General features: G+C 42.1%; 5 protein-coding genes across 5 annotated transcripts; 2 read left to right on the forward strand and 3 right to left on the reverse strand.

Annotated features, from left to right (window-relative positions):
* Positions 1 to 4,492: 4,492 nt before the first annotated feature.
* On the forward strand, positions 4,493 to 11,211 carry mylk4b (myosin light chain kinase family, member 4b). The gene is made up of 12 exons (XM_087785101.1): positions 4,493 to 4,933; positions 6,011 to 6,074; positions 6,141 to 6,390; positions 6,448 to 6,626; positions 6,824 to 6,929; positions 7,589 to 7,682; positions 7,743 to 7,852; positions 8,624 to 8,765; positions 8,826 to 8,896; positions 9,019 to 9,147; positions 9,213 to 9,444; positions 10,125 to 11,211. The coding sequence occupies exons 1-12, from the start codon at positions 4,493 to 4,495 to the stop codon at positions 10,167 to 10,169; spliced, it is 1,863 nt and encodes a 620-aa protein (XP_087641227.1). The 3' UTR covers positions 10,170 to 11,211.
* Positions 11,212 to 12,149: 938 nt separating this feature from the next.
* gmds (GDP-mannose 4,6-dehydratase) lies at positions 12,150 to 55,395 on the forward strand. Its single transcript, XM_087785114.1, has 11 exons — positions 12,150 to 12,331; positions 12,914 to 12,958; positions 14,941 to 15,028; positions 15,168 to 15,277; positions 24,880 to 25,072; positions 26,823 to 26,927; positions 33,402 to 33,529; positions 46,582 to 46,700; positions 46,998 to 47,094; positions 52,383 to 52,451; positions 55,190 to 55,395. Exons 1-11 carry the CDS (start codon positions 12,233 to 12,235, stop codon positions 55,250 to 55,252), a joined length of 1,116 nt encoding a protein of 371 aa, XP_087641240.1. The 5' UTR covers positions 12,150 to 12,232; the 3' UTR covers positions 55,253 to 55,395.
* A 2,257-nt stretch (positions 55,396 to 57,652) lies between these two features.
* Positions 57,653 to 59,458, reverse strand: foxc1b (forkhead box C1b). The gene has a single exon (XM_087785106.1). The coding sequence runs from the start codon at positions 59,361 to 59,363 to the stop codon at positions 58,056 to 58,058; it is 1,308 nt and encodes a 435-aa protein (XP_087641232.1). The 5' UTR covers positions 59,364 to 59,458; the 3' UTR covers positions 57,653 to 58,055.
* A 4,310-nt stretch (positions 59,459 to 63,768) lies between these two features.
* Positions 63,769 to 70,260, reverse strand: foxf2b (forkhead box F2b). The gene is made up of 2 exons (XM_087785113.1): positions 69,171 to 70,260; positions 63,769 to 64,342 (listed from the first exon to the last, which is right to left on the reverse strand). Exons 1-2 carry the CDS (start codon positions 70,144 to 70,146, stop codon positions 64,164 to 64,166), a joined length of 1,155 nt encoding a protein of 384 aa, XP_087641239.1. The 5' UTR covers positions 70,147 to 70,260; the 3' UTR covers positions 63,769 to 64,163.
* Positions 70,261 to 73,563: 3,303 nt separating this feature from the next.
* LOC148086942 (forkhead box protein Q1-like) lies at positions 73,564 to 75,046 on the reverse strand. The gene has a single exon (XM_087785121.1). The coding sequence runs from the start codon at positions 74,919 to 74,921 to the stop codon at positions 74,112 to 74,114; it is 810 nt and encodes a 269-aa protein (XP_087641247.1). The 5' UTR covers positions 74,922 to 75,046; the 3' UTR covers positions 73,564 to 74,111.
* Positions 75,047 to 117,189: the final 42,143 nt, after the last annotated feature.

Consider the following 117,189-nt stretch of genomic DNA (forward strand, 5'->3'; position numbering starts at 1 on the left):
GTGTGTGTGTATATCTGTGTCATGTGCGCCCCCTTATAAGCCGTGTATTCACTACATTATTGTAACTGATGACATGAATCAAGATGTAACTAGTCGACGACAGAGCAAGGATGTTAAACACAAAGACTCACATAAATGATCTGATTTCATTTTATATAAAGTGTCACTTATTATTTGTTGTGAAGTTTAAATAGTACCTTTTAATGGAAGAGAAAAACAGGACAACCAAGGTGCGACAGGGGCGAGGAAACCTTGAGCAGAACCAGACTCATGCTGGGATCGACTTGAGAGGAAGAAAATAGACGAGGGGGATGGAGATAAAAGGAGATCTACATCTACATTTAGAGATTTGTGGTATAGCTAATAGATCTGAGTTTAGGGATGGTCACATTCTAGAAGGCTGATATGTTTGGATTAGATTTGATGTATGTTGGTGCTAGAACATGTAAAGCTAAGTGAAGGATTTTAAAATTGTACTGGAGGTCGATGAAAAGAGGACAATACAGGAGAAATGTGATCTCAGTCTCTGTGCAAGAAGACTCACTCAAGAATTGAGACAACATTGACCTCAGTGACCTCTCATGACTCACATCACGACCACCAGAACTAAACACGAAATTGTACATTCACACTATTTTAACTAGAGTAATTGATTGTGTGTATCTTTGTGTGTGTATGTGTGTTTGTGATAGCTGTTGTATGAGTGCCTGTGTTTGTGCGTGTGTGAATGAGTGTGTGTTGTCTCTATGGGTGGGTCTGCATGTGTGCATGTATGTGTGAGAGTGTCATGGGTGTGTGTGTTTGTGTGTGTATGTATGTGTGTTGGTTTGAGATTGTGTGTCTGTGTTGGTTTGTGTGAGTGTGTGTGTGTATGTATGTGTGAGAGTGTGTGTGCGTATATGTGTGAGAGTGTGTATTTGTATGTGTGTGTATGTATTTGCGCGTCTGTGCTGGATGCATTTACTTGAAGTGCAACTAATGTGAAAACTCTCCTGACTCACATGTTTCAAATGTTCCTCTGAAAGATGCAGTAAGTCTCTCGTCATGACCATGTTTCGAAGTTATTACTTTATAAAATTCTCCCCCATCTGAAATCCCGGCAAACGAGAGGTTACAATAGCAGAGTCTACGTTTCATAATACACTTAAATAGTGTGGGGCCAACTGGGGACTAAATGAAGTTTCCTCATTATGTTAGCATTTGAAATGTGTTATAGATTCTCCAACAGGAATTTCTATCTAAAAATCGCTTTTTTGAGATTTGTAGTGTAAGTGTGTGTGAACACGCACCCTCCTCACTAAATCTGTGTTTAATATTGGTCTCAGCCTCTAGCAGAAGTGTGGGGTACTACACCCTGCACTGTCCTCCATGTAACTACAATCTGTATGTGTCAGTGGGTGTGTGTATGTGTAGGTGTGTGAGTGAGAGAGAGAGTGTGTGTGTGTGTGTGACTGGGTTCTCAGATGTCTCCTGAATTCCTGCTGACCACTGGATTGGTGACCACTTGGTGATCTGCTGCCCTCCAGTGGACACAGAACAGAAAATGAATGTTGTTCTGTGGGTATGAGTGACACGAGTGAACGGACACGAGACGAGGGCTTGGTGTGTTATTATTCCTCACTTCGGTTTAAAAATGTACTTTCATGTTTATATCTAATTATATGTATAGCAATCTATATATATGTATATATCTATCTATATCTATGTATATAATATCTATTTATATAGATATATGTATATATAGATATAGCTAGATATAGATATACAATGGACTACGGGCACAATAAAAGCAGAACATTATTAGTTTTGTTCAAAGACATCTGCAACAACAACACAGCGACTGCAACACTGATGAACTGTGTGCATGTGTCAGCGTGTGTGTGAGTGTATTTGGAGGATCCTCGATCATCTACAGGGGTCAGAGGTCATACTCCTCCTCCAGTTGTCCTACTGTTACATAACTTTCAACAGACAACTGATGAATACAAACTCACCGTCTCATCGTCTATTTATGTTTTTGCGACTTATGTAACCGTTTTACAGCAACACACACGCCCCAAACGCACATATGTACACACACTGCTTACGTTGGGTTTTACATCAGCTTGAGTTTTTTAAAGGACTTTGTGTGTGTGTGTGTGTGTGTGTGTGTGTGTGTGTGTGTGTGTGTGTGTGTGTGTGTGTGTGTGTGTGTGTTTGTTTCTGTGTCCTCAATAATGTCATCACTTCGGCTAAGGTGTGAACTTTAAAAGTGCCACTGCAGTTGTGTATATGTGTTTGCGTGTGTATGCGTTTCCTCTTGTTTGCGCGTTTGTGTGTGTTTGGTGTGTGCATTTATGAGTGTGTGTGGTTTTGTGTCCTTAATATTGTTATCACTGCAGCCGAGGTGTGAACTTAAAGGCTATCATTGCAGTTGTGTGCGTGTGCGTGTGCGTGTGCGTGTGCGTGTGCGTGTGCGTGTGCGTGTGCGTGTGCGTGTGCGTGTGCGTGTGCGTGTGCGTGTGCGTGTGCGTGTGCGTGTGCGTGTGTGTGTGTGTGTGTATGTGCGTGTGTGACGTCTGTCAGGAATGTTTATCTGGAAAAACTACTTGTGGTTGGTCAGTGTTGTGATAAAGGACTGAAGGGAGGTCACAGGCGGACGCAGAAGCAGGATGGTTGGTGCTCTCTGGCTCAGTAATGTCCGGTGGCTCTGGTCCTCAGAGCGACTTACATGGCCGCCTCAAGCTTATGTGTCGCGGGGAGACCCGGACTCGAGGCCAGGACCAGGTTCCAGATATTTGTGAAGTCAGCGTCTATAAATGTTGCGCGGCTGTTTGGACCAGTGACTCACTTTGTATTTGTGTTGCTGACGTTCAATTGTGATGCGTGTAGGTTAAACCTGGGGGAAAGTTTGAGTGACTCAAGTCTATGGCTCAGTAGAGAATGTGGCATCTGCAGTAGAGAGCCCCCTGGTGGACGCTGATGTCAAACTATCAGGTTCATCCTGCTCCTCACGAGTCAATACATGGCTTGTGACTCGCTGTATAAATGAGTCACGCGTTGGTGGTCAGAAAGTGTGAAGGTCACAACCGACCGAACGGAGGAACGGTTAAACCCGCTCTGATGCCGGGGAGCGAACTCGATCACATGATCTTTGACCGCGCGAAACGATCGGGTTTTTGTCCTTCAAACGAAGAAACCAGTAAATGGACAACTGCTGTTTCCTCCGGTCAGAACCAGCGTGTCAACTGAAGGGGTCAGATTGTTCCGGCTCAGCGGGCCCAACTCTAATTGTGAGACACGTTTAGACGTGTTAACTGGACCTCCAGAACTTTCCCAGCGTCAATGACTCGCTCAGGTCCACTGACTCGGTCTCAGGTGTCACTGGAGCCAACACGGACTTGTGAGCTTGCTATTGTGAACGTGGACGAAGCATTGATGCGTATGTAAGGAAATCAGTGACAAATTATTATTGAACGGTTGAATTTTACATTTCAAATGTTATTTCTTTAATATTTGTATCGATATGTTTTTCTTTCTAAGTATCACATTTAAAAAAATATAATTTCATTAAAAAAAAATGTATTCTGTAAGGTTGATTTTTTTTTTAACTATTAAAATAAAAATAAATATTTTCAAAATGAATACAAATAAATGTAAACATAGAGTTCGATATTCTAATTTAAATAATGCCAATACATTTTTTTGTTATTAAATATTTTTTAATTTGTTACCTTTTTAATTCGGTTTAAATCTTGCTCTTATAATGTCACCAGACAATACCAAACGAGATTGAAGCGACTTGATCAAACTTTCAGCCAATCATGTAACGCGCAGACAATCACATGATGACGATGTAGAAGAACTATTATATCAACATTTTATATTGAATTTAAAAGGCTACAAATTAAAAAATAATGAATTAAGAACATTTATTTTTGAGTTATTGGAATTATAATATCAAACTCTATGTGTAAAAGAAAATCCATTCATTTTGAAAACATCCATATTTTTTGACTAAATGATTCAATAAAAGCAAATTCAACATATATCAGTATATTCTTCCAGAGTCCTCCTGAATTAAATTGTTCAAGTGAATTCAAAAAAGTAATACTATGCAGAAAAATAACAGCAATTCACTTGTTTGAAATGTTCAATTCAACCACCGGTTTAGCACAACAGGAAACTTGAGCACCTTGGGACCAATTCAGAGTTCTGCAAAAGTCCCCAGTGGTGCTGAAAAGAGACGGAGAAACCGCCATCGAGTCATTGTGTTTCTGCGAATATTTCCTGTTGTCGTCGACGGGTTGGTGTTGTGTTCCCGGCGTCGTGTTCCGGGCCCTGGATTCTTCACATTCTGACACCTGACTGGACCGTGGAGTGGCTCAGATGTCGCTCACACTGAGCCGGGTTCTTATCGCCCGCTCTGGACCGGCCCACTGTGAGAACAGCAGCACTTTCTATTCTTGAGCTCTCAGTCGAGGACTCAGTCAGACCTGCGGGAGAAGCAGTCATGACGTCCAGTCTTGTCAACTCTCTGGCCAAGATGTACGATCCAAAACCTCTGCACGGCCAGAAGCCAGCGGGCAGGAAGTCTCTGATCGGACCGTCCTCGTCCGGCGGGGATTACGAGTCCGGAGTGGATTCCCTGTCCGGTCAGATGGAGCGTCTGCTCGCCATGCAGCACACGGTTCTGACCCGACTGGACTCGCTGTCCCAGGACGTGAGGCTCATGGGTAAGGACCTGGCCCTGCTGAGACGTGAGGGTGACATGGAGCTGAGAGGGGAGGTGGGCCGGGTCAAGGAGGGCATGGAGAACCAGAACCGGCGTCTGGAGGGGCTGGAGAAGCTGGCCGAGGGAACCCTGCATGTGATCAGCTTCATTGGGGAGACGGTCAAGTCCTCCAGACTGATGGAGATCTTGTTCAAGCCACCGCGGGGTCGAGGCAGGAAGGTGAGGAGACCTCAGAGCCGGACCACCTTTGACCTCAGAGGTCCGAACATCAGGGTCAGTGTTTCCTTTCTACGCTGAGGTACTTCGACTAGGTTAGCGCTTCAGCCACAGCGGTGTGCTGTTGCTTTAGTGTCACCTGAGCTGTTTGTTAGCATCGTTAGCAGGTTAGTTCAATTAGCGCTTCAGCTACATTAGCACTTCAGTGACAATGACAAACGCTGGAAAAATCTGCAGCAACACACAGAGACAAAAAAGGCTCACACTGACAAATATAAAAAACACACTCAAGTATAAACCGTATATACACGAGTAGACAGTATAGTACTCAAGTATATAAGTATACACACACATTCACGCACATGCAGAGTCCAAAAAGATAACCACAAAAACTTAGAAACACACACTCAAATATAAACACAGCCACACACAGGGAAGAAAAGACTCACAAAGACACATTAAAAAAAAACACACACACACTTAAATATATACGGTCACATGCAGAGACACATGACAGTAACATGGACATAGAGACACACATAGACACACATAGAGACTCCCACAGACTCACAAAGACACAAAGGCACACATAGACTCACACAGAGTCAAAAAAAACTAGCACAAGTTACAAAAAACATACAAACACACACTCAAATACATACACACTCACATGTAGTCACGATCAGACTCACAAAGACCCAGACATACACATACAAACATACAGAGTCAGTATATATAAAGAGACACAAATACTCGCACAGACACACACAGACATACTGTAATGTACAGACTGACTCACATAATCTTTCAAGGTTAGAGAATCCACACATGCATATACTCTCACACACACACACACACACACACACACACACACACACACACACACACACACACACACACACACACACACACACACACACACACACACACACACACACACACACACACACACACACACACACACTAGTGTGCTGACAGAGAGAACATAGAGTACAGGACAGAAGTGGGAGGGATTTGAACCCTCGACATGAGTTGATGGTTGAAAGCCTCTGTCTTGATCCGACATGTTTGTGTTTTCAGAACAAAGATGACAAGAAGCAGAACCTGAAGACCGAGAAGAAGAAGAGACCCCCAGACTCCTCAGGTACCCCGAGACACAAGTCTGCCACCGGAGCCTGAACCTGTGATGACTCTGATTTGTTCCCACCAGACTCTGAGGTGCAGCCATTCCTGCAGGAGCAGGTGGAGAAGCTCAACCGGCAGAACGTAGACTTGAGTCTCTCTGAGGGAGGAGCAGAAGGTCCAGGAGGACCCGACAGGAAGAAGTCTTTGTCTCAGAGTGAGGATGACGAGGAAGCGACGACCTTCGAGGACTCGGGGGATGACGAGGGCGAGTCCAGCCCGGTACAGATGGTGGGGGGTCCAGACAAAGAGGAGGACCAGGAGGTCCCTCCAGAGAGGTACGGGTGTTCGTCCGCAGCCCTGGAGACGTGGAATCACTCTGGGGTGTTCCACAGTGAGGACGTGGCGACCTGCAGCAAGCGCAGGGTGACGGGGGAAGACCTGGTGAAGGACGAGTCCAAGAAGAGTCGCGTGGACGAGGAGGAGGAGGGAGAGAAGGAGAGCGAGGAGGTCAGCAAGGAGGCAGAGAAGGAGGAGAAGCAGGAGGAGACCACCAACAAAGAGTTTTTCATCGGTGAGTATCTGACATGAACGTGTCACATGACGGTGCTGACCTTCGGGTTTTAGGTTCCCCGGGATCTGATGGTAATCAGGTAACGCAGCTGACAGAGAAGTGATTCTATTTTAAGCAGCTTTGTTTCTGGGGAGTCCCCCTGCTAGGCTCCCTGTTTTCCTTTTCTCTGAAGTTCATCCCTCTCTCCGGCCCCTCAGACTCCAGTCCTCCTCCTGTGGCCCCGTTCGACCACCGCATCGTCACGCCCAAACCTCACCAGATCGCCTCCTTCTACACCATCAACAGAGACGAGGTCCTGGGCGGGTGAGTGACCAGAACCAGAACCAGCAGAGAGTCACTTGATCACTGCAGGAATCATTGGGCGCACCCACTCACAAGCGCACACACATGGGAACACAGATACATGGGAACACACTTACAGGCGCTTACAAACACTTACAAACCTGAACACAAACACGCACACACACAGAAACGTACACATACATGATTACTCAAACACATATTTGCACACTCATTTACATGCAGATTACACATATGCATTTACCAAACACACTTAATGACACACTTCAGAATCATAATCACACTAACACGCTAAAACATGCAAGCAGTCACTGATGCACAAACACACATATGCACACACACATAGACATTCTCACACGGACCTTAAAACACAGAGGTACACACATACACATGTATATGCACACACACTCACAGATACATCTAAACACACACACATAGACATTCTCACACGGACCTTAAAACACAGAGGTACACACACAAATGTTTACCATAAGCACTATCACAGACACAGATTCACACACACAGGCCCAAACACACATTTACACAAACACACAGTTAAATACACACTCAGATTCATGCAAGCACAGTGTGTGCTTTTGTTGTTGTTTGTGTGTTAGAAAAGTACTTGTACACAGGGTGTGACTCAGCATGTCTTCCACCAGGGGGCGCTTCGGTCAGGTGCACAAGTGCGTGGAGAACTCGTCGGGCCTGACTTTGGCCGCAAAGATCATCAAAGCCAAGAGTCAGAAGGAGAAGGTGAGCTGCTCCAGGTGTGTTGAGTGTTGCCTCACTCATGGCCTCCATCTTGCTCTGCAGGACGTGGTGAGGAACGAGATCCAGGTCATGAACCAACTCAACCACTCCAACCTGATCCAGCTCTACGCCGCCTTCGAGTCCCGCCACGACATCATCCTTGTCATGGAGTAGTACGTTCATGTCACTCACGGTGTTCACAACAGTCAGAACCACAGTAAATGTTTGATATTGTTGTGTCAGTGTGTGATCGACTGTAACAGTGTGTTGTTATGTGAGTGACAGTAATAGTGTGTTGTTGTTGTGTCAGTGTGTGATCTTGTGTGAGAGACTGTAACAGTGTGTTGTTGTGTGAGTGACAGTAACGTTGTGTTGTTGTGTCAGTGTGTGATCTTGTGTGAGAGACTGTAACATTGTGTTGTGTGAGTGACAGTAACATTGTGTTGTTGTGTGAGAGACTGTAACAGTGTGTTGTTGTGTGAGAGACTGTAACAGTGTGTTGTTGTGTGAGCGACAGTAAGGGTGTGTTGTTGTGTGAGAGACTGTAACAGTGTGTTGTTGTGTGAGCGAGTGTTGAGCAAGTGTGTGTTATTGTGTTAACACAACAGCAATATGTTGTTGTGTAAGTGTGTTGTGTGTTAGCAACAGTAGCCATGCTTTTGTGTAACATTGTGTGGTGTAGTGTTAGTGTGTGATGTTGTTTCAGTGTGTGTTGTTGTTTTGGTTTGTGTTATTGTTTCAGTGTGTGTTGTTCTGTGTTGTGTTAGCAGCAGTAGCTGTGTTTTTTGCTTTAGTGTGTGTTGTAGAGTTAGTATGTGATGTTGTTTTAGTATGTTTCCAGTTGTTTTTTTTGTGTGTGTCATGTGAGCAAATGCAGTAGTATGTTGTTGTGTCAGTGTGTGTTGTTGTGTCTAATCACTTGTGTGTGTCTAACGTGTCTTCAGTGTGGAGGGCGGCGAGCTGTTCGACCGGATCATCGACGAGAACTATAACCTGACAGAGCTGGACACGGTTCTGTTCATACGGCAGATCTGCGAGGGGCTGCAGTACATGCACAAGATGTACATCCTGCACCTGGACCTGAAGGTACCGCCTCTCAGCGTCAGGTCGGGTCACATCCTGATGCCTGTTCTGCTTCTCTTCCAGCCCGAGAACATTCTGTGTGTCAACAGAGCCACCAACAAGATCAAGATCATAGACTTCGGTCTTGCCAGAAGGTAAAGCTCTGTTCTGTGGGCCGGCCCGATCCAGCGGAAGGTCTGGTCTGGGCCCAGATTCTTGTGTGATTCTTGTCTGTTTTACGTGTGTGTTCTGACGACTTCTGGTGTTGCGTGTGCAGGTATAAACCCAGGGAGAAGCTGAAGGTCAACTTTGGGACTCCTGAGTTTTTGGCTCCTGAAGTGATCAACTACGAGTTTGTGTCTTTTCCCACCGACATGTGGAGTCTGGGCGTCATCGCCTACATGCTGTGAGTCTCACACACACACACACGCACACCCTCACACACACATGGTTCTGACCCGACTCTCTCAGCATCAGCGGACTCTCTCCGTTCCTGGGCGACGATGACAACGAGACGCTGAACAACATCCTGGCATGTCAGTGGAACTTCGAGGAAGAGGAGTTTTCCGATATCTCGGACGAAGCCAAAGACTTCATCACGCTGCTGCTGGTGAAGAGCAAGAGTTGGAGGATGAGCGCCTCCGAGTCGCTGCGGCACCCCTGGCTGTCAGACCGGAACCTGCACTACCGGCTCAACTTCAAGGTCTGTCCTCTGATCCCGCCATCATCATCCACCTCGCATCCATTTGTCATTCAATACTTCCATCCATCGCTCACTCCATCATTCGTCAATCTCTCATAATTCCATCACTCAACCTTTCATCTAATCATCTCTCATCCATCCATCACTCAGCCATTCATCTATTCATCTTTCATCCATCCAGCACTCACCCTTTCATCTATTCATCTTTCATCCATCACCACTCAGCCATTCATCTATTCATCTTTCATCCATCACCACTCACCTTTTCATCTATTAATCTTTCATCCATCATCTTTCCCCCAACCATCATCCAATCACCATCCATCAATCACTCACCCTGTCATCTTTCCATGCGTTCATCATCCTTTCTCTCCATCAATTCACCCTTTCTTCTATCCTTCCATTATCCACCCATTACTAAACCTTTCATCTGTCTTTGCCTCATCCAACCACCCTTTCTTCCCTCGATCAGTGATTTAACATTACTCACTCTTTCATCTGTCCTCCCATTATTCATCCATCACTCACTTTTTCATCCATCCAGCTCTTTTCTTACCCTTTCATCCATCTATGATTTCATCTTCCTTTCACTATCTATCCATCACCCCCTTTCATACATCTATCCGTCATCCATCCATAACTCACCCTATCATTCCTGAACTTCTGTCTCTCTGCTGCAGAAGAAGCGGTGTCACTCTCCTCGCCCTCCGACCCCAGAGAGCTAGACAGGTAGAATCACCCCGAGGCCCTCAGCTCGGTGCTGACTTGGCCGGGCTCCGGAGCCCGACACTGGACCAACGCTGCTGCACCAGTTCACTGTTGGATGCTTCCCCTGAGGACGTCCTGAGGCCGACCGGACCTGAGACACCAGCCGGGCTCTCTACTGTGGTCCTCACACAGCTGCTGACGACACACAGCTTTAGTGACACATTTGAGAGAACACCAGCGTGTGCTTTAGTGAGCAACAAATGTGTGATCACTGTTGGACTCTGTGACAGGAAAACATTCTGACCAGCACAACTCAGGCTCATGAAAATATTATATGGCCGACGTTAGTGAAGTGTATCAATCCTACGTATCTTCTTTTAGTTACACAATGGCCTGTACACCACAAACCACTCACAGACACACAACCTGACAGCTACTTCGGTTGTTGCGTAACAGTTTTGTGTTATGCACTAAAGCAGCTACACTTGGTGCACTGTTACAAAACACAACTATCAACACAAACTTTTATTTCCTGGCAAGATTGTGTTTTTCGATAACACAACTTTATGTTTTATGTTACCGATGGCTGGTTAGAGCTCCGTGATGCTGCACGTCTATCGTAACTACACAACTACCATGTCACAGATTCTTGTCGCGAACACCGCCTGAACTTCATCTTTCTCCTCTTCATTTCTTTCTTTTAAAACATTTTGTGTTTTGCATTTATTTCTTGGAGTCTTATGAAGAATGTCGCAAAGCTTTTTAGAGTTATTTCAACTTATTTATTATTAACTCGTCATGCTCTTGTGTCCCGTTTGAGCTCAGCCAGACTCTCACCTTCCATGAAGGAACAACAGAAAACTACCTACCGTGACCGAGTTGGCGTCCTGGTCCTCCACCAGATGGTACTTGAAGCTCATAGTCGCTTCACCTCCAGACAGCGTGTTAGTTGTTAGAGGTCCCAACGTTGACTGATTCCGTTGTCGTTAGTTGTATTTTTGAATTGTTCATTTGATTTATTTCACTTTTTTTCAAATTTTATTTTGAATGAAACATGCAGATGTGTACATATAAATAAATATATAAACAAAGCACATATATGACTGAGTATGTGTCATCATTGCTGGGAAAAACACTTGTGGTACAATTATATGCCTGTCTGATGTCTGGATCATGAACACTTCTTAATGTTTTTAGATTTATTTAATTATTCATTAAATTGTTATTCATTTGTTTAATCCCCACTATGTTTTTTCATTGTATTGTACTTTATTCATCTCATTTTATTTTATTTTGATGTTTTTAATTTTATTCTATACTCTCATTACCCCCCAAATAAATCCTGTTTTGTGTTTACAACACTGACAACACTTTCTGATTCTCTAAAAAATGTTGGCAATTCAAAGTTGTGGTTTCCTAAACATCATTGGTGGTAAAGTGAGAAACATTTTCTATGGTTCTATATTTTGGATATTATAAATAGAACTGTATTATAATAAATACTGTTAATAAACCGTGAAATAAAAAAGCTTTTTAAAACAGATGCTCACATATGAATACACAGCTGTCAGATCTTTTGCAACCACATGTGTTTTATTTAATATTAATTTAGAAAAATGTTGTGTCCTGGATGAATTGGAGAGGAAAACAAAAGGGAAATGACCCAGTCAGTATATGAGCCTCTTTGCAGTCAAATCTACGACGAGTATTCGGGTCACTCATGCATTTTTATTTTTATTTTATTGCGAGATTTAAGCCGTACAAAAATCGTTTATTACGAAAGTAAAGTTGTACAAATTACTGAACATTTACTTGCGTCTGTTAATAACTATTATTAGTTGGATTATTGAAAGTTAAATCAGGTGTTACAATGTTTAATAATCAATGTCAAAAAAAGAGGAAAACACGTTTTTTATTCCGGCCAGCAGGTGTCGCTGTGGTTCCCCAGTCTCTTTCCAGCTGCTTCCTTTATTTGCTCTCTTCCGGTATCCCCGCCGGTGTAGCTCGGATGCTGACAGTACTTAGTTGGACAGAAGACATCAGTTCTGTAAACTGACCACGGACGTCCACTTCAGACATCATGGCCGAGTGTCCCGCGGCAGACGGCATCAGTTCCGCGGCGACCGGGGACGCGAAGAAGCCGAGGAGGGTGGCAGTCATCACCGGCATCACCGGGCAGGTGAGCTCTGACAGCGTCTGGATGCTTCCTCACAACTTCCGCTGGCTCTTCAAATTCATTTTAAACCATTTTATCCCTCATTAAAACAGTTTGTCATCGTGTTGCGAGTTTCTCATGTAGTTTTTAATTTAACTTTTTTGTTTATTGTTGTTGATCCTGTTATTAAAATCAGTGTTTTATCTCCTTTCTGCAAAAGCAAGTCATACGTATATACATTAAATGTATAAAGAATGTTCCAGGGTAGATTACAACTTCTGAATTATTATCCATGCAAGTTGAACAGGAACTAAATACTTTTTACTGTTTTTGTTTTATGTTATTGTTTTCCTTGTTTACTTTACTTGTAAAGTGGCCTTGTCGGTTTTCCAAAGGTGACTTTCAATAAAATGTGTTGTTTTATTGAATTATTTTTAACTAAATAACTAACCTGGCTGTGAAAAAACGCATATAAAGCAGTCACACAGGATTCAAAGCCTAGATTGATTCTTGACGGTGGTCTAAGGTTCTGCTGAAGCACTCGGATATTAACAATAAACCTGTCTGTCTCACACCTGTCTCACACCTGTGTTTTGTCTTCTGTAGGATGGCTCTTACCTGGCGGAGTTTCTCCTCGCTAAAGGATACGAGGTGAGTGAGTTATGCACACTGACAATTCCTGTCAGTCATTTATCTTTATACATTTCCTGACATCCTGTCAATATTGTACTATTACAACAAATACTATTTTTGGTTATGTAACTACTAGCTAAAAATGTTACCTGACTTCTTGTCAGCTTTTGCTCAATTATTTCTATTGACATAATTTTACTAAATCAACTTTATACACACTGACATGTACATGGTTCAGGTGAGCCATCCGGGCAAACTGCCGCTCAGTACCCCGGGCTGTTTATGAGATTAATATTTACTCAAGTCCAGGTGGCAAGTAAGTATGGAATGCCACAATAAGGTAATAAAGGAGCAGTTTAAAGTAGGGACAACAGGAAAAAAGTACATATTGAAATGTGTTTAAGTGGACCTAAATACATTCATTTATAAGTTCAAAATGAAATAAATACATCCATAAATATGTATGTAAATAAGGAAAATGTGTATATCCCATTTTCATTTTCTTTTGTTTAATTTTTTGTATTTCCTTATCTTCTTCCCCTCCCCCCATTGATTCCTTGTAATTACATGCTGTCATGTGGGGATTTGGTGGATATTAAACCTAAATGTAACTTTTAAAATGTTGACATTTTTTTTAATTTAAATGTCTTTTAGACACTGAATATTTTTTGGGGAGATATTCAATTAAATCATGTGTTTATTGAAAGGTATTTTGTAATTTTTAACAAAGGTAATAAAATGTAATATTTTCTAAAAATATATAATTATAGGTAGTATGGTAGTATATGGTAGTATAGGTACAGAGCACATATGTGACACGGAACGTTATTGGCTGAAAGTTTAATCAAGTAGCTCTGTACTCTTTTGGTATTCTCTGACACTATTGTACCATCATTTTAATAATTAATTCAAACGGGTGCCAATTAAATAATATTGACTTTAGAACATTTATTTTTGAATGAATGAAATTAGAATATCAAACTCTATGTGTAAAAATCATCTATTTTGAAAATGTTAACATTTTCTAAATAAATAATTAAACATTTAAAAAATAATTTCTTTCATAATAGAAATAGTTTAATTAAATGATAAAATACTTAAAAAGCAACAATTTTATTTAAAAAATAAATCATAATTTGAAATGATAAATTTCACCATTTATTGTATTTAATAGACGAAAGATTTCCATGTCAAAATGCATTTTTGTCCTACTATGTCTTCTCGACATTCCATAATAGACTTGTACAAAAGAATATCTTTTATGTTGTGATACGTTGTAGTTACACTTCACTTATCTCTTCACGTTATACTTTTCTGGACGTCTTCATAGCTTTATCTACTGGTTTGACAACAGGGGGCGCTGCTGTGCCACCTGACCACTGGATATTTCTTTTGGAGCTCTGATGCACAGAAGGAAGATAAAGTGGATATGAGATGAAAAGACTCTAACGTGTATGCTACAGATGAGGTCAGGAGTCAGTCCAGCTGTGGTCGACTCTCTTTGCTTCTTTCTCATGTGACTGCTGAGTTTCCTGGCAGTAGCACGACCTCGCTTCCCCTGAAACTGCTCTCGAGTCTTTCATCCTCTTGTGAGGGACCGCCGGGAGGAAGTGGCCCGGATCAGTCCTAAAGGTTCTTCTGGCACGGGGGCCAGTGCTGGGGCTCAGAGAGGAGCCCAGAGGCCGCCAGGAAGTGTTGGGTGAAGACAGGGAGAAGAGGTCAGGGGTCCTCACGGCGATGGACTCCCTGTAGTTCTGGTCCAGTTATCTACCCGCTCCAGAACTTCCTCAGAACATGTCGGAGCAGAGTTGAGTCATAGGATACTAGTACAAATGAATTTAAATAATCTGGTGTGGAGCACGAGCGTCTGCATGAGTAATAGGATCCTCATGCACAGAAGGAAGACCACCTGACTCCTGATAGGCAGGAGACATGGGTCAACGCTGGGGTGCATGTGTGCTCGTAGTCAAAATCTTACCGGATGTCGTCTTTGTCTGCAGGTTCACGGGATTCTTCGCCGCTCAAGCTCCTTCAACACGGGACGGATCGAGCACCTTTACCAGAATCCTCAGACGCACACAGAAGGAAGTGAGTCACTCACACACTCCAACACAAGTATCTGTTCAGTCGTGAAGCAGGAGGTTTATCCTTGTCTTTTATGAAAGTAGTTTTGTTTCTCTATTGTACAATTCAGAAGGTGCTTCAATCAAACTTGTTTGTGCCACAGACATGAAGCTTCATTACGGAGATCTGACCGACAGCACTTGTCTGGTGAAGATTATCAACCTGGTGAAGCCCACAGAGATATACAACCTGGGAGCTCAGAGCCATGTCAAGGTAGGTCTCGCTGGGTCGCCCCGAGAGGATCGTGCTCGTCTTTCAACTTGAGGAGACAGAACATATAAGTTCTAACAGAGCACATCATATTTATTGTAAAACGTTTTTTAGAGACTGCAATATGTTCAAAGTACAATCTGTCAAGGATGTTTGAGGGTTCAGTCCAGCAGGAGCCGTTTGTGAAGTTGAGGACCCCTGCTGTATGGGATGCTCGTCCAGCTTTGTGCTGCAGAAAATAACCCTCCCGATGGAACTAAAAACTTGGGACGGTCCGCCTGTGAAAGGTCACTGAAGAACAGTCCCTCCTGAGCCAAGACAAACTCTGCTGTTGTGGCTCTGTGGGTCACGTGACGCATTTGAGGATGGATGGTGGGTGTGGAACGTTGTGAGAGACTTTTGGTTGTCTTTATCTGAGCGTAGTCCCGCCTGTGGCCGGTAAGCGGTAGCAGTGAGCTTTGAAGGGTTGTTGTAAAGTTCGATGACGTCACACAGGTTGAGTTTAGAACGTTTGATCAACGCGATTATGCTTCTCTTTTTATTTATTCTTTGAAATAATTCATTTTTAATTTTTTGTACAGAGTAAGAAAAAACAAAACAAAACTAAAATAAAACTTTATAAATAATGAAGATACAAAAGTGGATAAAATCTGCAGTCTCAATGATCTACATAGAAAAAACAACAAGCTGGAAAGTTCCAAAGGGTTTGTGTGCAGGGTCGCGGACCACCACAGAAAAAAAAAGATAAAGGGAAAAGGCTGTTGCAATAAAAATGAACACTCTATTATATTGTAATGTTGATTTGTATTTTAAAAAAAAACAACAACAACCTTTTAGCCTACTGGCTATTATCACAAAAGGGTTTTAGCTGTGGTTTCTAGTTCGATTCCCACTCGAGGGAACTTACTACTTTGCTGTTAGCCAACCCAAACATTCTTGAAACATAGAAGTTGTTTTATGGATTTGGTTGTGTAGCATGTTTTATACAGCTTTTCAGCTCTGTGGGGGGATATGACCAGTTTCTGGGCTTTTTTAACTTTAATAATGGTGGTGTCCTGATGTTTGTGTATGTATACAATTATAAATTTTGTCTTTTTTTTTCACAAAGGTTGCAAAGAATCCTCTTTTGCAAAGTGTTTTCCTGAATCTAAAAATTATCTTCTGAGCTAAGTTTGGCTGGAACCTGCACTTGTTTTCTTCAAACGATCTTTATTGTCGACTATGCCAGAGTGGTTCAGGTGGACAGAAGAGGTCATCTGGAGGTTGATCAGGTCATGGACATCTCAGGTCTGCTGTTTAAAAAAAAGGAAATGACGGTTGCTAGATGGCAGCAGTCATTACGACCTCTTGAGTTAAAGGAACAGTGCCAGATCCCAGCGATGACATGGGACGAGAGGATACAGTCGGCTCCAGCAGCTTTAAAAGCTGATGTTATGAAATATTTTGGTTTCAAAGCAAATGAAAGCAGTTACGTCTCTGTCAAGAGTCACGCGGTCTGTAAAATCGACAACACCAGAGTCACGTACTTGACAATACACATAGCAACAATCAGAATTCAAACAAGTCATAGATCAACTTCAAGTTTCTTACACTCTTCACTGAGTTTGTAGACATAATTTCTGCTGGACTCATATTGGGATTTCTAGTCTAATAAATGAATACTGTCCTGATGATGGCGTAGCTGTGAAAGGATGTTCACATAGTCACGCTCCACTGCCTTGTTTGTTTGTTTTCCATGAGAGCCATGTTTTGATAAATGTGAGACATCTTAAGTCGGACATTTATCTCGGCGAGATATCTTATCATCGCCGCTGAAACTGTCGGTTCGTCTGGTTCTACCAGCTACTAGCGGAGCGGGTTCGCAGCATGCCCTCGCAACTCACCTGTCACCTATGACTGAAGGGAAGCTCTTTGTGCCAAGACATGTCAGGAATCTGAGCTGTGTGCCTGAGAACTATGGTGAGCACGGGTGTACATGCAGAGCGCCGCTGAAAACCATCAGCTGACTGCTGCCAGCGAGCTCTTGGCTCAGCACCAGGACTGTCGGTGAGGTATGCGGTTGTTTGTTTACGAGCGTAGCCTCAGCAAGACTATCGGCCACACAATAGCATCTTTCTTTTAAACTGCTGTCAGATGGAGAGACGCCTCTGACAGGCAGGTCCCTCCGGAATTCTCTTGGCAAACGTCTCCATCTATTATTGTACTGTAGCCTCTCGTGGCCCTGTGTGACCTCCGCCGTTGTGCTGATTCAACCCGATTTCAAACCACCCTATACTTACTTAGAACTTTGTCCGAAGAGTTGCACAATTCATCCTTTCATTTACGCACCAAAATTACATTCACTCCTGTCTCTTTGTGACCTCCACCGTGTTACAAGGGTTCACTCTCAGTTTTTTTTACACATCTCTCAATATAGTTTTTGTCCTGAGTGAAGATTAAACTAATGTGAAAACCTGCCCTGCTTTGTTTATACAACGAGTCCACGAGTATGATTTCTCATACCAATAAAATATTGTATTGGAGATTTTTACGGTTTGGGTTTTAATTTCAACATTTTACACAGGTCAGTGAAGATATCTTGAGACTGACTCTGTTTTGCTGAGTTGAAGGAAGTGTATCTTGGTGTCCAAGGGGAAGACTTTTGTTGAACAATGTGAGACAAGAACATTGTGTCTGTGTTTTGAAGTTGGCTGTGGTCTACAGCAGCCTGTTAATCAGTTATCGAATGAGGTCAAAATTACCATTTTAATCCATCAGTCTAGATCTAAAATTATGTAAACCAAATCTTTGACAGATACCTTTAACACTGGCATCTTTAAAGGTCACAATATCAACATTATTTTTATTTGAGCCAAGCATCCAGCGACCATGTAAAAGTATCCGGTGGCCTCTGGGTGTTTCAGAAGGATTGTGGTTGTGTGGATGAAGCCTCACAGACGTTGACTCCTGAATCGGGCGACTGTCGCGGTGACCGGTGGCGAACAGAGGAGCGACACCAACATTAACTTCATCTTCTCCACCTATGAAAACAGAAGTTCTTCCCGTTTGGGACCGGTTTTTGACCCGCTTTCCTGTACAGGAAGCCGCTGCAGGTTTAAAATGTGTGAATATGCAGATTAAGTATGGAGTGTTTTCAGAAGAGGAAGAGATTTCATATTCTCTTCTTTGAATGTGTCTCTGGAGCCTCACATTAGCATGTCTTCCCACGACCAGTCTGGTAAAACGACTCCAGGCCTGACGGGCTGTGGTCGTCGGGGCCGGAGGTTTTGGGGTACTGCTGAGGAAGAGGAGTGTGAGGATGGACACCTGATAGCCTCCAGAGTCCAGATCAGAAATAGTTGTTGACTGACGGCAGGCGTGAGAGACTGTTGGGCCAGGACGAGTTCATCTTGTTTCCGTTGAGATTTAACAAGAGCTTTAAGCACAGAGGATGAGACATAGTCTATTGTCTTGACTTAAAGAAGAGCATACATTTTAGGGCACCAAGGCAAACATTTCTTTTAAAGTAGGGGCACCAATGCAAATGTGTGTATGTGTATATATATATATGTATATATATATGTATATATATATACCTGTATATATATATCATGCTCTTGTTAACACCTATTGAAAACAACAAGAAAATAAAGTGACAACTTCAATATGGATTTTCAGTCATTTAATTGACAACAAATAATGCAATAACATTTACAAGCTTTCAAAATGGCCTCGCCCATGTTGTTAACTTTTACCGTTAGATTTTGAACAGTTGAAAATGTTAAATAACGTTGTCACGTCGGGACGATTTTATTATGTTCATTCAACGAAACAATTAAGCTACCAGTATTTATTAACAAATTAAAAGGCAAGGGCGGTCACGGCTAGTTGTTTTTTTCAGGTTATTTGTGTGTAAGTGTGGAGGACGGTCACAGCAAGTGCAGTGGTTGGAATCTGTTCTTATTCTTGGAGACTTTAATCTTCATGTTGATGACATCACATCAAGCCTTTAATTCTGAGAAACATGTTTTTGAACCCACTCACCAAAGGCCACATTTTAGACTTAGTTTTTTACTCTTGGCCTGGACATTTCTAATATATCAGTATATGATGTCCATCTGAGTGATCATTCTCTTGTCTTGTTTAACCTGGACATTCCTGAACCTCAGCCCTTGAAAGTGAGGCGTGTTATCTAGTCACCTTCATCTCAACATTTGTACATTATCACCGTGTCTGATTCATGTTCATGGTGTGCTAATAATGATACACAATATTGTTGACATGATCACAATTATTTCTCTATATCTTGTGAGCCTCTGTGAGATCCAGGCGTTTTTTCTGCGACGTCTTACTTCCACAACAAGAAGACCCAGGGCTGACAATGCCAGTCGCTTCATTTTCGTGTACGTATTTTCATTTCGCGTTAACATCGTATTTTTATTTTATCTTTCGCTCAACGGGTGAAACCACCGACTAGTCTCGGAGCATTTCCAGTTTTCACTTCTCTGACGTCAACACACTGCAGTGTCACCCGCTGTCGCACGTGCGCAGAACGTACACTTTTGCCGACAGTGTCTTTGGTGTGTACGAGGCATTTTTTTCGAGGGACAGGGCCAGACTACGTCAGACCAAATAGGACTGCCCGACAGCGTCAGACACCCGACAGTCTGAGCCTTAGAAACCTGGGTGTTGTATTTGATAAAGACTTGTCTCTAGTTCAACACTGCAGAAAACTGACCAGAAACTGTTTCTTTCAACTGAGAAAAATCTCTAAACATAGGAAAATGTTGTCACAACATGATCTGGAGCTTGTAATCCATGCGTTTGTGTCTTCTCGTTTAGACTAATGTAACAGTTTACTCGGGTCTAAACAAGAAGGAGCTGTCTCGCCTGCAGTTAATACAAAACTCTGCAGTGAGAATTCTGACCCAGATCTGAAATGAAAATGAAATCTGAAACATTTTATTTGTGCAGGCTTTTTCCTGATTTTCTTAGACTCCTGTGTTTGTCTTAAATCGCTTTTTATAGTATATAGTTTTAACTGTGTATTGTTCTTGATTGTTAAAGCGCTTTGTGACCCTGGTCTAGAAAGGCGCTTTAGAAATAACCATTACTTACCTTCTTACTTATCGGCACCCATACTTTCTGCCTCATGTGTTCATCCTCCTTCTCACACTATTTGACACAGAGAACTAGTTTCTCAGAAAGTCATTGGAAGAGGAAGGCAGGCTGTTGTTCCAGACATAGATCTGCTCCGAAGTGTTGTTTTGGGACAGCTGGACGGACCTCTTCATTCCTGTGGTTTTCCAGGTTACTTCTGGACCGTGGGACGATGTGATGATCAGCAGGAACTTCTGTCTACTTGTGTCGCCTGAACTTGCACAATCTTAGAATCTGGGCTGATGTTTTGGTTCTTCCTCACTGCATGAGGATGGAGGGACGGCAACATTTTCCGTCTCCAGCTGAGGTTATGTGCCGGAGCTTCTCTCTGGGAACTCGGTGGCCTCGGAGCTGAGGTTGACATCGAACTTACAACTACAACATTAGTTTTCTGCTGGGTTTCTTTTTTCTTGTCTTATAGTCGAGAGGAGGATCAGTGCCACTGTTGATCATGAAATTGTAAAATAATTAAATTAAAATAATTTACATACAAACCAAATAATTGTGGAATTTATAGAAAATTGAACCTTAAAATTTAATGAAAGAATAAAACTGCATATAAAAAGTGTTAAAGCAGCAATACGTACAATTGGAAATATCGTTCCCATCTCCCCCCAGAGTAGTGTAACTGCAACCTTGCCAAACAAGTTAAACACTTTGTAAAGCAGTTTGGTGATCACGTGACACTCATAGGATGGTCCATACAAATTAGCGTAGTGAAAGCATTGTTAAAATAACAGCTGTAAAGTTATACTAAATGAGTCTTAATGGTTCAAATTGAACCAATCATTACAGATCTCTTAAAAAATGTCAATATATATAATATATAGAAACATAGCTGTGAATAACTTGAATAGTCTTTCACTTAAAGTACTGAGATTCTCTTGTAAATGTACTTTTAAAAAATATATAATTCTCAACCAATATTGAAATTGTAAGAAGAACATGTTTAAAGACTTAAGATTTGCCTTTAAGATGAGAAGGAAGCAGACTTTACAGAAGAAAAGTGTTCCTTGAGGAGTTTGGCTCTACTGCACATTCTTTTGCTGTTTGCTGTCCACCAGCTTCTGCTTTATCACCAATATGTGTGCTGGTATGACGTCTGTCACAATGTTGTTCTATTTAATGCTGACTTTTTTTTCGAAAATTGTTAGCCAGCACAAAAGTGGAAGTTGAATTTGCATGGCCTGGGGGCCAAATCCGGCCACCCAATCATTTCCTGTGGCCCGACTGAAGATTGGCTGAAAATCAAAGTGAATTAATGTTCATATTGCTATCAAGACCTTCGAAGAAACCAGTATTAAAAGATAGGGTAGACAGATTATACAGAAACTTCCAATTAATGTAGAACTGTCCTGGAAGGAAAGGAATTTAATCAAACCTTCTACATTCTTGAACTCTTGTACCAGTGCAGGAACATCAATCATTTGTCAGACTTCCTGTACCAGGTAGATGCGTCTCCACCACTCCTCTTTACGACAAGACAGTGACTTTCAGAGAAAATGTTTTAATTACATTTGATTTATGAAAGCTGCTTAAGGGTTGTAAGAACGTGGAGTCAAACTCAATCTCACAAGTGGCGACATTGCTTTAGCCGTCGCGGGCTGAACAAAATTAATATTTACCAAACTGTCCGAAACAATTAGTTTGAGACTGCGGACGCAATATATGTTTTTTTTTTTTTTTTCTACTAAGAGGTCCAATATATCTTAGTATCTCTGGATTTCTCCTCCTTTTTCAGACACTGACCAAGAAAATTGAACATTTAGTTTACTGATATTGGAACTGTTGACATTGATAATATATGGTCCTTAACTTATCGCTGACACTGACATCTTTATAGGTCAACGAGAACATTTATATACTTTGATTTGAATCAACAATCCAAGGGGCCACATAAAATGGCCTGATTTGGCCCCTGGGCCATGAGTATTTGACATGTGTTGTATAGCTGTAGATGGGGAGATGATAAGCCGCGAGGCTCTGATGTGGAGGAGACAGATGTATGAGCGTTATGAATGGAGATTACCAGCTACAGGTTGCTGGATAATTTTAGCGCACACTCCCTCAGTCTTGAGCGCATTCGGCCATAAATCACGGCGATGCACTCTGAGTGACTGATACGGAGTCTTGGATTTAAAGGCAAGTCTGACGCAACAGTTGTGGGCTCGTGCCAAGGGTTCAGTCATTGCTGGTTCGACAATGTTGTTGAGGGAGGAGGAGGCCCCTGTGGATATATCTGTGGACCTCCTTGATGTTTGAAACCTCTGTGGGCCAGAGGAGCTGAGCTTAGAGATTTGACTGACATCCCAGATTTATCTTTGCCAGTGTATCCTCATTGGACCAGAGGTCAAGTCACTCCACAGTCAGTGTGGTGTTGTGTCAATGTGATGCGTCAATTAGGTCAATGGTCATGGAGAGGTGCTAGGGAGTTGTATTGGCAAGAATCTGGTGGAATGTTAAGTATCACGATACAAGGTCAACGATGCGATATATTGCAATTACTATAAGAACGCAGATATATTTGTAGTATCGCCCTAGTACTTGCGTCTGGTGTTGCAGGATTTACAGACCACATGACTCTCGACAAAGATGGAAAACAAACTATTTCCAAACATCAACTTTAAAAGCTGCTGGAGTCGACTGTATCCTCCATTCCTTAAGGCCTTTACACACCGCGCAGATTATTGGCCGTCTGGCAAGAAGACCAAGGGCTGTCAATGCCAGTCGCTTCATATTCGTGTCGTTATCGCTCGTATTTTTATTTCATCTTTCGTTCAACGGCTGAATACACCTACCGTTGTCGACTTGTCTCAAAGCATTTCTGGTTTTCACTTCTTTGTGGCGTCAACACACAGCAGCGTCACCCGCTGTCGCACATACGGAGACAAACACTTTTGCCGAAAATGTCTTTGGTGTTTTTGGTGTTCCCAGGCCTTTAGTCATCGCCAGGGTCTTGCATGATCTCATGGTTCCTTTAGCTGTGGAGGACGTCATGACTGCTGCCATCTAGTGGCGGCAAATCTAATTCAGTTGATGTTTGGAAATAGTTTGTTTTCCATCTTTGTCGAGAGTCATGTGGTCTGTAAATCCTGCAACACCAGACGCAAGTACTAGGGCGATACTACAAATATATCCGCGTTCTTATAGTAATTGCAATATATCGCATCGTTGACCTTGTATCGTGATACTTAACATTCCACCAGATTCTTGCCAATACACAAACGCTGTGAATATTCGCTTGTTAGTTGAAAATGTTATTGTTTAATCTCTTACACACTTTATAGAAATATTAACCTTCAAATAATAATATTATAAAATAATATGATTTGAAAGCCAAAAATTTAATAAAAAACAATATTAATAATGAAACAAATCGATAAGGTTTTGTACACAGAAAACAAAATATGATATTTAAGTGTATGGTTACCCCTAGAGGTCACTGTTGGTCATGTCAGTATTCAACAACTAAGACTCATACGGCCCATGATGACCTCATCGCCTACACTTGTGGTGACACATCTGACCACTACCAGACCTGTAGTGTTGGCATCTGCTCCCCCAAAAAAACCATCAGTCTGGAGGTTCTGAGCTCAGTTTCGGACTCCAATCCTCAACGTCTGGCCCCTTTCCCAGAACACAATCGTGCCTGGTCCCAGACACACAGCCACACACACACACACTACTTGCATAATGAGGAGAGGGCATGCAGTTAGACAAATTGTTTGATTTAAGTTGTCAAAGAGTCAGCTGCTTTGTGAGTGTGTGTGTGTGTGTGTGTGTGTCTGTACACCACAGAGCCTCAGTGTTCTGAATAAGGCTTCTTTATCCGCCTTGTGGGGAAGCTGTGCTGTACCAGAGAATTTCCTTGGCCAGGCCGGTCTCACCTGGTGTGGTGACCTAGATCTTACACACACACTGGCGTACACACACTCACATATACAATCATACACACATATGGACACGTAGACACACACACACAGGCACAACTTACCAACTTACCTTCTCCACAACCCTCTCCGTAAGGGGACCTGAACATCTTTTCAGGCTGTTGCTCCTAAGCTTTGGAACGATCTTCCTCTCTCTTTGCGCTTGATGGATCTACTGACTCCTTTAAGAAACATCTTAAGACGTTTCTATTTGTTCAGGCTTTTCCTTGAATTTCTCGAACTCCTGTGTTGTTCTCAGTATTATCTTGATCTTTATGTACTTTTTTGAGTATTGTTTTGATTGTTTAAGCGCTTTGTGACCCTGGTCTCGAAAAGCGCTATATAAATAAATATTACTTACTTACTTACATCTTCTGCAATGCTTTGCCGCCCAGCCAACCAATCACAGCTGTCGACCACTTTTTCCACACCGCTCTGTTTAGTGACTTCTAATTGGTCCCGACAATACTGTACTTCAGTTAGAGACCACATTCTCGTGTGTGACCTAATTGTGTCGCACATGTCCCTGTCGTTCAGATCTCCTTCGAGCTGGCCGAGTACACGGCCAACGTGGACGGCGTCGGAACTCTGCGTCTCCTCGACGCGGTCAAGACATGCGGCCTGACCAACAGCGTGAAGTTCTACCAGGCCTCCACCAGTGAGCTCTACGGAAAAGTGCAGGAGATTCCACAGAAGGAGACCACGCCCTTCTACCCACGCTCGCCTTACGGTAACTCAAGCACCTGTGTTGTCAAACCTGCTGCTTGCCTGTATTGTGTGTGTCCTGGTGCTGCGCTTAGCTGGAAGGATGTGTAACTGTTCACACTGAATCCTAGTTCAACTGGATCATTAACTCCTTCACACCCAGAGTCAAGTCAGTCCAAGAAAGTATACTTGTGGACAAGAAAAGTCCAGATAAGGCTGTTTTATGATATTCTCGTTACCTGTGTGTGTGTGTGTGTAGGAGCATGTGTGTGTTTGGTGTTCAGCGGCTCTCTGCAGGATTTACACTCTCCTCACACCCTGAGGCCAAACGTCTGACAGAAGTCTTGAGCTGCTCTCACTTTGAACAAAGACACCTTTATTTCACACATACAGACGCACACACACATACACACACACAGATGGATACACAAGGACACACATTCTCATATGCACAATCAAACACACATGGATACACAACACAAATAATCTCAAACACACACACACACACACAGTCAAACACACATGGATACACAACACACAGTCAAACACACATGGACACACACACATGGATACACAACACACAGTCAAACACATATGGACACACAACACACAGTCAAACACACATGGATACACACACACAGTCAAACACACACGGACACGTGGGTCTGCTCAGGTTTCTTCTCTTGTCTAAACGTTGGCGCTGACACGCTCTCATCCGTCATCATCTGGAAGGAGCAGATGAGTGAGGGTTGCCTCGGAGTCGACCCCTGACCTCCGCCATGAATCACGGGGAGCCTCCCTCTCTGCTGGTTATGTGGGAGGAGGACGCTCTCGAGGTGAAACTTGAGTGTGACGACTTCACCCGGAACGTTGCATAACGTTCACAGCAGCCGTGACACAAAAGTAATCACACGTCCAGAGGAGGGAATGAAAGATGGAAAAAGTCTCTGAGTACTGGGTGAAGAAGAAGAGCCGCTTGAAGTCACTCCTAGAATGGATTAGTGTAGGAGTTTATTTTTCTCTTTGCGTTGAATCATTTTTGGGAATCATTTTATTTAATACATTGTATTATTGAAAGGGAAAATTCGTTTTTGAAGCAATATATTCATAAAGAATTAAATATTTTTAAAATTACATTTTTTAGACACAGTTCCATATTAATGATTCAAAAATACATTCAATATTCTTTTTAATTAAATATAACAATATAATAGTACAGTAAATGATTTAAGATGAGAGGGAAATTTGAATTAGAATATCAAACTCTATAAAAACAAAAATAAAAACATTTTAAAAAATATTTATTATTTTTCGTTCAACTATTTTAAAGAGAACAAAACTAATTGGACTATTCGTTTAAAAAAATATTTACATTCAAAATAACATTTCAATCAAATAATTTAAAGTTTCAACATTTGAATTGTCAAATTGAACTATTAAATATTCTGAAGGCACTGATCTACTTCAATACATTCTTCTCTGACCTCAAAGTTCATCCATCGACCCTCAACCACAAATGTGCAGCTTTGTCCTGCTGTTCTTTCAACTCTTTTGCTGGCGTCAGGTTTTCTCTGACTCTTCTGGAGCGACTTCAGTGATGCTTCGATTTCATGTGCAGGTCGTTAATCTTTCAATAAGACTCATATCCAACTTTGTTGGTCTGTCGGTCCTCTGGGGTGAGAAGATGTGGTCGGGCTCACAGACCGGCCCTGCTTTGTGATCCGCCGCCTCATGTGTGAGTGAAACGCTCAGCTGTGGTCTCTGGTCCCTCTCAGGTGCTGCCAAGCTGTACGCCTACTGGATCGTGGTGAACTTCAGAGAAGCCTACAACATGTTCGCCGTCAACGGGATCCTGTTCAACCACGAGAGTCCCAGACGAGGTGAGCCCGACTATGCTTCTGGGTTTGTCCATGAAAATATCAATACATTTCTTTCTTTCACAATACTTCAACAGCTATATATATATATATATTTGTATTCCTATCGTGGTTATTTTATGGGTTATAATTCAAATGAATTATGTATAGAATATCCTCCTTTTCATTTTTGTGTTGCAATTAAAGTTTCAGTCACTAGTTGGCAGCAGACATTATGTCCTCAGCAGCTAAAGGAACATTGAAACTCTCTGAGACCCTGGCGATGACTGAGGACCAGAGGTACAGTCGACTCCAGCAGCTTTTAAAGCTGATGTTTAGACATATTTTGGTGTCAAAAAAGCAGACTTTGTTAGGAGTCATGTGGTCTATAAATTCTGCGACACCAGATAAAGTATAATACTACAAATATATCCTTGTTCCTACAGTATCAAATGCATCACAGTATAATTTACTTCACTCCAACATTGAATCCCCATTCACTTTACTTGGTCACTACTTTTAACTCGTAATTTAATTTCCTTGGGTTTTCGTGTTGTGGATCCTTAAAAAGGCTTATAATTCATGAATCTACAAGCAAGGTCTTAATTGGCATTGAAATCTGTTAAATCTAATTTTCAAAAGTCTTAAAAATATGAGCGCACGTTGGGTAAGATGTTAGTTTCACTTCTCAAAATATCTGGTAATATTTATTTAAAAAATAATGAAAACATTAACACAATCACAATAGCAGAACTAACTAACAAGCTAACTACTAACTGGAGCTGGGACTCTCAGTTGTACTTCAAGTTGTTCTACTTGCGGTTCATGTAGCAACTTCGGAAAGAGACGTTTGCTTTGGGCACCATCAGGGAGTGAAAATTAATTAGAAATTCGATGTCCTACCAGCATTTTTCTGACTGAAATCGATACTAGGCAACAAGTAGTATTATTCAAGAAATCTTTTAAAATCAATATTTCAATATTTTAAAATGTTAGTTGATTCTTGATTTGGTCTTAAATTTCATTTAAAATAATAACGTTATAAAGTCTTAAAAGGTCTTAAATTAAACTTCCCTTAAGCTGTAGGAACCCTGTAATGGTTAATGGTGTCACAGGTTCAATCTCATCTCCACATTGTCGATATTTCCCTGAGCAAGGAATTTCACCTCCTGATGATTCTTAAACTGGTTCCTAAACTCCATTAGTTTGTGTGTTTGTGCACCTGTGAAGCACTGGTTTTATCTTTCAACCTTTTCTTTTCTCAGCTGTTTCCCTTTGAAACTGAATCAATTCCTTTGAAACGATTGAGCAGTGACAGGCTCCACACTGGGGCGTCGTCTGGACACGTCCATGTGTGTGGAGCTAAATCACAGTCAAAATCTTTTGGTTTGTTTCACATCAAAAACTTTCCAGAAGCACTTTTTTTTTCATCAGATTTAAAAAATGGGCATTTGTTATCCAGTGTGCGAGCTGTGCCTCGTAGCAGGAAACGGCACATTCATCAACATCTGTCACAGAATTAAGTTATGTTTTCACGTCAGCACAACATGGTACAGTCCTGGGCTGAGTCTGATGGTGACGACAATGTCGCACACCATCACACACACTAGGCTGAGGTAAGATGTTGAGTAAAGGCCTGCACTGGTTTAACCTAATTTGAACGCACCACTAAATGAGTCCCACATGACTGACTCAGTCGGCGACTCAGGTGTTTATGATTTGCCCCCTAATAGAGGAATCGGCCACGACCCCAGCCCAGGTCGAAGGTCGACCTGTAAACCCTAATAGGCTGCCACAAATAGAAGAACGTGGGAACCGCGGAAGAGTAGGACTGCCTCAGTTCTGGCAGCTTTCATTGTCTTTTCCATTTGTATTCTGTCTTCTTTGGGTTCCTCTTTTTTCACTTTTACTGCTTCTGTCATTTTCTGTTTTTTATTGTCTCTCCATTTACATACATTTGTCACTGACGTCTTCCAAAGTCATATCCACGTGCGTTTGTTAAGTTCTTTGCTGAAACAGCACAGGCGGGAATCAAACTCAAGCACAAGCCTTCAGTTGACCTGACACGCCCGAGTTCTGGAGGTCTGTCAGCTCTTCTCTCTTCCTCCCTCGTTTTCAGTCGTGTTGCAGCATTTCTTCCCTCCATTTATTTGGTGAATACTTTTTGTTTCCATAATACTCATTTGAAAGTCTTCATTAGCAATTACATAATTACTAGGGGTTTGTATTATCAACAAACTGGCGATACAATACGTATCACGACACATGGGCAATGATACGGTATAATGTGATACTGTAGTAACAAGGATATATTTGTAGTATTGTTCGAGTACTTGACTCTGGTGTTGCAGAATTTACAGACCACATGACTCTTGATGAAGTTACATCTGCTTTAATTTGTTTTGAAACCCAATATGTCCAGATATCAGCTTTAAAAGCTGCTGGAGTCGCCAGGACCTGGCAGGATTTCATTGTATCTTGAGGAAGCTTTAACAATAAACGCACTGTGAATTTTGGCATGTTAGTTAGGTATTTGTTATTGTGTTTGTTGGAGGAACTCGGAGTCACTCTGGACTATGGTTGGGTCCCGGGTTGTTCTCACTCCCGGTTAAGTTCTCTGAAGTCTCTTGACCCGCTTTATGTATTACCAGAGCTGGGAGACCTCTGGTTGGACATGGATACTATAGATTTGTGTGACTCAAAAGTCCATGTTGTGATTGACTACGATGACCTGCTGGTCAGAAATACTGGATTGTAGTCAGTCAAAGAATTCCGTCAGACGCTTTTGATTGACAGCTTGTCCGTCGACAGCGTCGTTCCGCAGCTTCACCTGAAAAGAAGGGAAGAGGAAGTTTGACACGGTTTTCCTCTGAGCCTCGGCAGGATTAGACCAGGAGCCCGCTCCCGTTCAGTTCTCGGACCAGTTAATCCCAGCAGGAATGTGCATCTGGTTCCTCTTATTCTTCCCGTAAACACCTGACGGCTCCACCAATCGAGCACTGAGCGGCCGGAGTCAAAAAAACAAGCCGATTTAAGTCCAGTGTGAAGTAAAGCAAACAGGCGACCACATCTGCGCCGCAGTTCACACCGCTGAGGGCGCTCCTCCAGCCAGCACAGCCACCAGCCACAACAAACAGTCTGCCCAGTGCCTCGAATGGATGAGGATTAGCGATTAGCCAACCTGCTGAACTCTCTGAATCACTGCAGAGCAAAACAACCGTTCGACTCAAGCCAATCGTTTGAGTGTTCATGTTTCATACCAGGGGTGTCAAACTCCATCACACAACAAGACAAAATCCTTCAGCCATCTGAAAGTCAGAGGCTGAACAAAATGCATACTTACCAATTGGTAATAGTAAGTCTTATTGCGATATTTTTTTTTAAGTTTAGACATCTAAACTGTGAACGCACAAAAATGGTCCAGGACCTGCTGCATCAGACACGACCATTTGTGCTGGTCAAGATGTTGGACTTTGCTATCGAGAGAACTACGCAGAGAGAACTAATACTCAATAAATGATTTTAGAAGACTGCGATTGTTAAGAAAATACTTAGCGAAGAAGAGGCAACAGTTGTGGAGGAAACTATTTAATACAAGGAGTGTATTTACTTGAAGCAAGGAGGAGATATTTAATCACAACAGGCAATGAGTTTTAAGTGTCTGAAGAATGCCTCAAGGATGCTTTCGTACTACAAGGATAGCCCCATCTCTGTCTTTGGTTCAAACCCTTTAAACTGATGCGAATCAATGCTGAGCCTCATAGTAACATCCCAAAAATATAAGGACCTGCCAGGGATTTTAAAAAAAGACATAATGCCTTATAATGATAATTTATTGTGAACTTTCATTGTTTCCTGAGGCCAGATTTTTGGAAGGATGTCCACCCTCCATGACAGTTTCCTGGTGATTGTGTATTGATCATGGGAATGCCTTGTAAATTTCCTTTGTTCAGATATTTTTCAGTCTGGTTGCGATTAAATTTTCATTTTGGGGACGGATGGGGTTACATCTGAAAGTCAGTGGCAGTGTTACCATGACAACCCTAGAAAAGTCTAGTCTCAGTGCTTTCTGTCTGTCAAGAGTGCGACCTGCTCAGACAAGCTTAAGTGACTCAGCCAACAAACATCATTGGAATGAAGATCGTGTCTTCATTTGGTCTGATTGACTCCCACAGACTTCACACACACCAAGCCAGGAGGGCATGCTTCTGCTCATGGCTAGTCATAGTCATCTACTGTAGTGGCTAAACCTGCTGCTAACCGTTAACAGTAGCTTCTTCTCTAAACGTTATTAGGGCTCTTCTCAATAACTTTCATTCTCTCTAAAGTGACTGGTCCTGCTCGGTCCCCTCCGTCCTCAGCCACCTGGAGAACCCTGCAGAAGTTCTGCAACTGCTTTGATGATCCAAACTGAAATCAAAGTCCACTCTGATCTGGAGGAAAGATGAATAAAAGCAGGATAAGGGGTCGTCAGACAAATTGACACTGCTTAACCTCTGATCCTCCTTTGACCCCCTGAGGGTGTCCTGGACAATCAGCATCACAGAACTGTCCCAGACCTCCTGAGGTAGTCTGAATAAGTCTTTCCAGGTGGCAGTGCCAGAACCACAAACCAGATCTTCAAATTGAATGTAACAAATTTGTGTGAATCACCTCTGAGCTGCAAACGTACTGGCAGAGGGGAACGTGAGTAAGTAGTGGAGGGCCCGGACAGACCCGGCCCGGCACAGAGGGAGGACTGAGCTCGAACAACAGACCTGTTGAGTAACGAAGCTGCCTAAGCCAAAAATCCGACTCCCCTCCAGTGGATCGGTGACTTCCCCCTCCTCACTGGGCCCACATACTGTGTTCTGGCCGGATGACACCTTCTCACTTGTCACCCCCCTCTTGTCCCAGCTGAACTAGCAACCCGAGTCTCACTCTTTCGGGCCAAAACAGAAAAGAAAACAAAAAGGAAGATTCTTTGGTTCTGACCAGATTTCTACACATCTGCTCGTGGTTCCTGCACAGAGTGAGGTGAGACGGCCACTGTAGCCCGGACCTCAGCTCGACCCCCACACCCCTCTTCCCTCCCACCTTGCAGTGCTGCTGCCAGTAAGGGAAGCACATTAACACCCGGGCCAGGAACAGGGTTGCTTTGTCCAGACACAGGCGGACCACTGTCAGACCCACGTTCTGGTCCACACCTCAAATTATGGCCGGCCAGGAACCGGTCCACTGCAAAGGGCTCCAGGAGAGAAGGACAGGTGTGACTGAGTTGTTCATGGCCTTGGTTGAAAACTGGTTCTGTAGACGGTCTTACAGTCAAGTCACTTCAGTCAGTGTCGCAGATCCAGTCCTTCAGAGCTGAACTGGACTGGATCTGTGGAGTTTCCCCATTCACGCTCCTGTCGTTTTAATTCTGCTCCAATGACTGATTGCTCAATGGAGCTTCTCTGGCAGAAGAAGTGTCTTGAGAACACTTTCAGCACCGCGGGGCCGAGGGGCCCAGGTAGGACTGACTCCTGCCCTGACAGGACAGTCTGAAGGGGATTTCCATTGAGTGTTTGTCGACACACTGGTTCTGCCTTTTTCAATCCGACTTGTCACTGGGTAGATCCATCTTTATCAGAATAGTCGTTATATCGACACATCGATGTCAAGCTCTCCTCTATCTGATCTGAACTTTCAAAGCTTTCTGGGCCCACATGATTCTGCTCAAATAAAAATGTTTCTGCTGATTCAGTCAAAGGGACTTTCCTAATATTAAGATGAGGTTATGGTCCCTGTCAGGGTGGCGGGTCAGCACACAGCTCATTTCGGTCACAAGCAGCAAATGTCTGTGGTTCTTCTTCTTTTCTGAGTTCTGCCCAGTAGGACTCTCTCCTCTCTGTCTTGCTGCGAGCAGCCGTCACCGCGTTATTGAACACGACGCGCTAATATTCAGTGTTGATTTTCATCTGTACCAGTCTGTGTTTGACTTGGAGAACTGAACCGTTTCTTTGCGGGAACCCGGAACATGACACCGAGTCGCGATGTTCTGCCAAAACACCAAAACCTCCTTCGACCCTGCTCGTGGCACAGAAACACTCTTTTCTGGGGTGTTTTCCCGCCACGTGTCCCGGCTCTGGGGCCACGTTCCTGGACCTCAGCAGAACTCAGGTGGTCCTGGTTGGGTGTGATCACAGGGGGAACCTACGGGGTAGAAGATTCACATTGAGCAGATAAAGAAAAAAAACCAATTTGCGGCTGAGAAAGTTGGATGCTGAATTTTGACCCATGTCGAAATTCAATCTGATCCCCTTCAGATTATCTGTTGCCAGGCTCATAGATGGACCAAATGATTTCATTTTGGGTTAAAAGAGAGTTATGGATGTGGCGAGAAATACTGCTGACTCTGCATTCTGAGGGAACAACAAATCTGCTGTAAGAAAACCGTCAGTTTATGGTCCTTCATCGGGTTTGTCACATTTCTGGTTTTCTCAGGTTCAATAATTTGTTTTGTTTTTTTGTGTTCAGGTTCAAACTTTGTGACTCGTAAGATCAGCCGCTCTGTGGCGAAGATCCACCTGGGACAGCTAGAGAGCTTCAGCCTGGGCAACTTGGACTCCAAGAGGGACTGGGGCCACGCCAGAGACTACGTGGAGGTAAAGAAAACACGCCGCTACAACCACACACACACACACACACACACACATATCTGCAGAGAGAGAGAACCGGTCGACTCCCTCACGTAGCCCTGTTCCCAGATATTCTGAGATCTGCATGAAGCCTCCTCTGATTCTCTGCCAGAATAGAAACTGGAGCTGAAGAAGCAGAGGGAGCTGCTCACTGGGAGGCCGAGGCTGCACTCTGGTTTCCCACATCTCATGTCCCTGCTCCCTCCAGAACACTTGCGCCGCCCCCTGACCGCCCGGGAAAGGAGGTGCTGGAGCGTTCCGGGGTCGATGACAGAAATAGTGTTTTGTGCTTGAGCATGGCCGCCCAGACTTGACTGCCACGTGGGTCCTGAAGTTCCTCTGAGTCCTGATCGGTTTCTGAGTCGATCGTTTTTTGCACGTAGTAGTGAGCAGTGGACCCAGATGTGGAAAGACCCTGCGTCACTTGCTACAGCGCCCAGACGTCACTACAGAACAGCCCACGTTTGATACATGAGTCACTCCCTTTTTTCCCCTAAAAGACCCAAACCACCGCGTTGTCGCATGATCTCAGAACAACAGTCGTTAGACATCCCAAATCCCACAGCAAATTCTATATCTTTGAGCAGTTACCCTTAATCTTAATGTTGGATGACTGGGTTTTACCATTCAGATAAGGGCTGTAGCAATACACAAATCTCACAATACGATAGATACAATACATTTTTAATACAAGGAATTTTCTAGAGCGCATCTGGAATTGTTAGTGGCACCTTGTGATTATTCCATTCTCTCTACATTGAATTAATAGAAGTAAAAACTAAATATATATAATCCATCACTTTTAAATCTTGGACAAAATGTATCAAATTTATGCAAGGAAAAGTGCCTCATTTATCGTAAATAAGTAACCAGTAGAGCTAGTAGTTTGTCATTGTGTCTGATTGCAGATTTATTCCTACATCCCTTATTCAGATAGTATATTACTCCTTAAAGATTTATCCTAGCTAAAAACATCGAACAAACAGAGAACTTTGTGCTCATAAAACTGCCATAATGGTAGCATTTGCGTTGTAGGATCACCCAAACACAGAGCAGATCCGCCTGCACATGAGTCAAGACCCAAGTCACAGCTTTTTAACTAAATACTACAGATTTTTCCTCTTTTTTTTTAAACAACTTCAGAAACAAGATGCTGTCAAGTGATAACGATTGGAAAAAAAGTTTGGAGTAATTTATATTGAGCTTGATAAACTAGTCTGATGATGATTTAATTTCAGTTAGAATGTTCACATTTTTGAGTCCCACTCAAAAGCATGTATGTCTGTATATCCATGTGATCACAATAATTAAAAGTCGAATTTAGAATATTTCAAATGTCCAAACTAAAACTTGATGATTACTCATTTAAGTATGTATTTAAATAATTGAATAAAATAATTTGTATTTTTTTTTTAAAGTTATTATTTTTTTTAGTAATTGAATTTTAAAAATCTAATATTTTCAAAAGAACAAAAATCATGCAACGCTCATGTTACAGAACGATTAAGTAGGTCAGTAATCTTTAGGTATTGTCTGATGGCGCTATTATACCATCATTTTTATATTGAATTTAAAATTTATCGTTGGGAAACCTAAAATTAGAACATCAAACTATATTTTTAAAAGGTAATTCATTTAAAAAATCCTTGAATGTTTTGATTAAAAAAAAAAAATCCTTGTAAATACCTTTTAATACAAAACGTGTTGATGGCAATGACACTGTATATTAATAGAAGGTTGTGGTCGAGCGCTGTCTCTGGAAAGATGGTTGTGTAGAGAGGAGAGATGCTGACAGAGAAGAATGAAGACTCGTCACAACCTTGAGGTGGAAGACTGGAAGTCGCCTTTTGAGGAACCAACCGAGGAGGTTCTGTGGACCAGCTAAGAGGATCTAGAACACTCCTGTGAACGTGAAGGGACAACTTTGTTATTTCAGTGTGTGTCTGCGGTCGTATGCGTGAGCTCCTTCGTCTGTTGCGTCCATGTCGCTGGACTTGAGATGCTCCAGGTTTCCTGTGGGAACATTCCGACTCTGGTGAATCAGACACCTCCTCGCTCCGAGTGTCTGATTTCGGAAAACAGTTTTGGGAAGCCAAACAGAAGCTGTGGGAGGGAGGGGGGAGTTGTGGGTCGGTGGTACGTTTGCGTCCAAATGAAGCGTTTCTGCTTACGACCATCAAAGATGTGTCAGCGACTCGTCGTCATGGCGAAACCCAACAGGCGTCGGCGTGGAAACAGAAGCGCGTGTGTCTGGCTCGCTCCACCCTGGCCGGGAAATTGCCGGTAATTGACTGCGGATGGGTTGTGTGTGTGTGTGTGTGTGTGTGTGTGTGGTGGGGGCATGAGTTTACCTTAACAATGTCTGACGGCGTGCGGCGAGCTCGCCGTCGCTGGGTCGGTATCGGATGTCTGCTTCTGGCAGCGGACCTGGACCTGCTCTCAGGGTTGGAGGTCTGCACTGAGCCATGTGACAACGCCACGACACACACTCGAGATACACAACTGGGCAAGCATCCTGTGATGAGAATGTAGGACCCCGGTATCATCAGGACCCCATTAACCTTCCTCCCTCACTTCATACAAGAATCTTGAAGATGCTATCGAAATTTTTTAATGAACTTCACTTTTTTACACATAGTTTAATTTTTATAATTCCAATTATTAAAAACTAAATCTGAATTCAACGTTTTTTCATTGGTAGCCTTTTAAATAATATATAAAAATGGCAGGTGGGTCTTTCACGCCAAACATTTTTACATTGAACATAAAATGCTACAAATAAAACATTGAATTTAGAATGAAAAATGATTGAAAAAAAGAATATAAAACTGTTTAAAATAAATAAATATTGAAAAAATTGGAATATAGACATTATTAAATGTATTTATTCAGAATAAAAAGCAATGGTTAAAAAATACCACAAGGTTCCAAATGATAAATGTCAACATTTTAAGTGTTAAATATAATCATTCAATATTATGACGACACTGATGAACTTCCATACACGGCTTCCTACTTAGATTGAACACTTGAACAAAAGCACAAACACACACAGGAAACAACACACACAAACAAGAATGTGGACACACAAATTAATAAATGTATAAACACATCATGCTCTGTTTGTGTGTGTGTGTGTGTGTGTTTCTATTGCTTGGTCAGAAAGCCTTGTGGGAAGATTTTGGATCCAGACTGAGACCAGGTCAAGCCTCATCGTGACGCACACACTCACACACACAAATACAAACACACATCTATGTCGACTGCTTCACTTCTATGTTCGTCACAGTCGCTGTGGACTCAACATGTTTGATCCATTTTGTCTTCATTAACCCATGAGTCAAAGCGAATCAATGCTGTGGAGTGGTACAGAGCAGCAGAAGATGTAATACATTGTGTTTGTTATAAAGGTCACATTGACACACACACACACAAACATACACAGGTCCTGGTTGGTGACAGCACCAGTGTTGGCTCAGCAGGTCCTGCGTTTTTAGATTTTATTTCGTTACTTCCTTCTGGAACTGAGCCAAAACAAGACATTTGTGACATTGATAAAAAGATGGATGGATGTAGTCAAAGTGTGTGTGTTTCTGTGAGTGTGTGTGTGTGTGTGTGTGTGTGTGTGTGTGTGTGTGTGTGCGCGCGCGCGCGTGCGTGTGTGTGCGCGTGTGTGTGTGTGTGTGTGTGCGTGTGTCCTGAAATAGTCCACCAGTGCCTCTAATTACTGCGGCGTACACAGGTGTGGAGCCTTCCTCCACCCAAATCTGTCAGGCACACTGCAGCCTGTGTGTTCCTTGCCTGGAGAACAGGAAGTGTATGCGTATGTGCGTTTGTGTGTGTGTGTGTGTGTAGGTGTGTATGTGTGTGTGTGTGTATGAGTGAGTCCAGACCACACTATTTGAAGTGTGTTAGGGTTTTGGGCACGGACACTCAGCTCCTTCGCTGACTGGCTGGAAACTCAATTCTCCACATCAGTCAGACCTGCCACTCATACATTATTCATATCATACGCACTCACACACACACACCTACACACACCCCCACAGACACACACACTCACACATACACTCTCACATTGGTGGAGACTAACAAACAAAGGACAAAAAACATTTTACTGTAATTATGAACAATTTTCAAGTTAATTAACTAAATTATATTTTAGTTATTTAGAACTTTTTCTTCTACACTAATCGTAACACCTATGGTACATTCTCTGAACACACAGCACACACACACACACACACACGTCTCAGTAAAGGTGGACTTTGTTCATGAGGTGGTTGGTTCTGTCAACGCGTCAGAAAGGAAAATGGCAATATAGTGACGGCTGAAGTAAAAATAAATTGACAAAAACTATAATATCTCTGTAATCAGTACAGTAACAGGAACATCATCTATCTATCCATCCATGCTGAGACATCTATCCATAAATCAGAGACATGAATGGATCCATCAGAGACATCATTCATTCACCGATCTGAAAAACTCATACATCCATTTTTCAGAGACATCTTCCATCCACCCACCCTGCGCATTCATCCAAGACATCCATCTATTAATCAGAGAAATCAATCCATCCACCCATCCATCCATCCATCAGAGAAATTCATCCATCTATGTATCCCTCAGAAACATTTGTCCATCCATCTGTCCCTCAGAGACACCCACCCACCTATCCATCAGAAACATCATTTAAGAAGCAAAATAATGACAGAAAAGTTTACTTTTCAACAGTGAAAAGTGTTCCATGGATTCTCCACTTTTCCTGTTTGAGGTCAGACCTTCTTCTTTTGTTGATGTATTTGAGACTTAAGTGGGAGTCATTTGTGTGTGTAGTGATTGATTGACAAAACTTATGTCGGATTCCTGAAAATATGGCTGTTAAGACTGAAAAACATACATGTTTTGAGTTGGAGCCAAGATTCAACATCCCTGGACCATTAACCTCTGTTGTTGAGGAAAAGGATTTTTGAACCGCACAACTGCTTGAGAGATTGAATCGACTCGCTGTCCTGTCTGAACTCTTGTTGCACCTTCTCCTTCAGATATTTCATTGTTGAATCTTTTTTGATAACTGTGCAGAGTGTGTTCAGGTCGGACATGTCGTTTGTCAGCAACAAGCGTTTGTTGGGACATTTGTCAGTCAACAAGTTGTCCATAACTTGGAATGGAGCCCAAGATTGGTCGTCCGTCTCCGACCTTCCAAGGAGACCTTGACCTCTTAAACCTGATAAAACATGGTATTAATAGGTCCTGCTGTTTATACTACAGTATATATAAATGTAATATAAATATAATTATTTTCTTTTGTTTCTTACCATCTGAAATGTCATTTGCTCTGAAAAAAAGATGGTATTTTCCCTGGAGTAACATTAACCTGTGACTCTTGACGGAATCTCGTTTCAGTCAAGTTAACAACAAAAAAATAAACCTGTAAACTAGTAAAAAAATAAGGGAAACACAAACCATATGATTTATTTTTACCATTTATATCTGAAGGAACATGACTATAACGCCGACAACCGCTAAAATCCCCCTCAGAACCAGGAACAAGGCCTTAAATCAGCCATGATCTAGATTATCTTCACCAAAATGACATTTATGTGAATTAAACTGGTTCATACAGACTTGTATCAAAAAGATCTCTTTCTCCAAAATTAGCTGAACTTGCCCTTCATGTTCCACTCTGCCCCGACTTCTCCCCGTGTGTCCTGACGTTTCCAGACCACAAATCTGATTCTCCGTCGCTTTTCTCAAGTCTCCCGCGGGCCCAAATCAGAGAGCCAGAACAGCCACGGGCCTGCTGCCGAGACCGCTGAGCAGACAGATGTGGAGGAGGAGCCAGCTACAGACGGCAACCCTCAGAGTGTTGTCGAGAAGCAACGTCAGTCTCTGCCCTGAATCAAAGTCATCTGAGACTCATCAGGCTTCGGCTAGACGGATCAAAACCTCCTGAACTCGCCCCAGAGAAGGTTCACTCCCCCTCAGTCCTCACCTGTTGGTCCACTCCAGCAGGTGGGTCTTTCACACCGGAGCCTCATCCGTCTTCATTCTCCCTCAGTTATTAGCTGCAATTACAAACGCTCCTCAGAGTGCATGAGAAACCCCGGCCCGCTGACCCGGTCCAGACTTGGACCATGACTTCCAGGGCCTCCCCCGGGCAGAGGGGAAAGGTCACAGGTTGAGTGAGAGGAAGGTCACAGCTGCAGTGAGAAGCCTCTGCCGGGTACAGTCCCACAACTGAGCTCTGAGGATCATGGGAACTCTGAGGAGACGATTAATCACTGTTGATGAGGTGGAACAGTGTGTGTGTGTATGTGTGTGTGTATGTGTGTGTGTGTGTGTGTGTGTGCTGTCTCTGTGTGAGCCTCTCGACGTGATAACACTTGGACCACTGGCACCTTATGGACCAAAACTTTCCTTGGAAACCACCCACACAAAACAGTCTGGCAGCTCTGACGTGTCTCCAGTGGCGACACACAACCTCGACTATAAACACACAACATACTCTTGTGACACACGTGTGTTTGTTGGTGTGTGTCTGTGTGTCGGCCCATAGCAGATTCACTGGTTCTGAAAGTGGTTACTTCGTCTCAAGTCTGAGCGCCTACACACACAAAATCACTCACGGAAAGAAATACACACACACACACCCACACACCCACACACACACACACACACACACACACACACACACACACACACACACACTCCCACTCCCCAGCACGGAGTGAGAGAGACACATGGACAGAGACACAGGTACACACGCAGAGACACACACACACAAACGGACACACACAGAGAAAGGGGAGATACACACAACCATTTAGACACATCCACACAGACGCACACACATACTCAGAGAGAATGATACACACACAGAAAGAGAGAGGGGTCTCATGACAAGTTGCCTGCAGCAGAGCATGTTGACACACATGCAGCAATTACTCAGAACACACACTGGGTTTGTGATATTTATGTATTACTGCTGACACACAAACGCACTGTAACACACACACATTATTGTTGTGGTCATTATTGACTCAATCATCGTTTCAGCGACTCGTCTTCTTGTGAAGACATGTTCCTCTCAGTGATTGTCTCCACACGTGCTCCAGACTTGGTTCTGATCCAGACTCGTATCCGACATGGTGACCAAAGGTCCATGGAGTTCTGCTCAACTTGGCGGACTCAGCAGGTAGATCTCATTGCCAGGTTTCCTGCTACCCCCCTAAGTGAGTCGTCAGTGGGGCGGCGACATTTAACTGTGCTCCTGGGTCGTACACCTCGGTTTGAAAGTCAGAGGTCAAATGTTGCCATGACAAGCTCATAAATAAGAGCCAAGGAGATGATGGTTCTCACTCCAGAGTCGTCTGAGCCACTGACTTACTGGACACACACGAGTTGTTGGACCAGCAGGGAGCCCCCCAGTGGACATGAAAGCCACTGCACACTACGGGGACATCTGAGTCTGCTCCTGGCTGGTGTTGAAGTTCTCCACTAAGCCAGTTCCAGACGCTAGCGGGAAAGGTGGGAGTCATTCATCAGGCAAGGCGAGTCATGTGTGAGACGAGCCGGCGGCCGATAAGGTCACATTCCTGCTCTTGTTTCCAGTGATTAGATTGGAGGAACAATCTCGCCAAGACCTGCAGGATATCAGGAGCGAGTGACCGCTTCCTGTATAGACAGGAAGTCGACCTCTTTATGAGGCTGTGAGGTGCTGTGCGAGCGAAAGAGTCACTTCCTTTCCAGAAGAATAAGGTGGACTATCTGAGCCAGCAGCTGACAGGCTGGACTCAATTCTGGACTTTTGCCCTCAAAACTGCAGCTCCTCCACCCTCAGGTGAAAACACATCTGACCAACAACTTTAACCTTGGTTTGGCCTTTAGTGAGCCGCTGTTCCCTAACCTTTCAATTTTCTTTAACTTCCTGTTCACTCAATGCTGTCCTTCATAATTCCTTACTTTTCTGCTTTATAATCCTTCCCATTTCTCCATTACGCGTCCCCACTTTTCTCCATTATGTTCCATCAATCTTCCCCATTATGTTCTCTCACATTTCTCCTTAATGTTCCGTCACTATACTCCATTATGTTCCCTCTCTTGGCACTTTAAAGTTCCCCCAGTTTTCTCCTTAATGTTCCTTCACTTTATCCTTCATGTTCCCTTACTTATCTGCTTCATGTTCCCTCACGTTTCTCTCTAATGTTACCTCTTTTTTCTCTTATGTTAGTCACGTTTTACTTCATGTTCCCTTACTTTTATTCTTTGTATTCTTTTATTCTCCATGGTCCCTCCTCTACTTTGTCAATCATGTTCCCTTACATTTCTTAGCAACTTTTGTTCCCACAATTTATCCTTTGTGTTCCTTTTCCATCACTTTTGACTGACTTGTCTCCTGTTACATCAGACTCTTCTGATGTGTTAAAAAATTAAGTAGACACTTACCTCCCCCTTCTGCTTCTTTCCTCCCCATAATCCTCGTCCTCCCCTCTGCTTCCACGACTCCCTCCATCACTGCTTTCCTCCTCCATGTTAGCTGGTGGTCTCTCTCTCCATGCGATTGATGGTTTTCTCCATCCAAAATAGAGGACTGACGCAATTCTCCAGAGGCAGGGAGGGGGCGCTCCCCCGCATTCATGCAGGGAGATTGTATGTTTACAGGGAGGGTCGATCTGCAGGTCACCGTGGTGCCTGACCCACTCCAGACCCCCCCACACACACACACTATTCATGGTCCAGGGTCAGAGGTGAGGAGGCTCATCGGTGGACACAGAACTGGGAGTGGGGCACTGAAGGCATCACACAGACAGTAAAGACATCATAGCCAGAGTCACTGATATGGGAGTTGTAAAGTGAGGGAAGATTAACAAGAGAACAAAAGTGGACAAATACGAAGTTCAACTAGTTGTCAGGGAAAATGAAGAAAAGTGTGGGTAAATAAAGGAGAAATGTCAGGGAACATAATAAAGAAAATTGGGGGGGGGGGGGGTGGATGAAGGAGAAAAGTGATGGAATGTGAAGGAAAAAGCGAGGGAACATGAAGGACAAAATTTAGGGAACATGAAGGAGAAATGTGAGGGAATGATAAGGAGAAAAGTGAGGGAATGTCAAGAGGAAAAGTGAGGGAACTTGAAGGACAAAATTTAGGGAACATGAAGGAGAAACGTGATGGAACGATAAGGAGAAAACTGAGGGAATGTCAAGAGGAAAAGTGAGGGAACATGAAGGAGAAAAGTAGGACAACATAAAGGAGAAAAGTAAGGGAACCATAATGGAGAAAAGTGGAAGAACATGAAGGAGAAAATTAACGTTACATGAAGAAGAATTAGTATGGTAACCATAATAAAGAAAAGTAACGTAACATTAAGAAGAAGAAAGTATGGTAACCATAATAAAGAAAAGTAACGTAACATTAAGAAGAAGAAAGTATGGTAACCATAATAAAGAAAAGTAACGTAACATTAGGAAGAAGAAAGTATGGTAACCATAATAAAGAAAAGTAACGTAACATGAAGAAGAAGAAAGTATGGTAACCATAATAGAGAAAAGTAACGTAACATGAAGAAGAAGAAAGTATGGTAACCATAATAGAGAAAAGTAACGTAACATTAAGAAGAAAAAGTATGGTAACCATAATAAAGAAAAGTAACGTAACATTAAGAAGAAGAAAGTATGGTAACCATAATAAAGAAAAGTAACGTAACATGAAGAAGAAGAAAGTATGGTAACCATAATAAAGAAAAGTAACGTAACATGAAGAAGAAGAAAGTATGGTAACCATAATAGAGAAAAGTAACGTAACATTAAGAAGAAAAAGTATGGTAACCATAATAGAGAAAAGTAACGTAACATTAAGAAGAAAAAGTATGGTAACCATAATAGAGAAAAGTAACATAACATTAAGGAGAAAAGTGAGGGAACTTTAAAGAGAAAAGGGAACATAATAAAGCACAGTAATGTATGACAAAAGTGAGAGAACATGAAGGAGAAAAGTTAAGGAACATAAAAGGATAAATATGGAGAAAAGTGAGGGATTATGAGGGAGAGGAGGATAAGGAGGATAATGAAAATTGAAAGGTTAGGGAACAGCGGCTCTCTGAAGGTCAAACAAAGGTGAAAGTTATTGGTCAGATGTGTTTTCACCTGAGGGTGGAGGAGCTGCAGTTTTGAGGGAAAAAGTCCAGAATTGAGTCCAGCCTGTCAGCTGCTGGCTCAGATAGTCCACCTTATTCTTCTGGAAAGGAAGAGACTCTGACAGTGAAGGCACCACAGCCTCACACACACTGATTTAGAAGTGAGTGATTAGTCTAGCGCACACACAGACACACACACACTGATTTAGAAGTGAGTGATCAGTCTAGCGCACACACAGACACACACACACTGATTTAGAAGTGAGTGATTATTCTAGCGCACACACAGACACACACACACTGATTTAGAAGTGAGTGATTAGTCTAGCGCACACACAGACACACACAGATGTGCTGTATTAAAGCACCACACAGTAGCGTCACCCACAGTCTCTTACTGCTGATTCAGCGCTGCAGGAGTCGCCCCACTTTTACGACACAGGTGCTACACACAGAAACACACGCACAAACACCAGGACTCGATCTAGCGTCCATCCATGTCCAGGCCGTACAAGTCAAACCCACTTGTCACTCTCTCTCTCACACACACACAAACACACACACATGTTGTGTCACAGTTCACCCCTGAGGGCCTGCAGAATCCAACAATTCCTCGCCGCCAGTGTGTCCTCATCTGATTCTGATTCTGGCTGCGTGGATAGAAAATGACAAAAATGTCTTTCATTTTAACTCAATATGTTCCCTCTCTCCTCCGGGAATGTACCCGGCATTTCCTGTACCGGCCCAGTTTTCCAATAAGGCGGCTGGTATGCGCGGGGCGGGCTGCTCTCGCACCCGAGGAGTACCAGGAATATGATTCCACAAAACAAGAGTTCCTAGAGGGAGCGACGGCTTGTCGCTGCGCCACGTCGACCCAAGTGTGAATCTCCGAGGTTTCATCCAGTGGTTCACGAGCTGAGAGGTCGGTGACCTCTGACCCCCGATACTCATGTAGGAACGGTATTATAGATGTGCCTTTCCCTCCTGGATATTGACGCTCCACACGTGTTCCTGCTTACTGTGTCTGTGTGTGTTTTTAACTTGTTTTAGAGGCCAAGGTATTATTGTGAGGATTTCTTATTTTGTGTTACTTTATGTATGTATTATGCACATTAGAGAGTGTACATGTTTTTGTGTTTCTTTTTATAAGGGATTGTGTGTTTGCATATGTTTTTATATTTTGTTTGTATTGTTTAATACGAGGTTGTGTTTTTTAATGGGTTAACATGTTAACACGACACACAGACAGTTGTTTTAACATTACAGAGTAAAATAATAAAATTTAAAATTATTTTATTATAAAAAATACCCTTGAATAAAAAAGGGACATTATTGCCATTATATAGTTGATTAATACAAATAAAATGTATCACAATAAATTAAGAAGATGTGTGTGTGTTAACTAAAAGAAGATAAAAACGTTTTATTTTTTAATGTTTACAACTATCACTAATACACTTTATGGTTGAAGTGTGGTGTGTTCAATAACGTAGGATCAGCTTTGGTGCATTCAATAGCAAATCCACAGAAAAAAGCAAAATAAATATCAAGGTAGTAAATAAATAAAGAACAGATTTTGTATTGTGTCCTTGAATCTTTAAAAAAAACAATAATAAGATAACTTTGAATGATGTTTGACATTTAAAAATACACTTTAATGAAAGAGCAATTTAAATCAATGTGCTCACTGAATTCTTTATACATTCATATTCTGGGGTGCTCTAAAACACTCCTGTGTGTGTGTGTTTCTGGCAGTGCTGGATGTGATGTCATGTGCATACCACAGGTCACACTGGAGCTATTGTTCGTGGCTGACGGAGAGTTGATTGACACCGTGAGTGAGTTCTAAGTGTGCAGGCGTGTTCAGGTGTGTGCAGGTGCGTGCTGACGGCTGCAGACCCGCTGCGCAGCAGAAGACGTCAGGGCTGTGATTTATTCACACACTGGAAGGTTCCACTATAGCGGGGGGGGGGGACCACACACTGACCCCAGATGACATCACACATCAGAAAAAAAATATTTTGATGATCAACAGCATGATATATATATCTATGTATATAAAATGAACGGGTGTACTTTAATACATAAGGTGCATTTTGTTTAATGTGTGACTGATGACCTTCCTAGTGAGCTTGTCTCTTATCAGGTGCCATTTTGGGATCCTTGTACACACCATAATATTATGTTGAAGCACAGTACCTGTTGCATTGTTATTGCAGTTTCGCAGTATTACTCCACAAGCCTTCTTTTTTTCACTCCATGAGGCTCCGTAGTCTGTCAGTACTACAGTACTAGGAGTAATAAATACTACAAAGCTACATGGAGTAATGGGAGAGTCACTCCCGTGTGGCAAAGCCCCGCTGAGTAATACTATGAAGCATTGTGTAGTAATGCAACTGTACCTTGCTGAGTGATACTACTAAGTCTTGCTGAATAATACTTCTAAGCGTTGTGGAGTAATGCAACTGTACCTTGCTGAATAATACAAAAAAGCATTGCAGAACAATGCGACTTCGCCTCGTGGAGTGATACTACAAAGCTTTTTGAAGTAATATGATTTTGCCTGACAAAGTAACACTATAAAGCTTAGCAGAGTATTACGATGGGGCCTTGGTGAGTGAAAACTTGTTAACATATGAACATGTTATGTCATGATAATGTCATGAAATTTCTCTCCAACTTGAGACATGTTTCCTTCAGGCTTCGTCCTCTTGTTTTGTATATTGTGGCTCAATAGTTTTTAATGGAACCTCGACGTTGTCTGAACACAGAGCAGTTGTTTATTGTTGGATGTGTCGTCCTCCAGACTTCCTGTGACATCACGACTGGTTCACTTGCTCCGTCTGTCCTCGTCACGTCAGTGTGGTTGTTGTCTTCCAGGCCATGTGGCTGATGCTGCAGGAGGACGAGCCGCAGGACTTCGTCATCGCCACCGGAGACGTCCACAGTGTGAGGGAGTTTGTAGAGAAGTCCTTCTCACATGTGGGAAAGACCATCGTGTAAGTACACGCTCACACACGCTCCATACACGAGCGTGCCGACACACAAACGCGTATGAAGTGAGTGATTGTAGACTTGTTGACTTTAATATTTTTATGTTATGGTTTAACAGTGACACCAGACAACACCAAAAGAATACCAAGCTTCTTGATTGAACTTTCAGCCAGACTAGTACCGATTGTTTGCTCTGATATACTTCTCATACTGCACTGCAGCAGTGGAAGTTGTGGAAGTGTTAGGAGAGCTGAAGGGTTGCGACTCCGGATGATGTCACATCACTTGTTGTGTTGCTGCAGGTGGGAGGGGAAGGACGAGCACGAGGTGGGACGTTGTCAGGAGACCGGAGTCGTGCACGTGAAGGTCGACCCCAAATACTTCAGACCCACCGAAGTGGTAAGTCTGTTCACCTGCACTGCTGCGCTGCACCACCAACACAAATCATGTCTGTGCCAAATAAGAGTCAAAAGGTTTAGTATAAAGTTTTGTTTCCATCATTATTCATTTAATTAAATACATTTCAATCCGCAAAAGGAAATCCCAAAAGTTATAATGGAACCTTTTTTTGGCTTCCAATATTCTGACCCTAATTTAGCTCCGTAGGATTGGGTGACCTACTATTACCGTCATTTAACCCTTCACCTACCGACAAGAAAGAAGCGTAAGACTGGAACCACAGACCATCTTTGATTGACAGCTGACATGCTTGAACAGCAGTTTAACATCAAAGAGAATCTATTGATTCGACACACATACACATAAAAATCATACATAAGCACACACACACACACACACACACACATATAAACACAAACCTGCACAAACACACACACATAAGCAGGCGCATAAACACAAACACACTCAAACATGCACATACGCCCTCACACACTCATAACAATAAATCTGCCCACACACATAAACAAACACGCGCGCACACACAAACACAAATAAGCTAGCATACACTCTTAAAGACAAACCTGTGCATACACATAAACAAACATGCACACAAACAAATACATTAATACACACATTAGCATGCACACATATATACAGTAAACATAAAACCTGGACTCACACAAACAGACCAAACCAGACTGAGCACAACGATCAGACACAAGAGAGTTCTACTGCAGCAGCAAGTTTCTCCCAGACAAAGGTTTCAAAGCAGACTGGGGTTTCAAGATGTTCAAGCTCTTTTGAAGAAGAAGAAATGGGCAACGTTGAGGATCGTAGACGCAGTGGTCGCCAAGGAAACTTAGTGCAGCAGATGAAAGACACATCAAACTTATTTTACTTCGAAATGGGAAGATGTCCAGCCGTGCCATCTCCTCAGAACCGGCAGAAACCATTGGGACCCATGTTTATCTGTCTACTGTCCGGAGAAGTCTGGCCAGAAGTGTCTTCATGGAAGAGTTGCAGACACAAAGCCATTTCTATGACATGGAAACAAGGCCAAGCGACTCAACTATGCACAAAAGCATAGGAACTGGGTGCAGAAAAATGCAGGTGCTCTGGACTGATGAATCAAAATGTTCAATATTTTTCAGTAGCAGACGTTTGTTCGCAGAAGGGCTGGAGAGCTGTACAATAATGAGTGTCTAAAGGCAACAGTGAAACATGGTGGAGGTTCTTGCAAGTTTGGGGCTGCATTTCTGCAAATGGAGTTGGAGATTCGGTCAGGCTTTGGTGAGAAATAAACGCAGATACTTATCCATCATGCAATACCATCAGGGAGGCGAAATATTGGCCTAAAATGCATTCTGCAGCAGGACAACCCCAAGCATACAGCCAATGTCATTAAGAAATATCTTCAGCTTAAAGAAGAATAAGTAGTCCTGAAGTGATGGTATGGACCCACAGAGCCCTGATCTCAACATCATGGAGTCTGTCTGGGATTACATGAAGAGACAGAAGGATTTGAGAAACATCTACAGAAGATCTGTGGTTAGTTCTCCAAGATGTCTGGAACAACCTACCAGCCGAGTTCCTTCAAAAACTGTGCAAGTGTACCTAGAAGAATTGATGCTGGTTTGAAGGCAAAGGGTGGTCACACCAAATATTGATTTGATTGACATTTCTCCTCCGTTCATTCACTACATATTGTTAATTGATGAAAATAAACTATTAACACATTCATTTTTTAAAGCATTCTTAGTTTAGTTTTCATTTTTTCCACACCTGCCTAAAACTTTTGAACAATACTGTATACAAACACATCGAGAAGCATGCACACACACATACCCATAAGCACACACACATTAGCACACAAACTCACGTTAGCAAACACAGATGCATGTTAACACACACACATAAACACACACGACCTGAGGGGATGAGTGAGTGTGTCACTGTCAATGATGAATGGTACTTGTATTAACACACAACCTGGTTTGACTTTTTACCAACAAACACACACTCGCTCATCTAAACTAGTGTCAGCAACTTCCTGTCTACAGAGGTCAAAGGTTAAACTCATCTGAAATGAGACACGAAAGCTAAGTTGCTCCGGAGATCCCATTCATCCTGTCACACACACACACGTACACACATACACACGTACACATGTCTATGTCTGAGTGTGTGTGCGTCATACCTGCAAGTTCACGTGTCGCTGCAGGCTCTTTCTTGATTGACAGCTCCGCTCGCGTCCGTCCTCCTCCTTGTGTGAAGGATCTGATGGATGGAAGTTGTCGAGTCGTTATCTCTGTGGATCCTGCCGACTCTCCCGTCACCAGAACTCCCATCAGAACCAGAGCAGAACCTCTCTGAGCTCGTCAGATTCTGGCTTCTGGTGGACTCCAGTCTAGTGCAGTCCTGCTGACCCACATGGGTCTGACCTTCGTCCTGCTGTCAGGTGTCACGGGGTTAATAAAGTTTTCAGTTGGTTCTGTTCCAGTTGAATGTTCCGAAAATGTTGGCTCCGAGCCTGAGAACCCAGTTTGCTGGTTGGTCCCACAGAAGACACATCCGTGATAAATGTCTTTTCCTCGCAGGAAATTAAAAAATGTCAGAGTTGTGAAGAGTGGATCCGATTAGGATCTGTGGCAGGTCAGGTTCTGATCCAACAGCGGTTGGAGTTGCTCGTGGAGCGTAGCGACCAGGTGTGTGACGTGAGGAAGCATGATGAGACTGAGCTCCTCTGTGACAACCGACATCCCACCTGTGGTGAAAGTGTTAGAGGTCAAAGGTCGGGGTGACAAGTGCGGCGAGGCTTTATTGACAGAGAATAATTAGCAGATGCAGCAGGAAACTGTGCCAGTCACGTACCAGCATTCCCGCCAGCTCCGTCACCTTCTCCGAGCTCGCATCGTCCTTTTGTCTCAAACAAGTTTGGTCATGAGCAGCTGGAGTCGAAGGAGGATCTGCATACCTGCAGCAACTCTTCTACTCTCTTGACACAAGTGGACCTCTGACAACATCAGAACCAGAACTCACACAGAGTCAAGCTGCATGTGCTGTGTGTGTGTGCTCGTTTGTGTTCTTGTTTGTTTGTGGCTCTATGTGTGCTTGTAGCCGTGTTTGTGTGTTGTTTCTATATACGTGTGTGTTTGTATCCGTTTCTTCTTGGTGTGTGCTTGTATTTATGTATTTACTTGTGTGTTTATATATGTGCGTGTTTATTTGTGTGTCTTTGTATTTGTTTGTTTGTGTGTGCTTTGCTTTCTGGGTGTTCTTTTTTTTTGTTTGTGTGTGTTACCATATTTGTGTGTCTGTTTGTCGGCCAGTAAGTTCCTGCAACTACATGTCACAGTGTCGTCCTCAGCCACGTCTCTCCTCTGTCACTGGTCCAGACCTTCTCCTGTCACGTGACAAAGACACCCGACTGGTCCGGTCGCTGACGTTGTTGAAGCAGGAATGTTGCGACTGTTACGAGTCGAACTTATAAATAACACAACGTTTCCTTGGAACATCAGACGACTTGTTAAACACTAAGCTGACTTGTACTGTCAGTTTAGATTATAGCTGCACGACAATATGGGAGTGACAGATGCAACACTTGTGGTTAGGAGGTTCAGAGTTAATGTCTATCTAGAACAATTTGAACTTGTTAACCAATCAGAGGCCAGATTATACTTAGACATCAGACAGCTATATAGAGAGTAATACAAATATTACTTACTTACCTCTAACAGCCGCCATTTTGAATTTCTACTAATTTTGGACCCACCGGCAGATTGATTTTCTTTCTTAGCTTAACTTGAGAGACAGTTTTAGACGTATTTTAACTGCTAAAAACCAACACGGTTAAAATACGTCTAAGTAAGAGTAGCAGCCAGACACTCCTTGTAACAAAGGGTGTCAGGAGTGGGATGGTCTGTGGGATTATTTGTCAAGGAAGCTACTGAAAGGATGTTACTCATGGATCCGTGTCCAGCGTTTGTGGGGTCAGGTGAGTGGGAGTTGAGAGCGTCCGGCTTGCCATGGCTGAACTCCTCTGCTCACCTGAAGAGGTTTTAAGCGTTTAGAAGATCCATGAGGGGGAACCAGCCCAGCAAATGGGGTTGACCTTTGACCTTAGAGTGGGTAATGTGATCCAGGTTTCTGTCTTGGTTCAGGGGGGGGTCCACTGAGAATGGTGTCAGGACCGTAGAGGGACGACTCACAAAAAAAGAGACTTGAGTCATTAAACCAGAAACTGATTGATATGAGTAGTGACTTGTTTTATTGAGCAGACGAGTGATGCTGAGCAGAGTCAAAGGAAAGAATAGAGCTGCTTATGGGGAGAGTCATGACTCAGGACAGGGATCTGTGACTCCGCAGCGCTAGTTTTGACTCTTAGAGGGAACTGCCGACCAACAAGAGAGCCATGACTTAGAAAAATTAGCTGTGACTTACAGAGCAAGACATGACTCTGGATTCCACAGAGAAAGTTGAGATTCATAGAGAGAGTCGTGGCTCTGGGCATAGAGTTGTGACTTATCAAGAGACCTGTGACTCAAAATGCTGCTGTAATTTACAGAGTGAGTCATGACTCCTAACAGAGAGTTGTGACTCAAACGGAGAGCTGTGAACCACAGAGGGAGTCATGACTCCTAACAGAGTTGTGACTCATGGAGACAGAGTCATGCTTTGATTCACAAATCAAGTCTCTTCTCCAAACGGTTCTCCAACTGCAGTTTTGGGATAAAGGTTGCAAGTGTGAGTCTGACGTCTGGTATTTCCTGAAGGAGTTTCCTCTGGCGTTGGAGCGGAACCAACCGGGCCCCTCGGCGGTCCGGCCCACATTCTGACCCGGTTCTGCTCCCAGAGAAGCTGTGTTGGAAGAAGGTTCTGTTGCGTTGATAACGATGAGGATCCCTGCAGAAGCGGCGTCATGTGATCCGGTTCTAAACCCGTGGATGGCGTGTCGGAACCACAGCTCGTGGGTTTCAAGGGGGGGTTGTCAGCCTGACGAGAGAAACCTGCCAGCGGAGAGGTGTTGGGGCGGGGGGGCTCGTCCCAGCTGGACCCAATTAGACATGTGTACCGGTACCATGGAAGGATGCGGGGCGCACAAAGACGCACAGAACTGTGAAGAAGCAGGAGCAAATGAAAGCGTGTGAGGGTGTTCTCCCACCAGAGTGTAGATCCTATTGGTTCAGTTGTGGTTCTAGTCAGGCGTTGTAAGTGTGGTCGACGCTCGACGTCGTCATGGCGATAGAGTGATGAGACTAATTGTGTTCTCTCTGTCCCTCTCTCTCCAGGACTACCTGCAGGGTGACAGCAGCAAAGCCTTTCAGAAGTTGGGTTGGAAAACAAAGGTCACATTTGAGGTCAGTCACTTGGAGTCTTCCTATCCCTCCTTCATCCATCCATCTTTAGTTACTTCGGCTTCCTTCCCTCCTCTCTTCTATCTGTTGAACAGTCTTTTGTAGCTTTTATTTCCTCTCTGCCACTTTTTCTTCTTTCTCTCCCTCTGACCATCAACCTTCCTTCATCTTATTTACCTTTTAAAGATTTCAAACCTTTCCATCCCTCCTTCAATCACCTGGACTCATCTGCTGGTCCAGGACTGTGATGGTGGTCCAAGACTCCTTTTAATGGTCCAGGACTCTCATCACCCAGGACTGTGATGATCCATGACTGCTCTGATGGTCCAGGACTTCTCTGATGGTCCTAGGCTCCTCTGTAGTCCAGGACTCTGATAGTCCTTGACTCCTCTCTTTGACCACTGGACGCTGAATGTGCAGATCTCTAATGGACCAGGGCTCAAGTGGTCCAGGCCCCCTAAGATGGTCCAAGACTACTCAGATTGTCCAAGACTCTTCTGATGGTCCAGGACTCCTTTGATGGTCCAGGCTCTGATGGTCCTGGACTCCACTCATTAAACACAGGACTCTGATGGTCCAGAGCTCTAATAGGCCAGAAATCGAAGCGTCCAGAACTGTAGTGGCCCAGGACTCTGATGGACCAGGACTCCACTAGTGGTCCAGGACTCTGATTGTCCAGGACTCCTAAGGTGGTCCAGGCTCAAATGGTCCAGGACTCTGATTGTCCATGACTCCTTAGATCATTCAGGACTTAAATCGTCCTGGACCCTTGTCCACAGATCTCTAATAGGCCAGGAATCTACAATAATGGCCCAGGACTATAGTGGCCCAGGACACTGATGGTCTAGGATTCCTCTGGTGGTCCAGAGTCGAATGGTCCAGAACTCTGATGTCCAGGACTCTAATCGTCCTGGACTCCTCTCATTGTACACTGGACTCTAATGGTCCAGATCTGTAATGGTCCCAGAATCTGATGGGCCAGGGCTCAGGTGGTGCTGGACTCAGGTGGCCCAGGACTCTGGTGGTTCAAGACTCATCTGAAAGTCAAGGCTCTGATGGTCCAGGACACTGATGGTCCCGAACTTCTCTGGTGGTCCAAGACTCCATCTTTAGTGAGAGCAGATCACTTGAATAAGATGATGAAAATAGTCAGAATAGTGTAAACATTCAATAGTTTGCCTCTGAATACTAAAGTAGTTTTTGTGTGACACTGTGTGATTCTCATCTGCTGGCTCAGGACCCAAAAGTGGGGGGCAAGGTGGATTTTAGTGGGTAGTCGGCTTTTTCCTGGTAAAAATATACATCTGTTTTTATCCAGTATAACTACAATTAGACTGTTACATGCTTTCTTCATTTAAAACAGACAAGTTATTGTAATCATTTAATTTCTAATCAAACTTTACCTAATTTATTATAATGTAAAGGTCTGTAACTGACCTGCTTTGAAATATAACAATATTTTCTATGTAGGCTGAAAGAAATGATAGTATAGTATTATAGTTGCTCAGTCAACAACGAGCCACAGACAATCGATCCCTTTTCAGATTTCACTACAGTATTGACAAACTGACGATGTTTTAAATGGAAGTAAAGTTGGTTTATAGTGTTGGGCGACCATTTTGCACAAGTGCAATCATTACAAAACACAACTTTAAAAGCTATTTGAAGATACAAGAAACTATTTCTTTAGACATTATTGTGACAGTGAGTTTTTATTGGGTGCATGTGTTAGATACACATTAATGTGTGTGATTATAAAATATGTGATACTAACCTACCTGTGAATCATTCCAAACAAAACAATGACCTTCATATAAAAGGTTTTATGACTTGCAGGAGGTGTATGATCGTTTTAGTCACTGACACTAAATGTTCCTTCGAGCGATCTAGAATCATCTCCTTTTTTCATAATGATTTTGATAGAAAACCTCCATTTTAATTATTTTAAATAACCAGAATGTAGAGTTGAAAATAAATAAGGTTTAAATAAAAGTGTGCTAAACACATCTTTATACTTTAATTCATTTACAGTAAATATGAATAAGATACAAGAAGGTGATTTATTCATTTATACGGAATAGACGTTGTTTGTAGAACAAACGTGTTCCTGTATTTGTTTAAGAGTTGATGATGGTTTGATATTAAGGATTAAGGATTATAAATTGCAGTTGTTGGATGAATAATTAAATAATATGCCAATATGAATTTAGTTTTTTCAATAAAGTTGTATTTTGAATGTGATACTTCAAGTCCCTCAAAACATTGTCACCTCATGTTTGTGAATAATTTAATTGTGATAATCCTGTACTGACACCCACATTAATACAGATCGGATTTTCAACAAAAAAAAGACCGCTGAAAGTGGGTTGGCGACCCCTGGTCTAGGCTCTGATGGTACAAGATTTATCTGCTGGTCCAGGACTCTGATGGTCCAGGACTCTGATGGTCCAGGAATCATCTCATGGTCCAGGACTCCTCTGATGGCCTAGGACTCTGATGGTCCAGGACTCTGATGGTCCAGGACTCTGATGGTCCAATACTCTGATGGCCCAGAACCCCTCTGATGGTCCAATACTCTGATGGTCCAGGGCTCCTCTGATGGTCCAAGACTCTGATGGTCCAGGGCTCCTCTGATGGTCCAAGACTCTGATGGTCCAGGACCCCTATGATGGTTCAGGACTCTGATGGTCCAGGACCCCTATGATGGTCCAGGACTCTGATGGTCTGATGTGTTTCTACAGGAACTGGTGAAGGAGATGGTGGAAGCTGACGTGCAGCTGATGAAGAAAAACCCAAACGCGTGAAGGATCCTGAAGATGAAGTCTCTGTTCTCCACGTGCATTCCTGTCCTCCATTTCACTCCTTCCTGATAACATTTCTGATTATTAAAAGTTGAAACGTGTTGTTTGTTTGTCCAACTTAAGTCTCCAATAAACCTTTTTTACATCAACAACTTTTTAATTCATCCTGCTTTCCACTCTTCTTTATTTCCTTTTTTCCTAATTAAGACTCCTTTTATATTTCCTTTCCTTTTCTCTCTCTTCTTTATTACTGTGAACGTCTTTCCTTCCTCGTTCTCTATATCCTTCCATTTTTTTCAACGCTTTGTTTCTCTAAAACCTTTTTTATTCTCCTTCAATCTTACACTTTCTTTTCTCCTCCATCTCTCCTTCTTATTCTTTTATTTTTTCTCTTTACTTTCATCCTGCTCTTTCTCCCTTTGTACTTTACTTCTATATTTCCGTCCTCATCTTTCCTTGACAAATCCATCTCTCTTTCCTCTCCCTTCTTCCTCCGTGCTCCTATTGGGTGTTGAAGGAGTACCTGGAGTTACCACGTGACGTCACATGATTCCACTGAGGTTCCGACTGTCCGAACTGACTCGCAGTAACTGACGGTGTCAGTGGATCCTGACAAAGGTCGGCTGATGACGTCACAGCTACGCACTATCACACGAATCCAAATACCTTCGCGCGTGTGCGTGTGGCTATCTGCGTGTTGCGCTTCTCTGTGCGTGTCCCCGAGGCCACGAACACGCGTCCCAGTCATTGATCTCGTCACGTGATTTCTAATGACTGCGTGGTTACGAGGATTTTGTTTCCACAGCCACGGGTTCGAAACTCCCACTTGTTCACATCTGCCCGGTTCCTCTGAGGCCCAGGTCGGTGTGACGCGCACGAGAACGACGCGACGTCACTTAGGTGTGTCGAGAAAAAAAAGATGAACCGGGAACTTGAACAACAAATAAAATGAATAAAAAACTATTTTCTTATGAACTTTCTCACATCATTTATAGATTTATTGTAAAGTGTGTAGCGCTAGATTGTTGAGGGGAAACACAAAACTTTATTTCGGACCATCACAAAAAATATAAATATGTATATATATCTATATATAACCATAATAATATTCAGTGAACATTTGTAACTCTTATTTATCTGATGAAAATGATATCATGGTATCGAATTTAACACAAAGTATTAGAATTACCATCACTCTCTTTTCAGCTCATTGTTGAATTGAATTGCTGGGATCTGTTTTTCCTTAATCAACTATAGTCTTACTTCAACTGTACAGTGTCTTGAGATAACTTTGTTATGATAAGACACTTTAAATAAAATTGAATTGAATTGAACTACCCAATTATGTGTTATTGATTTATCTGGGCTCATTTTCATCAGCTGATACGGGATTCTCTTTTTTCGTTTATTTTAAATACTTTGATTATTTTTATCCATTTAAAGTAGTTTGATATATGATTTTGTAACTGGCAACTCTCTGCTAAAGCTTGAAAAATCTGCAGTTTTATTTTTATTTCATGGCGGTTTTCACACAACTGAAATATTTAACAGCGCATAGAGCACATAACAAATTCATAATTGTAGTCTCGGTTAGTTTGGGGATATAAGGTGCATCGTTGCTAACCCGTATTGTCTATGAATATTATTGTTATTATTAAAATCATTATTATTATTATCATTGTTGTTATTACTATTGCACATATATATATAAACGCCTCTCCTCACTTCTCCTCGGCCAGTGCCAGCGGTTCTCAACACACACACAAAGAATCTAAAAATAAAGAAAATAAAAAACAATTTCACGTCAAGCAGAAGGGGAAGTTTATATTTTCACGACAATATTTCGACATTAAAACGAAAAAAATGTAATTAGTGACGTCATAAATTATAAATAAACAAGCTCTTCTGTTTAATTTGTTCTTCATATATACATATATATTTACATATATACATATATATTTACTTTCTTTTCACGTGGAGGAGTTCACGACCACTTGTGGAATTGGTTTCATTCTGGTGCACCCGGTTCGCGAATCGGGTGTCTGAGTCAACAGAGACACTTTTTAATCCATTTTTGTTTTGCTGGCACTTAATCTTGTATTTAAAATCTGATGTCATGGCCTCATAAATACTCGTCAAATGTGTGTATTTCAGGTGCATATAGATTTTAAATCCGTTAAAACAAAGTTTGTTGTCATGTTAATGTTTAAATTAAATCATTCAAATGGTTTGACAATCTAAATAAAACGAGTTAGGCCGAACATTTTTCAGATATTCTGTCAATGTTTATTTTCGTTCAAACCAGATCATACGTTTTAACATGAAAGTATTCGCTGCAACATTTCAGCAGAGTTTGCTTTTTGTGTGTATGTAATTATTATTGTATTACATTTTGACGTTTAACATTATTTAAACCAAACTTGGTTTCGTTTTTGATGAATTAAGCTTTACATTCAATTACTCACATGAAATCTCAGTGTTTCCAGTTGTGTTTAATTCTATTTTATTTTGTATGTGTTGAGTGGTTTAGATCTGACCGGTTCCGGCCCATGAACAGAACTTTCCATTTCAACTATTAGAAAACTTTATTTCACACACATCGTATGAAAATACTTTAAACAAGATTCAAATAATACAGATTAAATTATGTACAAGATTCGGGTCGGTGCCGAACCGTCGGCGCTGGTTCTGGAGGGAGAATAAATAAGTGAATAAATTTACGTTTGTGACAACGAACCCCCGGTGAGGACTTACATGGGTCATGGTTCTGATCTCGTCCATTCAAATTCGGTCAGAGTTCACAGACTTAGAACTTGCTACAGTCGTAAACAAATGCTCCAGGTGTTCGGTACAGCGACTGTCCTGACTGGAAGCCCATCTGACAGCTGCTGGTTCCGTTCACCGGAGATCCGTTCAATCCGATCCGCTGGGACTCGAACATCTCCCGAACCGTGTGAAAGTTCTGCTGCTGCGTGGGATACGCCGGACTCAAGTGGCCCAGATCCCCATACCAAGAGGCGAGTCGGTTCTGGTGCGGGTGGTGTCCGCCGTCCTGTCCCGTTTGGACCGGGTTCAACGAGGTGCTGATGCAGTAGTCCGGCAGCGGCTCGTCGACCGCGACCTGGTGTCCGGTTCTGTCCGCGTACACGCTCATGGTCTGCATGTTGCAGTGGTACGTTGAGTTCGTGGAGATGAGGTTCTGGTTGCAGGTCGTGGTGTTATAGGAGTTCTGGTTCGGGGAGTAGTTGAGGCAGAGGGACGGGGTGATCCCGGTTCGGGAAAGCTCGTTCTGTGGTGAGCCGCGCAAGGAGGTCATAATGTTATCCACGCTGAAGTTGGACTGCTGCTGCTGCTGGTTCTGCTCAGCCCCGTCGATGGTACCGGACCTCGAGGATGGGCTGGACCCACTGCTGCTGCAGCAGTTGTCTGGACTCTCGATCTTGGGTACCGCGCTGAGGGTCGGGGTCGCGGCCTGCGGCGGCGTGGAGGTTCCGTCTTCAGTCTTGATGTCCTGGATTCGGACCGGCGGCTCCTGGTCTCGCGCCGGGGGGTCCTTGTCCGGCCGGTCCCGGTTCTCCTTGTCCCGCTGCACGTCCTTCTTCTTGAACCTCCGTCTGCGGCGAAGGAAGCTGCCGTTCTCGAACATGTTGTAGGAGTCCGGGTCCAGGGTCCAGTAGCTGCCCTTCCCGGGCTTCTTGTCGTCCCTCGGAACCTTGACGAAGCACTCGTTGAGGCTCAGGTTGTGCCGGATGGAGTTCTGCCAGCCCTGCTTGTTGTCCCGGTAGAAGGGGAACCGGTCCATGATGAACTGGTAGATCCCGTTCAGGGTGACCCTCTTCTCCGACGAGTTCTGGATCGCCATGGTGATGAGGGCGATGTAGGAGTAGGGGGGCTTCACCAGGTCCTTGGGCTGCTGCTGCTGCGGGGGTCCGTACGGCCCGTAGGCCCGCGCCACGCTGGCCGGGTACTGCTCGTGGGGGGCGTGCGTGTACACGCTCATGGGCGCCGGCATCCCCGGGTACCCGCCGCCGGTCCGGTAGTAGTTCTGCTCGCTGCTGATGTACGGAACCACGCCCAGGGAGTTGGGACTGGACACCGAGTACCGAGCCTGCATCCTGGATCCCCGCCTGGGTCTCTTTCCGGGTCAGGTACCGAGTCTCCTGGACCGGGTCTGCGCGCTGATCCAGGCTGAGACTGTGTGTGAACACATCCGCGGGAGTCTGAGAGATTCTGGTCCAACTCACCCAGTTGTGACTCCAGCTGCTCCTCCTCCCGCACCAACTCTCCCGCGCGCACTTGACACACGCACACACACACACACACACACACACACACACACACACACACACACACACACACACACACACACACACACACACACACACACACACACCCCCCAGACTCACACACACATCAAACTTTCATTCTAGCTCAATGTCTCTCTTTCTCTTACACTGGTGACGTCAGTAAAGGCCCTTTCACTATTTGAAATAGATCATGATCAACTTTTTTATGCGGATTTTTTTTTCTTTTAATCTTCTCAATTCGTTATTATTATTATTATTATTTATTATTATTGTGTTATTATTAATATCTTTCATCACGTGGTCCTATTTCGGAGCAGGTGTGAGTGCGCATCTCAATGTTCAGTTTATCTTGAATTAAAAAAAAACGTTTTACGTGTTGATGACAACTTGTTTTAGTTTTACCGGAAAATGTTTTTTTTTAAAACGTAAAATGTTCGTTTAAATGTAACGTGTTTGTAAATATCATCACAAATATTTTTTATTTATAATGATTCATTTAACATGCTTTTTAAAATACAGTGGTCACGTGACTCGTACTTGGTTTAACGAATGGTTGACATCGACGAAAATGTATTTAAGTTTCAAACCAACTGTTAATGTTGCGTCACGGCTGAGATTTAAAAATATCTGAATGAATTTAAATAAATGGTTTCTTGATTGACAGCTTGAAGAACATGGCGAGAGAGAAGGAGGGAAGGATGGCAGCGTGAGGAAGAATAAAGGATAGAGAAGTAGAAGAAGAGAGAGTTCACTGAAGGAAGAATGAAGGAAGTCAACTAGGTGGGAGAGAATGAGAAGACAAGTTAGGAAGGAGGAGGAAATGTAGGAGGAAAAGAAAAAAGAAAAGATACACGTATAATGAAAGAAGTGTGAAAATGATATGTTGGAGGGAGTGATGAATGGATGAAGAAAGCGATGCAACATCAAAAAGAAACATAAATGAACGGAAGAAAAGCAGGTGAAAAGTAAGATACAAGGCGAGGAGAATTGAGTAAGAGGGGGAAAGATGAAGCTGCAGGGATGGAAGGAAAGATGGTGTAACTATAAGATTAAATAAAGTAAAATTATAAAGGACGGATGAACTGAGAAGAACGAAGATACGTGGAAAGACGGAAAGAAGAAGCAGTAAAAGGGAGGAATGATGAAAGACAGGTGAGGAAACAAGAGAGCGAAGAAGTCAAATCTGTATCAAGGATGAAAGATGTAAAGAGTGAAAGAAGAACAGAACACCGCGGTAGGAGATGAAGGTGCAGCAAAGATGTTGATGCTCATTGTTGAATGGCTGGGATCTATTTTTCATTAATCAACTATAGTCTTACTTCAACTGTAAAGTGTCTTGAGATAATTTTGTTATGATAAGACACTTTAAATAAAATTGAATTGAATTGAATTGATGAACGCGCGTAGAAACAAACCGTGATCGAGCTTCCATGAGTGACATGTTGGCGCCACCTGCTGCTTAAAAGTGGAGATTACAACCGCCAGGAAGATGATACAAATTCGAGCTGAAATGATGATGATGATGATGATGATGATGGAGGGTAGTTGGGAAAATTCCCGGGTGTTTTGTGACATGAGAACAAAATCTAATAATTGTAAAGGAGAGAGGCTCCAGTCTCCCCGCGACCCTCACAGGTGATGAAGCGGTAGAAAAATGAATGTAATGAAATATCTTAATGGTTTATTACCAACAACTCTAATAAGTTGGTGTTTGGCGTCGCCTGTCGTCTGTAAGTGTGAACTACATGTTCGCAGTAATGTCGCGTTTGTTATCAAATGTTTCATCATGAGAAACAATTAAACAAATTGCGATCTTAACGTGATGTTGGTGGGAAAGTAATTTCTTTTAAACATTTACCTTCTTACTCGAGAGAAAGTTTCGTCATATAATTCAAAAGTGTAGGTGAAACGATGACGTCACATTAAAGAGATCTCTTCAGCGCCATCTATTGCTTCTACAGAGGCACTTCCTTCAAAAGTGATTGACAGTTTACTTCCATGACAGCAATTGTTTCATGTTTTAATAAACTTAAAATAGCTACATCCTCTGTGTGACCGTGACAAGGTTTGTATGTCAGTGTGTGTTTTTGTGTTACTATATCAGAGTTTTGTGTTTGTGTTTGTATGACTGTATCAAAGTTTATATATTAGTCTGTTTCTGTGACTGTATCACAGTTTATATGTGTGTGTGTTTGTGTGACCATGTCAATGTTTATATGTCCGTGTGTGTGTTTGTGTTACTATATCAGAGTTTTTTGTGTGTGTGACTCTATCAAACTTTATATGTGTGTGTGTTTGTGTGACTGTATCACAGTTTTTTAATGTGTGTCTGTTTGTTTAACCTTGTAAAGGTTTTTGTGTTACTATATCAGAGTTTTTTGTGTGTGTGACTCTATCAAAGTTTATATGTGTGTTTGTTTGTGTTACCGTGTCAAAGTTGGTATGTCTGTGTGTGTTTTTGTGTAACTTTATCAAAGTTTTTTTGTGTGTGACTGTATCACAGTTTATATGTGTGTCTGTTTGTGTGACCTTGTCAAAGTTTGTATGTCTGTGTGTGTTTTTGTGTTACTATATCAGAGTTTTTTGTGTGTGTGACTGTATCACAGTTTATATGTGTGTGTGTTTGGGTGACCGTGTCAAAGTTTGTATATCTGTGTGTGTTTTTGTGTAACTATATCAGATTTTTGTGTGTGACTGTATCAAAGTTTATGTGTGTCTGTTTGTGTGACCGTGTCAAAGTTTGTATGTCTGTGTGTGTTTTTGTGTAACTATATCAGATTTTTGTGTGTGACTGTATCAAAGTTTATGTGTGTCTGTTTGTGTGACCGTGTCAAAGTTTGTATGTCAGTGTGTGTTTTTGTGTTACTATATCAGAGTTTTGTGTTTGTGTTTGTATGACTGTATCAAAGTTTATATATTAGTCTGTTTCTGTGACTGTATCACAGTTTATATGTGTGTGTGTTTGTGTGACCGTGTCAAAGTTTATATGTCTGTGTGTGTGTTTGTGTTACTATATCAGAGTTTTTTGTGTGTGTGACTCTATCAAACTTTATATGTGTGTGTGTTTGTGTGACTGTATCACAGTTTTTTAATGTGTGTCTGTTTGTTTAACCTTGTAAAGGTTTTTGTGTGTGTTTTTGTGTTACTATATCAGAGTTTTTTGTGTGTGTGACTCTATCAAAGTTTATATGTGTGTCTGTTTGTGTTACCGTGTCAAAGTTGGTATGTCTGTGTGTGTTTTTGTGTAACTATATCAAAGTTTTTTTTGTGTGTGACTGTATCACAGTTTATATGTGTGTCTGTTTGTGTGACCTTGTCAAAGTTTGTATGTCTGTGTGTGTTTTTGTGTTACTATATCAGAGTTTTTTTGTGTGTGTGACTGTATCACAGTTTATATGTGTGTGTGTTTGTGTGACCGTGTCAAAGTTTGTATGTCTGTGTGTGTTTTTGTGTAACTATATCAGATTTTTGTGTGTGACTGTATCAAAGTTTATGTGTGTCTGTTTGTGTGACCGTGTCAAAGTTTGTATGTCTGTGTGTTTTTGTGTAACTATATCAGAGTTTTGTGTGTGTGTATGACGGTATCACATTTGTTGTGTTGTTGTGACTGTATCAGAGTTGTCTGTGCGTGTGTGTTACTGTTTCAAAGTTTTTTGTTTGTGTTTGTGTGACTGTATCAGGGTATATGCGTGTGTGTGTGTGAGAGATGTTTTTTTTAAAACTTTATTGACACAAACTTTGGTTCTAAACAAGTGTGTATGTGTGTGTGTGAGAGAGAGTGTTTGTCAGTATTTGTGTGTGCGTTTGTGTGTGTGTGAGTGTGTGAAAGAGAGAGACAGAGAGAGAGAGAGTCCTTTACATATTTATTTTAAAAAAAATAATTAAATGTATTGACACAAGTTATTGGTGCGTGCGTGCGTGCGTGTGTGTGTGCGCGTGTGTGTGTGTGAGTGTGTGAAAGAGAGAGACAGAGAGAGAGAGAGTCCTTTACATATTTATTTTAAAAAAATTAATTAAATGTATTGACACAAGTTATTGGTTCTAGACAAGTGCCAATGTTGTTCTTCTTGTGTGTGTGAGAGAGCGTTTTATATTTGTGTGTGTGTCCATATAAGTGTTTGTGTTTGCATGTGTGTGGTTGGGTTGAATGCGTGGTTTTGTGTGTGTTAGTATGTCACAAAATGAATTCCAGAAACATAATAGTCCTTTAAATATATAAACAACTTTATTGAAAGTTATTGACACAAACTTTGGTTATACAACAAGTGCAAAGGTTGTTCAGCGTGTTTCTTTGTCTGTGTGTATGCATGTTTATGTTTGTGTGTATTTTGTTCATGTGTCTTTTTGTTTTTAGAGATTTCATGTGTTTGTTTTCTGTGTATGTGAATGTGTTTGTTTATGTTCATGTTTTTTTGTGTTTGGGTATGTGTGCGCATGTGTGTGTTAACAGGAATGTTACAAGAATATATCTGTTGGCTTATAAAACATTCTGAAGTTCGTCGAAGGCACAAAGTGGTTTTTGGAGATTCTTCATCATCTTCATCAACTGATTGAATTTAAAAAAAAGTTTTTTGTGCTGCAGTCGTGGTGCGTTCAGGGTCCGTCGCTCACATGACGCAGGGTTTGACGTCCTGGCAGACGCTCTGAGGATGATGATGGTGGTGATGGTGGTGATGGTAGTACGAGCTTCCGGCAGAGGGGTGGAAGGACGAGATGCCGTTAAAGTTCAACACAAAGTCTTTCCTGTCGCACACGGACGAGTGGGTCTGGTAGCGAGGGAGGCCCACTGGGGAGGGAGGAGAGATGACGTCACTACAGCTGTTACCACTGATCACAAACAAATGCAGATTGTCTTCAAAACAGTGTTATGTTAAAGGGCTACTAATTATACCTAACCAGTAGCTTGCAACACAACGTTAAACGTCTCAAAGCAAAAGTAATACAGTACTTTTATTTTATTATGACGCTCCTGTCGAGTGATGACGCAATCATTAGCGCTTCGCCGCCACATTGTCATGTCACACTGATGTCATCACCCTGTCCTGAGGTCAAATGTCAATAATCGAGTCTGTATCACGAGTTAATATTTTGTTTTGATGTTTCTGTCATTTCTTTTGTTGAACGAATTGACCCACGTTTTCTCACGCAGCAGCTTAAATCACAGTGACGTCAGAATAACCGGCCAACATTTAATAAAGTTCGACAACTTGTTTTGTATAAAGGAAATCAGAATATTTATTGTTAAATATACAACAAATGTCAAAACTTTGCTTTAGTTAATTTTTTATTTTTTTTTAAAGCACAACATTTTTTGGAATAATTTAATTAAAAAATGTCTAAATGAATAATCCACCTCTAAACACATCATCCGTTAGTCTTTCTTGTCCCTCAAAAAAGAATTAAAGCAATATACAGTAACCAAATGATTTATATTTAAAGTGAAATATTGTATTAAAATTGATTTCGTTGATCATCTACATTTGGTTAGACTGTATTTCAATAAAATAACAGTCAATAAAATTGTATTCTATCCTTTCCCCACCATGTAAATTATATTTCCCTCCGTGCCTTCTTTCTGTCGGTTTAACGGCCCACAGAACAGTCGCACCGTATCATCCGACACACCATTCAAAATCTATTCGTTTAAAAATATTGAATTACATAAATACATTTTTAAATAATTGGAATTATGATATCAATACATTGAATTCATTTTTTTTTTAAATATATCTAAATCCAATTGTTTCAAAGATCAACATTTCATTATCCAAAATGTTGAATTCAAAAATGCTCAATTTAATGTTTTAAGAGAAATTAAACATTTGAAATGTTAATGGAAACCATTCAATATTCTGAAGGCACTGATAAACTTATCTTTATTTTAAAATAAATTTATTTTTTCAAGCGTGTCGGGTTGTAGTAGTGCCAGCTCTGGCCTCTAGATGTCGCCATGAGTCCGTGCTGGCGTGGGGTCCTCGCTCAAAAGGACCCACTCGAGTGTCTCACCTGCGTGGACTAGTCTGAGGGTCAACAGTGTGGAAGAAGACACGAAGAAAACATAATTTCAGCAGAAAAACCGCTGTCAGGTGATGCTAACGTTAGCCTGATGCTAACTGACCTGTGACGTGTTTGTTCACTGGTTTGTATGAGCAACACAACTCTTGTCAACACACCCTCCTGCTGACTGGTGGTTTCATCGTGATATCTAACTTCACTTAAACATACACAATTTGTATATATATTGTAATTATTACATTTGTTTGTTTGTTCGTTTAAATAAAACAGAAAAATGAACATTTACAACACAAGGTTTCTGGGTGCACCCGATTCTGATTCTGAAATGTTGCTGCTTTGGTATCATTTTCACGCGATCTCTATTTAGACTCACATTATATAAAAGTGATGAGGGACAAAAGAAAAAAGATTTAAGTCATTTAATTCCGAGATTCAATTTACATTAAAAAAAAAAAAAAAAAACGAGATCTCACTGAGAGTTTATTGTGAATCCTGAGACTTTATTTAGAATTCAATTTGAATCCAGAGATAATTCAGATTTTTTTCAACTAATGGGCGTAACTTTTATGATGTTTTATTTATTTAACAAATTAATCGCAAATGTAAATGTTTGTATTCCAGATTTAATTTAATCTTCCCACTTTAATGAAATGTATCTTATTTTATTTTATTGTTTTTTGTTTATCTCAAATTATTTCAGTTATATTTATTTCCTTGATTCTTTATTGTCATCACAACAAATAAACGATTATTTTCTGTTTACAACATTTGGCACCTTCTGATTCTGACTCAACGTGGTCTTATTTTGATACGTATGAAATCACACACACCTATGAACACGCTCGAATAATAAACACCTACACACAAACGTGACACAAAAAAATAACACTTTCGCCAAACAAACACAAATTCACTAAAACACCCACAGTTATACACACAAACTCACATGCTCTATCTTACACATGCACTTACTTACTCACACAGAGAATATGATCATGAGGGAACTGAACACACAACCTCAGGACAGGTGCACTTGTTTTTCTCATGAATGTGGGTGTAAAAAGATGTGTGATAGTGAGGAACATGATTGTTGGTTTGACATGTCAGTGGAGCCGGTGAATGTGTTAAACACTTTGTGTGTTCGACATGTTTTTTTTTCTCAGGAGTCGTTTGACACACACAAGGGAAATCTGTCCTTCCACTGAGTCATTTGGTCAGTCATATGAGTTCCTTCCAGATGATTATCGACTCTGGAGCTCACATGCATTAACTTGTTAATGTGGCTTAAAGCATGTTATTTCACAGGATTAACTCCCTTTGTGGGTAAATCCTGAGAGTTAACCTACAAGATTACCTGCCATTTCAGCAACATTGATGTGGTGGAGCTCAGCATAAAACTGTCACACACATCTTTTCAAATTTGAGTATGAGCTATAAAGTTATGGTGTGTGGAGTACCTGAAGTAAACCACTAACTGATGTTTAAACATCTGACCCACAATCATCTTTGGTTCAGTCGACATGTTCTCTTCAAACGACAAAACTTTGTCGCTTTACTTCAACATGGGATCTCTTTTCACAATCAAAATGGACACCACTACACACAATGCTACACACCGACAACACTAATGCACATCAACACCAGCACACGAACAACCTTCACCTGAACACACACAAGCAGAAAAAACCAACACACATTTCTCCACAGAAATCACACACTACCTACAACATAAACACACACACCATTATTGTCATGAAAACACAGAGGTTATCGACACAAAAACACACCTAGTATTAAGCGTTGTCACCAACCGTATCAGAACACACACACACTTTACAAGCCAACAAACCGTGTAAGATGTTTTACACACAAACAAATAACACACACCAATGGCACTATAGAGAAGACATAGACACACAAATCAAGTCCCTCTGAAACAAACACATGAACAGACTAACAAACCTCATCTCAAAAACACATCTAACCTAAAACACAGATGCACAATGCAAACTAAGAAATAAAGACGCACATTTTTAATTTCCACATGAAGACACACTTGCGTGCTCACTTGTACACAAAGAAACAGACACACTTACTTCACTCTAGTCTAGAAGGTTCTATAAAAATAAATATTATAATTTATTTATTTATTTTAAAGACCTTTTTTTTGGTGTTTGTCTTATGTGTCTTGGCGTTTTAAAGTATATATTTTAACAGTGTATTGCTTTGTGACCCTGGTCTAGAAAGGCGTTTCCAAATAATTATTACTTACTTACTATTTGTTATTGTTAACTGTCTTAAAGTTGTGCCTGATGATGTCATCACGAAGTTGACGTCATTGTTCTGCAGGATTACACGTTTTAATTTGTTAATTAATATCAACAGCTGTTTATTTAAATTAAATTCCACTTTTCGTGTATGTGTACCGTGTGTCTATACCGTCCTCATAGGTACAATATAATCATAGTGACAAGTTGTAAAATATAAAAATGATCAATTTTATTGTGAATCTGCCCTTATTGGTTTATTATCCGATATTATTTAATAAAAAGAAACATGGTATTTAATTTAAATCTATTTAAAATGTGTGTTCAATTTAACTTAGAGGTAGGTAAGAGTTGCCTTTTTCCATTGATTTATTTTATTTGGAATTTTAGTCGTTTAGTTTTGGGAAACCAGTTAATTTTCCTTTTTCTTTTTTTCGTCTATATTTTCGTCGGGTTTTTTTTCGATATTTTTGATAATACAACTCAAAACGGTCCACAAAAAAAAAAATCATATTACCGTATATATTATTATTATGATAAATTTCTGATTTATAATTTTTTTTTTAACTTAACTTTCTTTGTTTCTTTAGTATAAATGTGTGAAATCGAATGTAATTAACAGAATATAAAATAAAAGAAATATGGCTAAATTATGCTTTATAAGTTCACACATTAAACGCTTGTATCGTGGAGTTTTTTTTAGTAAAACATTCTTTCAAATGAATCACATCTTTTTCTTCGGCGACCCATGAAGACGAGGCCTCTTGTCAACCACAACACTATTTAGATTACATTATTATTATTATTATTATTGCGTTTGAATTGTGTGTCATCGCTGTGTTCAACTTACAGTACTCAGTTACCGTCGTTCTGCTTTATCTGTAAATCAAATCTTCTTTGTGTTTAATTTCATTAAGGTGAACAATAATCGATTGTTCCTGACTCAAAAGTCAGTACCGGTACCGACACAGCGATTGCGCAAAAATTTGACGAGCTGCGTGAAAGTGTCGCTGGTGGTCCGAGTCTCCGTGTTTGGTTAACCCGCGGACCCCCGCGACCCCCCGCCCCGCTCCAGACCCCTGGTGCCCAGTACAAATAAAGCAGCAGGAAGAACTGAACCGTCACGTCTTCTTCAATTCACTGAGACGGTAAAATAATTCGATTTGATTAAATAAGAATTCGTGATCATATAACTGGTTCAATAATTCTGTTTGACGTGATTTATTAGCCCAGTATTATCTTTGTTATTTGTAATTTAGGGTATCTTTAATTTGCCTGATTTAAAATATCTCCTCGAACTATCTTCAGAACCAAGAGTCCCGGGTTCGGTACCTGAGATGTCCCCGCTGTGGTTCTCCCGGCTGTTCTGGTGCAGGTAGCTCTGGTCCAGAGAGTACGGACTCATGCCCGAGTGCAGGCCGGAGGCCGCGGGGCTGCTGGAGGCCAGAGGCTGCTGTTTGATGTACGGGGCCCCGGAGGAGGAGGGGGCCCAGTGCGAGGACCCGCCGGCGTACGGGGAGTGTGTGTCCAGCGCGCTGGCCATGGCCGGGGAGGACGGCACGGGGCTGCTGCTGCTGTCCGGCCCGTACTCCCCGTTGGATGGCACCGGACAGCTCGCCATGTACGTGGAGCCGGGGCTCGGGGACATGTGCGGGACGTGGTGCCCCCCGTTCAGACCCTCGTAGCCCCCGGACATGGAGCCCCCCATCATGTCCAGGTTGTAGCTGCTGCTGTGGCACAGCGAGGCGGGCGCGCTCTGGAAGTCGAAGCTCTGCGGGAGGATCGAGGTGCCGAACCCGATCCCGTTCATCATCCGGTACATGGGCTTCAGGGCCTGACACTTCCTCCGGAATCCTCTCGGTCTGCGCCGGAAAGATCCCTCCTCGAACATGAACTCGCTGCCGGGGTCGATGGTCCAGTAGTGGCCCTTCCCGGGCCGCCCCAGTCCCTTGGGCAGTTTGATGAAGCACTCGTTCAGCGACAAGTTGTGTCGCACCGAGTTCTTCCATCCCTGGTACGAACCCCGGAAGAAGGGGAACCGAGCCTGGAGGAACTGGTAGATCTCGCTGAGGGTCAGCCTCTTGGTGGGGGAGCTCTGGATCGCCATGACGATCAGCGCGATGTAGGAGTAGGGGGGCTTCTCGGGGCGCCGCAGCCCGGAGCTGCTCTTCTTGCCCTTGGCGCCGCTGGAGGGGGTCTCGGGGGCGGCCTGGGCGCTCAGCATGGCGGGGTGCAGGACTCCGGACGCCGGGCTGGATCTCAGAGGAGGCGGAGGGTCCAGCTGCTGCTGAGGGGTCTCGGTGGTCATGACGTACGAGCGCGCGAGGGCGGGAGAGCAGACGGGTGTGCGCGTGTCGGTCAGTGGTCCTCGGTGTCCCGCGCTCCGACTGGACTGGACTCGGTCTCCAGTTACGCACCGAGCTCCCTTGACGCTGTCAGAGCGAGGGAAGGGAGAGGCGAGGAGGGGAGGGGGGCGGCGAGGGGGCTGACGATCCGCAGCAGAGGCTCCACGCCGGGGCTCCACTGGGTGTCACCGCCGAGCTGCGTGGCGCGCGGGTGGCCAACGATCGCCGTCACATTCCCTCAAAGGAAACACCCAGTCCTCGATTGCGACCCCCCCCCCCCCGATCCCCCCTACACACACACACACCAGTGACGCACCTCCATCAATCCTCGTAGTCCAAGTCCACTTTTCACCCCCCTCTATTTAGCTCTACACGCAATTAAGTCATCTATCACCCCCCACCCCCCCACCAGCCGCCACACGCCAAGTTTAAAAAACGACCCTCACCATATGAGAGGCAGAATCCCCCCCACCCCACCCACGCGCCCCCACCCCACCCACGATAATGCACTCACCGCGTCTCTTCTGTCTTATTTGTCTTCTGCTGATGATTTCCTCTCGATGGGCTCCAGAGGAACCCAAATAATCGGAGAGGGGGGTGCACCGTGCGAGTGGAAGCGCGGGGGGGGAGAGGGGGGTCTCGTTTGCTCTGAGTAAATGACTTTGACATGAGTGGAAGCAGGCTTTTTCCATCAGGGCTCTGATACCACACACAGCGCGCCAGTGTCGGCTTACCGCCCCGGGCCGGGAGGGTGTGGGAGGTGGGGGGCTCCCAGGGGCCCCCGTTCATTAGACAGGGAAAAGTGAAATTAGCGGAGCGGGCGTCGACAGTTTCCTCCAGCAGACATCGCACCAGCGACAAGAAGAGCTTCTTCTGCCGAAACAACATCCGTGTGGCGACAGATCAGCGCTGCACAAACATCACCTATTCATGCATCACCCGCGTCCATGTTATCTGTCGACGAGTGTGACCCCTCAGCAGCACACACGGGGAACATAACAGTGGATTATCCTTTTCTACTTTTCTAATCGCTTTACGACACTTGTTTTGTTGAGCGAGTTTAAGTTTCCGTTATTTTCCCAGTGTTCACAGAGCGTTTTAGGAACTATTATTCAAAATCAATACACACACACGCACACACACCTTCTCTGTGAGAAATAAACAACAGAGCAAAATAAAATACAATTTAATTTTAAAAAAATAAAAAAAATCCAGATACAGACCTGGGAAAAGTCCCCCCCCCGAAGCCCCCTTGTCACCATCAAGTGGCCTGCATGAGGTCAAAATAAAAATGTATCCGAGGTATATATAAACATTGTATAACTAGTTATACAATAGGCTACATAAATATATAGTAAACATAATTGAATATCTATTTGTTTGAAAAGCTTTTTTCTTCCTTTTATGGGATAATGAAAAAAAATTAAAATGAGATAAAGTTTAAAATTGAATTCATATTACATAAAATATGACACAACATATATATTTACATTAACATAACAATAACAATTACAATTTATAGTATTTTGTTTTCAATTTTTATATATAAACATAATAAATGTAAAAAAATAAACATAAAACACAGGTTTCATTTAAAACGAACTCTTTATAAAACAAATGAACTCCATGTTTCTCTCTAACCTTTTGCACTTGTGCAGCACAACAAAGGATGTCGTGGATAAAATCATGTTTCCAGCTCACAGTTCAGATCTGGACCAGCGATTTCCGGGCCACATCAGAACCTGAGACCCCCGCAGTGACCAGGATGCTGCAGTTTGTTCTGGAGGAACTTTGAAGGCGAGAGCACGTCCTGATGCTGGAAATGACGAGTGACCAGAGCCAGACAAACTGTGTCGGGCCTTTTTGGGGCTCCACGTGACCTCTGAACCCCCCCCCCCCCCCCTACAATGCCTACAATCAGTCACATAATTTAGATAATAAATGTTTTAATGTTTATTTATATATTTTGGTTAGTTTCTCATTTCATATGAGGTGACCTTTGTATAAACTTCCTTTTAAATTAACGGTCAAAATTTAATAATAATAATAGTAATAATAATAATAATAAGTACATTAGTATTATTGTAAGCACACGTTAAATGAGATTACAATATATTTGAGTCTCTCTGCAGCAGCAGGCCGCCCGCGTGGCCTCACGCTCGGGCTCGAGTAGCGCGACCCTCCACCTCATCCGTCTGCTCGCTCGTTAGGTAATGGGAGAAATTTGAGTCACGTGACGGCGCCGCACAGCCAGGTGTGTTGTTCTGTGTGTCACCTGCAGGTCGCAGTGTTGCCTCTGAAACTGCGGGAGACGAACTTACCTGTCTCACCTGTCCGTCAAAAGATGCTCTCGCGCTGACGCCCTGCTGTCAGAAGATCCATCAGACCTGGAACATTTCTGAGTCTCCACGTTCCTCACAACGTAGTCCCTTTTATTATTATTATTATTATTATTATTATTATTATTATTATTATTATTATTATTATTATTATTATTATTATTATTATTATTATTATTAATGTTGTTGATGGTGTTAATTTAGATGGATGAAAAAATAACGATTTATATAAATAGTTTTTTTTTCTTTTATATTGAAAATGTGTTTACCCATTAAAGTTCTGTTTAAATTAACGCAGTTAACTCCATTAATAATTGTGTTTCAACCTCGGTATGTTATTAGACTATTTGTTTTTATAAAGTTTATTTAGGGAATATAAAATATGTGTCTCTGTCAATACTATTATTTCTTCCCACAAAGCGCAACAAAAAAATAAATATGTTGTACCTTCGAAAGGTTTGTTTATATATGACCAGGAGCGGACTTGTGGTGGAGCCGAGAGTCAGAGGCCGCTAGATTTAAACCCACGGTGACATGATTCCCTTCCCTGGTCTTTACTTCACTCACAACTTTATTAGAACGCATGATGTTGTGTAGCATGACGTCACACATTATTCAAGACTGGGCACAAACACGCACTGAACATTTTTAAGGTTCTATGAACAGCATTTATTGTCATACGATTCGATGTTTTATCGTGTTCGTTGAATGATTCGTTCTACTTCAATCAATCTAATCATCACATTATTGTTAAGAATTATTTAGTTCATTATTCTGTGTCCTCTTGCAGTTATACACGACTTCTTTCTCGCTAGGTAAGGTAAGGTAAGGTAAAACTTTATTGATCCCTCAGGGGGTCTCCTTCGGGAAATTGTCCTGGATCAGCCCGAGGGCCTGATGAGTGGAGGTAGACGCTGGTCCTGGATCACCTGGACGAACCTCTGATCACCGACCTTTACCTGCTTGACAGGAAAGCGGGAACTTAGAGGTCGAAGCGTTTGTTATTTTACCAAAGTGTGACTCATGTGACAATGAAGATAATTGTTGTGAAGTCAGAAGCATTTATTAGAATCCCTTTTATTGGTTTGTTTCCTTGAATATACTGCACGTACAACAACGTTTTTAAATAAACATTTTACAGTGATGGAGATCTTCACAATGTGTGCAGTTTGTGTACTGATGGACATTTATGTCACATTTACAGATGGATAGATAAACATATTTATCTATATCTATGTATAAGAATGTACAAAATTCCCAAATGCATCATAAATAAAGTAAAACACCTTTACATACTGTGTACAGTTGAATAGATCAAACGTATTTGTCTTTATTTTCTTTTAATTTAATTGTTAAAAACACACATGCAGGTGTTAGCCCGGAGAATCACCGCAGCTCAGTCAGAATCTGTATGTACAACATCGATTTTTTATTTCTATTATTTACAGCAGGACGATGTATAAATACACACACACACGGACACATTCACGCACTTACAAACACACACACACACACACACCCTCGTGTGTCCTCCAGTGGTCGTGATGAGACAACAAAAGTGCACAAAGTCTCAAAATAACAGATTTCTTTTAAGAGAGCAGGAAGTCTATATGGAACCCCCTCCGGGTCCGAGGCTCGTCCAGTGCCGGGGCCAACTGTTGCGTGAACGACAGCGCGTCCCGGCTCGGCTCCGACAGGTACCTGTGCGGGGCCCCATAGTTCACAGTGTACGGGACCAGCGGGGGCCAGAAGATCCTGGAGCCCTGAGGTTCCGTCTCCTGTTTGAAGGGCTTGTCGAGGATGGAGTCGATGGTGAAGGAGCTGGAGAACTTGACCCGCTCGCCGGGAGCCTGCAGGCGACTGTCCGCGCTCAGGAGGTCCGGGCTCTCCTCTGGGTCCCTGCTGGACCTCTTGGCGATGCGCTTCCTCCGGCGGCGGAACACCCCGTCCGCGAAGGTGTACTCGCTGTGCGGGTTCAGCATCCAGTAGTTGTCCTTGCCCCACGGTCTGGACGGATCCCGCAGGACTTTGAGGAAGCAGTCGTTGAGGGACAGGTTGTGGCGCACAGAGTTCCTCCAGCCGGTGTAGGAGCCGCGGAAGAAGGGGAACTTCTTCATCAGGTAGTCGTTGATCTCCGCGAGGGTCAGACGCCCGCTGCCGGACTCCCGGATGGCCATGGCGATGAGGGCGATGTAGGAGTAGGGCGGCTTGGGTCTGCGCGTGTACGGCTTCCCCTTGCTGCAGTCTCCGCTCTGGACCGCCGGTTCCGGGCTGTTGGCCGCGCAGTCGCCGTCCGACCCGAGCTCGTCCCCGGACAGGGGCGAGGGGGTCCTGGCCCCCGCGTCCACGCACAGACCCAGAGGCTTCAGGTGCTGCGCGGAGAAAACTTCCAGTTTCATCTTGTGGTCTCTGGCGGGGTCTCTCTTCTCGGATGGAAGTGGGTCCCGGCAGGTGCAGAAGTCCCGGTGTGTGTGTTTGTGTGTGTGTGTGTGTTGGTGCCTCAGCAGCAGGTCTGTCTCCAGAGACACGTGTGTGTGTCTATAAAATAAGTCCCGGTGAGGGAACGTCCCACAGGCGGAGTCTGCGCCGCATCCAGGCATTTAAGAGTGTTTACGATCCTGTCACGACACACACACACACACACACACACACACACACACACACACACACACACACACACACACACACACACCCCCCCACACACACACACACACACACACACACACACACACACACACACACAACCTGGAGAGAAGGTGAAGTGGATTCCCTCGGGAGTCATCTTAGAAATCACAAGACAAATCCTGCCCGTTCATTGACGCACGCACAGGTGAATAAAAAAAGAATGAAATTAGTTATAGAAGAATTACATAATGAATTGTGAATCTTACCAATATTTTCATCAGGGTAATATCCAACTGGACTTTTTGAATATGAAACAATACGACTTTTTCCTTTCACCATCAATTACTGTGACATTGTGCGACTTCTCTCTGACATCAACAGAATTTCTACTCAATTCTCAACTCTTTAAAATTTTCCTGGAAAGCGTCTCCTGTGTCACTCCTTTGTTTAGCTTTTTTGATGCCAGTATCTTTGATTCCATGATGGTGGTTGACCTTTTGTGTGTCGCTTTGGGTAAAACCTGCTAAATTACCCGTGATGTAAGAATAGAGCAGAAGTTTGGCCATGTGTCCCTGTGAATGTATTTATGTGACTCTCATGAGGTCAAAGATTACGTTATAACTATTTAAAACTTTTATTATGCATTGTTCTAAATATTGCTGTAGGGTTTTAGTTTACTTTTGTCCTTGTTTTTTGTTATTTTTATGTGCCTTTAAAAACATTTTACAGTGTTAGAGTGTTATACAATAACAATGGAAGCATATCTTACTTCATTTTATTCTATTTCTTTGTGTAACTTTGTTTTGGGCCCTCGGTGTGTAAAATGCTGCCCCTGAGGGAATTAAACTTCCCACCACGGGTCCTAAACCAATGGACATATTTTCTTGGTCTAGATGTGTTAGCTAACATGCTAGCTAGCAGCACAAAGTTCTTGTTAAGCTCTACTTTTTATGTTCATGGGATCATTACCCACTTAAGTGCTCAGAAAGAAAACCTTGACGACTTCTTTTGAACCTTTATATTCACTTGTTGACGTGATCTGGTGAACGACGATTTATACAATCGTTATTGTCTTCTGTGGCTTGTTGGAGTTGTGATGGTGTTAACACCAGCAGAACCTTCTCGATGTGAATAACTGGTTTTGCTCGTCGCTTTCGTCATTCTTGTGCGAGTGAAGGCAACTGAACCTTGAACTGAACTTAACAAAACCATCAACCCTAAATTTAGCAACAAGCAAGCTTACAAACTTGTTAGTGAGTTTACAAGTATCTAAAAAGGTTTTTTCATAAACTGACGTCTGCAGACGGAAAGTTACTGAGTTGTCTTGTCTCGGCTGAGCTGGTGTTATGAGTTTGGCCTCGGGCCTCTTTTAATCATTAAACTGTCTTCTTCCACTCGCCCCTCCATGAACAGGACACTTGTGACGTACAAACATATATGAAGTGCCACACACTCTCAAATCTAACTTTACAAAACATGAACAAGTATCTTGACCTTGTCTAGAAAGTTTGTGTTACGATTTTATGTTTTAAAGATTTGTCAGGTTTTGTAGATCGTTGACGATGTCAACAACTTTTCAAATGAAAAAAAAAGAAATTGATTTAAAGATAAAATGAATGTCTATAAAGTTTAATAAAATGAGAATATGGGTGGAAATGAGCAGCTTGACAGAGGTCTGTGCTCTCTGAGTCCTTTTATTGTGAAATTAAATGACCTGAAATGATCCGATCCCTCTTGTTCTCTTCATGGGACTCTCTTGACCCCTACATGGGACTCTCTTGACCCCTACATGGGACTCTCTTGACCCCTACATGGGACTCTCTTGGCCTCTACATGTGACTCTCTTGTTCTCTACATGGGACTCTCTTGACCTCTACATGTGACTCTCTTGACCTCTACATGGGACTCTCTTGACCCCTACATGTGACTCTCTTGACCTCTACATGGGACTCTCTTGACCCCTACATGGGACTCTCTTGACCCCTACATGGGACTCTCTTGGCCTCTACATGTGACTCTCTTGTTCTCTACATGGGACTCTCTTGACCTCTACATGTGACTCTCTTGACCTCTACATGGGACTCTCTTGACCCCTACATGGGACTCTCTTGACCTCTACATGGGACTCTCTTGTTCTCTACATGGGACTCACTTGACCTCTACATGGGACTCTCTTGGCCTCTACATGGGACTATCTTGACCTCTAGATGGGACTCTCTTGACCCCTACATGGGACTCTCTTGACCCCTACATGGGAGTCTCTTGTTCTCTACATGGGACTCTCTTGACCCCTACATGGGACTCTCTTGACCCCTACATGGGAGTCTCTTGTTCTCTACATGGGACTCTCTTGTTCTCTTCATGGGACTCTCTTGACCCCTACATGGGACTCTCTTGGCCTCTACATGTGACTCTCTTGTTCTCTACATGGGACTCTCTTGACCTCTACATGTGACTCTCTTGACCTCTACATGGGACTCTCTTGACCCCTACATGTGACTCTCTTGACCCCTACATGGGACTCTCTTGTTCTCTACATGGGACTCACTTGACCTCTACATGGGACTCTCTTGGCCCCTACATGGGACTATCTTGACCTCTAGATGGGACTCTCTTGACCCCTACATGGGAGTCTCTTGTTCTCTACATGGGACTCTCTTGTTCTCTACATGGGACTCTCTTGACCCCTACATGGGAGTCTCTTGTTCTCTACATGGGACTCTCTTGACCCCTACATGGGACTCCCTTGACCCCTACATGGGACTCTCTTGACCCCTACATGGGAGTCTCTTGACCTCTACATGGGAGTCTCTTGACCTCTACATGGGACTCTCTTGTTCTCTACATAGGACTCTCTTGACCCCTACATGGGAGTCTCTTGTTCTCTGCATAGGACTCTCTTGGCCTCTACATGGGACTCTCTTGACCCCTACATGGGACTCTCTTGGCCTCTACATGTGACTCTCTTGTTCTCTACATGGGACTCTCTTGACCTCTACATGTGACTCTCTTGACCTCTACATGGGACTCTCTTGACCCCTACATGTGACTCTCTTGACCCCTACATGGGACTCTCTTGACCTCTACATGGGACTCTCTTGTTCTCTACATGGGACTCACTTGACCTCTACATGGGACTCTCTTGGCCCCTACATGGGACTATCTTGACCTCTAGATGGGACTCTCTTGACCCCTACATGGGAGTCTCTTGTTCTCTACATGGGACTCTCTTGACCCCTACATGGGAGTCTCTTGTTCTCTACATGGGACTCTCTTTACCCCTACATGGGACTCCCTTGACCCCTACATGGGACTCTCTTGACCCCTACATGGGAGTCTCTTGACCTCTACATGGGACTCTCTTGTTCTCTACATAGGACTCTCTTGACCCCTACATGGGAGTCTCTTGTTCTCTGCATAGGACTCTCTTGGCCTCTACATGGGACTCTCTTGACCCCTACATGGGACTCTCTTGACCCCTACATGGGACTCCCTTGACCCCTACATGGGACTCTCTTGACCTCTAGATGGGACTCTCTTGACCCCTACATGGGAGTCTCTTGTTCTCTACATGGGACTCTCTTGACCCCTACATGGGAGTCTCTTGTTCTCTACATGGGACTCTCTTGACCCCTACATGGGACTCCCTTGACCCCTACATGGGACTCTCTTGACCCCTACATGGGAGTCTCTTGACCTCTACATCGGACTCTCTTGTTCTCTACATAGGACTCTCTTGACCCCTACATGGGAGTCTCTTGTTCTCTGCATAGGACTCTCTTGGCCTCTACATGGGACTCTCTTGACCCCTACATGGGACTCCCTTGACCCCTACATGGGACTCCCTTGACCCCTACATGGGAGTCTCTTGTTCTCTACATGGGACTCTCTTGACCCCTACATGGGACTCCCTTGACCCCTACATGGGACTCCCTTGACCCCTACATGGGACTCTCTTGACCCCTACATGGGAGTCTCTTGACCTCTACATGGGAGTCTCTTGTTCTCTGCATAGGACTCCCTTGACCCCTACATGGGACTCCCTTGACCCCTACATGGGAGTCTCTTGTTCTCTACATGGGACTCTCTTGACCCCTACATGGGACTCCCTTGACCCCTACATGGGACTCTCTTGACCCCTACATGGGAGTCTCTTGACCTCTACATGGGACTCTCTTGTTCTCTACATGGGACTCTCTTGACCCCTACATGGGACTCCCTTGACCCCTACATGGGACTCCCTTGACCCCTACATGGGACTCTCTTGACCCCTACATGGGACTCCCTTGACCTCTACATGGGACTCTCTTGACCCCTACATGGGAGTCTCTTGACCTCTACATGGGAGTCTCTTGTTCTCTGCATAGGACTCTCTTGGCCTCTACATGGGACTCTCTTGGCCTCTACATGGGACTCTCTTGACCTCTACATGGGACTCTCTTGACCTCTACATGGGACTCTATTGACCGCTATATGGAACTCTCTTGGTCTGTCTATGATCAGTTAGTCTTGTAACGGTTCTGCGCATCTATCTCTTCCGGGTTTGCTGACATCTTGTGTGTGTCTAGTATTAAGTCATGTGAGCTATTGCCTCCTTGGACACCATCTCCTTCTCGACATGATTGCCAGTTTGCTATACGGTCGGTCAGCAACAAATTCCTGATTACAGGTATGGACCTGGTGTGTGAAGACATGGTCCACAAAGACCTGGTCATGTTGGTTCCTGTTCTTTCAGAAGCAGGTGATGTACCAGGCTTTTTAGCTACAAACAGAACTTGGTCTGATGACTTCTTTTGAACCTATACTTCACTCGTTGAAGTGCTCAGCTGTTAAAGTAGGAGCTGCAGACCAGATCCAGGTGAGAGAAAAGAATCGCGTGATGGTCTGCCGCCACAGAATAGCAGCGTTGAAAACACCTGAGGTCGGCTGTGAAAGCCAACACACCTGTTTTTCAGCGTTCATCTGCCACTTGGCAATTTGAAATCAGAAATGAAGAGACGATTTCCCCGCAGGGCTTGATAAAGTATCGCGTTCAGGTCTCTCCCGGGGAACGCTTTCAGGAGCGTCACACGAGAAGGTCGGACGACATGATCCGACTGAAGATCCAAACGGCTTTGGTTGCAGGGTCAGGAGAGGCTACCTCATCGTCCCCACCTTGTTGTTTCAACTCACCTGTTGACATTTAAAGTGTCTCCTCGAGAGCTGAAGGAGAAAATCTTCTCTGACTGTTGACATAAGTGGAATTCCAGTCATGCAAATTCACCAGGTGAATCCTCTGCTGCTCCAAAAATAGCCCCACCTCTGCGGCGCGCTGCACTCACACGCTAACCCTGGTCTCCGTGTGACTCCTCACCTGTATCTTCATCTTTGTTTTGCATGTCCCCTGAGTGAAGGGCGTGTGGCCCCCATCACACGCCGAGCTGTGCGGAGACGCTGCGTTGCTGAGATTCTCCAGATTCCCAGCAGCTGATCTCCACTCTGATGCTGGTTTTGTTCCGCGGAGCGTCTTCTTCGCAGAGAGAGACCTGGCTCAGACATTCCACGTGAATTCCCTTCATTCCACGACATGACGCCTCAACAAGTGTTTGTCTGCCGCTTGTGTGGGTGTGAAAGTATCAGATCTGAAATGTTCCCTCGAGTCTATTATTACCCACCGAGGCAGGTCCCTGATCTGAAGGTGGGTTGCTGACGTTCCCACAGAGGTTAATAACTATTTAGTAAGGAAATAAATAATTGTTATATGGAAAGATTGAATTCGTTTTGTGTAATTATTGTAATAGAAATGCTATATTTTCAAAATTACTGAATTCAACATCTTTTAATTAGTAGCCTTTTATATTCAATATAAAATGGGGGCGCTATTATACCAAAGGCTATACAATTTTAAAATATTGTATTTACTAATGTAGCATATTAAACTTTGTGTAAAAAGCATTCATTAGGAAATATTCGATTTTTTAAAATACAAATTATTAAATTAAATTATAAAAAAAATGATGTGCTTAAATTAAACCCTAATATTTGAATACAAATTCAAACTTTGAACATTTGAAATGTTAAATCCAATAGTCCCTAATTCTAATTCTGCCATCTACCCAAGAGTCTTTCATCCACTGTTTTTGAGTCCTGCCATTAAAAAAACCCCATCCAGTATGTTGGGAGTTTCCCTCATAGAGTCACTGAGATTTGGGGGTGTCAAACTCAATCATACAAGGGGCCAAAATCTTTTAGCAGTCAAAGACATTAACATTAAACAGCAAGTCTGCTTGCAATATTGTATTATCAATCCAGACCTACCTACAGACTATCTACAGTCTCTGTCCTTGATCTCATCTTAAACATTGCCATCTTTACAGGTTCCCATATCAACATGGATAGTTATCGACTTTTATTTTAAGACAACCACTCGGCGGGCCACATAAAAGTACTTAGCGGTCCAGATTTGGCACCAGGACCTTGACACATCTTACTCATGATCATTTATTAAAAATTCTTTATTTTATTTTGAAAACTTGACATTGCATCCATCCCTCTCAGTAACAGTGACTTGAATGGCTACCAAAGCTTTGCCGCCCAGTCAGCCGATTCAAGCTGTCGTTCACTTTTGAACTTGAAACACAGACGTAGAATTTAAATACAATAATGTCTCGACCAATTCGCCGTCACCAAATAGAGCACTGTCTAGAAAGGCATCATGGGAGTTCACTGTTTTTTTGGCATCATAAATAAGCAGGTGTGGTTATTTTTCCCACAGACTAAGTTCTTGTGTTCACCTTCCTCCACCTTCAAGACTTGTATCGTCAATCACTGATTATTTATGGTTAAGTCAGGTTCCATCTGGCTCCGATAAGTGTTGTGGCTACATAAACAGATCTGCTGACTCATTCTCAGATACAGCAGCTCATTGTGTTGTTCAACATCACAACACACTCCTGTTGCTTCACAGGTTTCAATCAGCTCAGGTGAGTCTTCAGTTGTTGGTGAAGCATGAGTCACTCTTCACAGTTGGACCCACAACACTGGAGACGTGAACCGAACCAGTCCTGTGTAGACTCTCTGGAATATTCTCCACGTACGTTGTTCAAGTCACGCTCGCCGTGTGAATAACGACCTGTTAACTGCGGGTGAAACAAGACTTGGATGCTGGAGGGAGATTTATTGTGGGTGTCACTTTGGTTTGATGAGTGCGGATCGGTTTCGTCGAATAAACAGCTCCACAGAACGAGGCGGGAGCTGGTTCTGGAGCCAGCTGGCAGCGGCGTGTTACTATTCTGGGTCCTCTCGCATTCCTACCTGGGATCGACACGCCCTACCTGCGCGACGCAGGGAGGAAAATAGATACAAATAACTTAACAAAGCCAAAAAGGGTGTAATTAAAGTTATTAAGTGGAGGGGTGAAGCCGAGGTAAAGTCAGAGAGGCTCCACTGAGACTGGAGTCCCCTGGCTCACCTGCCCCCCCACCTCCTCCTCCCCCCCACACATCTATCCTCCCATGTTTACTGATCGTTTCAATGACTGGCGTGTAGCTGTGACGACTCTTATTGCTGACGCTGTAGTTCAGCAGGTCGTGGGTCTTCTATACTGAAGTGACGGTTGAAGAAAAAACCTGACTCAGTATTTCCTTTGTGATGTGTGTGGAGAATATTGTGGCCCACTGGATAGTCTGCTCTTAACTAGATGAACGTTCATGTTGATATTATGACCGATAAAGACGTTGGTGCTCAAGATAAGATGAAGGACAGAGATCAAGGATGTCAACATTTATACAGACACGACCAAAAAGAGGGAAATGTTATGTTGAAGGAAAGGAATTTGAAAAAGATTCAAAGTCAAATTTAGAGAAAGATCGGCTAATATTAATTTTGTCCAACCAACAGCCTTGACTGCTGACCTTTGACCCTATGAGATTGAGTTTGACCCCTCTGATGAAGTTTAACAACAAAGTTAATTTCAAGATAGATATAGATCTTGAATGTGTCAAGTTACTTGGATTTGGTGAAAATCTGTGCGGTTTGATTTTGTAGTTATTAAAATATATAAACAAGATATAAATACAACTAAAAATGTATTAAATATAATTTTAGTAAACTTTAATTTGTAATCATGGAAATGTTCTTCGTAAGTAATATATTACGTACGTAAATTAGGGGTAAATCTATGTAAGGGTTCAGGAGTTTTAAAAACTTTTAATAAAATATTACCTTAAAAATATGCAAGAGTAGAATTCTAACAACTATTTAGAGTATTAAATATAGGAAGGTATCATGGATTTGATAACTATTGGTTTGGAAGTTAAATAAGTCAAATGAAAAAACAATTTCTACTTCTTTTTTACGCTTAATTAATAAGAGAACGATCCCTTTAACTCTGTCTCACAACCCATCCTCATGCAAATAACCCGACAATATTTCTCCACGCGCCACATATAATTGTGTTTTTTAAACATTGTCCTTACTTTTACCACCACATACACTTTGAGCAGCGAAACGTGTCAACTTTACACAAGAGTCTTAATGTAAAATATTGACAAACAAGTGAAGTAGCTTCTTAAGAATCTTCCGCGTCCATGTCTGTGTTGACTGTAGTCGCACATGTGCATCCGTGATGTTGTTATTGTGTTAAGTTGCATAAAGAATACAGGTGAAAGCAGCCAAGCTGCGTCCCAGCAGGGGTTGACTTCAACATTTCTTGGTATTTTGTACTGGTTTTAAAAAACCGTAGGCCAACAATGGCCGGACTTTTGCATCACAGTGTTCCTACCGTGTCCGTCCATGAACTGTTTGTTACCATCATGGCGTGTATGTCTCGGAACCAGTGCCATGTAGCGGACCTGGTACCAGCCGCTCACACGCTAGGCCGGCTGGCATGGACGGAGGACGGAGACGACGATCCGTCTGTGCCAAAGACACCTTCACTCCATCAGCTGATACAACCCACCTCCATTCAGCCGCGGCTGCTTTTGTGTAAGCGTAAACACGGGCCCAAATCAGTACCTGCGCCGCTGTGTTTACCTGGCAGCCGTTCAACCCTTTTCTGTCTAAACTTGAAATAGGATCCAAACACTCTACTCACGCACAGGGTTTGCACGAGATGCCCTGCCCGCCTCTCCACCTACCGCGGGGCTCCGTGCTGCTATTTTTGCAGCGTCTGAACCTTCTTATTTGTTTGATTGAGAGGTGGAACATCTAGCCCGGGGGCCTCTACCTGCAAACATAGCACAGATTCTGAGCCGTTACCAGGGAGGCTTCCTGCCTTATTGATCACATTAGTCTGTGGGTTATATTTATCCTTGTTGTTCTCACGACTCTGAGTTACCATCATTAACTGTTTTAAACAGACTCTCCCAGGCTTCTCCAGTCCACAGATGCTCTGATTGTCTTGTTGTTGCTGGGAAACACAAGCTGTTAGTGTGTAGCTGACTTCATGTAGTAGTGATTCTGTGTCTGGATTCACCATGATGGGTGATGGGGTCACTCGGGGTTACAACCAAGTCTCTAGACATTCCATGAGGTCAAATACCCTGTGAGGTTTTTTACCTGCAGTCATGCCTTTGAGTAGATGTTTTAGAGTTGGACTTCAGATGGTATTTATTTTAAAAATCCATCTTGTTATCCCTTCGATGGACCTCCTAATGTTCACTGCCCTAGATCAATAAAGTAAAGAAAACGTCTATCATTTTTGAAATCGATCGATCATTGTTGTAAGTAAATTATTCTCAACTATAATAAAACCAATTTCAAATGTAATAAAAACAATTTTCAACTGTAATCAAACCATTTTCAACTATAACTAAACAATTTTCAAGTGTTATCAACAATTTTCAATTGTAATCAAACCATTTTCAACTATATTCAAACAATTTTCAACTATAATGAATCATTTTAAACTGTAATGAAACATTTTCAACTGTAATCAAACAATTTCCAATTGTAATCTAAAGAATTAAGCTGTAATTTAACAAAGTCAAATATAGTCAAATGTGTCTCTCACCCATTGGATAATAGGACATTATATAAAATATTAAGCTGTAAAAGTGAGACAGTTTTATAATTGCATTTAAAAACCAATCTGATGAAAAACCAGTCACTTTAATATGTATAAGTTTAAAGAGTTAAAAACATTTTAACACACTAAAGGAGTTTACTACGCAGTAATTGATCCCAACACAAACCAAGTCAATCTCAGTATTTTAAACGTGTGATTAAAAACCTTCTTGGCAGCCTGTGACTGTGACGAGGATGGAGTGGTGATCACAGATAGTCAGAGATGAGGGAGGTGAAGAAGAAAGTGCAGCAGCAGCAGGAGTCAACTCCCTGGGACAGTCGTGGTCACTGATGTTTGTTCATGGAATCACGATCGCTCCATGATGAAACCCAGTTTATCGTCTCCTCCGCCGGCTGCTCAACTGTTTGCACGCGCCGCTATAACGTATCGATCTGCTGATAATTCCTTAAATGAATATCATTAAACAATCGGAAGTGTGACGCAGGAAGAGACTGTAATCTCCTCCAGCTGTCCCCGAGGCTGTAATGTTCAGCATTGATCCGGCAAACAGCAGCTGCACGACGGAGCTGATGTTTGCCCAGAGTCACCGCCGCACGACACGTCGGGTCCTGCAGCCGCACAACACAAACCTCGCTCCGTGGAGTCGAGCAGAAGGTTTGTTGTATTTTGCTTCAGCCCCGGCAACCGTCTAGAGAATAAGAAACACGATGACTTCACGTTGTCACGCCACGACTGAAACCCACACGCTGGATCAAGGTTACACTTTCATTGCTGCAGTCGATACTTCCTGACCCGAGGAGGAGAAAACATATCTCACTCAGGCAGCACCAGTCACTCAGCAGCCACTTGGTTAACAGCAGGTGTTGAGCACAACGTGTGCAGTTCAAAAAGGACAAAGACTACTACTTTTGATTTTATTATTTACGCAACATGTGTCAAGGCCCGGGGGCCAAATATGGACCGCCAAGTCCTTTTAGGCAGCCCACCGGATTCTATTCTCAAAATCAAAGTATATTAAAGCTCATTTTGATACAGTGACCTATAGAGACGTCAATGTATTAGAAAAGGTACAGATTATATAAGTTTGTACAGTGCAAAAACAAATATAACAAAATCAAAAATATGTAACCTCTTTAGCCTCTTGTCAAAGTTTTGTTTCAGGGTAAATAACTGATTTGATTTAAAATATACAGCAAAAATACATTGGAGAAGAGAATTTCAAAATAAAATATCAACTCAAATAAGTCTTTTTAAAAGTTCAAATACATTAGGAAATAATAGATTACAATAATACAGGTAAGTCTACTAAAGCTAATGTTCTAAAAACGTGTCTTTTCTCCACCATTTTATTATCGACTTATCCTTTTAAACTCCCTCTTCTCTTCCATGATACAACCCTCGGGATTTAAACCAACTCATAATTCTACAGACGCTGACATTAAACACTAATAATCAGACTGAAAATTCTCCCTCATGAAGATTTTAAAAATACATCAAATGTAAAATGAATTGATCGATACTTACTCACCTGACAGTCCCTCATGCACACACAGTTAAGCCCCAAAATAAAACTGACAGAACATAACGCCTTTGATTTATGTTAAAATGGAAACATGAAAATGTTGGGAAAGTACTTTGGGTTTTTTGGGTACAAAGTTGATTTGTTTTCATCTCAGTAATTGTCCCTCGCCGCAGTCTCGCTTCAGAACTGATTTCGTACACATACAGCTGAGTGACGACACACAACAGCTCCGACTCACATACACAACTTCACAGGCTGAAGTCAAAACAAAGCACTGGGTTTGATCTCATGGCAGGTCCATTGTTGTGTGTTCGGCTCGACTCTTGTCGTGGATTCATAGTGTGCTTGTTTTTAACTCCACACAGACGTCACCAGTGATGAAGCTACACAACCTGATCTTAAACACACAAGAAGAATCAAGAGTTCATTCATTCATGAGTACTTTCACTGAAGAAACAAACGTCAGCTTAAAAAGCTGCTCGCGTCGACTGTATCCTCTAATCCTAGGTCATCATCGGTGTTTCCTTGTTCGTTTAGCTGCGGAGGACACAGTGACTGCTGCCATCTAGCTGCTGGAGGTTTAATTGTAACACAAAAATGAACAAATGCTTTGATTATTTGCTTGTTAATTTTAAATAAAAATGGATATAGGGCTGTATAGCAGGAAATAAAATATCATATTCTCTCACGTCAGTACTGTTGTATGATTTATGTGTCTCTTGACTATGTTGTGATACACACTCACACACATAATATCTTACTGTTATGTTGAGGCACACACAAAATTCTGATGAAAGCAAACTCTGATTTACTCGTTCATCCACCTCCAGTCCCCGGCAGCCACGCGCTGATGTGTGTGAGAAAACACTCAGTAACTATTTACACAAGCGCACACCTGAGCAGGCGTCTATCCAAACAAAAGGTCTTGAACCCAGCCCTTGCGTGCCAATCGAACCTCCACGTCTGATTAATTACAGCGTGGCCGTTGAGGTGAAGAAAAACTAGCTGCGGAAAAGTCATCAGGTTTGCAGGCCCGACCTGCCCCAACAGCAAGGTGCGTGTTAGCTGGTAAGAAAAAAAAAATCTTTCCCTCAACTTTACTCCCTCACGCCTCCCCCCCTCCCGTGCTCCGGGCCCCGTTCGTGCAGACGAGGTAAACCATCTCGCCGTGTGTGTCAGAGCCCCGCAGGTGGGCAGCACGCTCAGGTAGATCGTATCGCTGTTACTACACACTCACAACACTCAGAGAGAGGCTGTGGAGTCAGATCAGTGTCATCAGAATATTGAAGAGTTCAATTTTTAAGTTTAATATGTTGAAACTATCGAAATGTTGTTGTTTTAAGTAATTGAGTTGAATCATTCTTGAATTGTGTTTATTTTTTTAATAGAATTAAAAGATATTTCAGGATTAATCTTCTTTAAACATAAACTTACATTTAATATTGAACTTAAAAAGGCTTCGAATGTTTTTAGACATGGATTTTGATATTTTGATTCCAATAAATCAAAAATAAATGTTCCAAATTCAATATTTTTTAATCCGTAGCCTTTCAAATTCAATTTAAAAATGTCAAGTACGATCATGTCTAAAAGGTTCTAATGCATTAACAAATGCATTTTGTATTTATTATTCATTTTACATTTTCATTTTAAACACTTATTTACTTTTTCCATCCTTTCTTGTGTGTAATTTTTCGATTATATATTAATCCCTCAAAATAATTTTTTTTGAAAAAAACTCATATATACAAGAATAAATTGCAGCTTATTTAGCTTAATAAATGTCACGGCCTAATGGAGAAAGTCATTTTTTTAGGGATTTTTTTCGTCTTTTCTTTTTGCTTGACGGCCCCTAACTACATTCACAGAATTTAATGTGGCCCTTGAATAATTTTAATTGCCGACCCCTGGACTAGACAATACCAAAAGAGTACAGCGAGATCAAGAAGTTAAATGTACTCATTTTGAAAATATTCTTATTATTGTTATTTAAATTATAAAACAAACTAATCTATCAATATATAAAGTATTTATTCCAATTATTAAAAAACAATTAAATGCTAATAAAAATTAAAAATAAGGTTCAACATTTGAAATGTTATATTCAATAGTGCCAACATTATTGTATTACAATTTAAAAAATATTGACTTTGACAAATTAAGTTTTTTTTTTAAATTAGAATGTATATATATATTTATTTAACCTTTAAATAGACGCGTAATGTAAATAAATTCTTAAATTCTCAAAAACCCATTACAATACAAACATTCAAAGTTTCAAAATGAAAATATAAATGAAACCATTCAATATTGGTATGGCACTGAAATACATCCATATAAAAATATAAAACAAAGTCTTTGATGAAGCGTGACAGCAGTGCCCTGCTCAAAGGCCAGTGGAAACACTTGCAATTTGCCTGTTTTCTCCATCAGTGTTTACATGATGTTCCCGCGGGAGCGCCCAATGAGAGATTAAGAAGGTTTCTTTCATAAGTAATCCACCAAAGAAGCAACGTTAATCCAAAACACTGGGTCTGTGAAGTCCGGCGAGCTGTTTTTTGTCCAGATTGAAAGTATTGAGCTGAAGGCGCTCTGGTTCTGATCTGCGTTCTGCCGCTGCCGACTAAATTGTCTTTCTTTAAACAAAGCGGTCATGAATAGCGGGAGTTTGCTCTGGGCCAGAAGCTGGGACGGCTTCCATAAACAGATCGCCCAGGTGGTCCGCGTGTGAGGGGGAACACTGCCGCTCCAGCCGCCCCGCCTGCATCCAAACAATCAGGGATTTCACATTTTCCTCACATATTTCCCCAGAACCAGCGCGTCCTGCATGATGTGGGTTCATATCCGAGTAGGTCAAATAAACGCCGAGTGCCAGGAAAATCAGCATCAGGAAACACTAGGATTAATCTCCGCAGGAGTTGCAGCGACGCCGGCCGACCACAAGACCGGCCGGTGCGGAAAACTGCTGAGGCGGGCAAAAGGTTCCACATCGCAACACGCTCGTCTACTCATGGGTCCACCAGAGTTCTGACAAGACTTTGACTGGTCCGGACACGTATGACCTGTGAGGAGTCATCTGAGACTCATGGTGGAGTTTTTCTAATCGACCAGTTTACAGAGAGCTTTGCCTTATGGCTTAGCTCTCTTTTCACCACTACTGATCTATGCCTCATCCGCCACAATGCGACTGTCCTGACGCTCCATTCTTCCCTCACTCGTGAACAAGACCCATGTTCAGAACAATGAAGAACAATGTACTCAGATTATGGAGGTGCTGATTCTCATCCCTGCCGCTTCACACTGCGTTGCGAACACTTTCCAGCGAGAGCTAAAGGTCACGGAATGATGAGGCCAACAGGACCACGTCATCTGCTAAAAGCAATGACCCAATCCCAAGGTCACCCAAACCGAAGCCCCTCAACGCCCTGGCTGTGCCAAGAAATACTGTCCATAAAAGCTATGAACAGACTTGGTGACAAAGGGCAGCCCTGAGTCCAACTATCACTGGAAATGAGTCCGACTTAACATAACCCTTAATAGGGTTAGCATATGATACCCCATGTTCCTGGAGCACCGTCTAAGACTCCCCCTGAATCTCCTCCTCCTGAATCTAAGGCTCAAATATCCCAGGAAAAAAAAAAGGATGCAGAGGTTGGAATTTATATACACACATTTTCATGATTTATTTTTATTTATAGTCCAAATGATTTGCACTGGTTGTAATTGATTACTATTCTTATTTTGTTTATTTATATCTTTTTTTGTTTATTTAATTAAAAAAAAATGTATTCATTGACTTTAATTCTAAAATGTATTCTCTAGTATAAGTGTTTTGTGTGTAGAGTTTGCTGCCATCTGTTTAGACCTAAATCGTAACAATGTTCTACATTGACAATAAAGAGATTCTCTTTATTCCGCACTGATGGACAAAAGAGAGAGCGCAGGTGAAGCAGGTGAGATCGACCTGATGGAAAAACACATTCTTACACACACCTCAGCACGACGTCATGTGTCACGGCAGGGACGGGCGAGGAGTGGGGCCAACAAAAGAGGCCCTCCATGTTTAGACAGCTCTTTACATAATAAGATGTGGTGGTTATCTCTTTGAACGACGGTGACCCGCGTTAGCTCGCTCCTATCTTATCGTGGCGACCCAGCCCCTGCGATGGTTTACGTACGGCGAGGGTGACTCGTCAACAAGTCTCGACACTCTCGTGCCATTAGCCGTTGTTTGTCTGAAACCGGGGATTAGGAGGAAATATGAGGAAACTCTGACTCGAGGGTAACCCGGCTAGTGTTTCTCAATCGTGTCAGCTAATCGCTGTGAGTCACCACAAGGTTGCGTGTGTGTATTTTGGCCGGGGTTCGTGCTGGAGTGCAATTATAAACAGGTTCTGAAATGTTGTTTTGACAGGGATGAGTGTGGCAGGAATCACCAGGTACAAGGGGTTCCCTGCATGGTCGACCCTGGAGGTTTCCAGCCGGGACACAGAGACGCCCGACAGTTGTCATAGGAGAGACAGTTGTCTGTGCTTTACCTGCAGAGCTAAAAATAACCTGAAGCCTGTAGTCGCCACAACATCTGCCCTGCCGTTGTTAGTGTAGTCGTCCAACAACTGTCACCTCTCTACGTCGCCGGTGATGTCACAAGGAGCCGCTTTGACGCAGAGAAAAGCCGACGGCTTAACGACCGTGTGGAAACTTGGCAGCCATCGGAGGTGCTCGCCCTAAAACACAATGATGAGCTTATTTATAGAGCCGGTGTTGTGTTGTGAGTGTGAGGTGTGGTGCCGCAGATCAATTGTCGCCTCATAGAATTCCTCTTATACGGCTCTTATTGACACTTACTTGGAAAATCAACCTTCGGGCGTCCCTCGCTCGCCCGGTGAGGAGGAAACCTTTTCATAATCCCTGACCTTGTGTGTTATGTAGCTTTGATCAACTGATGAATCAGGAGCCTGGACTTGGTGTAGGGGACAGATAGTGGTCCAAGAGGCAAAACTATCGATATTATTTCTGTCTGTAAGGTGCTTTTTTTTTCCAGAAAAAAAGGGGTATTTTCTCTGAAGTAACACAAGCTTGCGACTCATGAGACATCAAGATGTAAGTAAGTAAGTCATTGTTTGTAAAGGGCCTTTCTCAGATCAGGGTCACAAAGCTATTTAACAGACAAAAACAATAGTAAGTAAGTAAGTAAGTAAGTAATGGTTATTTGTAAAGCGCCTTTAAAATACAAGCCTTAAAAGGTAACATAGTGACAAACACAAATCCAGAAAATCAGGGAAAAGCCTGAACAAATAAAAATGTCTTAAGATGTTTCTTGAAGGAGTCAGTACCAAAGCTTAGGAGCAACAGCCTGGAAGGATTTCTCTCCATCAGTAGATTCTGATCCACATACCTCAGAGCCCGAGCTGGGGTGTAAGGGTGGATCAGATCACTGATGTAAGGAGGAGCCTGACCATGAATAGATCTGAAAGTAATAACCAGGATTTAAAAATGTATCCTGAAAGAAACTGGCAGCCAGTGAAGAGATTTAATGATCAGAGAAATGTGAGTTCTTCTACTAGAGCGGGTCAGAATTCTTGCTGCAGAGTTCTGAATCAACTGCAGGCGTGACAGCTCCTTCTTGTTAAGACATGAAAACAGACTGTTACATTAGTCTTAACAAGAAGACACAAACGCATGGATTATAAGCTCCAGACCATGTTGAGACATCATTTTCCTAAGTTTAGAGATTTTTCTCACTTGAAGGTAAACGTTTTTTTTTGCAGTGTTGTACTAGAGACATGTCTTTATCAAATACAACATCCAGGTTTCTCAGGCTCAGTTTGACAGACTGACCTAAGTCACCAAATAGTGACTCAACCATGGATTAAGATGGTTGTTTTAGTCATAATTACTAAAAAAGATAAACGTGTATAGTAGTGAAAATGACTGAAACACAAACTTTATATCAGTGCTCCTCAACCCCGGTCCAGGGAACGGTACCAGTCCTTGAGGTATTTGTGACCTGGCCGCACAGAAAGAAAAAAAAAGTTATATTTATTTTTACTGCCTAAAATGACGTCTGAATGACGGTCTGTGAATATAATGGTGACATTCAACCAGTCTGCAGTCTATATGATATGATGAAGGTCGGCCCATGAATTTAAAGCTGACTTTAAACTGGTGCAACAAAGGTTGGGAAATCTGTCCTGTCAAGTCATTTTAATGTGGCTGAATTGTCTCTAAATCAAAGTATCTTAATGTTCGTGTTGACATGGTGACCTATAGAGATGTCAATTTTTAAAGTAAAAAATAAAAAACAGGTTAAACTGATGTTGAAGGAACGTTTAGTGAAGGAGGAAAAACACGGAAACAAATAAGAGAAATAAAATTTTTCCAAAGATGATATCACTATCTGACTCATACTTCCTGTTACAGACAGTTAAAGTTAAGTAAATATACTTTTTGTCTGGCCTGTAACTGTGGTTATTATTGTAGTATTTTTGCATCAAACCTTTGTGTTGTTTTGCCTTAAGTTACTTAAATAATTAATATGTACAATTCAAGTTTATTTAATTTGTAATTTATTGAGATCTCGTGGGTTCACATGGATTAGAGTCATAATTCCTACAAAATGACAACAAGCACAAGTAAAATGTTCATATAAGATTAAGTACATCGAAGAATATTGAGCAATCCCTTAAGCGGCTTGTAGACAAAGGTATAAGTCTTATTTTGTATTGTTTTGTATCATTGTATCAGTCATTTGAACATTATTTTTGCTCTGTGTGGTATTAAGTTTGACACCTCTGGTCTGGGGGTTCTTAGGTTTTCACCAGGCTACAAAATGCTTTGGACATAAAGATCCGGCTGCAGACGAATGCAATGTGAAGTAAGATTGAACATGTTTGTTCCTGTGCCAGAACAGTGTAATTACAATGCCATAATTTCACATTTGTTTACAAAACAGACTCTTGGTAAGTTCAAACAATCTCTCAGTGCTTCAAATGAAAACACCGTCTCTGATGTAAAGCGGTCACATGACACTCTTCCTGGTCAGGTTACCCAGACAAAGTTGTGTAGTAAAGTGAGTGACTATAGGACTGTGCCAAGTAAAACCAACAATAAATATTTCTGCTGTGTGAGATTGTCTCACCTTATGACCCTTCACCATGCTCTATGGGGCGACACAGCTAAGATAGATAAATGGTTTGTTTGTGCCCTAAGAAACTTTGGGTTTAAATCCCATTTCTTAAAAAGCTGCTTGTAAATAAATGTATAGTGTGTGTTAAACGAGTTCACTAACCAAGGCTCCTTAAGCAGTTTAATGGCGGGCAAAACAATATGTATGTTTACCTAACTGCCTGTAACAGGAAGTCTGATTGTAATATTGTCATAAATAATCCTGTTTCTTATCTTATCCTGGACACTGGCATCTCTATATGTCATCATATCAACATGAACATAAATCTACTTTGACTTTGAGATGACCTTCGGGACACATTGAATGACCTGGCAGGCCAGATTTCGACATGTTCTACAAACATGGGTGAAGACCTGAGCTGACTTTTTCAGTTTCAAAAGTGTAAACATCTAAATCAACGTTCCGTTGCCGAGTCTTAAGGTTTGTCTGGTTTGTGAGGCGAGAAGAAAATAAACCTGCAGTCGGTCTTTGATGAGAGATTCCAGCCGCAGATGAAAGTGGTGAAAAGTGTTTATCCTCTGAAGAATGTGTTATCAGTCCCTCTTCTCACCTCCGTGGTGCAGCTCCGCCTCAGAGGTGGCCTGCAGGCTATCAGTCGCCCTCATCGCCACCCTGCTTCTGCCGCCGGGTCTTATCGCACACGCGACAATTTCGTGCCAGCGAACATGCGGGCGACGCGGCGCTGGCACGCTCAGCTCGCCGCGTGACGTCACAAAAAGTCTGGTCTTGTTCTTGCTCCAGCTGTGTGACAGCTCCACTGACATCTGCCGCTGACCTTCACCAGGTCACCGTAGGGTTTACAGTGAGGATCAGGATCAGCTCCCCATAGTCTGATGAGTTCTCTACGGAGCCAAGCTTCTGGAAGTAATACTTTGGATCCTTGCTGAGTAATACTACGGAGCTTTAAGGAGATATACTACTGAGCTTCAAGGAGTAGTACTTTGGATCCTCGGAAAATAATACTACAGACGCTCGCGGGGGTATTCTACCAAGCTTCAGAGAGTAGTACTTTGGATCCTCGCAAAGTAATACTACAGACACTCGCGGGGGTATTCTATCAAGCTTCTGGTGGTAATACTTTGGATCCTCGCAAAGTAATACTACAGGCACTCGCGGGGGTATTCTATCAAGCTTCTGGTGGTAATACTTTGGATCCTCGCAAAGTAATACTACAGACACTCGCGGGTGTATTCTATCAAGCTTCTGGTGGTAATACTTTGGATCCTCACAAAGTAATACTACAGACACTCGCGGGGGTATTCTATCAAGCTTCTGGTGGTAATACTTTGGATCCTCGCAAAGTAATACTACAGACACTCGCGGGGGTATTCTATCAAGCTTCTGGTGGTAATACTTTGGATCCTCGCAAAGTAATACTACAGACACTCGCGGGGGTATTCTACCAAGCTTCTGGTGGTATTACTTTGGATCCTCGCAAAGTAATACTACAGACCCTCGCGGGGGTATTCTACCAAGCTTCAGGGAGTAATGCTTGCTGAGTAATACTACAGAGCTTTAAGGAGATATACTACTGAGCTTCAGGGGAGTAATACTTTGGCTCCTCGTGGAGTAATACTAGAGACACTCACGGGGGTATGCTACCAAGCTTCTGGAAGTTATACTTTGGATCCTTGCTGAGTAATACTACGGAGCTTCACAGAGGTATACTACCGAGCTTCAGGGAGTAATACTTTGGATCCTCGCAAAGTAATACTACAAACACTCACGGTGTATGCTACCAAGCTTCTGGTGGTAATACTTTGGATCCTCGCAAAGTAATACTACAGACACTCGCGGGGGTATTCTATCAAGCTTCTGGTGATAATACTTTGGATCCTCGCAAAGTAATACTACAGACACTCGCGGGGGTATTCTACCAAGCTTCTGGTGGTAATACTTTGGATCCTCGCAAAGTAATACTACAGACCCTCGCGGGGGTATTCTACCAAGCTTCAGGGAGTAATGCTTGCTGAGTAATACTACAGAGCTTTAAGGAGATATACTACTGAGCTTCAGGGGAGTAATACTTTGGCTCCTCGTGGAGTAACACTAGAGACACTCGCAGGGGTATGCTACCAAGCTTCTGGAAGTTATACTTTGGATCCTTGCTGAGTAATACTACGGAGCTTCACGGAGGTATACTACCGAGCTTCAGGGAGTAATACTTTGGATCCTTGCAAAGTAATACTACTGACACTCACGGTTTATGCTACCAAGCTTCTGGTGTTAATACTTTGGATCCTCGCAAAGTAATACTACAGACACTCGCGGGGGTATTCTATCAAGCTTCTGGTGGTAATACTTTGGATCCTCGCAAAGTAATACTACGGAGCTTCACGGAGGTATACTACCGAGCTTCAGGGAGTAATACTTTGGATCCTCGCAAAGTAATACTACAGACACTCACGGTGTATGCTACCAAGCTTCTGGTGGTAATACTTTGGATCCTCGCAAAGTAATACTACGGACACTCGCGGGGGTATTCTATCAAGCTTCTGGTGATAATACTTCGGATCCTCGCAAAGTAATACTACAGACACTCGCGGGGGTATTCTACCTAGCTTCTGGTGGTAATACTTTGGATCCTCGCAAAGTAATACTACAGACCCTCGCGGGGGTATTCTACCAAGCTTCAGGGAGTAATGCTTGCTGAGTAATACTACAGAGCTTTAAGGAGATATACTACTGAGCTTCAGGGGAGTAATACTTTGGCTCCTCGTGGAGTAATACTAGAGACACTCGCGGGGGTATGCTACCAAGCTTCTGGAAGTTATACTTTGGATCCTCGCAAAGTAATACTACAGACACTCGCGGGGGTATTCTATCAAGCTTCTGGTGGTAATACTTTGGATCCTCGCAAAGTAATACTACAGACACTCGCGGGGGTATTCTACCAAGCTTCTGGTGGTAATACTTTGGATCCTCGCAAAGTAATACTACAGACCCTCGCGGGGGTATTCTACCAAGCTTCAGGGAGTAATGCTTGCCTAGTAATACTACAGAGCTTTAAGGAGATATACTACTGAGCTTCAGGGGAGTAATACTTTGGCTCCTCGTGGAGTAATACTAGAGACACTCGCGGGGGTATGCTACCAAGCTTCTGGAAGTTATACTTTGGATCCTTGCTGAGTAATACTACAGAACCTGGTGGAGGTATAATGCCAGGCTTCAGGGAGTAATACTTTGGATCCTTGCTGAGTAAGTAAGTAAGTAAGTAAGTAATATTTATTTATATAGCGCTTTTCGAGACCAGGGTCACAAAGCGCTTAGACAATCAAAACAATACTCAAAAAAGTACATACTTTAAAGTTCAAGATAATACTGAGAACAACACAGGAGTTCGAGAAATTCAAGGAAAAGCCTGAACAAATAGAAACGTCTTAAGATGTTTCTTAAAGGAGTCAGTAGATCCATCAAACACAGAGAGAGAGGAAGATCGTTCCAAAGCTTAGGAGCAACAGCCTGAAAAGATTTCTCTCCTCTGGTCCTGAGCCGTGTGCGTGGAGCTTCGCGGAGGTATACTACTGAGCTTCAAGGAGTAATACTTTGGATCCTTGCAAAGTAATACTACAGACACACTACAGACACAATGCTACCAAGCTTCTGGGTATGATACTTTGGATCCTTGCTGAGTAATACTTTAGGGGTGATTTAAGAATGCTGTTTTTACAAATGTGTTGTCGCCGTGTCGCACCCTATAGGCTGAACAAACAGTGTTGTTGGTGAAATAATTTCTAATATCTGGCAGGAGTGCGTGAGAACATCATAACCGCCGGCCCGCATCAGATAGAACTTATCAGTGATGAGTTCTCCTGTGTAAACACCAGTGTGTGTGTGTATGTGTGTGTTTACGTAACAAAGAGTGTGTTCTGGTGGATACTGAGCCACAGCTGCTGAAGTCTGAACAACGACGGGCAGGTGGGTTCCCCCAGATGAGGTTCTGGTCCTCATCAGCAGGTACATACCTCACATACCTGCAGGCAGCATGTGTGTGTGTGTGTGTGTGTAACATAGCGTTCTCTAAATCATGTCAGCGTTTGTATGGAACACTGTCTGAAGGGCGAACACGTTGATGAGGCTGGAATTTTGGGAGTGGAATTTCAAACATGACAGCTAAGTGGCTCTGAAGCCAGAAATAAAAGTTTGCCGAAGGGGGATCCACCAAATCTGTATCGGCTTGTATCCACTCTTTTTTTTTTTCCACTCTGACGCCGACATGTGATGTCATGCTACGATATGATCGCTCAAGACTGCAGGGTGGAGCAGCATGTGTCCAATTTACAAAGACATCGTGATCAATTAAGAGCCAGAGACAAGGGTTGGACGCGGCCATTTAAGTGAGCATGTTTTTGGTATGCAGCTGAGCCGGTGAGGAGACACACGTGGAGTCATCCGCACACAGGACTGAGGACACCACTAGTGTTAGGTAACTGTGCCTGAGATGTGACAACAACAGTGTTTACACCTGACTTCAAGTGTACAGCACGTTCCTGAATCCCAGCACCGTCACATCAACATTGGTCACATCAACATTGGTACTGGTCAATCTGTGTCCATCATGATTAGTTTAGTTATAAGTCTTAATAAGTCTTTAAAATGAGTTAATTCTATTGTTTTAAATAGGAGATGATCATAAAACATAACACCTGATCCAGTCCAAGTATCATTTTGGTCCAATAACGCAAAAGTAGGAACTTTTTTAAACAAAGAACATTAAACATTTACATTAACAAAAAGATGTGACTCTCACACCAAAAGAATTTATCCAGGCTACATGTTACAATGATGCTGATTGGCTGAACAGTGTCCCGTAAAATGGTGGTCATTTATTAATACATTTAAACATATTTACTTTTAAATGTTAAACTGTTTTTTATTTGGTGATACATGTGAGTAGCTTGAACGTTTTCATTGCACTGGAACATTGCACACAAGGTAAAAATCATGTAGGGAAGTAATGCACTGATACTAAAAAAATGGATTGACAAAGTTGGTCTTTTTTTAATTAACATTTTTCATGTGTTTATTTTTATTTTTGTATTACTATTATTTATTTTCAGGTTCAAAAAACTTTTATTGACACAGATTTTTTGTGTTGGCATTTCTTAATGTTTATTCTAATTGTTGTGATGTATTATTGTTTTTGTTATTATAATTAATAACTGTACTGTATGTTTCAATAAAATGTGTATGTATATTTAATCTACTTTGTGAACTATTTTTTTCCCAATATGGGAAGAATAAAGGTGTATCTTATCTAATATGACATTTTCAGTGTCGTCTCTCCTCACAATTGTTCCTGTTGGCACCAACACAGATTAAGAGCCATTTCTCACAGTTATCATAGTCATATGTTCTCTAGAATGTGTTGAATTAAGAAGTAAAGAAAACAGAAGTTACTGTAAATAATGTGTGTAGCTGGAATTTGAGAGACCTTTAATATAGTCATCAGTGAACTTGGACACACACATGAGTGTGACAAACCAGACAAGCATCTTTGTGAAACGTGACCGTGTTGTGTTCCTTCAGGACCATAAGTCAGCCCAGGATAAACAATAATAAACGACACAACAAAAGAGTGACAACAAAGGAGTGAGCTCCACCTGAGCTGGATCCTTTCACTAGGACGATGACGCAGCAATGACATCCCTACTCCCTCTCACATTCTCACACACTCCTCTCATCTGACCTGGACATCCTCTGGCAGGACATCTTCACCAGGACATCAGGGCTGAGACCAAACATGACATTTTGAACCTCCCAGATCAGGGCGGCGCAGATGAACACTCACCACATTGATATGCAAGTTGGTAAAAAACCTGAACGATTATAACTTGTGTGTTAATTCACACACACGCACTATACACACGCTATACACTCACACACACTAACCACACACAAGCTATAAAACACAAACTATACAACCACTTTACACTCACAAACACTATACACACACAATCTTTAAACAAACACAGTATAGTATACATACTATGCCACACTATATAGACTCTCAAACACAAACAGACTATACACTCACAAACACTATACACACACAATCTTTAAACAAACACAGTATAGTATACATACTATGCCACACTATATAGACTCTCAAACACAAACAGACTATACACTCACAAACACTATACACACACAATCTATAAACAAACACAGTATCGTATACATACTATGCCACACTATATACACTACCAAAAACAAACAAACTATACACACACTATACACTCACAAACACTATACACACAATCTTTAAACAAACACAGTATCGTATACCTACTATGCCACACTATATACACTCTCAAACACAAACAGACTATACACACACTATACACTCACAAACACTATACACACAATCTTTAAACAAACACAGTATCGTATACCTACTATGCCACACTATATACACTCTCGAACACAAACATACTATACACACACTATACACTAACCACAAACAAACTTTAAACACACAAACTATACACTTACACTATACACTCACAAACACACACGCAATATTTACATACAAACGCAGTATAGTATACATAATATGCCCAAGCACACTATACACACACACTATACACTCAGAAACACTATGCAAATACAAACTATATACACACACTATATCCAAGCACACTATAAACACAAGCTACACACACAAACACAATAACTACACACACACAAACAGACACACACACTCTATTCACAAGCAGTTTTTTTTATTATTCCATCTGTGTTTTTTTATTTATAAGGGGGCCGATAGTGTATGTCAGTGGGCCGCGTTTGGCCCCGGGCCACATCATGTGTGTAGCAGCAGCTGCTGCATGTGTGTGAGTCCACATGTGTGTCATTGTGTGTACATCAGAGTCCCAGTCGGAGGTCAAAGCTGTGACAACAACCTCTGTTCACCCCAGAAACACTTGAACTGTAAAGACAAAATGATTGTTGTGTGTAACTGTGTGCAAATCTATTTGCGTGTGTGTTGCATGTATAGTTTGTGTATTCGTGACTATTGATGATTATGATTAGGAGAGAGAGAGTTATGTTTACAAGTTTGTTTTTACATGAGTGTTTGTGTGTTACTCCTCTGACCTCTGACCTCATTGGTGAGGTCACCAGAAGTTCAACTGCATCATCCAAGGCGTCATCACTGTCACTCTGATTATGAGTGAGATCAGCCTGCTGACCTCTGAACCCGCAGGGATGACCTGAACATTTCTGAGCAGGTGACCTCTGGCTGACCTCTGTTCAGGTCAGAGCGAGGTTGTGTTCAGCAGCACTCGTGTCATTGTTCACATCGTCAGTGACGAGCAGAACATTCTTGTCATCTGAGAGACAAGAACCAGCAGAAGATTCTTCAGCGACGCTAACATGTTCTTTCCTGATGTTTGTCAGACATAAATAAAGTTTATAAAATAGTTAACTTACATTTGCCGGGTCACTACTCTTACTGGCCTAAGGTTGTGGGTTCACGTACAATCCTGCAGTTGCTCCCATCTGTCTCTGTGGAGAAACTCAGTGAGCTGTCAATCACCCCCTGAAGGTCTATTAGGCCATGTAACAAGGGCAAAGGTTGAAGGTCACCAGTGTTCCTGGTCGGAGGATCAGTCTCTGTTTCTCATTGCGTAACACTGACCTCTGTGCTGGTGCACACACACAAACAAACCTACACACACAGACACACACAAACAAGCACATGAACATACTCACACACAAATTTTCATTAACACACACGTTCTCATCATAAAACACACTCACACAAACACACATGTTAACAGACACACACTTTCTTATCATTAGCACACACACAGGCACACTCTGTCATCATTAACACACATATACTTTGTCATCATTAACAAACAAACACACTTTGTCATCATTAGAAAACACACATGCTTTGTCATCATAGGGACATACACACTTTCCTGTCATCAACAAATACCTAAACACACAGAATTGCTTATAAATATGAAAATAAAAACAATACACAATTTCACAAACACATGGGCAACACACACTCACAGACGTGACATAGACATTACCATACAGGCAAGCAACACACACATCACATACACAAACTGTAACACAAACATTCAGATTCCTCTCCACTAACCCACACAATATACACTCAGACAAATACACACATCCATGACTACACATGGACACACACAGTATACAATAACGAAACTAATAAACACAAACAGACACACTCAATGTTGCCATCATCGACTTTCAACAACACAAAAGTTTCGGTCCACATCTATCTAACGGCAGACTGAGAAAGAACACACGAGCACACACACAGACTCACAACAGGAGTGTAGGATTGACTCCCAGATTACCTCTCATCCCCGTCGGAAGGTTTCGGGCTTCTGGGACCTTCTCGGGTCTTTTAAGTAAACTAATCTTTGGGCAAACACAACGCACAATGACACGTCTTAATAAATGTGAGCACGGAGCAAACAGAAGTTGGGGATCAAAGCTCCAGGGCACAAAGGCAGAGATTTAGCATGTCGGAGTCGTCGTCACTCTTTCACTGCCGAGCATTGTCTCCCCGTTTCTGCTCAAGTTCTTTGAATTCCTGCTCGCTGTAAAACGCTTATTGTCACGCCGCGGCTTTCTGAAACATCTCTGCTGCTATTGAGTCTTAGCAACATCAAACAGTGCCACAGTTTGCGTCTGTGTGTGTCTCTTGTGCTGTTGTCGACCCACGTGACCTGCTGCAGGTGTGCGGAGCGGCCGTCGGGCCGAGGCCGGGCGTGTTGCAGCTGTATTTGAACAAGCTCCTCCAGGTTCTCCTCTGGCTCTTCTGAAGTTGCTAGCACGAAGCCCGAGGAACTATTATAGCATGATGGACACCTTGACAATAAATCATCACCGCCATGATTGTGGCGACAATCATTTAACAACAAATACATTCATTTTGATTTTATTTAAATTGACAAATTCATCTCAGGAGAGATGTGTCTCGAGACATTTGACACATTTGTAACTAAACTTTACAAGTGAATAGAGAAACATGTCACAGAACAACGAATAAACATTTAGACATAGACTTAACAGCCACATCTACAACTTAATAATCATCTCTTTCTGCAACAACTACTCAATAGCCATGTCGGTAACAACAATAATAACTTCTACAATGACAGTGACTTAATAACCACATCTCCAATAACAACTGCACAACAAACACGTGGCCAACAACTAGATAACCACATGTACAATAACAACTTGAATAATAAACATGTGTGCAACATTAAAACATCCAACAGCTTAACCAAATTTACAAGTTGTGTACAACAACTTGACTAACAAACACGTTTACTACACGTTAACAAACAAACATGTTAACAACAACTTAACTGACAAACAAGTTAACAACAGCTTAACTAACAAACATGTTTACTTAGCTAACAAAAACGTTTTCTACACCTAAACAAACATACATTTTAACAATAACTTAACTAACAAACATGATTACTATTTTTCATTTATTTTATTTTATTTCTTTATTTGAACAGGGACTGCGCACAATAAAACATTAACCTGAAATGAACAAATTGCTATTTTCCACCCATAGTCCCTGGGCAGGGATGTTTGAATAAGAAACAATTACAAAATGCATTTCAATTACAACGTTAAGAATAACCCCATTACCCACATCATTACATTAGGCACGCACTCAAAAATGTCTGCAAGTTTGCTGTGACAGCATCCAACGTTTTGTGTGGCATGAGAATGTTTTAAAATCCGCACATCTGTTGGACGTGTGTTCCATTGATTTGTGGCAACAAAAGAAAAAGATGATTTACCAAATGAAGTCCTGCATTTAGGTTTACTGCACTCTCCCCTGGTAACTGATGGTGTAACTCTTGTAGTTTTCTTCTGAGCAGAGTGTGACCGTTCTTTATAAAAAGAAGAGCAGTAGCATCATGGATGATTTTACATGCCTGAGAACAACTTGTAATGCATTAGAGAAAATGTGGGAGAATCACTGCAGTTAAATATGTATGTGATGCTTCAACAGAAAGAGAATTTCTTATGGGTCTGTAGGTTCTAAGGTTAAATTTCAGTGTATTAGACAGCTTTATAACATGATTTTTAAAATTAGGAGTTTGATCAAGGGTAACAAGTATTTGAATTCATCCGCATTTTTTATTTTTTGCCCACACTTCACCTTAACAAACAAATACGTTTACTACACCTTAACGAACAAACACGCTTACTACACCTTAGCTAACAATACGTTTACTAGAGCTTAACTAACAAACATGTTTACTACACCTTAACGAACAAACACTTTTACTACACCTTAGCTAACAAATACATTTACTAGAGCTTAACTAACAAACATATTTTTAAAATCTTAACGACATTGTTTATTACAACTCAAACAACAAACACGTAATAAAAAACTCAACTAACAACCACATTTACAACAACTTAACTAACAACTACGTTTACAATAGATTAACAACCATATCCATAACAACTTTAGAACTATGTTTACAACAACTTTACCAACAAACAGGTTTACAGTAACAACTCACCAACTACTTACAGGTATAATGCTGGACGTAACACTACTAGTTACCACCACAGCCTCACCTGTAACTCCTCTTGTCTCCTCTCTGCTGAGCAGGTGAGAGAAGGATCAGGCTGTGGTCGTCGAGAACCTACAGTCGAACATTTGACTTCACACCGTCAAACCATCACACTTGTGTTAGGTTGTATTTTAATCCACTTCAACTTTAGTAAACTTAGTTTGACGCACATACACACAGACACACACACATAATGGAGTCGGCAAGTAAAGGCTATTTCACATGATCATTTAAATCTATTTATGTACATCATTTGTTTGACTGTGTAATTTAACTGTGTGTTGTGTGCGTGTGCATGTGTGTCGTGTGCGTGTGCATGTGTGTGTGTGGAGTCAGGTAGGCTCCTGACACCTCTAATTAGCAGGGGAGAGATGTGTGTGAGTCATAAGAAGTTGACAACATAATGACTCTGTTGCTCACCTGTTTATATTCACACACACACACACACACACACACACACACACACACACACACACACACACACACACACACACACACACACACACACACACACACACACACACACACACACACACACACAAACACACATACATGCGCACACTCCTAATTTTACCGACTACACTCACACTCTTCACTCTCCGCTTTTCTCACACCCCTCACTATACTGACTTTCACATTTTTCACTCTGTTCTGTTCTCACTCTCCTCACTATACTCAAACTCCTCACTAGTTTCTCTCTCTTCACTCTCCTCACTCTCCTCACTATATCCACGCTCTTCACTCTCCGTTATTTTCACTCTCCTCAAGATTCTCATTCTCCTGACTATACTTACTCCTCACTATTTTTACTATCTTGACTCTCCTCGCTCTTCTCACTATAACCACACTTTTACACTCTTCACTCCTAACTACTTTCACTTTCCTCAAGATTCTCACTCTCCTCACATTCTTTACTTTCTTCACTATTCTTAACCCATCACTTATCTCACACTATTCTCACTATCTCTTCCCTCTTCTCATACTTTTCACTCTGCTCACTCACTTTCAATCACACTCTTTACACAATATGTATGTGAGCACAATATGTATTCTGCTCACATTCACTACTTTTACTTTCTTCGACTCTGAGATGTCCTCACTGTTTCATTGAGCTCACGTTCCTCATCCTCTTCGCTCACACACTCCTCTTCTGATAAGGGGATCAATAAAAGTGATCGATAAGCTCAACTCTCAGACCAACTGTTTCTGAAGCAATAAAACAATCTGCTGATAATGTGCTCGGCTCGTTGAGCAACCGACAAACACGACACAGGACAACAGCATTTGACCATTTTTTATTTCTTTCCATGCAGCTCTCACTCTTTCCTCACTCTTCCACTCAGAAAAAAATAACCAAAACCTCACAACGTTTCACCTCCTGAATGAAAAACACTTTGTTTCTTCCTTCAGTGACACATTGTGGGTGAAGCCGTACAACGAAGAACTAGAGGTCAAAAGTTGCAACCTTATCAAAACTAAGATTATTTGCTTGAAAAAGGAACCTTGTTATGTAATGTGTGATGTGATAGTGTGTGTGTGAGCATGTGTGTGTGTGTGGACAATATCTGGTCTCTTTGTCTGGAGTGTGTTTCTGGGACAGGAAGAGAAGCCTGATGATGTAAGCCTCGGTTTAATGTTTCAGGTTATTTATATCATTTAGGATGTTTTTTGTCCAGCAGGTTCACGCTCCTCCATCTGCTGATCATCAAGTGTCCTCCTCTGGACCTGAAGTGAGCAGGGATTAGAATTCAATTCAACAACTTCTTCATCAAAATAATCTGGTTTCAATATCTGTTGAACAATTGAATCGAGAAATGAATTAAGTATAAATTCATACTTTTCGCATAAAGTTTGATATGCTAAATAAGAAAAAAAAATATATATATATCTTTTTTTGCTGTCAATAACAGTCAATAATCACGAGACGACGCAAATGAACAACATTTTGAAATTGAATTTAAAAGCTAAAATAAAAAATAATGATTTCATAAAATGTATTTTTGAATTATTTGAATCAAAATATCAAACTCTATGTGTAAACCGAAGTAATGTCTTTTTGAAAATGTTCAAATTTCCTAATTGAGTAATTATAATAAGTTATTGACTTAACATGTTAAAAAAATGTATGCTGGAACAAGGAAAACAACATATTAATAAAAACACTGTTTAATTTAACTTAACAAAATTCTGATATACTTTAATAGTCATACCTAGAGATCCTCCAGTTTAAGTGACAAATACCTGTTTTCACTACTTCTTCTCTTCCTCTGTCTATCAGTGGTGACCCCTGAGATCCTGTCTAAAACCCTATCCTGCAAGTGTCCCTTTGTGTGTAAATGGCGACATAATTAGGATGATTTCCTCCTACAAACAAAGTGACTAAAAAGTTGTCCATGTTGATGACATCATCAGCTTCTAAAAGCCCCTTTTTTACTTTGGAACACGTGCTTATCCAAATTGACTCAGAGTCTCAACACTCCGATTTACTCCAAAACCCCAACATTTCTCTCATTGTGTCTCCTCTCTTCCCGGGCTTACCAGCTCCCAACTCAATATCAACAAGGCGCCGCCGTGTGTCGTCGGACCACAACAAGCCATTAAAAGACGGATCAAAGTTGAACGACGCTCGCGGGGCGAACGTGCGCCGCTCGTATTGTGAATACAAAAACATGTTTTGGGGAGTTGAGCAGGATGTCAGCGGCGACAAAGAGCAAGTTGGCGGCTTTTGTCATTGAAATTACGGCTCAGACGCGGCACTCTGACTCCACTTCTGTTTATGCAGCTCAGCTTCCCAAGCGGCACTTCGAAGACGAGTGCCGCCTGTCGTTCTCTATGTTAATTTCTTTGTGGCGACGATAACTCGCCGCTAATCCGGGGCCGTGTCATGGATGTGGAGCGTTCCCGGTGACGTGTGCGCGGGGATTACCTGCCCGGGTCGCTGTAACGTTCCCTAATCTACACCGGTGGACGCGTCTGCGCCGCAAGACTCACAAAGGCCTCGGCGCTCACAACATTATTTCCCTCCACAATAAGAGTCTGTGATCGCTGTTTATCTGAGCGAACAATCGTAACATGTTGGCTTTGTCCGACGATGACAGTGACGGACGCCGTCGGGAGATTTAATCAACCTAGACAACGTTATGGTCACATGACGCACCCTAGCCGAGTTGGCTTCTAATCAATAAACTCAAATATCACAATTTTTAATGGCTATTTATGGTTTATATATCGAAAGATTGTGTTTACAATTAAATCATGTAATTCCTTTATTCATTATTTATTTATTCCACCGCAGGTTTTTTGCACGTTTTTGTGTTGCAATTAAACTTCCGGCCGCTAGATGGCATCAGTCAATACGTCCGCCGCAGCTAAAGGAACAATTAAATCACATGAGAGACTGAGGACGAGATGATACACTTGATTCCAGCGGCTTTTAAAGCTAATGTTTGGGCATAATTTGGTTGGAAAACCAAAAGCAGTTACGACTTTGTCAAGAGTCATGCGGTCTGTAACTTCTGCAACACCACAGTCGAGTACTGGGACAATACTACAGATACATCCTCGTCATACAGTATCGCAATATAATTTATTGTTTCCCCTGTGTCATGAAACGTATCATATTGCTAGCTTCTTGCCAATACACACCCGTCGCGTTTGTCTCACTTTGTGGATGAGTTTCCGACTCAAGTGTGTTGTGTTGCAAACTCCTTTTGTGTTTTTCTCAGTTGTCCCTTTTGTTGTCGTATTTCGTGTTGTTGTTGATGAGGCATCTTCTTACCCTCTGCAGTCCTTCTTCTTTCATGCTTTGTTGCGTATTTTTTTCTTGTTCTTTTCTGTGTTTTGTTTAGTTTTCAGTTCCGTTGTTCCGTCATCTTATTTTACCCTCATTTCTCCGTCTTGTTTATCCTAGTGAGAGACATATGGCACTTTTTCACTTCACAGTTCCAGACTTGCTCGACTCCACTCTGCCCTGTTGTGTTCTCACCGGCCCTCCTACCTACTTGCGGTGGTTGGGGTCAACAAAACATAGCGCCACAAAACTTGTCACTTACCCAAAAAGTTCTGGACCTAATCAGGCTGCAGACTCATCAGTGACCTTAGGCTCCGACCAATCAGTGGCCGGGAATCAGTCGACCTAACCTTTTTAGTTCTGGCATGGCTTGCTTGGAACCAGAGCGGGGCAGGTACTAAGAGTGGTATAGGCTTAGTCATAGCGTGCTGGTGGAAACACAACACAAACTGTGAAGAGTCAAGTCAAGTCCAGCAGGGTTAAGATGAGGCGGTTTTACTGTTCCCTCTGTCTTCCCGTGGTATGGTAGAACTTTCCCCGAAAACCTCAACAGCGAGGCGTTCAGTAGACATCCTTAGCAGATGCACCTCGACTTAACCCTCAGAAGCTCTACTCAGAACCTCTCCTGGATACCTGCGATTAGTTATTTCAGTCACTGCTTACCATTCATGATCATAGATGAGGATAAGGACGCAGATCGATCGGTGTAGTCGACTTATTAAAAGCTATTTTATGAGTGAACTAAACTTCAGCTAAGTGATTGGAAGGCACTTTGTACCCCACACAAAAGAAAACAGTTGTATTGACAAAAGAAAGCATGTGACTTTAATCTGGCTATATGTGACGATGCTGCTTATTGGCTGAAATGTGTTTGACTAAAGTCAATTCACTTGTAACTAGTCAATCCAATGTAAGCCTTCAAGTGACTACCAGGTATAACTAACTTAATGCGTGTTCAAATTGTAAAAGGAAAGATGTTGAAATGTAGTTTTTGAATTTTTTCATGTTCTCAGCATGTGAGTTCATTACATAGGAGTCTACAACCTGTTACAGCGCAACATATAGTCTCAAATGTCAGAGTTATTTTTGGGTTTCCTCCAGAAGAACTTGATCTCAGTTGGGCAAACGCCCGAGGATGCTCCTTACACAACCGTCTGAACCTCGGGAGAGACGGCGGACAAAGAGGAACTTTGCAAACATGACAGTTACTCAACCCAGCTCCTCAGGTGTGTGTTTCCTTTTGTTCAGCTGTTTCATAAAATCAATGCAGTTACATAAGAACTGTTTCAGGAACACTTCACTCATTCACTCACAAATTCACTCACTCATTCGATCACTCATTCTTTCACTTGCTCAGTCATGCACTCACTTATTCACCCCCTCCTTAACTAAATCACTTATTTACTCAATCACTCAATCAATCATTTACTTACTCACTATTCACTAACTAAATTTCACTCACTCACTTAATAATTCCCTCATTCCCTCACTTATTTACTCATTCGTTGACTAATGCATTCACTCACTTACTTATTTGCCAACACATTCAATCACTTATTTAGTCTCATACACTTATTCATTTACTCACTCATGAACTCATTTATTCACGTACTTGTTTACTCACTCATTTATTCACTCACTTGTTCAATCACTCATTCACTTACTCTATCTATATATCTCACATTCACTCACTTATGTATTTACTCACTTATTCACTCACTCACCTCCTCAATCTCACCATATATTAAGAGTTGTGGCATCTGTGAGATTCACGGAGCGGATGAGGACAGGGATTTTTGTGTTCGGCTGAAGCCTCTCAGGGCCCATCAGTGTGATCTCATGACTGGTCCGTCTGTGGACTATCAGCTGCAGACATCACCAATCGATCAAACACACAACGGTGCCGACAGCCAGCGAGCGCCAGCTTGCGTGAGCCGCCGTCGGTGGAATGCAGACCGACAGCTAGCAACGTCGCTCAACCGAGCTGACAGCAGACGACCAACCATCATTATCATCACGACACCTTGAATGGTTGAATTGATCATTTCAGATGTTAAAACTGAACCTCATAAACCAATTGGAGTATATAGTATATTGAATGGTTGAATTTTACATTTTAAATTGATATTGTGTTTTTTTTCATTATGTGTGATATTCTAATTACAATAATTATACAAATGAAATAAATCAATTAGATAATGTCAATATTAGTGCCAGCAGACAGAACTTTCAGCCAACCTTTTGAATTAAATTTAAAAGGCTAAGGGTAAAAAAAAAAAAAAGAATTTAATTTTTTAAATTCTGAATAGTGTATATATTTACAGTATATATATATATATATATATATATATATATATATATATATATATATATATTGAAAATAGAGCTACAATAACAAATAAATTAAGTGCTTGAAAAAACACAGTTTCATTAAAAAAAAATCCAAAGTCTTATTATTAGAGATTTTAAACCATTCAATATTCTAATGGCACTGATCACCTTCTATATTAAATCAACTTCCCACCATCTGCTTATTAGGTCAATCTACTCTAAAGTCTGTGGAAAGTCATAATGGTGGAGAGATGAGGCAGAATTGTATCAAGTTATTCAAGTTATATTTTTTGAGTCATTGCAAATACAAGTTTAGTTAGTGGTGAGTGTAGTCATGATTAGTTCCGTGCATGATCGTAAATCACATCACAGTGAGGCGACCGCTGATGACGACAACACCAACATGTTGTGCGTGTACGTGCGACACTCTAATGGCCTCCGAGCTTTATTTCCTGTTGCAGGTAATTACATTTAATGGTGACATTCATTGACTCTCCATCCAGCATTTTTTCTTCTGCTCTTTCTTCTTCCTTCTACCACACTTTCTTTTTTGATTCAAATTAAAACAGTTTACCAAATGAAATAAGGAACAATATGAACATATTTATATTATGATTCTCAGTTCAAATTTCATTTTTGTTTGAAACGTGTAAAAGTATATCAATGCCATCCGAATATTGGATTTAAGGTTACAAAAGTGTTGTTGTTTTTTTTTAAGCATTTTTATATATTTCAGATATAAGTGATCCTTCTACACATAGGGTTAGATATTCTAATTCCAATATTAAAAAATGAATTTCTATAATTTTTTCTGTTCAGAGCCTCTTGAATTCAATATAAAAAAGTTGACATATTTGCACCACAAGACAATAATATTCCTGTCAGAGCTAATCAGTTTGGAGTGACGCAGAGATTCCATGCAGTTGTCTGTTACACAACTGTTGGAAAATAATTCTAAGGTAAACGATGTCCCGGAGGCGTGTGAGAAATAGAGCGGCTGTCAATCAAAACCAAGACCTGGAATCGCTGTCGCGCGGACTGGGTTGTTTACGCAGGTTTAATCACCTCGCTGGAGTGTTGGAGTCGCATTCCATGAGTGCATGTGTCCGAACCTCTGAGCGAGTCATGTCTGTCTTGTTGTGAAGCTTCTTCATCGTCTTGACACCAGAACACGACTAGGGTCAAACCGCAACAAATGAATTTCCAGAGTCTCATCAGAAAAACACTGATCGTACATCATGAGCATCTCTCTGGTTATAGTTTGACTCTAGCATTCTTTTAAACATTCTCTGGTAAGATCTCATCTTACAGACAAACAATCTTACATCCCAACATATTACTTCTCATCTGGTATCTCATGGAGAACCACAGGGATCGGCTTTAGGACCAACTCTTTTCCAAACTTTTATCAACTGAGAACAAACATTTTGGAGAAAGCTCTTTTTGCTCCGACAGACCATATCCTTTATTCTCAAGACTTCTTATATATTCTATTTCATCCCAAGTCACGATCTGGGTCATGTATGAGTTTTTTTAACTTACAAAATGTGGTTCCAGGGAAGTGAGCTTCATCTAGCTAGCATGCCATCTAGAACCGAATTGTCGTTTGAATCAAGTTCGTCTATCCTCCGCCGTCCTCTGTCCCTTCATCGTCCACTCCCCTCATTCATCTCTCATCTGTGGCGAGCAGCCTCCAAGGGAAGTGGAACTCTTTGTTCTTGGCTTCTATTGTGCTTAAGCGTGGAGCTTCCTGCAGTGTTTTTGTTTCAGCGATCCACGTTTGAAGTCTTGAGCTCCGACCGAGCAGGACGTAACGTGGCTTCCTACTTCTCCATTATTGATGATTTATCAAAGATGGAGGCGTGCTCTGTCATTTCTGCTGTCGACCATATACGAGGGAAGAACAAACTGTTCAATTAGCAACTTAGCAATGCTAGCTTCTTTAAGTGTCAGTGAGCAACCAGGCAATGCTATTTTTTTCAAAATCTGAAACATTTATTTCCAGTGTTTCCAGTAAACAAAACATAGGATTTTTTTTTGTAGTGGCAGTACAGAATAAAATAATTAAATTAGATAACAAAATAAACAATAAAAAACTACAGTGTCATTAGCAGCTTAATCTGCTTGGCAGTGCCAGCTTGTTGACATTGTCATATAGCAAATCGAGTAATGTTTACAGGGCTGATGGCTACTTAGCAAAGCTAGCTTGTTTACAGTAACACGTAGCAATGCTGGTTTGTTTAAAGGGCCAATTCGCAACTTAGCAATGCTAGCTTGTTTACAGTGGCAATTAGCAACTTAACAATGCTAGTTTGTTTACAGTGTATTTAAGCAACTTAGCAATGCTAGCTTGTTTAAAGTCTCAATTAGCAACTTAGCACTGCTAGCTTGTTTACAGTGTCAATTAGCAACTTAGCAATGCTATCTTGTTTAAAGCGGCAATAAGCAACTTAGCAATGCTAACTTGTTTACAGTTTTGATTAGCAACTTAGCAATGTTAGCTTGTTTACAGAATCACTTAGCTACTTTGTCACGCTAACTTATTGACAGTGTCAATTCGCTACTTAGCTCTGCTAGCTGGTGTACAGTCTCAATTAGCACTTTAGCAATACTAGCTTTCGTTGAGTGTCAATTATCTACTTAGCAATTCTAACTTGTTTACAGTGTCAGTTATCAACTTGGCAGTGAAGCTTGTTAACATTGTCATAAAACAATTCTAGAAATGTTTACAGGGCTGATGGCTACTTAGCAATAATAGCTTGTTTACAGTGACACGTAGCAAAGCTGGTTTGTTTAAAGGGCCAATTCGCAACTTAGCAATGCTAGCTTGTTTACAGTGGCAAATAGCAACTTAACAATGCTAGTTTGTTTACAGTGTATTTTAGCAACTTAGCAATGCTAGCTTGTTTAAAGTCTCAATTAGCAACTTAGCAATGTTAGCTTGTATACAGAAACACTAAGCAACTTAGCAATGTAAGCTTGTTTACAGTGTCATTTAGCAACTTGACAGCAAACTCACATGAACAAACGCACACACACACAAAATCATACATCATTGATAGCTGGATAAAAGTATTCTTAGGGAACCAGATGTGATCACATGAACACAAGTTCCACTTGATAACATAGATCGATAGATAGATCAACTTTATTAATCCCTCTTTATATTCATGCTCCTTGTTTTCTGACTAGTTTCGCTGACCTCACACAACATACACACTTCGTGTCTCTGATTTTACATTGAACTCGACCTGCTCCTTAGTTGGGAAGAAAGTAGAGAGTAGGGCGCCCCCTTCTGCTTACATTAGGCTCCTGCAGGTGTGTTTTATGGGGACTGAGGTTTGGTGTTTCTGTCCTCAGCTACTTCTGTCTGCTCTTTCCCTGGTTTGACGCCATCAGGGCCTCCTGGGCTCTCCTCCACCTGACCACACACTCTCCTCTCCCCGGAGGAGTCATGGGATCTGTTCCCACAGCATGACGGCTCACACAGAAGCTGTTGTCTGGCCGCTGGGGGGGCAGGGGTCTCTGTTTTGAGAGGACCCCGAACATGTTGTGCTAACCTGGGAGGTAAAATCCTCCATCTCTAGAAAAACACCCCAGAAAATCCTCTCACACACCAGAACCCTTCCAGCTGCTGATCCACCGTCCACTGCAGCCCTCGTCTGTCCTCCGGGCTCTGGATCAGGGTCATGAGACCGTGGAGATGAGACTTGAAAGTGTCACGTGACTCGACCTCTGATCGTAACTTTTAGCAACTTAGCTGTTTTCGCTAGTTTACAGTTATGGACTTTGATCCTCACATCTTCTCGCAGCAGACACACAAGTCATTGTTTAGAAAATGCTGTGTTCTTTTTCAGTCGAAGATAGTTCTTCTCAATGTTTTATTTACGTTGGGGATTTTTTGAGATGAAACCGTTCTTCTGAGGTTCCCTCTGACGTTGTTTCAGACCACAGCTTGTTTATCCTCATTCTTTTCCTTGTCCCAAAAATCCAGTCGCTTTAACAAATTTACCCCCATCTGCTCTTTCCAGATGTATTGTTGACACTTAAATACAGTTTATATTTTAGGGCCATCAGAATTTTAATTGGGTGAATTTGACATTTCAAATGTTGACACTGTGTGTGTGTTTTAATGGAAATGTTGTTGTTAATTAAGCATTGTATTTTTTTTTAAAGAATAGAATTAAATTATTTCTATATTAAAATGTTGAATAGGTTTTATTAAAAATGTAAATGTTCTCATTTGTACATTGAAAGGTTTAATTCGTTTTTATGTAATACATTGATTACATATAATGCATTGATTACATATAAGAACATTTCCCCTCCAAAGAATTTAGAGTTTTGCATTCTAATTCCAATAATAATAATTGCTTAATTCAATATTATTTATTTTTTTAATTCAAAATGATGTCACTAATATACTAACATATTTTACAAAGTAGATTTAAATTTAAATGTATCTCTGAAATATTAGAATTGGAATATAAAAATCTATGTTAAAATTGTCAAGATTTCTATGCAATTATTGGAAAATACAAAACAAATTTTAATTTTCAGTAATAAAATGAATCAATTGAAGATAAAGACCTGGGCAAGTGTGGCCTGGGGGCCAGGTAAGGCCCTTGTGTAGTGTATTTATGTGGACCATATGAGGTATACTGTAACTTTAAGAAAAGATGCACTTTGCTGTTTTGCTGCTGGAAATACAGAAAACTTCAGGACCGGTATGTAAGCCTAAAATGTTGTATTCAAAATATGAGAATATGAGAGGACGTCACGTGAGCTGTCACATGACGTCCTACCGTGGCGGCGCCAACCTCTCTGAGCAGAAGAGTCTCTGTTCAAATATGGCGCAGGAAGGAAGTGCTCACCCACTGCTGGCTTCTCTATCTTCAGGAATGGGGAGGGCAGAGGGGGGTCACGGGGGGGTCTGCTGTATTTACAGTGACCTCTTCCTCTCACTGGCGAGGGGCCCATGGGAACGAGCCGCGGCAGACAAACAATCGAACAATGGAGCTTCAGGGATGAGCAATGGTGCCAGCGCAGCGTGTGTCGGTGCGGGATGTGGCCGCGTGGGTTGGGCCGGTATTTTAGGGGTGGGGGGGTCACGGCGAGGATCAAGGCTTTCCTCATGACCTGCCACAACCTGAGCACCTGGGACACCTGCCCGGAGAGGCCGGCTCTATTTTGAGACACTGTTGTTTCAGGTTCAACACTTAGGGTCCAAAAAGGAGGTCCGAGGTTCAGTTCCTGTCCAGGAAGCTTCCATGTTCTCATGGTTCCTCCCATCAGCTGCTGTGACAATCTCACATTCACTTGTGTCGACAATCTTCATCTTCATCAGTCGTTTTCACGTGTCGTCTTCCTGTTTCATTGAGATGTTTGTGTGTTCGTCGACCACAACATCCAGTTTGATCCTTCACTGATCAGAGGCTAAGTCTGAGCTGGTAGTTCCCCCCATGAGACTGGACTTATCAGGCTCTCCTCGGTTTGTTGAGATCACTGACGGTATCGGAGCAGAGTTTGGGTGGTCGCCGCTGCTGCTCTAATGAAGCTGCTCTTTTCCCAGAACGTCCACATTCCTCCACGAACAGCAGAAGACGGATTTCTGCTCCTCACGCCTGCGAGAGAGTTCAAACGCTGCTGAACACGAACTCAGCCAGGACGGTGACACACCTGACATCAGGTGGAGATGAAACTCTACCTGTTCTGACCACTGTGAGGTGCTGCAGAATCACCTTCATTTGTAAACATATTCTATCTTTATGCACGTTAGCAACTTTTCAATGTTAGCTTGATTACATGGTCAATTAGCAACTTAGCCTTGCAAGCGTTTTTACAGTAACTAAGTAATGGTTATTTCTAAAGCGCCTTGTCACGCATGGCCCTTTGAGTGTATTTATGGGGCCGTTATGAAGTATAGCTATATAAAAAAAACGTAGAAATGATTTGACGTCTAATGAAATTGTTTTAAATTGCAATAATGTTATTCATTACTTGTTCAACTCAAAATACATCAAGATAAGGTTCTTTTCACATACTTTCTGTGAAAGACTGTTATTCACCACCATGACCATTTTTTTTAAAAATTTTAAGTCAACACTTCTCTGAGCCACAGAGAATAAACATGTCTGGTGCAACTCCTGCAGAGCTGCAAAGAAATGTAATGGTAACTGGATAATTGATTGAATTGTTCATTTTAAATTCATGAATGGAGAACGACTAAAATCAATGATGTGAATCTGCTGTAAGTAACTCTGTAGTCGACGTAACTGTGCAACTTGTTTTATGGTTCCTTTGGTGCTCGGTGGACATTAAAAATCTATTTCGTTAGAATTCTTTCGTTACATCGAATGACTTGAAAGGTCACTGAGAAAGGGACTCAGATTTCTTTTTCATGTAATACAATTGTGTTTTAAAAGACCAATCGTGTAGTAAAACTCTAGAGATTATTTGAATGATTCTCTTCACAACACAACTTTGCCTCAAGTAATGTATACAAGGACGCATGCATGGCACACACACGCACACACGTGTACACACACACACACACACACACACACACACACACACACACACACACACACA

This window comes from Callionymus lyra, chromosome 2 (assembly GCF_982586985.1).
Source record: "Callionymus lyra chromosome 2, fCalLyr1.hap1.1, whole genome shotgun sequence".
Classification (NCBI taxonomy): domain Eukaryota; kingdom Metazoa; phylum Chordata; class Actinopteri; order Syngnathiformes; family Callionymidae; genus Callionymus; species Callionymus lyra.

Coding starts and splice junctions, on each gene's coding strand:
- mylk4b (XM_087785101.1), top strand. CDS start 4,493: ATGACGTCCAGTCTTGTCAACTCTCTGGCCAAGATGTACGATCCAAAA. Junction 4,934..6,010: donor CGCGGGGTCGAGGCAGGAAG/GTGAGGAGACCT, acceptor TTGTGTTTTCAG/AACAAAGATGACAAGAAGCA. Junction 7,853..8,623: donor ATCATCCTTGTCATGGAGTA/GTACGTTCATGT, acceptor ACGTGTCTTCAG/TGTGGAGGGCGGCGAGCTGT.
- gmds (XM_087785114.1), top strand. CDS start 12,233: ATGGCCGAGTGTCCCGCGGCAGACGGCATCAGTTCCGCGGCGACCGGG. Junction 26,928..33,401: donor CCACGAGAGTCCCAGACGAG/GTGAGCCCGACT, acceptor TTTTGTGTTCAG/GTTCAAACTTTGTGACTCGT. Junction 52,452..55,189: donor AAACAAAGGTCACATTTGAG/GTCAGTCACTTG, acceptor GTGTTTCTACAG/GAACTGGTGAAGGAGATGGT.
- foxc1b (XM_087785106.1), bottom strand. CDS start 59,363: ATGCAGGCTCGGTACTCGGTGTCCAGTCCCAACTCCCTGGGCGTGGTT.
- foxf2b (XM_087785113.1), bottom strand. CDS start 70,146: ATGACCACCGAGACCCCTCAGCAGCAGCTGGACCCTCCGCCTCCTCTG. Junction 64,343..69,170: donor CCACAGCGGGGACATCTCAG/GTACCGAACCCG, acceptor CTCCCTCCCCAG/TGGGCCTCCCTCGCTACCAG.
- LOC148086942 (XM_087785121.1), bottom strand. CDS start 74,921: ATGAAACTGGAAGTTTTCTCCGCGCAGCACCTGAAGCCTCTGGGTCTG.